This window comes from Lithobates pipiens, unplaced genomic scaffold (assembly GCF_037356315.1).
Source record: "Lithobates pipiens isolate NorthernLeopardFrog02 unplaced genomic scaffold, aLitPip1_a1.2 Scaffold_8, whole genome shotgun sequence".
Lineage (NCBI taxonomy): Eukaryota > Metazoa > Chordata > Amphibia > Anura > Ranidae > Lithobates > Lithobates pipiens.
Genome location: NW_027507903.1, coordinates 498,710,586 through 498,854,764, shown reverse-complemented (window position 1 = coordinate 498,854,764; position 144,179 = coordinate 498,710,586). Strand labels below are relative to the sequence as shown.

At 44.5% G+C, this 144,179-nt stretch overlaps 1 protein-coding gene across 3 annotated transcripts; it reads left to right on the top strand.

Moving 5' to 3' along the window:
* The first annotated feature begins 25,020 nt into the window (after nucleotides 1-25,020).
* On the top strand, nucleotides 25,021-138,212 carry LOC143960515 (solute carrier family 23 member 1-like). Of its 3 annotated transcripts, none has more exons than XM_077469192.1 (12): nucleotides 25,021-25,154; nucleotides 94,051-94,212; nucleotides 95,942-96,099; nucleotides 115,281-115,440; nucleotides 117,459-117,640; nucleotides 122,869-122,992; nucleotides 125,834-125,990; nucleotides 126,108-126,361; nucleotides 128,907-129,071; nucleotides 129,222-129,330; nucleotides 131,961-132,056; nucleotides 136,671-138,212. In XM_077469192.1, the coding sequence occupies exons 1-12, from the start codon at nucleotides 25,050-25,052 to the stop codon at nucleotides 136,892-136,894; spliced, it is 1,896 nt and encodes a 631-aa protein (XP_077325318.1). In that variant the 5' UTR covers nucleotides 25,021-25,049; the 3' UTR covers nucleotides 136,895-138,212. The 3 variants fall into 3 exon arrangements, with proteins under 3 accessions (XP_077325318.1, XP_077325320.1, XP_077325319.1); XM_077469194.1 differs by lacking the exon at nucleotides 25,021-25,154 and adding an exon at nucleotides 56,306-56,482 and having other exon boundaries at nucleotides 136,671-137,657; XM_077469193.1 differs by lacking the exon at nucleotides 25,021-25,154 and adding an exon at nucleotides 90,112-90,266 and having other exon boundaries at nucleotides 136,671-137,657.
* Nucleotides 138,213-144,179: the final 5,967 nt, after the last annotated feature.

The following is a 144,179-nucleotide window of genomic DNA, read 5'->3' as shown; positions in this document are numbered from 1 at the left end:
ACGACCAGCACTGTTGTCTCTAGACACAGAGCCTGCTTGCCCTCTTTTATCGGCTCGCGCCTGTCTGCCTCTACTTGCTGGCCTTCCAGACATGGCAATGGCCTGAAGGGAGTTGGGTAAAACAGCAATTGGGTAGTGTATATTGTGCTGGAGGCACACAACACCCACTAACTCCTGCAGATGCCTTTATTATAGAACACCGACAATAAAGGGTAGATAAAGGGGTAATACTGTACTGGAGGCACACAACACCCACTAAGCCCTGCAGATGGCTCTATTAGAGAACAGCAATAAAGGGTAGATACAGGTGTATATTGTGCTGGAGGCACACAACACCCACTAACTCCTGCAGATGCCTTTATTATAGAACACCAGAGATAAAGGGGTATATACAGATGTATACTGTGCTGTGCTGGAGGCACACACAACTTCCAATAACTCCTGCAGATGGCTCAAATAGAGAAGAGCTATGTAGGTGGATATAGCGGTGTGTACTGGGTACAGAGCACGCAGACAGCACGCACAAGCTCCTAACACTGACTGCAAGCTCTATTATAAAAGATAGATATATCGCTAGCTATATAGATGAGGTGAATATAGCGGTGTATACTGCGGTCAGGGCACGCAGACAACAACCACTACAGAAGAGCAAGATCGAAAAATCGGCCGATAACGATCGGTGTATACTGTGTTGAAGGTATACAGAACACCCACTAACTGCTTCAGACGCCAACACACTACACAAGGCCGCCGCGCTGGCGGCCTTATATAGTGTGGGGCGTGTACTACACAGCCTGAGCTATGATTGGCCACAGGCATCCTGCCTGTGGCCAATCATGGCTCTCCTCGCTGCCGGCGCTGTGATTGGCGAAGCATGCGGGGTCACAGTGCATGCTTGGCCAATCATGAGCCAGCAATGCACTGCGCCATCGCAGTGCATTGTGGGCCGTGAGCGCCACACGAATTTGCCGCGAACGGCCCATAATGTTCGGAATTCACCGAACGGGCGAACAGCCGATGTTCGAGTCGAACGTATGTTCGACTCGATCACGAAGCTCATCCCTAGTTTTATGCCAACAAGTCCTAGCTTTTCGTTCTAAAAGACGTTGTAATCTCATAAAAGAGCAGTCTAGTTCAGCATCTGTGATGTTAGAATCTTTTCTCGAAGCCTGAATTTTTGTCATGAGGCCATCCCAAGCACTCCCACAAAATGCTGCCATACTGGGAAAAAGAAAAGGGGGGGGGGAGAGGAGGGGGGGAAGAAAATAAGGGAAAAGACAGTATTTATTACTACATATACTTTTGTTGTTGAGTCATTCTATTATCAAAACTAAACAGAATATGCTGAAAAGCAAGAAGTGTTTATATTATCTTAGTTACTAATACATTCAACCTTAACCCAAGATTCCAAAAAGGAAAAGGGAAAAAGGAAAAAAAAAAGAAAAAGAAGAGAAAACCAAAAAGATCTTTTTTAGTTTTTAGATTATGATAATTGTATGCCGCGCCTGATTAGAGGTGTGTTTTAGACACCAGTTGGTTGTAAAGGCGAAAAGAAAGAAGAAAAATCAGGCAGAGCAATAGAGAATATTGAGGCACCTCATCCCAAGATAGTTGAATAGAGAGATAAAAGAGGAAGAAACGGGATTATTGCGGTGCAGGACACTTTTTTTTGGGAAATATATATAAAAAGAACCCCCAATTTAGGTGTAAGAAAGGAAGAGAGATAATGATATAACATATATTAAAAATAGAAAATGTATTATTTAGTTGAATACAATTCTTTAAAATACAAAAGAAGTAATTAAGGTGACTAATAAACCACATTGATTATTCAAGATTGAATATCCACGTGCAATCATTCAATTTGAGGTTGTGTTTGGCTAGTAAGACAGAGTCCCAACATGTTTTTCGCCTCAACAAAGACTTCTTCAGGGGAGCCAATATTCAACGTCAAGTGGTTGCAACAAAAATCACTGTAGACAAGACAAAAACAGCAAAACAGAACTGTAAAATGAGGCTAGAAATGTGGTGCAGCCAGTGCCCCCCATATTAACAAAAAATCGATATAGAAAGAAAATTATAGAAAAATTTAATAAGATAAATTCATAAAAAGTACCTACCCCTGGCCAAAACCCTACCAGTCACTTTGATACTAGGCAACTCACCAAACCTAAACGCAATGGTACGTACCCTTGTGGTTACTGTGACGTATGTCGGTTTGTCTCCAATTCTTCAAACACCTCATTACCCAATGGTTCCTGTTATACCATTAAACATAATGTAACATGTAAAACGGCAGGAGTAGTTTATTTTGCAGGCTGCTCCTGTGGCTGTTTTTACATTGGAAACACCAAACGTCCATTCTTCAAACGTATTAGAGATTACATGTTGCCACTTTTCAAACGTTTATGAACTACTGCTTTGAATAGACACATAGGTCACTTTCACAACTTTGATCCCAATGTTGTGCGTTTTTCTGCCCTTGAACATGTACCCCCCCACGTTCGGGGTGATGAAATTGATACTCGTCTTTTACAACTTGAAACCAAATGGATATATACCCTGGAGGCAACAAAGTATCCAGGATTGAATGAATATATAACATTTAAACACTTCCTATAAGCTATTTTGAATAAGCCTGAATTTTGTCGTGCTTATAACCAGTTCTCTCCACCGACTGCTATCTGGATTCCCCTATCCTTTTGCCCAAAAATACCCCCCCTTTCCTTTTTTTTTTTTCCTCAAATTATTATTTTATTATTTTTTTACTATTTATTATTTTTCTCTGTTAATTTAGTATTTCTAACAAAAATATATATAAAATAAAAACTGCTGTATGATTTCATACTGATATTTAGAATGTTAACTATCGCGTTGGTGTCAATGATTTATTTCTTTTGTACTTTATTATTGGTGTTTATATTGTTATTGAAATTAAATTTTTTGGACTCTTTCATGTTTAAATTATATGTCTTTAGTTTATTTTATGATTATGATATAGTCAACCATATACTTTTTATTTTTTGTATACTGTCAGTGTGCAAAAACTTTCCCGTTTATTGCCTTCATTACTGTATTGACTTTGGAAATGTGTGGCAGCCCTTCACTATTTTTTCCCCCCGTTTTACTTAATAAAATGTACTCATTTATATAATTTTACACTATGGTTTAATATATTCTCTTATTAAAATTTGTATTACCCCCCTACCCTTCCTCCCCTATGTACCCGGCAATACGGATGTGAACCCTTCGGGAACATACCGATCCCATCACGCTTGGTGTCCGTATGGACACACGGGTCGGGCGGTGTGGAAGCCCGACCCGTTAGTGTGTAGGCTGCATTTGTAATCTGCAAGTCCCTGTCTTTGGTTACCCACAGTATTCTCGCTGTTATACAGCTAACAACTTTATACTGTTGCTTTCCGTAAACCCAGTGGATGCCTGTGACGGCATTGGGATTGCCGTGGAAACGGAGCCCCGCCGCCAGGCATCCTGGGTGTTGTAGGCTCTACCATTCAGCGCACATGCGCAGTACTACTCCTTAGTCCGCTCTCACTTGGCGTACGTGACATGACGCCGAATGAGTGGGGGATAAATAGAATGCCCACATTGCGAGCCTGTGCTGCCTCTGCAAGGACGCTGTCACTTGGACCGGACGAACTAAGGTTAGTGGAGGGTTATGAATATGGATTGCTCCACACCTTCCGTATTTTTCCCCATATTCTAAGTAATTGAGTCTCTGACTTCATTCATTTATATTCATATTTAATAGGATCTGTCTAGCCCGCTACAAGACTTTGCTGTATATTCTACCCTTTGATGAGCCATCCAACTGCACAGTGTATTACACTGACTCAGTTTGGAGTGTCTATATTTCCAACCTCCGTCGGGACTAGGTAAGCTCTCTTGAAATCTAACAGAAAGCTAGAGCACACTGCTATATTTGTATCAAGATATAGGCATTGATTTAGTCCTTGCCTATACTCTTAAATTTATGATTTATCTATATCTATATATAATTCGATTTCATTAATGAGACCCTGTCTTGATTAATACATCCAGGTTGGTGTATAACATCATCATCATCCATAGGGAACCTCTTGCCCTTCATATTGATATTCTGCTCCATCAATAAAATCTTTTAATTTAAGCATTAGTGGGCAACTGTCCATTTTATTTATCCCCTGCAGCCACTAGTTGGTTATTTTTATGATCGGTCTGCATCCTATATCAAGAAGGTTTCCCTAATCGATTGCCGTGGTAGGATTTTGGCCAGGGGTAGGTACTTTTTATGAATTTATCTTATTTAATTTTTCTATAATTTTCTTTATATATCAATTTTTTGTTAATATGGGGGGCACCGTCTGCACCACATTTCTAGCCTAATTTTACAGTTCTGTTTTGCTGTTTTTGTCTTGATTTTTGTTGTAACCACTTGACGTTGAATATTGGCTCCCCTGAAGAAGCCTTTGTTGAGGCGAAACATGTTGGGACTCTGTCTTACTAGCCAAACACAACCTCAATCAAATTGAATGATTGAACATGGATATTCAATCTTGAATAATCAATGTGGTTTATTAGTCACCTTAATTACTTCTTTTGTATTTTAAATAATTGTATTCAACTAAATAATACATTTTTCTATTATTAATATATGTTATATCATTCTCTCTCTTCCTTTCTTACCCCTAAATTGGGGGTTCTATTTATATATATTTCCCCAAAAAAAGTGTCCGGCACCGCAATAATCCTGTTTCTTCCTCTTTTATCTCTCTAAGGTCCATAAAGACATGAATGAGTTTGGGGTGGAGGAAATTGACTGGCCTGCACAGTCTTGAACTCAACCCGATAGAACACCTTTGAGATTAATTAGAGCAGAAACTGCGAGCCAGACCTTCTTGTCCAACATTAGTGGCTAACCTCACAGACACACTCCTAAACTTTGTGGACAGCCTTCCCAGAAGAGTTAAACCTGTTATAGCTGCAAATGGTGGGCCAACTCAATATTGAACCATACGGACTAGGAGTGGGATACCATTAAAGTTCATGTCTGTTTAAAGGCAGACATCCCAACACTTTTGGTAATATAGTGTATATACATAAATAATAGTGCGCTTCTGGTTACTATGCTAGAAATTAAATACTGAAAATGTATCGCTATACAATCAAATATTAAATTAAATAGTCCATAAGCCCCTATAGGGTGAAACAGGAACAATCTCCAGCATTGTCCAGGGTTGGGTCGGAGACACAGAGAGCCTGCTCTGGCATCTAACAGTCTAGCACTGGAAAGCTACACAAGGGGAGCCAGTTCTTAGTCCTTCTCACGGCTGTCTGTTATTCTGTGTGCCTGTTGACAGCAGTATGTCCCTGGGAGTTGTTAAAACTGGAAGTGCCTCACAGGCCACCATTACCAGCAGCTCTATATGGTCCAGTTGCGCTCCTCTCTCTAATCCCTGTGCACTGGTGAGGCTACATTGATGGGCACTGATCAGGCTGCACTGTTGAAGCTGCATTGATGGGCACTGGTGACGCTGCACTGGTGGGCACTGGTGAGGCTGCGCTAATTGGCACTAATCAGGCTGCATTGATGAGCAATTTATTAGGCTGCATTGGTGCAGATATGGAACCGGACATTGACCATCTCGTTAGCCAAAAGCAGGCCCATACTTCCCATTGAAATACTAATGTTTATGTTGTTTCAAATTGTTCAGCTTCATCGCTACTGGAATGCTGTTCTTACTATGATTAACTCCACATTTTAGATCTCCATAGACATGGATCCTAAACACTGTATGCTAGGTTTGATTGATGCTGTAATACCAGATAGGTATGTTAAAGAGGCCGCATCCAGAGCATTGTTTCAGGCTCACAGGCTTATTTCCCTTTGTTAGTCTCCCAGTACTCTCCCTTCTCCTCAAAATGTGACTTGCACAGATGGGCACAACACTGAGGTTAGAAAAGCTGATATATCAGCATAGGGGCAGCTTTTCTAAATTTGAGAAGGTATGGGGTAGTTGGTTGGCTTTTCCTGGTTTGGCCTCAGCTGATTTAGTAGTGGACAGGTTATTGTGAAATTTATCACACAAATGGATATGTTTAATTTAGCTGATAATGTTATGGCTGGAATTTGAATGCCCTTGCTTTCCAAATGTTTGCTTGTCTACATGCTTTGACACGGTGGCCCTAGTGTCCCGGTTGTGCGCGACCCTAGATACGGCTCTAAAGGGCGCTTAAAGCATTCCCATGATGTGAACTACAATACTGGTATGCTGAATTAATGTCTGGTGTGAACTACATGTACTTTTAATGTCTGGTTGTACAAATTTGTGACATCTCAATAAAACTTTATCTGATTTTTTTTTTTTAATTGTTCTTCATTTTAACCACTTGCTTACTGGGCACTTAAACACCCTTCCTGACCAGACCAATTTTCAGCTTTTGGTGCTCTCACACTTTGAATGACAATTACTCAGTCATGCAACACTGTACCCAAATGAATTTTGTGTCCTTTTTTTCCCACAAATAGAGCTTTCTTTTGGTGGTATTTGATCACCTCTGGGGTTTTTATTTTTTGCGCTATAAATGAAAAAAGACAGAAAATTTTGAAAAAAACGCATATTTCTTTGTTTCTGTGATAAAATTTTGCAAATTATAATTTTTTTTTCATAAATTTTGGCCACAATTTATGCTGCTACATATCTTTGGTAAAAATAACCCAAATTATTGGATATTATTTGGTCTTTGTGAAAGTTAGAGAGTCTACAAGCTGTGGTGCGGATCGCACAAAATTGATCACACCTGATGTACTGGTGGCCTATCTCATTTCTTGCAACCCGAACAAGTCAGGAAAGTACAAATACCCCCCAAATGACCCCTTTTTTGAAATTAGACATTCCAAGGTATTTACTAAGATGCATGGTGAGGTTTTTGATGTTGTCATCTTTTTCCCACAATTCTTTGCAAAATGAAGATTTTTTTTTTTTTCTCACAAAATTTTTAATGTAATAGGTTATTTCTCTCACATGGCATGTGTATACCACAAATGACACCCCAAAATACGTTCTGCTACTCCTTCTAAGTATTACGATACCAAATGTGTGAGACTTTTACACAGCCTGGCCACATACAGAGGCCCAATATTGAAATAGCACCATCAGGCGTTCTAGGAGCATAAATTGCACATTTCATTTCTCAACCACCTATTACAGTTTTGAAGGCCCTGGAGCATCAGGACAATGGAAATGCCCACAAAGTGACCCCATTTTGGAAAGCTAACACCCCAACGTATAATCTATGAGGCATATTGAGTCGTTTGAATGGTTCATTTTTTTTCCAGAAGTTTTGGGAAAATGTGGAAAAAAAATGAAAACGCATTTTTTTACGCAAAGTTGTCCATTTATAAGATATTTCCAACACATAGCATGTACATAGCAAAAATGACACCCCAAAATACGTTCTACTACTCCTCCTGAGTATAACAATACCAAATGTGTGAGACTTTTACACAGCTTGGCCACATACAGAGGCCCAATATTGAAATAGCACCATCAGGTGTTCTAGGAGCATAAATTACACATCTTATTTCTCAATTACCTATTACAGTTTTGAAGGCCCTGGAGCACCAGGACAATGGAAATGCCCACAAAGTGACCCCATTTTGGAAAGCTAACACCCCAACGTATAATCTATGAGGCATATTGAGTCGTTTGAATGGTTCATTTTTTTTCCAGAAGTTTTGGGAAAATGTGGAAAAAAAATGAAAACGCATTTTTTTTACGCAAAGTTGTCCATTTATAAGATATTTCCAACACATAGCATGTACATAGCAAAAATGACACCCCAAAATACGTTCTACTACTCCTCCTGAGTATAACGATACCAAATATGTGAGACTTTTACACAGCTTGGCCACATACAGAGGCCCAACATGCAAGGAACACCATCAGGTGTTCCAGGGACACATAGCATGCACATACCAAGAATTACACCCCAAAATACATTCTACTGAGAAAAGAGTAAACAAAAGATTACCTGTGGTTTTAGCAGCGCAGTTGTCCACAGGATGATAGCACTGGTCCAGGCAGCAGGCAGGGACTTGGTCAGCAAAAGTGAACACAATTTTCCAGGCAACAGGCAGGTATACTGTCCATAGTCAATATTGGCAGCAGGCAGGGATACTGTCCATATAAAGTCCAAGGTCAGTGCAGGCAGAGATCGTCAGCATTGCCAAAATATTGGTCCTGGTAGTAGGCAGGAACATGGTCCATCCATGTGCTGTGGTCAGTTCATGCGACAGGCAGAGGCATGATGGTATAGGTCCTACAGGCAGAAGTAGGGCCTTGTTCAGGACAGAATGGGGATAGGGGTAGAGGCTTCTCCCACCCAAATCTCTTTGAAGCCTCCGAGTTTTCAGACCCTAATCTAGGAATGAGAAAACAAAGGAAATTGTCTTCTTCATCCAAAAAAACTATTCTGGAGCCCCTCACATATGTGAGACCCCTGTTATGAATCCCACTAGTCCACAGAGGGTACAAGATCAGTCCAAGAGGCAGGCAAAAGGCATGGTCAAACAGTCCAGGGTCAGTTCCAGATCAGGCAGAGGTATGTACAGAATCAGTAGGCAGAAGCATGGTCGAATAACAGTCCAGGGTCAGTTCCAGATCAGGCAGAGGCATAAACAGAATCAGTAGGCAGAAGCGTGGTCGAATAACAAGCCAGGGTCAGTTCCAGATCAGGCAGAGGTATGTACAAAATCAGTAGGCAGAAGCGTGGTCGAATAACAAGCCAGGGTCAGTTACAGAGCAAGCAGAGGCATAAGGGGTTTGAAGGTAAATGGCAGGAAGTGAGGGTTATGGTTACCATACTTCACTAATAATTCACTGAAGTATGGTAACGGCGGAAACAGTCACCTATGCAGAGGCCTGGTTGGGAAGGGCATTGGGCACAGTGATAAGTGGTGTCTCTTCTCACTCCTCGTTTGCTGCACACCCGACATTTTTTCTGATGTCTTCGGCCTGTTGGTCTGGGAGGGATTTTGTCAGGAAAGTGGCGTTCAGAGAGTCTGCTAATTACATCGGATCGAATGTTTTGTGGTGGGCCGTTGGGGTATATAAGGGCAGTGGTGATTTCCTCCTGGTAGCCAAGGAAGGGTATGGGTCTTTCTGTGGACTTACGATAAATGACATATGTGTTGTATATGGCCAAATTAAAGAAATAAATTGCAATTTTTTTATACCACTTGTATGTTCTTCTTGTGGCAAGATAGGGTTCGAGCATCTGGTCGTTCAAGTCGACACCCCCCATGAACATGTTGTACTCATGGATACAAGTGGGTTTTAGTATTGGGCCATCCCTCCTGGTGATCTCAACAAAAGTGTTGTTGTGGATCGAAGAAAGCATGTAGACATCCCTTCTGTCCCTCCACTTCACAGCCAAAATTTCCTCGTTCCATAAACTCGCCGCTTCGCCTTTTCTTAGCCTTTTGTTGACGAGGCTTTGAGGAAAGCCCTTCCGGTTCGTTCTTACGGTGCCACATGCTGGAGTTTGCATTCTATGGAGGTTGCGGAACAGGGGTAAACTGGTATAAAAATTGTCCACATACAGATGGTAGCCTTTCTCCAGGAGTGGGTTTATGAGTTCCCAAACAACTTTTCCACTCGATCCGATGTATTCGGGGCAATTAGGGGGATGTAGCTGGGTGTCCTTCCCTTCATATACCATGAAGGAATATGTATACGCTGTGGCTCGATCACACAACTTATACATCTTCACTCCATAGCGGGCCCTTTTGGAGGGAATAAATTGCTTTAGGCCCAGCCTGCCAGAAAATTTTATCAGGGACTCATCCACACATATGTGTTGGTCTGGGGTAAACAACTGGGGGAAAATCTGAGAAAAATAATTTATTAGCGGCCGAATTTTGTAAAGTTTATCAAAATTTGGGTCATTCCGGGGAAGGCACTGGGTATTGTCATTAAAGTGTAGGAATCTCATTATCGTTAGATATCTGGTCCGGGACATTATTGAGGAAAAGATGGGCATGTGATGGATGGGGCGGGATGACCAATATGCACATATTTCATTTTTATTGTTTAGTCCCATACAAAATGTGAGGCCCAAAAAAATTTTAAACTCCTCCACTGTTAGGGCTCTCCACTTGTAGGGATGGGCATAAGAGGACGTTGGGTTGCTTTCAATAAATTGTTGGGCATATAGGTTGGACTGGACCACAATGGATTCAAGCATGTCCTCTGTAAAAATTAGGTGGAAAAAGTCCATCAGGGAAAAATTGTGTGTGTCCACCTGGACTCCTGGGTTGGCAGTGTAAGGGGGAACGTTGGCTTCTCCTGAGTTAGGAGGAAGCCACAAGGGGTTCTGGAGGGAATAGGGAAGGCTGGCATGGGACCTAACCCTTTGGGGCCGAGTTGACACCCCACTTGTACGTGGCCTTTGCCGAGGTACTGTGGTGCCGGTGGATGGCACTGGGTTGCCGGTGGATGGCTCTGCGGTGCTGGTGGATGGTACCGCCTCCTCACCATTGCGCCTTCGTCTGACGGGCGGACTATCATCTTCCTCCTCTGAGGCTGTCATGGTACCGCTGCTGAGGACAGGCTCGTAGTCCACGTCAGAGTCACAATCTGAATATGAGGAGGAATCCGAAGCGGAAACATCCCCGTTGCTCTCGTCGGCTGCAAGGATATCATATGCCTCCTCAGCTGAATCTAATCTTTGTGACATTTTTATTGATCACAAATGGCACTGACAGGTGACGCTGATCTGGCAGATGACACTGACAGGTGACGCTGATTTGGCAGATGACACTGACAGGTGACGCTGATGTGGCAGGTGACACTGACAGGTGACGCTGATTTGGCAGATGACACTGACAGGTGACGCTGATGTGGCAGGTGACACTGACGGGTGACGCTGATCACAGGTGACACTGACGTGGCAGGTGGCAATGACAACACGTGGCACTGACAAATGGCACTGGAGGCAGATGGGGCTGACAGATGTCGCTGGCAGATGTCGCTGACAGATGGCACTGGGGCTGGCACTGGCAGATGGTGCTGGCTATTTGCTCTGGCAAATGGGGCTGGCAGATGGCACTGCGGCTGGCAGGTGGCACTGGCGGCACTGGCAGGTGGCACTGGCGGCACTGGGGCTGACGGCACTGGGGCTGACGGCACTGGGGCTGAAGGATGGCACTGGCGTTGGCAGGTGGCACTGGCAGGTGGCGCTGGCAGGTGGCGCTGGTGGCACTGGCGGCACTGGGGCTGACGGCACTGGGGCTGACGGATGGCGCTGGCACTGGCGCTGGTAGGTGGCACTGGCGGCACTGGCGCTGACGGATGGCACTGTCGCTGGCAGGTGGCGCTGGCGGCACTGGGGCTGACAGATGGCACTGGGGCTGACAATTTTCACTGGGACTCACACAGATACAATGTTGCACTCACAGATCGCTCTCCCTCCTCACACGCTGTCTCTGTGTGAGGAGGGAGAGACACGGCAATGGGAGATGATCTCATATGTTTACATTTGAGATCATCTCCTATTGGCAGCTTCGATCGCTCTGTGAACGGCCGCTTTGATTGGCCGTTCACGTCGATCTGTATTTGCCTGTCTCCGGGAGACACGGCGAATACAAAACTTCCGCGATGCGCGCCCCCGGCGGCGCGCATTGCGGAAGTAAACACCAGGCCGTCCAGGGACGGCCAGGCGAAGGAAGCCGCCCGCTCTAAGGCCGTCATTCGGCCATAGGGCGGGTGGCAAGCGGTTAAATATTGTTTTTTTTTTTTTTTTTCCTGTTTTTTTTCACTACAAGCAAGATATTTGCAGTGTGCATTGGAATTTGTTCAATTTTTTTTCAAACTATAGTCCTACCCCCCAACAGTCTGAGGGACTGTGAACTGGCCCCCTGTTTAAAAAGTTTGAGGACCTCGATCTATTAAGTGGCTTGAACACGGTGGAAAACATGTGTGTATGGTGGAATTCCTTAACAATTCATGTGGTTTGCCACCAGGTGAGATATATAATTTTCTCGAGAAGAATTAGATACACATTCATTCCACTATATGCTTTTTATTGCTATTGGCACATGGACTTATTTCCACATTGAACTTTATGGACTTTTAGATTCACTGTTTGATTGTATAGTGATACATTTTTGGTATTTAATCTCTTGCATAGTAACCAGAAGCGCACTATTATTTGTGCATATATAACCCTCGAAGATGCCAATAAGTTCACCAAATTGCTCTCTGATACTATTCATACTGTTCACAAGCGGCACCATCCTCTGCTGGGGGAGGCCAGCCCAAATACTCGTCTCCATTCATATTATGTATCTATTCCACTTCCGCCATAATTTGCTGTATCATTTAATCAGAACAATGAAAGGCATGTCTGTTTTTATAACAAGCATGCTTCCTGCCCTACATACTCCGTAGTCACATCAAAATCTTACAAACAAAACAGAGAATTGAATAAAATTCATCTGAGAAACTAAACTGAGTCTACAGCCTTCTCTGAAGATCATACTATCAAAATGTCATGCCAAGCAAAGTTTATAAAAATAAAAGCAAGGCCAGCTTCATTATAATCCTCAGTCAGAATTGGAGCTGCCCTGAAAGTTTAAATATGATTGGTTTTAATGACATTTAAGTAATTAAAGTGGTTGTAAAGCTTCTTTTATTATGAGAATAATAAACATGTTATACTTGCCTGCTCTGTGCAATGGTTTTGTACAGAGTGGCCCTGAACCTCCTCTTCTAGGGCCCCTCCTCTTCTCAGAGTGCCCCCATAGCAAGCCGCTTGCTATGGAGGCACTTGTGAGGATTTGATCCTGAGCCAGGCTATGTGCCTCCATAGGCATACACAGTGCAGCTCTTCCAGATCCCCTGAACCCTCCTCACGGGATTTGACTGACAGAAGCAGGAGACAATGGCTTTCACTGCTGCTGGGACTCCTGTGAGAACAGCTGCTGCAGGTGGACACAGTGCTGAATTGAGATTGGGCTCAGGTAAGTTTTTAAGGGGGAGGAGAAACTTTTGTAAGGTTTCTTACCTTATTGACCTTAATGCAGAGAATGCATTAACCAGTTCCAGACTGCCCCACGTACATATACTGCAGCAGGGCGGCCCGGCTGTGCAAAGGCGCCCGCAGATTGTGTGCATGCATGCAGGCAGCCGCTGTCACTGTGGCAATCCAATTTGGTTCAGAACTGATCACTCAACAGATCCAGGCCAATGATTTATGGCCTAGACCTGCTCATCGGTTCAGACCAATTGACAAATATCCTCTGCCCGTGTAATGTGAACACAGGCAGAGGAAGTGATGCAATCTCCCGTCCTAGAGCCCTGGAGCATTAGCAGGATCAGCTCAGACACCTGCCAGCACCTGCGTTTAGCCCCTCTGCCCACCTCACTTACAAAACACAGCACACAGAACTGCAGTGTCAGGCCTGATCTTTGCTAGCACTAACAGTTCATTTTTTTTTGTAGCGGTTCAAACAGTCCTCTTACAACCAGGTGCTCTTTTACCTGTGAGTCCCACTAGTTACCTATATGTAGCACTGACCCCCGAAGGAGCTGCTGCATTTTTATTGGGCTTACTGTTACCTCACCTGCTCACTGTATCCATCTTAGGGGTCCCGTTGTAGAGTGGATTAAAGAACATGGCTCCGACACTTAGGCCCCTTTCACACATGCGGACGATATGTCCGTATTTCATCCATCCGTTTGCGGATGAAATACGGACATACATTCATCCCTATGGGATAGCGGGTGTCTGCGGATGAGCATCCGCAGACACCCGATTTCGTCCGCCTCCGCAACAGTCCGATTCTGCAGACGGAGGAAAATCCTATTTTTCTATCCGTCTGCAGAGCGGATCGGACGAACACGGACAGACGGTCCGTGCTCATCCGATCCCCATAGAGGAGAGCGGAGAGCTGACAGGGCGGTCCCCGCACAGTGTGCGGAGACCGCCCTGTCCGCAGCCGGCTCAGCGGGTGACAACGGAGCTATCCCCGCTGAGCGAGCGGATCTTCACGGGGCGGATCATTACTGATCCGCCCCGTGTGAAAGAGGCCTTAGTCTTTATTTTTTGTTGAGTGTTTATTTAACAACAACACACACTTTTGCAATAGAGGTATAGAGGGTAAGGGGGATTCAGGTATCTTCGTACTTTTGCGGGTTATAGGTATCTCCTTGATACGTTTAGCGATCTTGTCATGCAAACCTCTGCCACAGGAAGGCACAATAAACTTCTGGTTGGAAAGATTAAAGAGTTTCCCCACAGTACCTGAATCTTTCAGCCGGCCTGACGATACTGTACCGTAAGCAACTCAGGATGCATCCTCCAACTGAGTCTCCAGGCTTCTCCATGAGGAACCAGCCTTATTGCTCTGTCCTCAGAAAAGTTCTCCTCTGGATCCTCCAGTTGCCTGGCTTCTCCCCGCAGGCAAGACAGCACAGGATCATCTCTGGATCAGTAGGCCCCAGAGCCTCTGGGCCTACCCTTCAGTTGCAGAGCCTCAGGCCAGCCGGCCCTGAGATATTGATTAAGGCAGCACACACCTCAGGCCAGGAGGGCCACGAGGTCAGGAAAAACGAATCCCAAAAAAAGACCTCAAAATGGCATCAGTACCTTAAATACCCTTACCCAGAATGCACAGCAGGTAGACCACTCCCACCGGGCTGTTTCTACGTAAAAGGGGTACCCAATACATTTGGCTTGTTATATTTCCAACACTTACCGGTGGTGACAGCGACACCCATGGTCAAGTGTAAATTAGCACAAACCAGCCAAACTGGTACAGAAGCCAGAACCTAAGCACAATTAGTCTGAACCAAACTGCGGTTTCCCCGTACTTCTGCTGCGGTGCAACAACAGCATAATACTCGTATGCAGCAGATTGTCAGTACTAGTGCCGCTCAACCTTCTGGTGAACTGGCAAGCACCAGCAGCCTAGTACACACTGGTCATAGACAAACCAGCACTGCAGTATCACTTGGTGACGTGGCGAGTCCCATGAGTGCAGTTCAAGCTGGTGTGGTGGCTAGCACAAGTAGTGCCCCGTAGCCACCAAGAGTTTGAACACAGGCCCGTAGAGCCCATAGTGCCCTTCCCACTGCGCTCCCGATTGGCAGCCCACAGATTTTGCAGCGCCCATACTTCCCCCATTCACTGGCCAACCCTGAATTTAGGTGGAAACAGCAGATTTAACATCCCTGGAATTTTTTGAGCTGTATTTCACGGAAGATCTGTACAGATCGATTGTGGACCAAAGCAGTTTATACACTGGTCAATTCATCGCCCGAAAACAAAAATTCACCCCTTGCCAGAAAATTTGTCTGGAAACCTATAACGGTTCCCAAATTTTAGGACCTTTCTGGGCCTATCCCTCAACATAGGCATTACTAAAGTGTGAGTTGCAGTCATTTTCCTCCACTCCCCAAAGTCAACATATGCCGTGTTCTCTGTTACCATGGCCAGGGTTAGGTACAAGCAGATATTGCGGTTCATACATTTCAATGACAATGAACTCTGTCGTCCACGGGGTAACCCTTAACATGATTGGCTCCAAAAAAATCCGGCCCCTCATAAACCACTTCAACGAAAAATTTGTAGCCTTGTTTATCCCAGATCAAGATGTCTGCAGTCCCTGATTACATTTTCTGGCTGGTGTCCTGTGGGATAGTGTCCCCCGTCGGATAGTGTCCGCTGTATACTGCTCATGCGCAGTACACAGGACAAGCAGATTCCGAAAATAGCCGAAGATGAACAGCGCCTGCGCCGTGAGTCCAGGTTCTAGCCCCACCATCTAAGTGGACATAGAGTTACAATAAAAAGAGCCGAGCGAAGCAAGGCCATGCCCGAAGCGAGGCGAGCCAGTCAGGGCCCTCCAATATGTGCAGCCCTATGTACTCGACTCATGGCGCAGGCGGCGTTCATTTCCGGAGATTTTCCAAAATCTCCTTCTGCTCCGTGCTGCGCCTGCGCAGTATGAGGCGGACACTTTTAGATGGCCGGACTCTATATGTCACAACACCATCTTGTTTTCATAGAATATCTCCCAGCAAGCGTGCCAGATATGGGGTCACGATGTATAAGCACTATGACAGGGCAACAGGCTATACATGTAGTTTTCTGGTTTGAAAGGGAAAAGATAGCAGCTTGGGCACTCAGAGATGGGGGGAGGTACAATAATGGGTAGTTTGATTTAGGGCCCCCCCTCCTTCTCCCCCTGTATTTTGCCAGGGGCAATGAACACCTAAAACCGGACCTTGGGGTGACACAGAGGAAATACTCCTCCTCAGATGAGAACCAAACAGATCTTTTGAATTAGAACTCTAGTTCTGTCCTAAATGCAGAGTAAACCAACACATATTGGAACCACACGTGACCAAAAGAGAAACCTATTATGGGGAGATCGGGGTTAACTAACTGCCCTGACTGTTGTTGGGGACATCCTCATATAAGGAAAGGGAACTATGGACACGCACTCTCCGTGCCTTAACGTATCAGGGGAGGGGTTTTTTGACCCTCATAAGAGGGCCCAGGCTCGCAGAAACATTATAACCCAACCAATATTTGTTTCCTACAGGATAGTATTCTATCTTACTGGGGTCTGGCCATTGTGGGGGACTTGGGCGAACTATACTGTCAGACATACTCCACGAAGGTTTTAAGGCCTTCATTTTTACTTTTAACTCTGACTGCCCCCCGCCCTACCCGTTAGACACCCATCTACATTCCCAAAATGTTCTCCCCCCCCGTGATGTGCCAGACCAATGGGAGAAGGTGTGGTATAACCAATATGATGAAAATGACTGTACTGTATATAGACAGGATGTGCTAGTAAAAATCAGGAGCTGCTGACCTCTCCCGGGGGACACCTTGAGAGAGGTTCAGGGAGGTCAGGGAGACCCCGTCTTCGGAAAGTGAGGCTTGATCCCAGGGAATACACCACAAATTACAATATGAAAACCAACATGCTATATAACTTCTGTTTCCCCTTTTTAATTTTTGGGGGACGTGGGCTGATACCTGCAGTGATGGACTTGATCCCTTAGGGAATCACAAACATACTATATATATGTACAGATCTCAGACCTACTTGTCCCACAAAAATCGGCCAAAGAGCACCAACAAGGGCAATACAAAACACGGACCAGGTCGAGTGGAACTGGCCAGAAGTAAAGGAGACACTACCCAAGTTAGGCATAAGTATTATCATCTATTGTTTTGGGGTATTTGTTAATTGAATCATAGCCAGTAATCAGGAATTATGGGCCTCTACAGTTACGTATGATAATAAATTTACACCATTGTTTTCTTGTTTTTAGTTTTTTAAAGTACATGCTAAAAATTATATCTTAGGGCCGGGAGGTCTGGACGGGTATGGGTAGACTCCCCCCAGTTGTAGTCTAACCTCCTCCCCACTAGGCCGAAGCACCTTACCCGGTGGTAACCGAAGTGTGCTTCATTGCAGAAATTTGCATAAGATTGCTCTTTACAATTAGTATTAGACAGGACAAATTACAGTGTTTATTTTCCGCTTTACTCTTTCTAGAGCTAACCTTGCTCTTTTCCTCCTACCCTCTCTGCTCTCTACAACGACCCCACCTTTTATTCCTAACCCCCCCCCCCCCCAACACGGTTGTGATGGATCACATTAATATTTTTTCGCTGCAGGGGTTAAATGTACCTGAAAAACGCTGTATGCTTTGGAATGATCTTAAAAGAACTCGAGCAGATGTAGCGTTCATACAAGAAACTCATTTCAAAACAGGTGCACCACCATGCTTAAAGAACCACTACTTCCTACTATGCCACCAATTGTGCAGCCAAATCCAAAGGAGTATCTATACTCCTTGCAGGGAAAGTACCCTGAATTGCCCCCCCCCCGAGGGCCGATATGTGTTCATCAAAGGACTAATAGGGGAAGTGTTGGCGACACTAGCCACTGTCTATGTACCAAACGATAGACAAGATAATTTTATACACAGTACACTGACCTTACTGATGGACTTTACTGAAGGTCATCTGATTTTAGGAGGTGATTTTAATGTACCCCAGCAGTGGACACATTGTCTGGTCTATCATCCTTGCGAACCAGTGTACACAAACGCATTACACGGGATCTACATGAGGCACAAATGATAGATATTTGGAGAGACTCCACCACTCAGGGGAAAGGGACTACATGTTCTTTTGCCCCCCCCCCCCCCCACAAAATATAATCGCGTATCGACTACTTCCTGATACCACATGGCCAGCTGGAGTCAGCACATGACCCAGTGATAGGTAATATCACTTGGTCGGACCATGCACCCATTACTATGTGATACACTCTCTGGCAGACCTCGACGACTTGATCGAACTTCTGAAGACTGAACGAAAGCCTACTACAGACTCCTATAGTGTTGACAGACTTTATGAATGAACTGAAACAACAATTCCAAACAAATGACACTGCCATTTGTGACCCAGGCATACTATGGGAACCCAGCAACACGAGTCTGCATTTTCACTTTCTTCTAAGGAATACATTTCTCCCTTGGAGCAATGGGGTCCTAATATCTCATGTAGCGTTTTTTTCTACACACTTCTTTTTTGGCTCAACAAAATAACTTTTTATATTGCCTTTGTTTCCTCTCCCCATTTTCATGCTGGCTAAAAACAGGTGTAGTCACTAACCACTTGGATAATTGGTGGTATCAATTAAATATGTTAATTTTCTGTGACACTAACCTGATAGGCCAATTATGTAGCGATGGAGTTTGCATATGTGTATGTGAGTGTGTGTATATATATATATATATATATATATATATGTGTATATATATATATATATATATATATATATATATATATATATATATATATATATATATATATATTGCCATATCTGTTTCAAACTAGCTATGACTAAGGCTATTGCTGAAACACATCAGCTTTGTTTTATTTTCACTCTGATGTACCAATAAATGACACTTCAAGGATTACAGTTCTGCTGGCTCTTCTTACTACTGATACAAAGCTAAAGTGGCCTTACAGTTCTGTAGAAAGCTCTCCTACGAATCAGGTAACAAGTGCAGGAAACTATTGGCCAAAGCGGTTAGACAACATAGACTACACGCATACATACCCCAAATTGTATCACTCTTGGGGCACTAGAAAGTTATGTCCACCCAAATAGCACAGGAATTCCAAGCTTACTACTCCCTATACAACCTCCTGAAGCAGCATGTTGATGACACTGAAATAGAAGACTACCTTAATCTATCCGGCATCCCTAAACTTACAGAGGAAACGGACGGCAATAGAGGAGCCCATCACACTGATGGAATTGCAATGCACCATCAAAGGAATGAAACTAGGTAAAGCACCAAGCCCAGACTTACCCTACAGTACTACCAAACCCTCTTACCAGTGCTAGGCCCATACATGGTAAAGTTATTTAACAATCTTACAGAGGGTGGCCATCTACAAAAAGATACCTTAAAAATCCACATCTCCCTCATACCTAAAGAGGGAAAGGATCCAGCCGCCTGCAGCAGCTACAGGCCTATATCCCTCCGGGATATAGATCTTAAACTCTTTACTAAGATACTAGCTAATAGATTATCCCATCATATGACAGCCATGATACATCTAGACCAAGTAGGTTTCGTCCCGTCTAGAGAGGCCAGAGATAATACCACCAAGGTAATTAATCTGGTACATAGGGCCTCAGCGACCAAAACACCATGCATTTTTCTCAGCACAGATGCTGAGAAGGCTTTCGACCGGGTCGGTTGGGAATTTGTCCGCCATTCTTAAACACATCGGACTAGGTAATAGCATTTACTCTATACCATCTGCCAAGGTCAAAGCCAACAGAGTCCTTAGGGAAACCTCCATCATTTCGAATGGTACTAGGCAGGGATGTCCGTTTAAGAGAGTTTAAGAGATATGGGAACATCTCTAATCTAAAAATAAACTTTGATAAATCCACAGCTATAGAAATAAACATGACATCAGATAGCCTGACATCCCTGAAAACTAAATTTAAATTCAAATGGTCAGACAGCCATCTTAATTTCCTAGGGACACGTATCCCCAGCGACCTGTCACGCACCTTTGAATTCAATTTCCCCCCACTGTTAGCCAGGAAAAAAGGGATGCTTGAGGAGTGGAACAAGGGTTCAATCTTATTAAAATGTGCATTCTCCCGAAATTTCTATATCTGTTGCGAGCACTACCGATTAGAATCCCACCTCTATACTTTAGTAAGTACATTCACTGTTTGCCATATTTATATGGTCGCATACGAAAGCACGATTGCGCAGACAATACTTGACACTACCAAAACACTACGGAGGACTGGCCCCTTTCAGACATAAAAAAACCTAGCGGTACATCTAGGGAGAATTATTGATTGGAACAGACATGAACAAACCAAGCTGTGGAAGCAACTAGAATGCACCCAGGTGAGTGTCCCACTAAAGGGAGCGATATGGTGTTATGACCAACCCCCCTCTGACATGACAACACACCCTATCATAGGCGCCACGTTGGACATTCCCCCCTACTTCTTTTACTGCCCCCCCAGTTCACCTTGTGCGCCCTGCCCCCGTGCTCTCCTCCCCCACCACACTCTCCAGCCCTCCCTCCCCAGTTCTCTCCACCCCTGTTCTTTCTGCCCCCCCTGCTCTCCAGTTCTCCCCATCCTTCTCTAGCCACCATCCCAGTGCTCTCCACCCCCCCCCAGTGTTCTCCCCCCTGTTCTTTCCCCCAGTGCTCTTCACTCCCCCCAGTGCTCTCCCCCCCAGTGCTCTCCTCCCCAGTTCTCCCCCCCCCCCTCAGTGCTCTCCACTCCCCCCAGTGCGCTCCTCCCTGTTCTGCTCCCCCCGTTCTCCCCCTCCCAGTGCTCTCCACTCCCCCCAGTGCTCTCCCCCCGGTTCCCCCCCCCGTGCTCTGCTCTCCCCCTGTTTTTATCCCCCCCAGTGCTCTCCACTCTCCCCAGTGCCCCCCCTGTTCTCCCCCCCAGTGCTCTCCACTCTCCCCCCCAGTGTTCTTCCCCCCCAGTGCTCTCCACTCTCCCAGTGCTCTCCCACCCTGTCCCCCCCCAGTGCTCTCCACTCCCCCCGTGCTCCCCCCCGTTCTTCCCCCTCCCCAGTGCTCTCCACTGCCCCCAGTGCTCTCCACTCCCCCCAGTGCTCCCCCCCCCGTTCTTCCCCCTCCCCAGTGCTCTCTGCTCCTCCCAGTGCTCCCCCCTGTTCTTTTCCCCCTACCTGGATTATCCAGGTATCTGCACCCCCTCCCCCCTGAAAGGTGCCGATTGTGGCACTGGAGGGGGGGAGGGATCACATGAGCGGAACTTCCACTTCAGGGTGGAGGTCCGCTTTAACACTCCCTCGGAACAACCTGAGCTGGTGTTTCTACAAAAATGGGAAAATTACCTACAACGTACTTTCACTGACGTGCAAAAACAAAACATCCTCAGGTTCTCTTGAAAATCGTCCATTTGCACAAGGATACAAGAAACTAACTATAAGATCTTAACGGGGTGGTATTATACACCCCAGTTACTACATAGATTCTTCCCTACCACTACAGATAAATGCTGGAGATGTCAAACAGACAAGGGGAAACTCTTCCTTATCTTCTGGTCCTGCCCATTACTACTACACTTTTGGACAACAGTAGGGACAGTCATCCAAAAATTTACCAATCACACTGTTCAGAAAGACCCAGCGTTCTTTCTGCTGCACGCCACCACAATCCTGGCACAGTCGTACAAAAAATCTATTGTGCGACACTTGCTCTATGCCACAAAATCTTGTATTCTAGCTACATGGAAACAAAACACACCGCCTTCCATTGTAATGTGGCTGCGTAAAGTAGAGGACATAAAAAACTAGAGGATCTAGTTCTCACAGCACAACACAAACAAGAAAAACACTCTAAAGTATGGAGGCTGTGGAACATGTTTATATTTTCTGATGAAGGACAGTCCTTGTTAAACTCTTGAAGGGTAACCCGACATTGGCCAACAGAAGAGTGTTACCGTCACTACATCCATCACCCCCGTGTTGAACAATACCCTCCCACCACCCTCCCTTTCCCTCCACCTCCTCTACCTTTTACTCTCTCAACTACTGATTCTATCTTTGGATACCTTGATACCTTCCTTCTTTCCTTTTTAGCTATTGAGGTCCGGACACAGACAATCCAACTAAATTTGCACTCAAGAAATTACGGCAACATCATATACACAAGTATACAGGATTAGGAATGTTAACTGTTAAAAGCTGTCTGTGTATAATGCTGTAATAACTGCCTTCTGTGACGTACTATGTGGTCCACATTGTAGATAGAAAATTTACCTATTCTTAAATGCCAAAAGGTATGGTTATTGCCACCATTGTACTGTACTCTTCCTGAACCCCTTTTGAAAATTCAATAAAACTTATATTTGAAAAAAAAAAAAAAGAAAGCCTGAAGGCGGTGATTGGTTTTTGGGGTCCTGTGTGCGGCTAGGCTCCCAAAAAGTCCCACACGTGTGGTATCCCCCTACTCAGGAGAAGCAGTAGAATGTATTTTGGGGTGTAATTCCACATGTGCCTGGGTCATGTTTGAACAATCTAGAATTTCAGTGACAACTTTGTGTAAAAAATGTTTTTGTAATTTTTCAATCAATTGTGACAAAAAAATAAAATATTCAATAGGCTCAACATGCCTCTCAGCACAATTTCCTTGGGGTGCCTACTTTCCGAAATGGGGTCATTTGGAGGGGGGGGGCGATACTGCCCTGCCATTTTAGCACCTCAAGAAATGAGATTGGCAGTCATAAACTAAAAGCTGTGTAAATTGCAAAAAATGTACCATAGTTTGTCAATGCTATAACTTTTGCGCAAACCAATAAATATACGCTTATTGATTGATTTTTTCCCCCCCCCCCAAGATATGTGGCTGAATACATTTTTGCCTAAATGTATGACTAAAATTGAGTTATAACAAAAAGTCAAAAAAAAATTTTTTTTCAAAATGTTTGATCTTTTTTCATTTATAGCGCAAAAAATAAAAATCCCAGAGGTGATCAAATACCACAAAATGAAAGCTCTATTTGTGAGAAAAAAAGGAAAGAAATTTAATTTAGGTACAGCATTGCATGACCATTCAATTACCAGTTAATGCAGCGCAGTGTCAAATTGTAAAAAGTGCTCTGGTCATTAAGGGGGTAATTCCTTCCAGGGCTAAAGTGGTTAAGGTAAAAAAATAAAAACTTTTGTCTTTTATAACTACTTTAAAGCAAACCTAGAATGAGCACAGTCAGTAGATGCCTAGCACTTCACAGATGTGGCCAGCAATGAAAGGAGTTTGGAGCAGCATTTTCTTCAGGGATAGTAAGGTTTTACATATTTTACATTACTCTCAATTTTTTCATTCTGACTAGCTTTATGAAAAAAACTTTAGTACAGGTCAGTACCAGATATTTTTTAGAAGCCTCTAAGCAAACAACTTTTGACACCCAGTGAAATACCCCTCTGTAGTCTCCTGCAGGCAGCATTTGCTTTATCTCCCATCCCCCAGTGATCAGGCTTCAATGTTGTAGCTTTGAAGCAAGTCTGAAGGTGAGAGGCTGCAGCAGAGACTTATCTGTGTCGGGGCATTTGTGAACATGGCAGCAGGGACTGATCTCTGTCGGACATTTGTGAACATGGCAGCAGGGACTGATCTGCGTCGGACATTTGTGAACATGGCAGCATGGACTGATCTGCGTCAGACATTTGCGAACATGGCAGCAGGGACTGATCTGTGTCAGATATTTGTGAACAGAGCCAATAACTGCACAGGCACCTGGATGTACATGACTGTGTCAGTTTTGAGCTGGCATCTCAGTTCAGGAAGTAGATGGGGATCCTGGATGTACAAAAATGTGTCCATCCTTTTGGAGAGAAAAGCAGATGAAGGCATTGTCAGGTAGAGTACTGTGGTCTCTTTGAGAGGTAATAATTACCTGAAAGTGTTACATTGACAATTACACATTACTTAGCATACATGCACATTTTATAACTGATGCTGGGTCCACTTTAACCCCTCCACAACCAAGCTGCCAACTAGTTGATTCTTATAATTTTTCAATTGTTGATACATGTTGATTGGTGGATGACCCAGGTCATTTTCTTCTAATGGCATATACACTATATTACCATAAGTATTGGGACACCTGCCTTTACACGTACATGAATTTTAATGGCATCCCAGTCTTATTCCGTAGGGTTGCAGCTTGCTTTGTACACTGGTCCAAATCATTTGGTGGAGGGGGGATTATGATGTGGGGTTGTTTTTCAGGGGTTGGACTTGGCTCCTTAGTCCCAGCGAAGGGAACTCTTAAGGCGTCATCATACCAAGAAATTTTGGACAATTTCATGCTTCCATCTTTGTGGGAACAGTTTGGAGATGACCCCTTCCTGTTCCAACGTGACTGCACACCAGTGCACAAAGCAAGGTCCATAAAGACATGGATGAGCGAGTTTGGGGTGGAGGAACTTGACTGGCCTGCATAGAGTCCTGACCTCAACCTGATAGAACACCTTTGGGATGAATTAGAGCATCTTCTCATCCAATACCAGTGCCTGACCTCACAAATACGCTTCTGGAAGAATGGTCAAACACTCCCAAAGACACACATTGTAGACAGCCTTCCCAGAAGAGTTGAAGCTGTTATAGCTGCAAAGGGTGGCCAACTCCATATTGAACCCTACAGATTAAGACTGGGATGCCATTAAAGTTCATGTGTGTGTAAAAGCAGGCGTCCCAATACTTTTGTCAATATAGTGTATCACTAATCCGAGATTTCTGAAAACGCCCTTGTAACGGGACGGATTTTAGCGTGTGGCCTCCAATTATTACCAAGAAGAGGCTTTTGCCTGCAAGTTATAATCAGATTGGGATAATTCTCCTCACATGAGCCTCAGCTCCTGTTCTCAGGACTTTTCCGGTGTGGAAGAGAAGATTCCCAGTTAAGGTCGTGACGCGCAGTAGCCTAGATGAACATCAGTAGTATTCAGCCTGTAGACGTGAGTTCGTCAGCTGCCTGGGAAATGATGGAAGGGGTGAAGGTCTGCAATGGGCTGGACAATGCTGTCTTCAAGGCAAGTGGTCTACATTACTAAGTATATTCTATGAAAAGGGATTGATTCTGCTTCGGAGAAATTCGGTATTCTCAGGCAGGGAATTGACACTGTCACATTTTAAAAAGGATTGTGACTATCTTGTCCCTATGCTTTTTGTCTGCTCTGCCCAGATAAGAATGTTAGTTTGGCTGGTTTCAAATGATGGAAACACTGACTTGTACACCTAGCATACACAGGAGATATTCTTGTTTGTTACTTGATTTAAAGTATAAGTTAAGGCAAAACTTATTTTTTCTATTTATTTTTTCTAGTTTTGGACAAAGTGGGGAGATTTAAAACATCTGTCAGGTTTGTCTGCTGTCTGTGCTGCCCCCCCCCCCCCCGTTAGGATGATTGATTGATTGATTGATTGATTGATTTTTGTCCCACTGACCGTTATCACTTAAAGGAGAAGTCCAGTCTGAGCTCATTTGGCTGGGCTTCCCCTATGGGTCACAGGAGAAGCAATTCGTTTTGCTTCTCCTGTGACCCGTTTTCAGCTGAAGTCCGCTCTCTGCTGATGTCACAGGAATCGGTCCAGGCACCGTGCCCATGTCGGGATCTGCCATGGGGGAATCCCATCCGCGGAGCTATTGTGTTTTACCAGCGAGGGGGAGGCGCGGGGACTTGTTCCTGCTGGGAGAATATGGTGGTTATTGATAGTGGCTAAATCCGGCATGTTGGATGGTTCGAACCTCAGCCAGTCCCTGCTGCGCCAGCCAAGATTCGAACCATCGATGGTCAGCTTAAAGGGGTTGTAAAGGGGTGTGTGTGTGTTATTTTATATATATATATATATATATATATATATATATATATATATATATATAATTTATTTTTATTTTTTATTTAATTTTTTTTAATAACAAACATGTTATACTTACCTCCACTGTGCAGCTCGTTTTGCACAGAGTGGCCTCAAACCTGGTCTTCTGGGGTCCCTCGGCAGCTGTCTCTGTTCCCCCCTGCAAGGACTTCTCACGTTCATGCGAGTTCCCTCGCATGGTGAGAAGTGCTTGCGGGCTCGCTCCCGTGATACAGCCGGCGGCCATAGCCGCTCACTGTATCACTCGGCCCTGCCCCCGGCGTGCTGAATCATTGGATGTGATTGACAGCAGCGCCAGCCAATAGCTGCGCTGCTTTCAATCCATCCACTGTAACCAATCAGCGGCCAGGCTGATCGGCGAAGAGGATGTCGGGTGCGAGCGCGGGACTTTCGAGGGGTCAAGTAAGTAAAACGGGGGGGGCCGGCATTGTCTGATGTTTTTTCACCTTAATGCATAGAATGCATTAAGGTGATTTTTTATTTTTATTTTTTTACCTTTACAACCCCTTTAAGGCTTCTCTTGAACAGGAATATTGGAAAAATGTCATTCAATCACTACATGCAGCCAATGGGCTGCATTTCTGATCAGTGTATTCTGACAGTAGATCAATCCTGCTGTCAGAATACAATATAGCACAACAGGGAGGCTTTCTTCATCCACATTGCTTGTATGGATGGAGGTATTAGGTCTTCCCTCCTTCTTTCCCTTTTTCCAGACCACTGGATAAAGGGAAAAGGAAAAAAACAATACTTCTATGGCCAGCTTAAAAGTGAAAGAAAATCCCAAATGTTGGGTTGTCACCAGAACAGAAGTAATGGGGAAATCTTCCAATGAGGTCCATAGTTCTGGGGACAACCAGGGATTCCCTTAGTATGATTTAACTCTCCCTTTGTTTAAACAAAATTTTAACCTTTAATTCTGGTTCACGCTGATGCAATATCTGATGGATTCCAGAACACATGAAATCGCATGACAAGTGAAATTACATGAGCTTCTATAGAGGCTGTTCACATATATGCAGGGAGAATCTGAAAGGTCCTGTGCCAATTTAATGTGGTGTGATTTGTAGCTTCATAGACTTGAATGTAAATTGCAGATCACAGACATGTCCTAAAGGAGAAAAGAGTGATCAAAGCTGTATCCAAATTGCATGAAAACGCATTAGAATTGCATCTGAACCGTATCGACTCACACTGGAGCTCAGGGGTGGCTGGTGCTCAAAATTTTTGGGTAGGGTGCAAACGAGCTGAAAAATTCTAAAAAAATAAAAACATAAATTGGAGCCAACAGTGCCCATCATATGCAGCCAACTGTGCCCCACCAATTGCAGCCTTTGTGTCCATAATATGCAGCCAACTTAGCTCCATCAATTCTAGCCTTTGTGCAGTGCACCTTTTTTGATGCCTATTAGAGTCTATGGCTCTAATCAGGTGCTTCAAAAACACCCTCCGCCGCTGTAATTCAGGCGCCCGGTGCCCGAAAATTGGCCAGACGCCTGAATGGAGGTGGTTACAGCAGCTGTGGATATATTCATGCTATGCAGGAATCTATTCACAGTACACAGAGGGGGTGGCTGGAGAGAGGGTGTGGCGCATGATCGCCCCTAATGGACGCGCCACCACTGCTGGAGCTGCTCCTTCAAATCTCACTGCAAAGCAGAGTCAACTTGCACTGCATCAGTGTGTGAACCTAGGCTAAGTGTTTATAAACCAGGGGACAGAAATGTAATATATTGCAGCTTACCAGTCCATCGATGTGGTGGCTGCATTTGTTTCTTTTTCAAATTTTTCACTTTATGTAAGAGTGCCAAAATCACCCTTCCTGCCCTAGGGTGACAAAGCTCACTGTATCTATAAAGTAGCAGCATTGTCAGTCTGCTGTGAGTTTATTTGGCCACAGGACTGCCGATCCGGTTTACGAGATAGACAGCCCAACACTGCAATACTCCTTAACAGGTTTCCCCATTGTATTTTCCATACTGGAGAGGGTGATGTTTTTATCCTTTCACAGAGTTCCCAGGGAATGCTAAGTATCCCAAATCTAGTGAGATAACACACCAGCACAGTATGAGCACATTTTCTCATATGGTTTAGGATACTCTGGATTTCCCTGGATCTTGCCAGAAGAATGATGTCAGCATTGCCTAGATCCCACAGACAGAGGCCCATGCTATGGTAAGAGTATATAATGGGGCTGTGCCAATACCGTTTTTATTGGCCAGTACGAGTACCGATACTTTCCGTCAAGTACTCTGCAATACCGAGTACGAATAATTTGCAGTGCGATTTGCATCAAAACAAAATAAATGGGCACAAATCTCACTACAAAGAATGCATTGTGATTCCTGTTCTAATCGCATGCAATTTCCCCCACTGCTCCTGTGTATGTGTGTGTATAGAAAGGGAAGCGCCATCTACTGGGCAGTTTTTTTAAAAATTGTATATAGCTCACATTAAGTAAATATCTGGTCAAATGAAAAATCTGTGTAGTGTCCCAGTCCCATCAATAATACAAAATCATGGCTGCTGGAGGTGTTCATAGGGCTGGAAGAAAATTTCTGGGACCCCTGTGGGTATAGAGCGGAAGCAATGTCACGATGTCAGCTTGAGGGTGGACCGCCTGTACTTTTCCTCCAGCTCTGTGAGCACCTCCAGCAGACTTTCTTTGCTTTAATCGGCAGGACAGGGACACGATCAGTGGTGGCTGGTGTTCTTTTGTTTGGGGGGGGCAAACAACCAACCCCCCCCCCAATGTCTGCCTGCCAGTCCACTGGCAATTACCCCATCTAGGCAGCAGGCACATCGGGCAGCGACGAGGATTGGGGTAACGGCAGGCAGCAGCTCCTGTGTCTTCTGCTCCTTGCTTCCACCGTGCATCTCCTCTTCTCCACCTAGGCATCCAATAGGATCGCCTGTCCTTTCAGCCAATCGGGTGATGGGTATCAGACCCGATTGGTATCAGGCTTCCCAGGAGGAGGATCAGTGTTCCAACAGCGAATATTTGCAATGCTCTTCGCCACGAGCCCACCCTATTTTGAAGCCTATTAGAGCCTCTGGCTCTAAATCAGGTGCTTAAAAAAAAAAACACCCCCTTCGCTGTAATTAGGGGTAGCGGGGGGTGGATCATAGAGCATTAATTAGGATGTGGCGGCCATGGATAGAGGGGGTGGCGCCCTGGCACCCTTGATAGACCGGCCGCCACTATACACTATGCAGATGCAATTCACACTGCAACATATCTGTTTCAATATCGGGAGCATTTTCATGAGTATTCATTGGTATCAGTGAATCCCTAGTACTTAATATCTTTTTTCCCAGCTGGTATATGTTTTTCCTTGATGCTACTATTTGTTATGGAGACGGGGACCCAGATACATTGAAGTGGCCTTTCTTTTTATTGCAGGGCCCACTTTAAAGTGCCCATGAGCATTAGATGGTAACCTTTGAATCTCTCTTTTTTTTTTTCGGGACATGTTTGTGTAGCACCCTGATGTTTAGGCAGGGCTGCTATTAAATTTAGTTGCCAGGCAATAGTTGTCTTGGCCAATTGTTAGGAGATCAGTTGATTTCCCCCTAATTCTAGAATTGCTGCACTTCTCACTTCTGTCACTAGGTGGCCTGGTAGCTGGTGACATTGGATAAAACAAGGGCATAGCAAGGGCAGATTATGAATGATAGGGGTGTCTCAGCCAATGGGCAGGGATTTTCTTGAGTCCCTTGGCCTGCTGGGAGAGCCTATTTGTTTGGGTGGAGTCAGGTGATCGGGTTCTGTGACACCTGGATGGCTGTCTGGGTGGACGTGTGCTATGTTCCCCCAGGCTGCTAGGCCGTAAGCCTTAGGCCCATCCCAGGGACATCTGGCTGCTAGGCTGTCTGAGGGCCTATCCAGAAGCAGGAGAGCAGGGGAGGGTTGGGCCTGTGGGCTTGTAGTCCAACCAGAAGCAATGGTTGCTCTGACCGGGGAACCAGTTGTGGACGGTGGTAATGGGGAAGCTGTCACCACTAAGGGACCATCCATCCTGTTACCGGAGACCACTGTGAGTAAGCTGAAGCCAGTACCAGAGTAGACTTCTCACCAGCCAGGGACGGTGAAGAAGTGAGAAAACTTTAGCAAGTGCCAAGTCAGGGACCCAGCGGGACAGCAGAGGTGATGCTTGTGGAGTATTAGTGAGTGCCAAGCCAGGGACCCAGCAGGGGTGACGCTTGAGGAAGATACTGAGTGCTAACAGTGGAAAAGCTCAGGGGATCCATTGGCTATTGGATCTGAAGTCTAGTGAGAGAGACTGGGAGCTCATTGAGTGAAGATCCACAGTGAGTGATTGTGGGGTAAGTTCAGGTTGCAAATAGTTTATATACGTTTACAGTTAGTAACTTCTACAAGACTGTTGCCATAGGAGACAGTGTCCTACCTATACAGAAGTGGTGTCCGGGTGGAGGCCTTCACCTGTATAGTAGTCGGCCTATAGAAGTCTTGCAGGGCCGTCTTTAAGGCAGGGCAAAAGGGGCAGTTGCCCTGAGGCCCTGTCATTGTTGTGGGGCCCAAAGCAGCTACCTCATACTTGCCAAATATCCAGTTTAAATTCCCTTGTCCCTTGAAGTTGTAGTCCTTAGTCCATAGTACAGATGACTCACCTGCAGACCCTGTGTTTACATTTAAATAACTGACATTGATATGTAAATAGAAGCTGCATTCATATGTAAATAGCCGTGGACAGGCAGCATTCATATGTAAATAGAGGTAGCATTCATGTGTATATCATGCCCCCCTGAGGTCATATTCACCATCACCTATACTGAATACTGCCCACTGGGGAGGTAAAGGGGCATGCTTGAAAGTCCTGCCTGCAACTGTGCTCATATAGCGTAACAGCAACCTGTTCTGCAAAGGTAAAGCAAATTAGTAGGGCAGAGGGTAGTGTGGCGTGTGCAGAGGTACTAGGCAGAGAAGGAATAGTTTGAGGTGCACAGGTGAGCAAAGAGGGGATGTGTAGAGGTAAGAAAGGTGGGTCCAAAGATGAGCAGATGAGGCAGGCATAGTTAAAGGGGTGGAGGGTTGGAGTGAAGAGGATGAGGAGAGGTTTGATGTGCAGAGGTTATCAGGGGTTTTAGGATGCAAAGGTGTACTGACAGGGTAGATAAAGATGTAGGTCATGTGTAGGGCATCCCAATTGTTTCAATTATTTAGAAATGCGGAAGAAAGTCCCTAACGTTTTTTCAAATTCACATGGTTTCACAGCACATGTCAGCAGATGTGTGAGGGTGTCATTAACAATTAATGGTACTGCTGTGTATCTGCTAAACTGTAGCACGTTTCTGTGGTGTCAGGAAAGATTTTGCAAGTATTCAAATGTGAACGCGGGCTAAATGTCTCGGATACATTGGTGGTCAGTGTACATCTTCTCATTACATTGGAGTTCGGTGTACAATCCTTTTATTCACACTAGTGGCCAGTGTGGAGGTCCCCCTTACATTGGTGGTCAGTGTAAATCCCTCCTTACATTGGTGGTTACAGTGAATGCTCCTATTACATTGGTGGTCAGTGTAAATCCCCTTTACATTGGTGGTCATTATAAATCTTCTCATTACATTGGTGCTTGGTGTACAATCCTTTTATTCACACTAGTGGCCAGTGTGAAGGTCCCCCTCCTTACATTGGTGGTTACTGTGAATGCTTCTATTACACTAGTGGTTAGTGTAAACCCCTATTAGATTGGTGGCCAGTGTTGAAATGCCTCTTTATATTGATAGTCGGTAAAAAAAAACAGCATTGCCATTCAGAGGAGTTCTAGGATCCCTAGGAGTTTTCTTTCTATTGAGGGTCCCCTCACCAGCCCAGTCCATGGTATGCAGGTAGGTGGAGAGCAAAATTGCATGGAAGGGAAGGGCCCAAGAAAATGTTCACCCAGGGTCCAATCGGTATTAAAGATGGCCCTGAAGTCTCGGAGTCTGCCAATTAACATTGCATCTACCTAAGGGTGTCCTGGCCCTAACCCTCTCACAGTTCTGTTTAAGAGACAATAAATCTCTTTGCATTCAAAAAGTGTCTGGCACCCACCCTTTTCATGTTGGATTACACTCACTATGCCTTGTAACCCACTCTACAAAGAAGGATGTCAGCTGTCCCTAACTCTGGAGGTCACCATTAGGCCTCAAGTGGTCCGGGACTTTGCTACATATGCATCAGCACATGAAAGGAGCATTCTCAGGGAATACAACAAATAATTGGACAGAATAGAATGTCATAGACTGTACTGACCCTCAATACCCCACACATCAGTCCTTGCGCAAAGTGAGAAGATATCCCTCCAAAGTCTGGTGACCACCCCAAAATGTGTGACTTTTAGTGATAATGGCAAACTGGACAAATAAGGTGACTCTCCCTAACTGGGATACATACAATGCAATAAAATCCTGACAGGCGTTCTATACCCTCTCTCCTTTCTATCCAAAACTGAAAAGAGAAACTTCTTCTTTAGTTATTATTTAAGCACACGCCTGTGTGACGGATAAATGGGCCCAGGAGGTATCGTTCATTCCCATCTTTGTGATTGTGACCCTGATAACGTTCAGTGATGCTCAGTAGGTGCCTCTGTTCTTTATGAATGAATAAGTCAGCATAGCCGAACAGAGACCTTAGATAAGAAGTAGAAGTTTCATATTATGTATGTTAAATAACAGATTAAGAAACTGGAACTGCATTTAATTTTCTTTGACATGGACATGCATGCTTGTATCCTGCCAGTTCACGTTATCTAACTTTGGACTCGTTCACACCAACTGAGGTGTGGGAAACACGTGTTCCCTACGCTACATAGGGACACGCATGGGTGCCAATAATTAACAGTATCTTAAACACATTCATTAAATGCACATGGGTTGTGGCCATCAAACTGCATGGTATCACAGTACCATGTGGTTTGGTGCAGTGCATTTTTAAAAGTCTCATCTGCTGTACTTCATGCACGTTCCTGTGCGTTTGGCAGCCCATTGAAATAAATGGGCTGACAAAAACATGCACGCTCCAGTGTAAACTGGCCCTGACGGCCCAGTATTTATGTAATGAGAACAAAATGGTGTGATTTTGACCCTGAAATTTTGGTGCACAATTTTTAGATACTGACATTTCATTGTGTTTAATAGCCAAAACCTTGCATACCATTATTGGTATCCAAAATATTATCACCACCAGTATTGCCAAGTTAATTTGTCATGATTGTATAAAATTCAGCTGAGATTTATGGTTAGTGTTGGGGGTAAGAATGGGCTCGAACCGTGTTTGGACCAAACTCATTAGGAAGCCGGAACTGCACACTGCCAGTCATAGGCAGCATGTGTATGTGCAGCTGCCGGTTGGGAAATGCCTTACTGCCCGTGACTGGCGGTGTGCATTGACAGCTTTTTGGCGGGTTCGAGCCCATCACTAGTTGGGGGTCGGGTTAACATTAGATTTGTGAATTTGTTGCAAACTTTCTTTCCTGATGATGCTGCAAGCTTGTCTATGAGGTTTAATGCCACATACACACGATCGTAGTTTACGGCAGATCCGCCGGACTTTGCAGCGGACTAGAGCACACACGATCGGACTTTTCGGAGGACTAGGTCCAGCGGACAATCCGCCGGACTTTTGGCAGAGGCCCACGGACTTTCCAAATGAACGGACTTGTCCACACATGGACTAAAGTCGGTTCATTTTGAACGTGACTGCAGGTACGACTGGCCTAGACAGGGAAGTCAATCTCGCCACTTTCATCGGCAAGATTGACACTTTGCGAGCCCCAAAGCCTGGTATGGGTTTTCAGGGTAACCCCCTACGCCGGAAAAACGGCATGGGGGTCCCCCCAAAGTCTATACCAGACCCTTATCCGAGCACGCAGCCCGACCGGTCAGGAAATGGGGTGGGGCGAGCGAGCGCCCCCCCCCTCCTGAACCGTACTAGGCCACATGCCCTTAACATGGGGGGGTGGGTGCTTTGGGGAAGGGGGGCAGAAGATAGCGGAGGAGCCCAGCGGGAAGAACTGGAAAGTGCGGAAAAGTCATAGAAGACCCCCGAAGTCGGAAGAAGACCCCTGGACCTGCCTAATAAACTACTTTAACCACTTGCTTACTGGGCACTTAAACCCCCCTCAGTCCCAGACCAATTTTCAGCTTTCAGTGGTCTCACATTTTGAATGACAATTACTCAGTCATGCAACACTGTAACCAAATGATTTTTTTGTCCTTTTCTTCATACCAATAGAGCTTTCTTTTGGTGGTATTTGATCACCTCTCGTTTTTTTATTTTCTGCGCTATAAATGAAAAAAGACCGAAAATTTTGAAAAAAAATGAATTTTTCTTCGTTTCTGTGACAAAACTTAGCAAATTAGCAATTTTTCTTCATAAATTTTGGCCACAATTTATACTACTACACATCTTTGGTAAAAATAACCCAAATTTTTGCATATTATATGATCTGTGTGAAATTTATAGAGTCTACAAGCTATGGTGCAAATCAAAGATTTGCAAAAAAAGATCACATCTGATGTACTAAGGCCTATCTCCATTCTTGAGACCCTAACAAGCCAGGAAAGTACAAATGCCCCCCAAATGACCCCTTTTTGGAAAGTAGACATTCCAATGTATTTAGTAAGAGGCATGGTTAGTTATTTTAAGTTGTCATTTTTTCCCACAATTCTTTGCAAAATTACGATTTTTATTTTTTTTTTCCCCACAAAATTTTCATTGTAATAGCTTATTTCTCCCACACGGAATGTGCATACCACAAATAACACCCCAAAATACATTCTCCTACTCCTCCTGAGTATAACGATACCACGTGTGAGACTTTTACACAGCCTGACCACATACAGAGGCCTAATTTTGAAGTAGCACCTTCAGGCATTCTAGGAGCATAAATTACACATTTCATTTCTCAACCACCTATTACAGTTTTGAAGGCCCTGGAACACCAGGGCAATGGAAACGTCCAGAAAATGACCCCATTTTGGAAAGCTAACACCCCAACGTATAATCTATGAGGCATAATGAGTCTTTTCAATGGTTCATTTTTTTCCACAAGTTTTTGGAAAATGTGGAAAAAAATGAAAACGCATTTTTTTTTACACAAAGTTGTCCGTTTATAAGATATTTCCAACGCATAGCATTTACATAGCAAAAATAACACCCCAAAATACATTCTACTACTCCTCCTGAGTATGGCAATACCACATGTGTGAGACGTTTACACAGCCTGGCCACATACAGAGGTGCAACATGCAAGAAACACCGTCGGCGTTCCAGGGACACATAGCCTGCACATACCAAGAATTACACCCCCAAATACATTATGCTGAGCAAAGGGTAAAGAAAAGATTACCTGTGGTTTTATAAGCACAGTTGTCCACAGGAGGATATCACTGGTCCAGGCAGCAGGCAGGGACTTGGTCAGCAACAGCGAACACAGTTTTTTAGGCAGCAGGCAGGGATACTGTCCATATTACAGTCCAGGGTCAGTGCAGAGATGTCAGCAGTGCCAAAAATATTGGTCCTGGTAGTAGGCAGGTCCTTGTGGTGTGGTCAGTGCGGCATGATGGCAGGAAGTCCTACAGGCAGCAGACAGAAGTAGAGCCTCGTTCAGGACAGAATGGGGATAGGGGTAGAGGCTTCTCCCTCCCAAATCTCTTTGAAGCCTCAGAGTCTCCAGACCCTAATCTAGGAATAAGAAAACAAAGAAAATTGTTTTCTTCTTCCAGAAAAACTATACTGGAGCCCCTCACATATGTGAGACCCCGTGTTGAATCCCACTAGTCCAGTTGCAGAATACAAGATCAGTCCAAGAGGCAGGCAAACATCGTGGTCAAACAGTCCAAGGTCAGTTCCAGATCAGGCAGAGGTATGTACAGAATCGTTAGGCAGAAGCATGGTCGAATAACAGTCCAGGGTCAGTTCCAGATCAGGCAGCGGTATGTACAGAATCGGCAGGCATAAGAGTGGTCAAATAACAAGCCAGGGTCAGTTACAGAGCAGGCAGTGGCATAAGGGGTGTGAAGGTGTATGAAGGCAGGAACTGAGGATTATGTTTACCATACTTCACTAAAAATTTATTGAAGTATGGTAACGCCGAAAACAGTCGCCTATACAGAGGCCTGGTTGGGAAGGACATTGTGCACAATAATAAGATGTGTCTCTTCTGACTCCTGCTCTGGTACACACCTTACATCTTTTTTGGCGTCTTTTGCCTGTTGGTTTGGGGGGGATTTTATCGGGAAAGTGGCGCTCGGAGAGTCGACTAACAACGTCTGATCTGATATTTTCTGGTGGGCCGTTTGGGAAAATAAGGGCAGTGAAAACTTCCTCCTGGTAGCCAAAGAAACGTTTGGGGTTTTGGGTGGCGTTGCGGTAAATGACATAGGAATTATAAATGGCCAATTGAAAAAAATAAATTGCTACTTTTTTGTACCAATGGTATGTCCGTCTTGTGACAAGATATGGTTCCATCATTTGGTCGTTGAAGTCGACTCCTCCCATGAACAAATTATATTCGGAAATGCATTTGGATTTCTTTACGGGGCCATTCCTTCTGGGGATTTCCACGAAGGTATCGTTGTGGATAGAAGATAACATGTATGCATCCCTTCTGTCCCTCCACTTCACTGCCAGAACCTCCTTGTTTCTCAGACTTGCGGTTTCTCCTTTCCGCAGCTTCTTGTTCACCAGACTTTGAGGAAAGCCCTTCTGATTCTTTTTTACAGTGCCACATGCTGGCGTCTTCTTCCGGTGAAGGTTGTGGAACAGGGGCAGAGATGTGTAGAAGTTATCTACATAGAGGTGGTAGCCTTTATCCAGTAGGGGGTATATGAGGTCCCAAACAATTTTTCCGCTGGATCCCAAGTAGTCTGGACAATTAGGGGGCTGTAGCTGGGTGTCCTTCCCTTCGTACACCTTGAATGAATATGTGTACCCTGTGGCTCGGTCACATAATTTGTAGACCTTCACCCCATAGCGGGCCCTTTTGCTGGGCATAAATTGCTTCATTCTAAGCCTGCCACTAAATTTAATAAGGGACTCATCCACACATATGTGTTGGTCCGGGGTAAACAATTTGGGGAATATTTCTGAAAAATAATTTAGTATTGGTTGAATTTTGTAAAGCCGGTCATAATTTGGATCATTTCGTGGAAGGCACTGGGAATTGTCACTGAAATGTAAGAACCTCAGGATGATCTGATATCTGGTTCTGGGCATTACTGCGGAGAAGAGCGGTGAGTGGTGGAGGGGGTGGGTTGACCAGTAGTTACGTAATTGATTTTTTTTGTTGAGTCCCATATTAAATGTGAGGCCTAAAAATAGCTTGAACTCCTCCACCGTTAGGTCTCTCCATTCGTAGGGACGGGCATAATAGGAGGTCGGATTTTGAAAAATAAATTGTTGTGCATACAGGTTGCACTGGGCCACAATTGACGCCAACATGTCCTCCGTAAAAATTTAATTAAAAAAATCTATAGAGCTAAAATTCTCCGTGTCCACCTGGACTCCTGGCTGGGCGGTGAAAGGGGGAACATTGGCCTCTCCTGAATTAGGAGGAAGCCACAAGGGGTTCTGAAGGGCATAGGGAAGGCCAGCATGGCTCCTAACCCTTTGGGGCTGAGATGACACCCCACTGGTACTTGGCCTTTCTTGCTGGGGCACTGCGGTGCTGGTGGACGGCACTGCGGTCCTGGTGGACGGCACTGCGGTGCTGGTGGACGGCACTGCGGTGCTGGTGGACGGCACTGCCTCACTAGAACGCCTTCGCTTGATGGGCCGGATATCTTCCTCCTCGGATTCAGTCAGTGTTTCACTGCTGAGGACTGGCTCATAATTTACGTCGGCTTCAGAATCCGAATCCGAAAAGGAATCTGAAGAGAGCTCCCCGTTGCTCTCGTCGGCCGTGGAAATAATTTGGTACGCCTCCTCAGCGGAAAAGACACGTTTAGCCATGGTAGCACTGATGGGCACTGATGAGGTGGCACAGGTGGGCGCTTTTGAGGTGGCACAGATGGGCGCTTTTGAGGTGGCACAAATGGGCACTGATGGGTCGGCACAGATGTGCACTGATTTATTGCACAGATGTGCAGATTTATTGCACGGATGTGCACTGATGAGGCGGCAGATGGGCACTGCTGAGGCGGCAGATGGGCACTGCTGAGGCGGCACAGATGGGCACTGCTGAGTCGGCACAGATGGGCACTGCTGAGTCGGCACAGATGGGCACTGATGGGTCGGCACAGATGTGCACTGATTTATTGCACGGATGGGCACTGCTGAGGCGGCAGATGGGCACTGCTGAGGCGGCAGATGGGCACTGCTGAGTCGGCACAGATGGGCACTGCTGAGTCGGCACAGATGGGCACTGCTGAGTCGGCAGATGGGCACTGATGGGTCGGCACAGATGTGCACTGATTTATTGCACGGATGTGCACTGATGAGGCAGCAGATGGGCACAGATGGGCACTGCTGAGGCGGCACAGATGGGCACTGCTGAGGCGGCACAGATGGGCACTGCTGAGGCACAGATGGGCACCGATTGGTACAGATGGGCACTGGCGGTGCACAGATGGGCACTGGCGGGCACTGGTGGTGCACAGATGGAGCACTGGCGGTGCACAGGTGGGCACAGGTGGAGTAGATCTGGACACAGGTGGGGTAGATCTGGGCACAGGTGGGGTAGATCTGGGCACTGGCAGGGTTTATATTCGCACTGGCAAGTTTACGTTATTAGAGAACAATCACTCACTCTATCAGTCTCCTCACACGCTATCGCTGTGTGAGGAGACACATTCGGCAATGGGTGATGATCTCATTTGTTTACATTTGAGATCATCACCCATTGGAGGCGGCGATCGCGCTGTAAACGCCCTCTGTGATTGGCCGTTTACAGCGATCTGTGATTGGCTGTGTCCAGGGGACACGGCCAACACAGATTTTCCCCGATGCGCGCTCCCGGGAGCGCGCGGGGAGCTTTTAAAGGGGACGACGTCAATAGACGTAGTCCCGGAAATTGAGATCCGCGCTGTAGCCGTCATTTGACTATAGCGCGGATCTCAAGTGGTTAAAAACTTGTGTAGTGTGTTTTTTTTATTGACACTTTTTCCCCCAGGTGAATGGGTAGGGGTATGATATACCCCATACTCATTCACATAGGGTGGGTGGCCCCCTTATTAAAGGGGTTCCCGGATTCTGATAAGCCCCCCCTGCCCGCAGACCCTGACAACCAACGGCCAGGATTGTCAGGAAGAGGCCCTTCTCATCAACATAGGGACACGGTGCTTTGGGGTGGGGGGCGCAGGTGCCCTCCTTCCCCAAAGGGCCCACCCCCCATGTTGAAGGCATGCGGCCTGGTACGGTTCAGGGGGAGGGGCACTCGCTCGTCCCCACCCCCTTTCCTAACCGGCTGGGCTGCATGCTCGGATAAGGGTCTGGTATGGATTTTGGGGCGACTCCCACACCGTTTCTTCGGCGTAGGGGGTCACCCTTAAAACGCATACCAGGCGACGGGGCTCGCAAGGTGTCAATCTCACCGATGAAAGTGGCGAGATTGACTTCCCTCTCTAGTCCCGTCATATCTGCAGTCACATTCAAAATTAATGGACTTTAGTCCGTGTGTGGGCAAGTCCGTTCATTTGGAAAGTCTGTCGGATCAGCATATAGACGAGTGGACTTCCCGACAGGAGCTGGGTCTGGCGGATTTTCAGCGGAAAGATTTAAAACATGTTTTAAATCTAGGTCCGCTGGACTTTTGGGGAAGAAAAAGTCTGCTGGAGCCCACACACGATCGAAGTGTCCGACAGACTCTGGTCCGCCGGAAAGTCCGATCATGTGTACACGGCATTATAGGCAGTCCACCGGGCAACTGAAAAAGCTGCCACATCAGGCTGGCAACACTGCTGCTAATTATGAGGCAGTGGCCTAAAGCTAAAGTTTAATCTGCTTATATTTTGCCTTCCCTGGTTAAAATGCTATTTTTTTTAAATAAATTATAACAATTATTAATGTTATACAGGATTTATATAGCAGCAACAGTTTGTGCATCGCTTTACAAAAACAAGTCCTTTCTGATTTCGTTACATAGTAGGTGAGGTTGAAAAAAGACACAGTCCAACCTATGTGTGATTATATGTCAGTATTACATTGTGTATTCCTGTATGTTGCAGTCATTCAGGTGCTTATCTAATAGTTTTTTTTAAACTATTGATGCTCCCCACTGAAACTACTGCCTGTGGAAGAGAATTCCACATCCTTGCCACTCTTACAGTAAAGAACCCTCTACGCATTTTAAGGTTAAACCTCATTTCTTCTCATTTTAATGAGTGCCAATGTGTATTATTAAACTCCCTTCCGCGAAAAAGTTTTATCTCTATTAGGGATGAGCTCGGTGTTCGTCTGTTCGGCGAATTCAGAACTTTGTGAACCGTTCGCACCAAATTCGTATGGCACGAACGGCCCACCCTACGCCATCGAAGTGCATTGCTGGCTCATGATTGGCCAAGCATGCACTGTGACCCCACATGCTTGGCCAATCACAGCGCCACATTGTGGGGCGTTCGTGCCACACGAATTTGGTGCGAATGGTCCACAAAGTTCTGAATTTGCCGAACAGACGAATGGCCGATGTTCGAGTCAACCACCGAGCTCTTCCCTACCTACCAACACTGACACCCAAACCTTCAGAAATTGCTACAACAAATCCCTTAACATTTCCTGAGGGGCTGAAGGCTCCAGGTTTTGTCACATGGCTGCACCCCCCCCCCCCCAAAGCTCCCTGATCACCCCCTCTGCCCTGGATGCTATGCCTGGCTGCTGAGCTCCTTTCCAATTATGGCACTCTATACTGCTGGGCCACGTCAACTTTTGCATCTGGGCCCACAAGCTTCAAGCTACGCTTATGTCAACTCATAGAGTGGTAACACTTGATCAATCAGATTTTTCCACAAATTGAGAATGATAACCATTAACAAAATGTTCAATTATTCCCCACAGATTCCCAAGGAAAGTCCGACCATGTGACTGGAGCGGTCTATAAAGTAGTTTGTTCCCTGTTGCTGCACGTTTATGTTCCTGTTCCCCAGATGACCCTGATGACACACTGTGACAAACCCCCCAAACATTATATATGTTTTTAACCACTTGCTTACTGGGCACTTAAACACCCTTCCTGCCCAGACCAATTTTCAGCTTTCGGTGCTCTCACACTTTGAATGACAATTACTCTTTCTTTTGGTGGCATTTGATCACCTCTGGGGTTTTTATTTTTTGCACTATAAATGAAAAAAGACAGATTTTTTTTTAAAAAAAAAAAGCATATTTCTTTGTTTCTGTGACAAAATTATGCAAATTATTAATTTTTATTCATAAATTTTGGCCACAATTTATACTGCTACATATCTTTGGTAAAAATAACACAAATTAGTGGATATTATTTGGTCTTTGTGAAAGTTAGAGAGTCTACAAGCTGTGGTGCGAATCTCACAAAATTGATCACATCTGATGTACTGGTGGCCTATCTCGCTTCTTATGACCCGAACAAGCCAGGAAAGTACAAATAGCCCCCATATGACCCATTTTTGGAAAGTAGACATTCCAAGGTATTTAGTAAGGGACATGGTGAGCTTTTTGATGTTGTCCTTTTTTTCCCACAATTCTTTGCAAAATTAAGATTTTAAATTTTTTTTTTTTTTACAAAATTGTCATTGTATTAGGTTATTTCTCTCACATGGCATGTGTATACCACAAATGACACCCCCCAAAAAAATTCCGCTACTCCTCCTGAATATTACAATACCACATGTGTGGGACTTTTTCACAGCCTGGCCACATAGAGAGGCCCAACATGCAGGGAGCGCCATCAGGTGTTCTAGGAGCATAAATTACACCTTTGAAGGCCCTGGAGCACCAGGACAATGCCCCGTGACACTGATGACAGATGGCACTGATACGTGGCACTAATGACATGTGGCACTAATGACAGATGGCACTAATATGTGGTAAACATCCCTTGTAATAGGAATATGGCATGATCGGTCCGTTTTACAGTGAGATATGGAGTCAATAAGACCCCACATATCACCTCTAGGCTCGGAAGCCTGAAATAAAAAAATAAAAAAATAACAATCACGGCTTCCCAGCCGAGGCGCCACCATTCATTTGAATGCAGAGGCTTGAGCGTGACGTCATAACATCGTGCCCGGCCTCCGAACGATCATAGAGACTCCGGCGACTATCTGATCCGCCGGAAATCTCTATGATCACCACTCGGGGCCAGCGGATTCTGTCTCCGACTCACCGATGGAAGCGGTGAGTTGGTAGCAGCGCCGGTGGGCAGCGGGAGAGGGGGTGTCCCCTCTCGCAGTCCGTATGAACATTCAAGCAGTGGAACAGCCACTATGATCATTATTATGGTGTAGGGAATCTGCGGCACTAAAAGATGATATCAGAATGTCTCTAGCTGCAGGCATCATTCAGATATATCCCCGCAAATTCAAGGACGTCCCTGGACGTCCCTTGAGTGGGAAGTGGTGAACAATTCACATGATCTGCCACCCGGTGGGAAAGATCGTTATCTTGAGAAGAATTAGATATACCTTCATACCAGTACATAGTATGTTTTCATTGCTATTGGCACATGGACATATTTCGATATTTAACTTTATGGACTATTCAGTTCACTGTTTGATTGATTGTTGATACATTTTCAGTATTTCAATTCTTGCATAGTAACCAGAAGCACACTATTATTTATGTATGTATATATACATTTTCACATCACTTTTGGTTGATATACAGGTGCATGTCAAAAAATTTGAATATCATTAAAAAGTTCATTTATTTTAGTAATTCAATTAAAAAAGTAAAACTCCTATATATTTTATATAGATGCGTTACACGCAGAGTTACATATTTCAAACACTTTTTCTTATTTTTTTTTATTTTGATGATTATGGCTTACAGCTAGGGAAAACCCATAATTCAGCATCTCAGAAAATGTGAATATTATATATTACATACCAATAAAAAGAAAGGATTAATACAGAAATGTTGGCTTACTTAAAAGTATGTCCATGTACAGTATTGTATGAACTATACCAATACTTGGTGGGGCTCCTTTTGCATGAATTACTGTATCAATATGGCGTTACCTGGAGGCGATCAGCCTGTGGCACCCCCAAGGTTTTATGGAAGCCCAGGTTTCTTTGATATCGGCCTTCAGCTCATCTGCAATTGTTGGGCATTGTCTCTCATCTTCCTCTTAAAGCCAGCAGCTACAAATACTGCAGCTGCTGACTTTTAAAATAGTGACACTTACCTGTCCAGCACGCCTGCAATGTCGGCACCCGAAGCCGATCTCTAGGTCGCCTGTCGGGTCCTGCCACCGCCATCTTGGGTATGGAAATCAGGAAATGGAGCCTTTCGGCTTCATTTCCCGGTTCCCTACTGCGCATGCGCGAATCGCGCTGCGCAATAAGGACGCTCCCCGCTGCCTCTGGGATCTGTGTGTTTCCCAGCAGGCAGCGGGGCACTTGCGGGAAGGGGCGGGCACTTGCGGAAAGGGGCGTAAGTTACGCCCCTTTCCGCAGAGAGCTATCCCGGAAGTGGGTGCAGTTACCTGGATTATCCAGGTAACTGCACCCCCCTTCCCCCTGAAAGGTGCCGATTGTGGCACCGGAGGGGGGGAGGGTTCCGATGAGCGGAAGGTCCACTTTAGGGTGGACCTCCGCTTTAACAATACCCCACAGATTCTCTATTAAGTTTAGGTCAGGTGAGTTTGCTGGCCAGTCAAGTACAGTGATACCATGATCATTAACCGATTGCCGCCTGCCCACTGTCAAATGACGGAGGGACAGTGCTGCTCTCGTTCCGGGTGGAGATCGTTGCTAGGACACGGCGCGACCATGATCTCTGTAAAGAACCGATCACGTGGCTCTTTAACCATGTGATCGGCTGTGTCCAATAATAGCCAGGCACATGTAAACACAGAAGTGCCAGTGATTTTCTCTCATCGTCTCACACTGACAAGAGTGTGTGGCAAGGAGAGCCGATTAGCGGATCCCCTTGCAGGGAACACCCAGGCATGTAATCAGGGCAATGATTATCAGTGCCCTGATTACAGCAAAACCCCCCAGTGCCACCAATCGGTGCCCATCAATGACACCAATCAGTGTCCATCGGTGATGCCAGTAACTGCTGCCTTTAAGTGTCCATCAGTGCGGCATATTAGTGCCACCTCATCAGTCCCCATCAGGTGCCCATCAGTGAAGGAGACAAATTACTTATTTACAAAATTTACTGACAGAAAATTAAAACTTTGTAAAAAAAAAAAAAAAAAAAACCCAGCAGTGCTTAAAGCGGAGGTCCACCCTAAAGTGGACCTTCCGCTCATCGGAACCCTCCCCCCCTCCGGTGCCACAATCGGCACCTTTCAGGGGGGAGGGGGGTGCAGTTACCTGGATAATCCAGGTAACAGCACCCACTTCCGGGATAGCTGTCTGCGGAAAGGGGCGTAACTTACGCCCCTTTCCGCAACTGCCCGCCCCTTTCCGCAAGTGCCCCGCTGCCTGCTGGGAAACACACAGCTCCCAGAGGCAGCGGGGAGCGTCCTTATTGCGCCGCGCGATTCGCGCATGCGCAGTAGGGAACCGGGAAATGAAGCCGAAAGGCTCCATTTCCTGATTCCCATACCCAAGATGGCGGCGGCAGGACCCGAGAGACGACCGAGCGATCGGCTTCGGGTTCCGACATCGCGGGCGCGCTGGACAGGTAAGTGTCACTATTTTAAAAGTCAGCAGCTGCAGTATTTGTAGCTGCTGGCTTTTAAAAAAAAAAAAAAATCGCGGAGTCCCGGTGGACTCCCGCTTTAAATACCACCAAAGGAAAGTTCTATTTGTGTGAAGAAAATTATAAAAAATTTATTTGGGTACAGTGTTGCATGATCGTGCAATTGTCATTCAAAGTGCAATTTTTACACTAGCTGACAGCTAAAAATTGGCCTGGGAAGAAAGGGGGTGAAAGTGCCCTGTAGGCAAGTGGTTAAACTAGGTATTGGTACTTTTAGCAGTGTGGGCAAGTGCCAACCTCTGCTGGAAAATGAAATCAGCATCTCCATAAAGCTGGTCAGCACAGGGAAGAATGAAGTGCTCTAGAATTTCCTGGTAGAAGGCTGCGTGGACTTTGGACTTGATAAAACACAGTGGACCAACACCAGAAGATGACATGGCATTATGTGGACTTTGCACATTACCAAGACTCTAGCCACATCCGTTGAGGTCACCTATGCCTAGTGGCCATCCCCACAAAATGACATTACTTGTTCCCACAGCCTAGTTGCCCTGTGCCTGATCTTTTCTGCAAGCGCTTGCCAAAATGACACTTGTCTTTCACTCCAGTGCACCTTCACCACCTACATGCAGGCAGGTGTGGGTCCATGAACTGTTCCTGCATGTGTTCAGGAACACGCACCCACACCCAGCTATGTTATACTGGGAACAGTGGCTGTGTCCATGCAGCTTCATTTCCCAATAGAAAACAATAGGATACCGGCATGGGGATGCATGCAACGCCTGTGCATCCCCATGCCTGGAAAAAGACAGCCCTACATGGGGCATGCAGCTAGTCGCTTAGTGTGAACAGGGGGCTTATTTTGGATGCACATAGGCATTACATACATGGGGGAAGGAAAACAGATCTAATCTCAATCATCTAAGAGCAGTGTACAGCTTGATTGAGATGAGATTTGTTTTCCCAATGAAAAATGTGAGTTTATGGTATGTTGCTAAATAAATGAATGGTTTATTTTTGACGGTGTCACACTATGTGTGGCCTCTTTTCCCATATGAATATAGCAAAACCCACGTAGGAGCTGCTAAATTAGGATTCCCCACTGCTACACGTCCAGGCACACAGCATTTCTTTCATTGATTCCAACACAGAAAACAGTCCTTTGGCTTTTTTTTATTTTATGTTTTATTAGATGTTGATAACTTGGTTGGGGTAGGGAATTATGGGATGCCCAACTTGAAAAATGTGCAGAACCAGGCTGGCTTAATGAGTGGGCACACCTGGGCACTGCCCAGGGGCCCCAGCTGCATGAGGGGCCCCGGCACTTTCCCCAAAGCAGTTGGTCTTTGAGCCCACACTGCCCCAAAATTGGGGGGCCCCATGATGGCACAGAGTGATGGATACACAGGGGAGTCAGGCTGGCAGCGGTATGCCGTGCTGTGCAGAACGATACCCATTTCACAGCCAGCAGGGAGGGGCAGGACTGGAGTACCAGTAATGTTCTGACCCCGCCCCATGCAGCTTGAATGCTTGGGACTCGAAGGCTGAGGGGCAGGAGCTAGAGTGGGAGCTGCTGAGTCGGCAGCACTGAGAGCCAACCTGCGGAAGTAGAATTGTGGATGGTGTCATGGTGAGCCCAGCTGCCCAGCACTATTTGCACCGAAGGGCTTGGAATGCCCGGAGAGATGATCCCTCCTCCGCCCCTCCTTCTGCCTGCTTGATTGGTATAGGCAAGTCCAGTGCTGGAGATGCGCACATAGCCAAAAGATTACATGCACCGTATCTTCACTGGAAAAGGGGTACTACATGGATGCAATAATGGTGCTGGGGGATATCAAGAGTATATGAGGGGAAACCAATGCTAAGGGGGATCTGGGGTATATAGGGGGTAGCAATGCTTGGGGTGGCTTTAGTGCTAGAGGTATCAGGGATGTAGAGAGCTCACTGTGTAGGGGGTATCAGGGATGTAATAGGGTCACAATACAAGGGTTATCTTATGGTACATGGTAACAGTGCGGGGGGGATATCTAGGGTGTAGAGGGGTCAGAGTGCTTGGGGGGATATCTGGGATGTAGAGGGAGTCCGAGTTCTGGGAGGATATCTGGGATGTAGAGGGGTCAGAGTGCTGGGGGGATATCTGGGGCGTAGAGGGGGTCAGAGTGCTGGGGGGATATCTGGGGCGTAGAGGGGTCAGAGTGCTGGGGGGATATCTGGGGCGTAGAGGGGGTCAGAGTGCTGGGGGGATATCTGGGGCGTAGAGGGGGTCAGAGTGCTGGGGGATATCTGGGGCGTAGAGGGGTCAGAGTGCTGGGGGGATATCTAGGGTGTAGAGGGGCCATAGTGCTGGGGTGGCATCAATCTAGCCGATATATTATATGCACAGGACAGCTTTGTTACTTTATGTAGTATTTTCCCACTGTTTCTTTGCTGTACACAATGATTGTTCATGTAGTTAATGCGGAGCTCCAACTAAAAGGGGAAGCTCCGCTTTATCTGCCTCCTACCTACTTGATGTCTGTTTACCTGCACTGTCTCCATTGTAGGGGCCCCAGAGCATTACTTTGCCCAGGGGCCCATGATGCTATTAAGACGGCCCTGTCCAGAACTATGAGAAAAGGGGACAACTTCCACCCTACTTACACAAAGTCCTCTTCTTCCTTCCTCCTGCACAAACTTGGTTCACATGTACAGCTCCTGCTGATTACTCTAGGGGAACTTACAGTCTTTAGTGTTAATTCAGCAACTGCCCATTACAGGCTGGAAGCACCTGTCCCTTTGTGGATTAAATATTGCAATGTGGGGTGAACAGCATCTCCCTTTGCCTTCCTGTAGATCCTGAGCCCAGTTATACTACAGCAGAAGATACCAGCCCACCTGGCTTCTTGCTTCTCCAGTCCTTCCCGACTGGCACACTTCCATGGAGATTCCCTTAGGGCAATGATAAAGACTTAAAGCGGAGCTCCACCCAAAAGGGGAAGCTCTGCTAGTTTGCTCCCCCCTCCCCCTGCCATCCGCTGCCACATTTAGCACCTTTCAGGGGGGAAGGTACCAGTTTGACAGGTACCTGTCCCCACTTCCAATTAATCTCGCCGCGGCAAGGTCCCCCGGAAGTCTCCCCCCCTTCACTCGCGGCCAGGCGATTCACAAAGCGCAAGGCGCGCTTCGCGCATGTGCAGTAGGGAGATGCCTGTGGAGCTGCAAGGTTTTACTGCTGGTTTTCCTTACAAGGAATGGCGGCGGTAGCACTCGAGAGCCAATCTAAAAATCGGCTGGGTGCTGACTTTGCGAGATGCCTGGACAGGTAAGTGTCCTAATTTTAAAAGTCAGCAGCTACAGTATTTTGTAGCTGCTAACTTTACATTTTTTGGCTGGGGGAGGGGTGGGGCTGAAGCTCCACTTTAAGCACATGGCTGTCTTCAGAGGGCACTGCTACAGCTGACAGTCTCTCCCTCTTGTGTTGTCCATGCACTGTGCTGATATTACTCACTGTCTCTGCTTGCTCACTCCTGCTGCCTCTACTGGCATTAATCCAGTGGAATCCTTCCAGGCCAGCTATCCCAAGCTCCAGCGCGAGGTAAAACCCCTTTCCGGCAGGGTTACCTCAAGGGCCACCGACAGCCTCTCCTCAGCACTGCTTCTCTATCTTCCCCCTGATTCCCCTTCCGGCATGGCCCATGTCTATCTATGGAATTTTCTCAGTCCCCCTGCCAGCCCACTTCTGGGGATTGGCTGAGGTCCTATAAATATTTATAGTAGCCCCACCTAGCCTCCACCCACTAGCGCTAGAACATTCTCCAATGTCCTAGAAACAGGGGGAGGCACCAGAGATTTGCCAGGATGAGTGAACTCTATTAAAACTCGCCCAATTAAGACTCACGGCTTTAACCACTTCAGCCCTGGAAGAATTTACCCCCCTTCCTGACCAGAGCACTTTTTGCGATACTCGCTTTAACTGACAACTGCGCAATTTGCTATAATAAATAAATTAAAAAAAAACATTTCTTTCTCAGTTTAGGCCGATATGTATTCTTCTACATATTTTTGGTAAAAAAAATAAAATAAATTGCAATAAGCGTATATTGATTGGTTTGCACAAAAGTTATAGCGTCTACAAAATAGGGGATAGATTTATAGCATTTTTAGTAATTTTTTTTTTTTTATTAGTAATGGCGGCAATCTCCAATTTTAATTTTTTTAATCGTGACTGTGAAATTATGGCGGACGCATCAGACCCTTTTGACACCATTTTGGGACCATTGTCATTTATACAGCGGTCTGTGCTATAAAAATGCACTGATTAAAAAAATTAAAAAAATTATTGATGATTAAAAAAACCAACAAAATGGGTTTACATACAAAAAAAAAAAAAACAACAATTTACATGAACAGTATGACAATAAGATAATACTCTCCGGTGAATGATAATCCCCGGTATCTGATGCGTTTCTGGTTAAACACCTTCAGGGGTATAGGATAGGAGTAAGTATAGTCGCGATGTGTTTTTAACTATAAAAGATAAAAAGGACATGTCATAATGGTAGAGAGTAGACAGCAATATCAATATTAGCCATCACATAACAATCCAAAACATCCAAAGAGGTATACATACATGCAAAATAATTCCAATAAGGAAAAAAATAGATGAAGCAACTGTGCAGGAGGGGGGCACAAGCGGGCGCCAAAACTAGAGGTAATAGAACAAAGTACATTCCAAATTGGGTATCCACCTACTAGGTAGTAGAGACTTAATTCTGGCAGCTTTGTGGGGCTAACAATGAAAAAAAGAAAGCACAAAAGACCAAAAATAAAAAACAAATCTAAAGAACATATTATAAAGGGGCAGACAGTGCCTATGGCATAACGTCCATGGCCCTAAGGGAGCATTTACCGTGAAGTGATGGTATATATAATATAGAAATGCAAAGCTATCCATGAGCTTATGAATGACATTGCATAGATATATGTATTTAGTTACCGGTGTCCGATCTTTTTTGTGATTACTGTGTAAATGACACTGGCAGGGAATGTGTTAAACTCTAGTAGGCAATGAAGGGGTTAAGTGTGTCCTAGGGAGGTGTTCTAACTGTGGGGGGGGGGGGTGGACTTCCACTGACATGGCAGCGATCATTGCTCCCGATCACAGGGAGCAGTAGATCCCTGTCATGTCACTAGGCAGAACGGGAAAATACCTTGTTTACAAAGGCATCTCCCAGTTCGTCTGCTCCATGACACGAGGGTGAGCCCCGGCGGACCCGCGGGCACGGTCACGGAGTACATGGCACACGTGCGCCCATAATGCCGCGATTTAATGGAGACGTACCTGTACGCCCATTTGCCCAGCGGTGCCATTGTGCCGACGTACATTGTCGTGAAAAACGAACTAACTCTAAACCTAATGTATCTAACCCTGTAAAGGAAAAATTGCTGTACTTTCCTATTCTGCAGCCGATCAACTCTGGTTTTCCAGTGGCGGATGCTGTGTGCAGGAGAGGATCAAAAACAACTGGGAAGTGACGTCACCCATAGACTTATTAGGGGGCTTCCATTGTCGGCTGCCTCTCTTACACCTGCCACCACGCTGACAGCTTAAGCTGTGACCGGATCGTCTGCAGAATAGATAAGTACAGTGATTTTATCTTTACAGGGTTAGCCCTTGTACACACAGTCGGACATTCTGACAACCAAATCCGTCGGATTTTGTCCGCAACTGTTGCATAAAATCCGATCGTACTTAACGTGATGACGGTATTTCATTAGGACGGGACTACGTTCAGGCTAGTAGCCAATAGCTTTGGTCTAGGAATTCGATCTGAGCATGCGTGGCACTTTGTCCGATCGGAATTCTCTACACATGATCGGACAAAGTCCGATCGGATCATGTTGTGGGAAAATGTTATAGCCCAGCTGGAAAACTTGGTCTGTCGATGGAGCCCACACACTGTCGGATTATCCGACAACACGGTCCTATCGGACATTGTCCATCGGAATGTCCAACCGTGTGTACAAGGGCTTAGATAGATTTGGTTCTGCCAGAACTTTCACTTTAAGTCAGAGTAAATTTTCCTATATTGCCACTAGTAGTAGCACACACTAGAGGGTGCTACATATCCATTTACTAATGAATAGGAATTGAACGCCTTGATAATTGAAGGTGGGTTGCAAGCCAGAGATGTGGATCAACATTTTATAGCTCTCAAGCACTGATGGCATTCTTGAAAAAGATTGGCATTTTTAATTGGTGAGTGTATGTCCACTTATACAGTGGAGGACAGCAAATGGTGATTGCACTGAGCTATTTTGAATTGGACACGTTTATTTTTTATCACTAACAAGTGAAGGAGAAAGATTGTTCAGTTGGTTGGATTTTGGACACTGAGGGAGATTTACTAAAACTGGTGCACACAGAAGCTGTGTGCATAGTAACCAATCAGCCTCCCAGGTTATAAGCTAGGTTCACACCCTATGTGTGTGGCTGTGGGCATCACCGAGATTCTCCTATTCACAGTGAAAATGTGCAGGGCTGCTATTCATTCTGAAGCATTTGTGTCTGCAGGAACTGCAGGGAAATCTCATGGTCAAAATGATCATGCGATTTCCCTACTATCAAAATATGGCTGCAGCTAGATGCCATAACCCCGGTATCATTTGGATTTGCTGCTTGGTCACTTTTAGAAGCGTCAGGAGAGTCATTCCCCCTCCCTCCCACAACTTTCCATTCCGATCCAGCACTGGGCACAAAGATGAGCAAAGGAAAGCTTGTCTCTGTTCATCTCTATGCCCTAGGACAGTGGTCATCAACCCTGTCCTCAGGGCCCACTAACAGGCCAGGTTTGCAAGATAAGTGAAATACATCACAGGTGATATAATTTGCTGCTCAGTGATTGCCGTATTCTAGTCTGCATCTCCCTAAGGTAATACATAAAACCTGGCCTGTTAGTGGGCCCTGAGGACAGGGTTGATGACCACTGCCCTAGGAGGACCAGAGCGATGTCATGATGTCACTTCCGGCTCCTTCCACATGTAAGCAAGGCCTTTTTTTTTTTTAAAGCAAAAGATCAAAAAATATTTATTTGATCTTTTGCTTTTAAGGGTAGAGAAGAGATTTGGCGTCTTTTAAACCCCAGATTTCTCCATAAAGGGGACCTATCATGCTGTATTGTTATCGCAAGGGATGTTTACATTCCTTGTGATAGCAATAAAAGTGATCAGAAAAAATAATAATATGTCAAACAGTGTAAAAAAAGTAATAAAAAAACATTTAAAACATCTCATATTTAAATAGTGTTCGCACCACACGTGTGAGGTATTGCAGCGAACGTCTGAGCGAGAGCGATAATTCTAGTTCCAGACCTCTTGTGTAACTTTAAAGCGGGGTTCCACCCTAAAGTGGAACCTCCGCTGATCGGAACCCTCCCCCCCTCCGGTGTCACAATTGGCACCTTTCAGGGGGTAGGGGGGTGGAGATACCTGTCAAAGACAGGTATTTACACCCACTTCCGGGCATAGACTCCCGTGGGAGTCTACGCCATTTCCTGTCCTGCCGCGCTGTCTGCTGGGACAAACACGGGTCTCAGAGACAGCGCGGACAATTCCTATTGCGCTGCGTGACTCGCGCATGCGCAGTAGGGAACTGGGAAGTGAAGCCGATTCGCTTCACTTCCTGATTCCCTCACCTAGAATGGTGGCGGCAGCAGCCGAGGGCCGAGCGATCGATCGGCCTCGGCATCGCTGGAACCCGGGACAGGTGAGTGTCCATTTATTAAAAGTCAGCAGCTGTAGTATTTATAGCTGCTGGCTTTTAGTATTTTTTTTGTAGGCGGAATCCCTCTTTAAACTGGTAACCTGTAGAAATTTTTAAAGTGTCGTCTATAGAGATTTTTAAGTACTATAATTTGGCGCCATTCCATGAGCGTGCGCAATTATAAAGTATCACATGTTTGGTATCTATTTACTCAGCATAACATCATCTTTCATATTATACACAAAAACTGGGTATAAATATATTTTTTTATTCTTTAACCTCTAGAGATCCGCGCTATAGCCAAATGACTGCTACAGCGCGGACCTGCTTTGCCGGGACAACGTCTATTGACGTCGTCCCGTGCACGAGCGGCCTGCGCGCCCCCTGAGGGGTGCGCGCGGCGCGCTCTGTGATCGGCGAGTCTATGAGACTCGCCTGATCACGGATCCGAGTAAGGGGTCGATCCCGAGCCCTTACCACGTGATCAGCTGTCAGCCAATGACAGCTGATCATGTGACAAAACAGAGCCGGCAATTGGAGAAAAAAAAAAAGCAGATCACCGGCGGCCGTGATCGGGACATCAGTCCCCAGATCACGGCCAGCTTATCAGTGCCCACCTGTCCCCTGCCAGTACCACCCAGATGCTAAAAAAGTGCCACCCAGCAGTGCCACCCATCAGTGTCCATAGTGCCATACATCAGTGCCATACATCAGTGCCCACAGTGCCCTACATCAGTGCCCACAGTGCCACCTATTAGTGCCCACAGTGCCACCTATCAGTGCCCACAGTGCCACCTATCAGTGCCCACAATCTGCCTCAACAAAAGTGCTGCACCTCAGTGCCACATATCCGTGCCCATCAGTGTCATCTACCAGTGCCCATCAGTGCCCAGCAGTGCCACCTATCAGAGTCACCTATCAGTGCCCATCAGTCCCATCTATCAGTGGTACCCATCAGTGCCCTTTAGTGCCACCCATCCGTGCCACCTATCAGTGCCATCTTATCTGTGCCCATCTTTGCCCATCAGTGCCGCCTTATCTGTGCCCATCAGTACTGCCTTATTTGTGCCACCTTATCTGTGCCTATCAGTGCCCACCAGTGCCGCCTATCAGTGCCCACAAGTTCTGCCTATCAGTGCCCACCAGTGCCGCCTCATCAGCGCATTTCAATGAAGGAGAAAAATGACCTGTTTGCAAAATTTTATAACAAACTATTAAACATGATTTTTTTATTTTTTTTGCATCTTTTTTTGTTTGTTTAGCAAAAAATAAAACTCCCAGCTATAATTAAATACCACCAAAAGAAAGCTCTATTTGTGGGAAGAAAATGATAAAAATTTCATTTGGGTACAGTATTGTATGGCCGCGCAATTGTCATTCAAAGTGCATCAGCGCTGAAAGCTGAAAATTGGTCTGGGCAGGAGGGGGGTTTAAGTGCCCAGTATGCAAGTGGTTAAAGTTAATTTTTCCCAAATTGCATTTGAAGACTGCTGCGTAGAAAACGTGTGACATAAAAAAAACTGCAACGACCGCCATTTTTTTCTCTAATGTGTCTGCTTAAAAATATAATATATAATGTTTGGCGGTTCCAAGTAATTTTCTAGCAAAATAAAAATGATTGTTACTTGTAAATGTCAGAAAAAGGCCTGGTCAACAAAACGTAGGAACCAAAAAGGGTCGGCTCTGTTGCGCCCATGCGTTCTTTTTCTGGGGACACTTTTCCACGTTTCTCAGTGGTGTGTTTCCTCAGTACTGTACAATGCAGTGACACTGCTCAATGCCCATGGCTTGGTGTTATGTGGATGATTTGGCACCTTGTGAAACATGCAACCGGGCAACCAAATTCTCTGTATGTCAAACATAAGGCACTCCCAGGAAAATCAAATTCCAACATTCACTGATTCAGTTTACATGACAATTATTTATAAGCCTCATTTCTATGATGTGTGGGTTATTTTTTCCTCTGCAGTTGTACAAACAATGATCAAATATACTGCACAGCCTAGCCCAGGGGTAGGCAACCTTTTCGGCACAGCGTGCCGAAAAATCAAAGAAAATCGAGCGTTCCAATTTAATTACAAAAAAGTAAGTAAATGCTGTAAACTACTTGTAGCGGTACCTCTGTGAGAGCTGCAGATTGACTCTATACCCCACTGGCTACCCCCACTCTGCCGATCCTCTGACACCTTGGGTTCAATTCTGCAATGTGATGTCAGCAATGAGAAACTCACATAATATCACTGAACCATTTATAAAAGTTTACTAAAATAAGTAATTGAACACAATGAAGGGCCCAAAGTCCAGCAGTATGATGCCTGTGAAGAAGTAGATTCACCTCCGTGGAACTACAAGTCTCAACAGCAGTCTGAAGAAAATAACTCACTCAGCAATACTGTACTTTGTACTGGAATGGGCAGGTGCCCTCTCACCACTATAGACTCCAATAGCTGGGAGGCTCAGTCCATAATCCCCTCCTGGTGTCTCCGTCTGGTGAAGATGGTGCTGTCGCGCCGTGCTGCAACTCCGAATGGGCTGAAGTGCAGGGCTTACAGTTGCTCTGAAGTGCAGGCCGGTCCGCTTGCTAGGATAGCAAGGCTGTACTCCGAGATCCCTCAGAAGTGGGCGATCCGGCTCTCCACTGTATAGCCGGCAGTCTCTCACTCCTGGTCTCACACAGATCTCCTGTTGGCAGGTGTTGAATGGCGTCCAGAGAGGCTAAAACTAGGCTGTGCAGGTCCTTTTATTTCTCCTCCCAGCAGGCAGTGATGTGCACTTTGCATTGTCTATCTTGTAGTTCAGCGCTGATCCAGCTAACAGAGTCACTACCTCCTTCAAACTAGATCTCCCACAATACTTTGCTGCATTCCTTCTCAAGGGATAATGAAACATCTTATCACAGTCCAGCAGCCACTAGAGGGAGCCAAACTCATTTGAAATAACAAGGAACAAACTGTTCAACTAGAATAACTATAGTAGCAAACCATTGGCTACATACTTTAGTAGTGAGAAATTAACATCCTGTACGCTCACACCTCAGATTAGCCCCAATTCATGCACCGCATACTAGCTCATTATGAAATACTTACCTTAGAATGAGGCCCCGACATCTGGCCCGATCCACGCCGAGGGAGCTGACACGTTCCCTCTGCGTTTCTTCCGGGTATTGCGTCTCTGGCGCTGCGAGTGGCTTGAGCCACGATATCATCACTCCCGCGCATGCGTGTGGGAGATTTCTTACCGGCAGGGTCCGGCGTCTGCCGGGCTTCCAGCCGAGAATCCCCTGTGTGCATGCGCTGCTGCAGCTGCTGATGCGTGGGGCCACGGCCACACAGGAGGTAGTGGAAAATTAAAAATCCTAAAATACAGTAAGTGATCCACCAAAAAAAAAAAAGCCAATTCGTTACAAGTGTACAGTTTAGTGCTGGATGGTAAGGAGTACAAAATGTAACTGGTGGAACTCTGCTTTAAATGGTCCAACATTACATAGTTGTTGGTAGATCTAAAGGAGATTGCACAATCAGATTGTATAGTGCATGGTCATCTTAACAGATATTGGGAGTGGATCAGGCATTGTACAGAAAAAATAAATCCCTATTAGCAAAAGGAAATGTTTTCTGTTTTAACAGGAGAGTCTCTGCAGATTTTTTCTGTAACAGGTAAAAGATCCGGACAATAAAGGGATGTCCCTGCAATGCATGGAGCGTAATATCTCCCAGAGCTTCCTCATCCCTAACCTTTACAAATAGTTTCCTTGTTCTATTACTTATTGACTGGTGTTGGGTAATAGAAGGCACACAGAGCCGATACCTGATCTGAGCACAGAAGGAATTAATCTTTGGTTGGGTTCACCTGTCATTGGGGCAAATAATCAGCAGTTCACCAGAATAGACACCAATATCACCTGCAGAGAGATGGAGAAAGACATTGATGGCCTGGACAACCCCACGTTTGAGGTTAGAATTTATTTTCTTCTTATAGATCTCTGAGATTTTTGGAGACTGTGGAAGTGTTTTCTGTTGCATTTTTCTGGTTTGGGAATAGCATTCATAAGGTTATTGTTTGTTTTTATTAGGTTATTAAAATAAAATAGACAAAGTAAGCAGGGGAGCCCTACGAGTAGGATCACATAGAATAGTACAAAATCACTTAAAGGGTACAGTAACAATAATACATACACTAGTATAGGAATCTATATAAACAAAGTGCAGCACTAAAAATGTGTAAATACTTACAAATAAGATGCAAATGCTGTACAATAAAGTGCATATATCAATAAAGAAATAATCAAACTAAAAAATTCCATAGAAAAAAAAAAAAAGTCCCATAGAAAAGTCCATAAAGCCATATGGACCCACCCACCACACATGAACAATTGAAGGCTTTCCAGAGAACCAGCGACTGCCCTTACTCAGGGGGCCCTTGCTCAATTGGATCTCAGATCCACTCACTGGGAGCCCAGATGCCCTCTCTGACACCATCTGCGGCTTTTAGGAAGGGCATCTGGGCTCCCAGTGAATGGATCTGAGATCTGGCCTGAAATAGTTAAAAAAAAAAAAAAATGTAGCTGTATATTTCTTGTTGCTACTGTAACCTACTACCAAAGAACAACCTACAATAAATTCTCCTGCTCCTAACGATCACAACGACACACATGTGTATGTCATTTTTTGTTTGTACCCGTAGTACAGTGCACATTTTTATTTATTTTTTTACCCTAGGTAAAACACTAAGACACTAACACTAACTGATACTAATTTAAAAAAGAAAACTGTCCATTAAATACTGACTCTGACCCAAACACTACCCTGGCACGGACCTAGATCAAACCTTGATCGAGGTATTTTTTGAAAAATAAAAAATATTTTTTAACAACTTCAGCCCTGGAAGGATTTACCCCCTTAATCACCAGGCCATTTTTTGCGATACGGCACTGCGTTATTTAACTGACCATTGCACGTTCTTGCGATGTTGTACCCATGCAAAAATTTACCTTCCCCCCCCACAAATAGAGCTTTCTTTTGGTAGTATTTGATCACCACTGCAGTTTTTATTTTTTGCACTATAAACAGAAAAAGAGCAACAATTTTGGGGAAAGAAAAATGAAAAAAAAAAAGTATTTTTTTACTTTTAGCTATAAAACATATCCAATAAAAAAAATGTAAAAAGTCAAAATTTTCTTCTTCAATTAAAGCAAAGGTTCACACAAAAATGGAACCTCTGGAACCCTCACCCCCCGCCGGTGTCACATTTGGCACCTTTCAGGGGGGAGGGGGGTGCAGATACCTGTCTAAGATAGGTATTTGCATCCACTTGCAGGCATAGACTCCCATGGGAGTCATGTCCCTTCCCGTCCCACCACACTGTCTACTGGGGGACACACGGGTCCCAGAGAGAGCAGGGACCATTCGGAATGCGCAGCGCAACTTGCACATGCACAGTAGGGAATTGGGAAGTGAAGCCGCAATCCTGATTCCCTTACTGAAGATGGTGGTGGCAGCATCTGAGGACCGAGGGACGGTTCGGTCTCGGGTGTTGACATCGCGGGTGCCCTGGACAGGTAAGTGTCCTTATTTTAAAAGTCAGCAGCTGCAGTATTTGCGGGGCTTCCTCTTTAAGGCCAGTATGTATCCTGTTACACAATTTACATAATGTTACATCATTTTGGTATAAAAAAATCCCAATTAGCATATATTGATTGGTTTGCACAAACGTTAAGCACCTACAAACTATGGGATAGATTTAGGGACTTTTTTTTATCTATTTATTTATTACTAGTAATGGCGGCGATCAACGATTTTTAGCGAGTGCAACATTGCATCAGGCAAATTGGACAGGAAGTGACACTTTTTGGGGACCAGTGACACCAATACAGGGATCAGTGCTAAAATAATACACTGATCCCTGTATAAATGACACTGGCAGGGAAGGGACTAACATCAGGGGCAATCAAAGGGTTAAATGTGTTCCCTATGTGTGCTTTCTGTGTGGGGGGATGCCGACACTAGACGAAGAGAGATTGGTGTTCTGTGATTCCTACTAATCAGGATCTTTCTCCCTCCTGTGACAAAACGACGGTCTGCCTTGTTTACATAGGCAGACTGCCGTTCTGTCATTCCCCTGAACGATTATGGGTGACCGGCGGCCATCACGGCCACCAGACCCGCTGATTGGCTTCCGCTGTGTCCAATCACAGAGGGAGCAGGTCGCTAGAGGCACCTGTGTGCACCCCAGACCACGAAGCTGGAACAACGCACAGGTACGTTGTTTCATGCAGTCGAGCTGCCCTGCTGCAGCGAAGGTGCAGTGGGCAGTCCAGAACAGTTTATTATTTATACAATATTATTTTTAATTTTTTTTCTACACACAATACACAAAATACAATGTATGTTTCTCGTCCATTCACAGAGACAGAAAACACGGGTGCAAGCTTCACAGTGACTGACCACTGTGATAGCCAATCAGTGATCAAGTGACCCGGAATCTCAATTTCTGGGTCCCAGTTGTTAGCACGGGGCCCGGGGCTCACGGTGAGACCCCAGACACTGTGCTGGGAGCACATTGTATGCCGCGCTTCCAGCACATAGGGAGGAATGCAAATTTTTTTACCCTATGGAAAAAGCGCAGTCCAGTGTGGTCCCATATTTGTGTGACGTCGGTGCCAAGGAGTTAAGAAAAACAAATATCAGGAAAATTAATTCTTAAAGTGGAAGAAAAGCCTAACTATATCTATCTATCTAAAATTTTTACCTTCCCCTCTTTCTGCTACTTATCCAGCAGCTTTAGCGAGTGCTAAACTATAACTCTGTTGTCTCCCATAGCCTAGCTCCTCTCCCCTGCAGCAGCTGCTCACTGGCCCACAGGAGCCAATGTCCAGTAGTTTATTCTATTCTAGAACAGGCATAGAGGTCAGGAAGGGTTTCCAGTGATTGATGAGGGCCCATTCACACTGGCATCCGCTGGACAGAATCTTCCTCCATGTACCCTGTGTGTAAACCAGCTTCCCAAGACTTGTACTCTGTACAATTAATGGTTGGTGCCATCATTGTTCTCTTATAACTGCTAGTCTGATCAGCTACATGCGATTAGGGGCTCTGCCATAGCTCCCAACTGTCCCTGATTTCGAGGGACTGTACCTGATTTGGAGCAATGTCCCTCTGTCCCTCATTTTGGTCTGATCTATATAGTTGTAGATAAAAAGTGCATTTTATATAAATCAAAAAGAGTTTTTTTTTGTACAATTCTCCTTTAAGGGTGGCATGGCAAGGAGTGTGTCCAATGACTGCATACTTTTGCTGATAGGTGTCCCTCATTCCCATCTCGAAAAATTGGGAGGTATGGGCTCTGCCCGTCCCTGAACACAGAAAGTTTGTGTCGAGATGGTAGTTCTGGCTGCAGACAAACTGGACACAGCTTCAGTTTGTATGTGGCCACAGCAGGGATTGCTGCTGCATCTTAATGAGCCCTACCACCTCTAGCTGCCGATCTTAATGAGCCCTGCCACCTCTAGCTGCCCATCTTAATGAGCCCTGCCACCTCTAGCTGCCCATCTGGATGAGCCCTGCCACCTCTAGCTGCCCATCTGGATGAGCCCTGCCACCTCTAGCTGCCCATCTGGATGAGCCCTGCCACCTCTAGCTGCCCATCTGGATGAGCCCTGCCACCTCTAGCTGCCCATCTGGATGAGCCCTGCCACCTCTAGCTGCCCATCTGAGTGAGCCCTGCCACCTCTAGCTGCCCATCTGAGTGAGCCCTGCCCATTCTAAATACCCATCTCAGTGAGCCCTGCCCATTCTAGATGCCCATCTCTAGCTGTCTATCTGAATGAGCCCTGCCACTGATAGCTACCCATCTGAATGAACCCTGACACCTCTAGCTGCCCAGCTGAATGAGCCCTAAAGAAGGCAATGTCAGTAATATATGCAAATGTTTCAGTTTAATATTAAATTAATTTAAATGAGACTTAACTAATCCAATATATTGGTATTAAAGTATTAGTTCACCTTTTGTAACATGTTATACCCATATTCAGGGTGTACCCTGCCTGTGCGCGGAATGCTCTGTGATCACGGAGTCTGAGACTTGGCTGATCACAGATCCCGGCCCCTTACCACGTGATCAGCTGTCAGCCAATGACAGTTGTTCACGTGATGTAAACAGAAGATCGGTAATTCTAAGCTCTAGTGAGCAGGGCCCTCTGATTCTCCCTGTCTTGAATTGTATTGTAACGTCTGCCCTAATGTTGTAACGCGCTGCGTAAACTGTCGGCGCTATATAAATCCTGTATAATAATAATAATTGTTTTTTTCCCCTCCTGCTGTCAGCATGAAGGTAAAAACAAACAACAACAAAAAAAATTAAAAATCACCGGCTTCTGTCAGAGGGACATTGGGACAGCTGCAGCTGTCTCATCTGTGCCCACCAGTGCTACCTGCCAGTGCCACCTACCTTTGGCCAACAGTGCCACCTATCAATGCACATCAGTGCAGCCCATCAGTGCCCATAAGCAGACATCAATGAAGGAGAAAAAATTCAAAACATTTTTAACAAACTATTAAACTTTTTTTTCCTTTTTTTTGGTCTTTTTTTTTTTTTTTTTTTAGCAAAAAAATAAAAAACCCAGCAGTGATTAAATACCACCAAAAGAAAGCTCTATTTGTGTGAAAAAAATTATAAAAATTTAATTGGGTACAGTGTAATATGACCACGCAATTGTCATTCAAAGAGTGAGAGCGCTGAAAGCTGAAAATTGGTCTGGGCAGGAAGGGGGCTTAGGTGCCCAGTAAGCAAGAGGTTAATGACCAGGCCATTTTTTTACGATACAGCACTGCGTTGATTTAACTGACAGTTGTGCAGTTGTGCGACGCTGTACCCAAACAAAATTGATATTTATTTTTTTCCCCACAAATAGAGCTTTCTTTTGGTGATATTTGATCACCTCTGCGTTTTTTTTTTTTTTTTGGGGGGGGGGGGGTTTCGCGCGAACAACAATTTTAGGGGGAAAAAAAAAAAACACTATATTTTTTACTTTCTGCTATAAAAATCTGATATCTTCATCACTTTAGGCCAATGTGTATTCTGCTACATATTTTTGTTAAATTCCAATAAGTGTATATTGATTGGTTTGCACAGAAGTTACAGTCTACAAACCATGGGATATTTTTATGGCATTTTTATTTTTACTAGTAATGGCGGTGATCAGCGATTCTTAAGTGGGACTGCAACAATGCAGTGGACAAATTGAACACTAAGTGCCACTTTTTGGGGACCAGTTGCACCAATACAGTGATCAGTGCTAAAAAAATAAAAAATATATCACTGTATAAATGACACTGGCAGGGAAGGGGTTAACATCAGGGGATCTGTGTTCCTGATTAGGAGGAACACAAGATCTCTCTCTTCCTCTCTGATAGACTGCCGTTCTGCCTCTCCAGTGGACCATCAATGGATCCTGGTGGCCGCCGGACCTGCTGATTGACTCCCGCTGTGTCCAATCACTAGCATGCGCCCCAGACCCTGAGGAGGAAACAACGTAGAGGTACGCTGTTTCGCAGAGTCGGGCCGCCCTGCCGCAGTAAATGTACAGTGGGTGGTCCAGAAGCATTTAAGAGGACCATAGATGGAGTGAAAAGTGGCCAGTTCAGCAAGGACTGGACAAATTTTAATAAATTTATGGCTGTTCCTGCTCAAGAGAAATAGATCCAGGGATCAGCTTTTCTAAAACAAGAATGTTGAAAATTTTTAATTCGATCAGCGCATGCAGACAGTTGCCCTCTGTGCTGATTGGTGTATTCTGACTACGAAGGCGTCCCGCTGTTCTAATACGATAACAGAGTGGGGGAGGATTCCTCTATCCATCTCAACTGTGTAGATGGAAGAACCCATTCATAATTTTATATATATATATTTTTTTGCTACTATATTGTTATAATTCATATTACTGGACAGCAAATCTCTATAAAAAGCAGTAGAATGCAAATGCTTCTTACCAGGCTTGGTTGGAATATTCAAAACCCCTTCAATAGGGGTCCTATACCAGAAGTCCTAAGTATAATCGTTTTACTTCCCCATTAGGAAGCCTGTTGTTACCAGTGGCAGTCTGCCAACATGATAATATACTGTATGTGATTGACTAACAGTTTTTATAATTTATTTAAATTTTTTTTAATGAAAACAGTTCATATTCGTTCATATGTGTTTGTGGCGGGGCGCCAGACTAATGGGTGTCCATTAGGTCAGTAAACTTTTAAAAAGCATGTGATTTGAGGCTGAGCTCTAATTGGTTTTTGCGGATTGTCCTCCCACTTTTGATTTTGGCGAATCATCAATGTTTTTGTGTTTTTGGTCTCATGTGATTGGCATGTTCTCATTGAGTCTCATTCCCGGGGAGGTGTCTCGATATGAAGGAAGGTTCAGTCTTGTCTTTTGCAGCAGTGCCCCTTCAACGGGGGCGTTTGGATGGGGAGGATGGGGGAGCTTAGACCGGATCGACCCAGCTTTCAGAATCGGCAGTGGTCGGGTGGTCACATGAGTGATTTTCTTGATTGCTTGGCTCATACTGATAGCACTTAGTTTTGCCACCTGTCCAGGATTCACCCGAACAGTTTGGTTTTGGAATCATGTGTCCGGGTTTCAAACAGCCTGAAACCTGGACACATTATTCAGACCGGACTATGGCTTCCAGCAGGGTTGCTAGCTGCAGTTGTCTAAGCCGAGAGTGTCTGTTTATACTCTTTCACACTGCCCAAAGCCAGCACTAACAATTCGACACACACACACACACACACACACACACACACATACACACAGAGAGAGGGCTCGATCTGCTCCTCTCCGTACCGCCCTTACCCTCTGTCTGCCCACACTATAATACCCGGCACTGTGCTTCAGAAAAGGAAAGTGGGGGCCAGAAATTTGAAGTGATGCCCAGTCCTGCCTCCTAGCCTTTACGTCCCGCCATTGGCCCGGTGTTGTGTCTATCACAAGACCCGGGACGGGTGCATGACTGCGAGCAGAGCCGAGCAGCCGAGTACACAGTGCACTCAGCTGGGCTCGGCCTATGTCGGCGGCGAGAGGAGACAAATATCTCGGCTGCGGCAAATTCAAAACCCAAACATGCTGCAATTTTGAGCAAGGATGCAGGCAGACACTGGGGAAGGCTACAGATGCACATTGCAAGGCTGCAGAGGGGCACACTGGGGAAGGCTGCATACGGTGTGTATTTTGAAGCACGTGATTATAGCCAGAGGCTCTAATAGGCTTCAAAATAGGGTGGGCTTTGGGGGGGAAAGCACTGTGTCCTAATCCTTCCCTGTTGTGTGGCATAGCAAATGAATTTTCGCTATTTTCATGCCAACGTTCCTCCCTGCCAATCAGCAGGCAGGTCAGCCTTAGGTGATCCTATTGGAGACACGGCGGAGGAAGCCTGAGGAGCCGAGCAGACACAGGAGATGTAACCGCCGCTTCCCACCACACAAGCGGCTACATATACTGGCCACAAGTAGCTGCATTTGTAAAAATCACACTGTAGGGGAAGGTGGTCCACATGACCTGGCCCTAAATCTAAAAGCTACGGCCAGATTTGGTCATAAAGGTCCAATGGCACCTTGTCATTTACAAACAAGAAATGTTATCTGGCCAGTTATGTATTCCAAGCCTGTTTCTGAGTCTGTCTGCTGTGGTTGATGCCCCATAGAAAGAATGATTGTTGTCTGAGGCAACAAACTCCCAACTGTCACTAACATGCATTCAGTGTGTGTTATTGTAAAAACAAGGAGGGTTATTCTGGAGAGTGGTTGAAGCGTCACAGCTTGTCTGCCTAAAAATTAACAATTCTTTCATTATCATGAAGAGAGACAATCTTCTGTAAGTGACAGACTGCTGCTAAAGGGTGACCTCAACAGATATGGCTAGAGTCTCTGTAACGTGTAAAGTCCACATAACCTTGATGTTTTGTATTAGATAAAGCTTTACAAAATACCTCAGATGCTATTACTGACAAACTAACACTGGAGATTCGTGAGGTAGGTAGATGCACAACTATACTAGAGTAGATGAGTTTGACATCTCTACCACTGCTTATACAGAGGAAGTAGAATCCCTTAAAGTGGAAGTAAACCCTTCTATCGTTTTCAGTCAAGGAAGCTGCCATCTTGGCCTATAATGATTCTTCAACTTCCATAATGCTGCACATGTGATCAGTTATGAAACCAGCTATTGGATGGTTTGAAAGTTTGGTTGAGAGCACAACCAATGTGAAAGTTAGCATTTCCGGCATGCCGGGAATGTAAGTGTTTTTTGAAACTGGGTTTACTCCAGCTTTAAAGAGGATTGTTCTACACTCCAAACTCAGCTGGAAGATCGAATCTACACATCCGTGGCATTCCTGAGGAAATAGATGACCTACAATCAACTATTACACCTGCCGCACTCCTGAATAGTAAACCACATGCCTTGTCAAACCATCAATTTAACCACCTTCAGACCGGACCATTTTGCTGGTAAATGACCAGAGGTCTTTTTACAATTTGGCACTGCGCTGCTTTAACTGGTAATTGCGCGGTCATGCAATGTTGTACCCAAACAAAATTTGCGTCCTTTTCTTCCCACAAATAGAGCTTTCTTTTGATGGTATTTGATTGCCTCTGCGATTTTTATTTTTTGCGATATAAACGTAAAAAGACCGCAAATTTAAAAAAAAAATGATATTTTCTACTTTTTGTTATTAGAAAAATCCAATAAACTCAATTTTAGTCATACATTTAGGCCAAAATGTATTCAGCCACATGTCTTTGGTAAAAAAAAAGTCAAAAATTGTATATTTATTGGTTTGCGCAAAAGTTGTCACATCTACAAACTAAGGTACGTTTTCTGGAATTTACGCAGCTTTTAGTTTACGACTGCCTATCTCATTTCTTGAGGTGCTAAAATGGCAGGGCAGTACAAAACCCCCCCAAATGACCCCATTTTGGAAAGTAGACACCCTAAGGAAATTGATAAGTGGCATGTTGAGCCCATTGAATATTTTATTTTTTTGCCTCAAGCGATTGAATAATGACAAAAAAAATTGTTTTATTTTTTTTTTCACAAAGTTGTCACTAAATGATATATTGCTCACACATGCTATGGGCATATGTGAAATGACACCCCAAAATAAATTCTGCTGCTTCTCCTGAGTACGGGGATACCACATATGTGGGACTTTTTGGGAGCCTAGCCGCGTACGGGGCCCCGAAACCCAAGAACCGCCTTCAGGTTTTCTAAGGGCGTAAATATTTGACTTCACTCCTCACTACCTATTACAGTTTTGAAGGCCATAAAATGCCAAGATGGCACAAAACCCCCACAAATGACCCCATTTTAGAAAGTAGACACCCCAAGCTATTTGCTGAGAGGCATGTTGAGTCCATGGAATATTTTATATTTTGCCACAAGTTGCGGGAAAATTACAAACTTTTTTTTTTTTTTTTTCCCCACAAAGTTGTCACTAAATGATATATTGCTCACGCATGCCATGGGCATATGTGAAATGACACCCCAAAATAAATTCTGCTGCTTCTCCTGAGTACGGGGATACCACATATGTGGGACTTTTTGGGAGCCTAGCCGCGTACGGGGCCCCGAAAACCAAGCACCGCCTTCAGGCTTTCTAAGGGCGTTACAGTTTTGAAGGCCATAAAATGCCAAGATGGCACAAACCCCCCCCCAAATGACCCCATTTTGGAAAGTAGACACCCCTAAATTTAGGGGTACACTAGTGAGACTAGGTAATAAATGGCGGGTGCCCTGAAACTATAAAAAAAAAAAAACTAACCAACCAGCGTCACCTGTAACAGTTATATGGTGATCACTGGTGAAAGGGTTAACTAGGGGGCAATCAGGGGGCTTTATGCGGTAGTATATGGGGGTCCCTGGCGCTATAAAAAGCTGCGGCGAACCTAAATACCTACCTGCCTAACTAGCGTCACCTGTGACACTAATACAGTGATCAGAAAAACGATCGCTTATTAGGCTGGGTTCACACTGGAGCGATGTGGGAACGCCACGAATGCGCGGCGGGTTCCCGCATCACATGCCTCCCAGCGGCAGTTCACACTGCCCTATGCGAACTGCTGGGAGTGTCAGTGAAATGTTAATGACACCCCCAGATCAGTTCGCATATCGCAGTGCGATCTGCAAACTCGGATCGCATGGTGTGAACACCCATGCGATCCGATTCTGCTGCGGACCAAAAAAAGGGTCCCGTGCGAGTTTGCGGCGGGTGCGGCGGGTGCGACACGAATTCAGCCATACTATCTGTATGGCTGAACTCGAATCGCACAGAGATCGGATGTGATTTGCACTGCAGTGCGGTGCGAATCACATCCGTTCTCATAAACCGCTGCAATGTGAACCCAGCCTTAATGACACTGGCGACGAGGGGGTGATCACGGGGTTAAACCTTTATTGGGGGGGTTAGGGGGGTACCTTAGAACTAAAGGGGGCTAACCCTAACTGCCCTAACAGTTATTACAGTCACAAATGACACCCGCCGGGTGATCAGGGGGTTAAACCTTTATTAGGTAATAAATGGCGGGTGCCCTGAAACTATAAAAAAATAACTAACCAACCAGCGTCACCTGTAACAGTTATATGGTGATCACTGGTGAAAGGGTTAACTAGGGGGAAATCAGGGGGCTTTATGCGGTAGTATATAGGGGTCCCTGGCGCTATAAAAAGCTGCGGCGAACCTAAATACCTACCCGCCTAACTAGCGTCACCTGTGACACTAATACAGCGATCAGAAAAATGATCGCTTATTAGGCTGGGTTCACACTGGAGCGATGCAGGAACGCCATGAATCCGCGGCGGGTTCCCGCATCGCATGCCTCCCGGCGGCAGTTCACACTGCCCTATGCGAACTGCTGGGAGTGTCAGTGAAATGTTAATGACACCCCCAGATCAGTTCGCATATCGCAGTGCGATCTGCAAACTCGGATCGCATGGTGTGAACACCCATGCGATCCGATTCTGCTGCGGGCCAAAAAAAGGGTCCCGTGCGAATTTGCGGCAGGTACGGCGGGTGCGGCGGGTGCGACACGAATTCAGCCATACTATCTGTATGGCTGAACTCGAATCGCACAGAGATCGGATGTGATTTGCACTGCAGTGCGGTGCGAATCACATTCGTTCTCATAAACCGCTGCAATGTGAACCCAGCCTTAGTGACACTGGCGAGGGGGGGTGATCACGGGGTTAAACCTTTATTGGGGGGGTTAGGGGGGCACATTAGAACTAAAGGGGGCTAACCCTAACTGCCCTAACAGTTATTACAGTCACAAATGACACCAATGCAAAAAAAAAAAAAAAGCAATTGGTGTCACTGTGACTGGGGGGGGGGCAGGGGTAATTGGGGGGTGATCGGGGGGTAAAGGGGGGGTGTGAGTGTGCCTGGCATGTTCTACTGTGTAGTGTAGTGCTTGTGCAACTCACCGATGCTCTCTCCTCGGTGCCGGAACGAAAAATACCGACACGGAGGAGAGAATACATCACTTCCTCTCCTGTGTTTACATTACAGGAGAGGAAGTGATGTCACGGGACATTTTCATTCGTCGGGAGCGATCGCGAGGGGGTGGCCATGAATGAATGGCCGTCCCCTCGTCCGGGATCGCTCCCGAACGAATACCGACCGCCGCAGGCACCGGGCGGGGGCCCGATCGGGCCCCCGACCCGCGGGCAGGCAAGGACGTACATGTAAGCCCTTATGCCTGCCCGTGCCATTCTGTCGACGTACATCGTCGTGCGGCGGTCGGCAAGTGGTTAAACTCGTGCTCTTTGTAACCACAGCAGCAAAACAAGTCATAACAAAAAATTGGAAAACAGATTCACTTAATATATCATCAGTCAAACAAAGAGTTACCCAATCCTTAATCCATGCAAAACCAGAAGCTATCTATGTGAGCTATTTTGAAGCTGAAATATTACTTAACCACTTTAATGCCAGACACTTATACACCTTCCTGCCCAAGCCAATTTTCAGCTTTCAGAGCTGTCGCTATTTGAATGACAATTGCGCGGTTATGCAACACTATACCCCAAATTTTTTTTTAGCATTTTGTTCTCACAAATAGAGCTTTCCTTCTTTATCGTACATCATAGGACACACAGCCTCAAGTATTTACTTAGTGGGTTATGGGCCTACCTTCAGGTGTTGACACTAGTATAACCAATACAGGAAGTTGACTCCCCTATATAACCCCTCCTCCTTCCAGGAGCACTCAGTTTTTCGCCAGTGTCTAAGGTGTTGGTCACGAGTGAATATGCGCTCTGAGGAGCTCCAGGGAGGGATCCATGCTGGATTTAAAAGAACCTCCACAACCAGATCCATCCTCGCCACCGAGGTCATAGGATGGTACTTGGACCTCAATTCAAGAACGAGGTTTTGCCTATAACGCTTCTCTCCGAGAGCTGGACCATAGGAACCAGGACTTTTTTTGGTCTTGCTGCGTTACCTAAAGTTGTCCTGAGGGGTTCTATACAAGGCCCAAAGGAGCGGAACCCCTACTAAAAGGGCCCCAGTCTTTGAAGGTTTAAACTACGCTGCCCGCTGTGATGGGTGAAAGTTGGATCTGTCTGTTAAATCAGTAGTATCCTGCAGCGAGGACAAGGTAAGGGAAGAAGCTATGCTTTTTCCTTCAATATGCCTTCTGTGCCTTAAAAATGTCTTCTCTATAGGGAGTAACTTGCACTACCTATGTACGATGTCTTAGTGCAACTCAGTCTCAAAATATGTGTGGTCCCAGCGGCAGAGGGGGTTCTTACTTAACCACTTGCTTACTGGGCACTTAAACCCCCCTCAGTCCCAGACCAATTTTCAGCTTTCAGCGCTGATGCACTTTGAATGACAATTGCGCGGGCATACAACACTGTACCCAAATGAAATTTTTATCATTTTTTTCCCACAAATAGAGCTTTCTTTTGGTGGTATTTAGTTACAGCTCGGAGTTTTATTTTTTGCTAAACAAACAAAAAAAGATGCAAAAAAAAAAAAATCATGTTTTAATAGTTTGTTATAAAATTTTGCAAACGGGTCCTTTTTCTCCTTCATTGAAGTGCGCTGATTAGGCGGCACTGATAGGCTGCATTGGTGGGCACTGATGGGCTGCATTGGTGGGCACTGATAGGCTGCACTGGTGGGCACTGATAGGCATAGTTAAGGCGGCACTAATAGGCACAGATAAGGCGGCACTGATGGGCAAAGATGGGCACAGATAAGATGGCACGGATGGGTGGCACGGATAAGTGGCACGGATGGGTGGCACGGATGGGCACTGATAGGTACCACAGATAGATGGGACTGATGGGCACTGATAGGTGGCACTGATAGGTGGCTCTGATAGGTGGCACTGATGGGCGGCACTGCTGGGCACTGATGGGCGGCACTGCTGGGCACTGATGGGCGGCACTGGGGTGCAGCACCTTTGAGGCAGATTGTGGGCACTGTGGGGTGGCACTGTGGGGTGGCACTGTGGGGTGGCACTGTGGGGTGGCACTGTGGGGTGGCACTGTGGGCACTGACGGGGGGCACTTACTTTTGCTTTTACTTTTACTTCAGGATGGCACTGCGGGAGGCAGGTGGGCACTGGCAGGTGGCAGGTGGTCCCTTGTATTGATGGCCGTGATCGGGACTGATGTCCCGATCACGGCCGCCGGTGATCGGCTTTTTTTTTTTCTCCTCGCGCTGTCAGCGCGAGGAGGAATAATAGCCGATTACCGGCTCCGTTCTATCACATGATCAGCTGTCATTGGCTGACAGCTGATCACGTGATAAGGGGTCGGGATCGACCCCTTACACGGATCGGTGATCAGGCGAGTCTCATGGACTCGCCGATCACAGAGCGCACCGCGCGCGCCCCTCAGGGGGCGCGCAGACCGCTCGTACACGGGACGACGTCAATAGACGTAGTCCTGGAAATGTAGGTCTGCGCTAATGCCGTCATTTGGCAATAGCGCGGATCCCAAGTGGTTAAAGAAATCTTGTGGGATTTGGTAAAAAATAAAAATAAAAAATACAGCAGTTGCTAATACAGAGATGTGTATAAACTTCTGTATGGGCAGTGGCTGGTTGACGCAGCTGCTTTAGCTGCATGGTCCAATTACAACCCAGCACTTCCACCTAGTAAGAGGAAATTCCCTGTGCCTCTGTGGTTTTAAAGACTATAAATCTGCTGACAGAACCCCACCCCCCCGTAGAGGTTTATAGTATGTCCACAAGTTACAGGTACCCACCTTACTTTGTGTTGGCCATTCGGGTCCCTAGCAGGGCCTGAGAACGCTGAGGGGCATGTCCGCATAGCTGAGCTGACGGGGAAGCGCCGAGGATGCCAAACGGGTTCCACCTGAGGTTTTATATCATGGACACTCTAATTTCAGAAAGACTTTTTAACTGAAGAGAGCCAGAGTGCTGGGCACGTAAGTGTGTAAACAGGCATTTCCAGACAGGAAAAACTATTGTTACTTGGCAGCAAAAGCACTGTTATTTTGGTGACATTGTCTTTGCTAGAATTGTTATCAAGAAAATATTTTGTGTGTACCTCTGCTTTGTGCTTTGCACTATGTACTCCAGACCTACTGTAAAGGTACCTAAGGTGTCACCCCCAGGCGCTGGGAATCCCAGTTATGCCTCCATACTGTCTTCCTCGTCGGAGAGATCAGATATGGCAAGCCAGGGTGAGTCATTGGAAGCTAGCGGTGGTGCAACTGCTTCACACACTTTAGCCCCTGTATATGTGACTGAAGATGCATTTTCCTCTGCCTTCTCCATCCTCCATCCAAGTATATAGAAAGCATCCTAGATCCCCCTCCCCCACCTTAGACTCTTTACAGTCAGTGGAGGGTCCAAAAGAATTATGGGGACAGGATGGGGTATTGCCCTCAGATGATTGGGAGGAAAGACATGCCGATTATTCCTCTGTGGAGGAAGCAATACTTGAAGTTCCTACTTCACAATCTGAAGTACAGAGCCTTACAAAGATGGTTCGCTATGCTTTCATGCTACCCCTAACAGAGTCCGGTCTCCTCCTTGGGTTCCTTGAAGCCTTTGCATGCGTTTCCCGTCCACGCATTACTAAAAAAGCTTATTTATACTGAATGGGATCATCCGGATAAGCATTTTTTTCCCCCTCCAAAGAGACTCTCAAGTCTCTATCCTATGGAACAAAAATTCACTAAAAGATGGAAAGTTCCAGCAGTTGACGCTGCGATTTCCAATGTGGAAAAAAAAATAAAAAATGTTACTTGCCCAGTGGACAATGCGCTTATGCTTAAAGATCCAACAGATATCTGTCAGGCCGCGTACACACGGGCGGACTGTTCGCCCAACTTTGTCCGCTGAACAGTGTTTGGGCGGACAGTCCGCTCGTGTGTGGGCTTTCAGCGGACAGTTTCAGCGGACAGTTTGACGAACAAGGTTTTTCGGAATTTCCGAAAAACTGTCCGCTGAAACCTTGTTTCAGCGAACAGTCCGCTCGTGTGTAGGCTTGTTCGTCAAACTAAGTTCCGCGCATGCTCAGAAAGGATTTACACGCCGAAAGTTATAATGCAGTGTATAGGACGTCGTATTTTTCGTCCCGTCGTACGTGCCGTTCACGTCATCGCGCACGGTTTCAGCAAACTGTTCGTCCGTCGTGTGTGGCCATGTCCGTCCATGCTAAGTTTGAGCGGACTGTTTGCCGAAACTGTTTGACGGACAAAGTTGGGCGAACAGTCCCCGCGTGTGTACGCGGCCTCAGTCCTTTAAAGGACCAGTTCACAGATGCTCTCAAATGAGCTCCCTGCACAACAAGCACAGGAACCGGCTGAGCTACCTAAAGAATTATGCTTTGCTGTAGATGCTCTGAAGGATTCTATTCACCAGGCATCACGCCTTGCGCTTGTTTTTGTACATATGAGAAGGACCCTTTGGTTAAAGGGTTGGTCAGCTGAAACACCTTGTAAGAACCTTTTAAATAGGGAGAACGATTATTTGGTAAAGGTTTGGATAAATACATTCAAACAATTTTCAGCGTAAAGAAGCGTTTTTTCGTTTTAAACTGTGGGCAAGTACCTAAAGTTCTTTGCAAGATCAAGCTAGAAAGAAAGTCTGTAGCACTGGTAGCACCAGCATGGCCCAGAAGGTCATGGTATGCAGAGATCGTAAAGATGGCAGTGGAGGATACATGCCCCCCCCCCCTACTAAGGCCAGACCTGCTATCTCAGGGGGCGATATTCTATCCTACTTTACGAATGCTAAATTTTGCGACTTGGCTATTGCGACTCACATTCTGAAGAAACGTGGGCTTTCCAGGTCAGTTATCTCTACTTTGATTAATGCTAGGAAGCCAGCTTCTAGAGCTATATATTATAGTCTGGAAAGCTTATGTTTCCTGGTGTGAATCCAAGGGTTGGCACCCTCGGAGATATATCATAGGCAGAATTCTTGCCTTTCTGCAATTAAGCGTAGAGATGAAGTTGGCCCTGAGTACTATTAAGGGCCAAGTCTCAGCCTTATCAATTTTTATTTCAAAGACCGCTTGCTATGCATTCTTTAGTCCAGAGTTTCATGCAAGGAGTTAAATCACCCTTAAGCCCTTGGGACATAAATTTAGTTTTGTCAGTGTTACAAAAACAGCCATTGGAACCGTTACAGCATGTTCCCTAAGTCCTTCTGACTAGGAAACTGTTATTTTTGGTTGCTATATCCTCAGCAAGGAGGGTTTCAGAATTGGCTGCTCTTTCTTGTAAAAAAACATATTTGATTATTCATGAGGACAGAGTGGTGTTACACCCTCGTCCAGGCTTTTTGCCAAAGGTGGTTTCAGGCTTTCATCTGAATGAAGATATTGTCCTGCCATGGTTTCTCCCAAGACCATGTTCCAGGGAAGAAAAGTCACTACATTGTTTTTATTTAGTGAGAGCAGTGAAAATCTATTTAAAGAAAACTGCTCAGATTCGTAAGACTGATGTCTTAATCTTCTGCCAGAGCATCCTAAAAAAAGGACAGGCAGCGTCGAGATCCACTGTCGCTAAGTGGATTTGGCAAGTTAAAATTCAAACTTATAATTTAAAGGGAAAGCTTCTCCCTTTTTCAAGTTAAGGCGCACTCTACCAGAGCAGTTGGTGCTCCTTGGGCAGTGCGTCACCAGGCCTCCGTGTCTCAGATCTGCAAGACCGCAACTTGGTCTTCAGTACATACATTTGCAAAATGTTATCAAGTGGATGTAAGATAGAATTAGGATATCGCCTTCGGGCGCAGTGTGCTGCCGGCAGCAGTATAAGTCCTCGGGTCTGAGGGTTACCCTACGGGTTGTGTCTCCCTCCCCTCAAGTAGCATTGCTATGGGACATCCCACTAAGTAAATACTTGAGGCTCTGTGTCTTATGATGTACAATAAAGAAAATAGGATTTTTAAAACAGCTTGCCTGTAAAATCCTTTTCTTGGAGTACATCATAGGACACAGAGCTCCCATCCCTCTCTTTTATGGGGTGAGAGTATATTGCTTGGCTACAAAAAACTGAGTGCTCCTGGAAGGAGGAGGGGTTATATAAGGGAGTCAAATTCCTGTATTGGTTATACCAGTGTCAACACCTGAAGGTAGGCCCATAACCCACTAAGTAAATACTTGAGGCTCTGTGTCCTATGATGTATTCCAAGAAAAAGGATTTTACAGGTAAGCCGTTTTAAAAATCCTATTTTTGGTGGTATTTGGTCACTTCTGCGATTTTTATTTTTTGCACAACAAATAAAAAAATACAGAAATTAAAAAAAAAAAAATGTTTTTCTTTGTTTCTGTTAACAACATTTTTTGTAAATAAGTACATATTCTTCTTCAGTGATGGGCACTGATATGGCTTGCACTGATTTGCGGCACTGTGCACTCATAGGCAGTACTTATGGGTGGCACTGTTAGGTGGCACTGATGGGTGGCATTGCTGGACATCACTTGTCTGTACTGATCCATGATGTTGCTAGTCTGTGCCCATTTGTGGGCACTGATTGGCATGCATTGGGCATTGGTTTTATATGTGAATGACCATGGGGTACATACCTGGCTATCCACATGTTGCCTCCTTCCCTGGTGGTCCAATGTGGACATCTGTGGGAGGAGAACTGCTGATCAGCTCTTCTCTACTCACGTCTATGAGACGCGAGTGAGGAAAAGCCGAGCAATGGCTCTTCATGTTTACATCACGATCAGACATAATTGCACATGGCTGATCATGTGGAAAAGAGTCTCCGTCTTTACCGAGATCGGTGTAGCGGTGTGTCAGACTGACAACCCGCACCACTGATCACCGCCATGCACACCACCACGGGCGCGGCGGCTGTTATCCTGCTGGACGTCATATGACGCCCAGCATTTTGCTATAGGTCGGGCGGGAAGTGGTTCAATTTCCAGATGATGCCAAGCCAATTTGTGGGAACTTGGCCCTGGAAAAATTTACCTATCTTCCCTGATTGCCCTGTAACATTCCTAACTCTCAATCCCATAAATATTTTGACTATCTCGCTCTTTCCTCCAAAACCACAGCTGAATTATTTCTACTCTGTATACTTACTAAAATAAGTGCATCTTATTTTCAGTCATATATCTCACAAGTAACATTGTATCATCTAATATATTTTTTTTTATTATTACCTTCTCTTATTTTAATGTTTATTGCTAATGAAATTTAATTATTATTATTATTTCATGTTGCTTCAAAAATTGTATACCTACATACAATATTATTTTACATCTGTTGTTTAAAACTTATGAAACCATAATAAAAATGAGAATTGAGCTCCTTGATAATTGAAGGCGGTTTGCAAGCCAGAGTGCGGATCAACATTTTATAGCTCTCAAGCGCTGATGCCATTCTTGAGAAAGATTGGCTTTTTTAATTGGTGAGTGTATGTCCATTTATACAGTGGAGAGCAGCAAATGGTGATTGCATTGAGCTATTTTGAATTGGATACTGTTTTTTATTTGTTTTTTTATATCACTAAGCCCTCGTACACACAGACGGAGATTCCGACATCCAAATCCATCGGAGTAATTCCGACGGATTAATTCCGGAAGTGATGTTGCATACACACGGTCGGACTAAATTGTCGGAAAATCCGATTTTACATGACGTTATTTCGTTACGATGGGACTACGTTCAGGCTAGTAGCCAATAGCTTTGGTCTAGGAATTTGATCTGAGCATGCGTGGCGCTTTGTCCGAGTAGGCTACACATGATCGGAGTATGTCCGATCGGAGCATTTTGTCGGAAAATTTTACCGGCAAGTTGGAAAACTTGGTCCGTCGGAATATCCGACAAAACGGTCCGATAGGACACATTCCGTCGGAATCTCCGACCGTGTGTACAAGGGCTAACAAGTGAAGGAGGAAGATTGTTCAATTGGCTGGATTTTGGACACTGAGGGAGATTTAGTAAAACTGGTGCACACAGAAGCTGTGCACATAGTAACCAATCAGCCTCCCAGCTTATAAGCTAGGTTCACACCTATGTGTGTGGCTGTGGGCATGGCAGCAATTCTCCTACCCACAGTGAAAACGCGCAGGGCTGCTATTCATTCTGAACGACACCCCCCCGCATATAAAAACGCAGTGCGTTTGTGGCTGCAGGAACTGCAGGGAAATCTTATGGTCAAAATGATCATGCAATTTTCCTACCATCAAAGTATGGCTGCAGCTAGATGCCATAACCCCGGTATCATTCGGATTTGCCGCTTGGTCACTTTTAGAAGTGTCGGGAGGGATCGTTCCCCCTCCCTCCCACAACTTTCCATTTTTTTTTTTTCGTGCTTACCTGGCGGATTGGGAAGCCTGAAAGCCGATCCAGCACTGGGTACAAAAGACGAGCGAAGGAAAGCTTGCCTCTGCTCATCTCTATGCCCTAGGAGGACCGGAGCAATGTCATTTCCGGCTTCTTCCACATGTAAACAAGGCTTTTTTTCTTTTGCATTAAAAAAATAAAAATAAATAAATGGATCAAAAAAATGTATTTAATTGTTTGCTTTTAAGGGTAGAAAAGAAATTTGGGGTCTTTTAAACCCCCAGATCTCTCCATAAAGATGACCTGTCATGCTTTATTGTTATCGCAAAGAATGTTTACACAAAAAAAAAGTTAAAGTATAAATTGGAATTAAAGTATACAAATTTTAAAACGTCTCGTATGTAAATAGTGTTTGCACCACACATGTGAGGTATAGCAGAGAACGTTTGATCGAGAACAGTAATTCTAGCTCCAGACCTCTTGTGTAACTCTAAACTGGTAACCTGTAGAATTTTTTTTAAAGCGTTGTCTATAGAGATGTTTAAGTACCGTAATTTGGTGCCATTCCATGAGCACACGCAATTATAAAGTATGACATGTTGGGTATCTATTTACTTGGCGTAACATCATCTTTCATGTGTTTGGGGGTTCTAAGTAATTTTCGAGCAAAAAAATAAAAAAAAGATTGTTACTTGTAAATGGCAGAAAAAGGCCTGGTCAACAAAATGTAGATACAAAAAAGGGTCAGCCCCTGTTGCCCATGCGTTCTTTTACTGGTGACGCTTTTCCATGTTTCTCAGTGGTGTGTTTCCTCAGTACTGTACAATGCAGTGGCACTGCTTAATGCCCATGGCTTGGTGTTCTGTGGGTGATTTGGCACCTTGTGAAACATGCAACCGGGCAACCAAATTCTCTGTATGTCAAACATAGGACACTCCCAGGAAAATCAGATTCCAATATTTACTGATTCAGTTTACATGACAATTATTTGTAAGCCTCATTTCTATGATGTATGGGTTATTTTTTCCTCTGCAGTTGTACAAACAAATACAAATATACTGCACAGCCTAGCCCAGGGGTAGGCAACCTTTTGAGCACAGTGTGCCGAAAAATGTTTTCAAAGAAATCGAACGTGGCACTTTTATTACAAAAAAAAATGTCAACTTCACGCTCTCAATCACAAAAATGATTTTTTTGTAAAGTAAATGCTATAAACTACTTTAGTACCATCACTGTACCACCCTGCACATCTGCCCTACCACTGTAATCCCCTGCTCATCTGCCCCACCAATGTTCCCCCCTTCTCATTTGCCCCATTACTGTACATCCTGCACATCTGTCTCACCTCTGAATCCCCCTGCTCTCCTGCCCCACCACTGTAACCCCCTGCTCATCTGTCCCACCAATACACCTCCTTTCATATCTGCCCCACTGCTCTACCTCCCCCTGCTTTTCTGTCCCAACCCTGAACCCCCTTCTCATCTGGCCCAATACTGAAACCCCCTGCTCATCTGTTCTACTGCTGAACCCCCTTCTCATCTCTTCCACCACTGTACCCTCCTGCACATCTGCCCCTCTGCTGTACCCTCTTCTCATCTATGAAATGCGTGATCAGGGCAGCCATCAGAAAGAAATATTTGGGTCCCTTACACAGCTTACTTAGGCCTGCGCCCCCCCCCCCAGTCTGACCACCAACATTCCCCAGGGCTTGCCCATGGGCCATCCTACTGAATCCACACACCAGCCATCCCACTTGTACGCACTCAGCCCCCCCTGAATCTTGTGTACATATGTCAGCCCCCCTCACACTTGTGTATATATACCAGCCCCCCCCCCCCACACACACACACACACACACACACACACACAACTGCATATATGTCAGCCCCCTCACACCTGTATAAAATGCCAGCCAAACTGAAAATTTCTGAAAAAAAAAATTGCAGCCTCACTGTGCCATCAAATGCTGCCACTGTGCCCATTTAAAAGTTAACACTGTGACTAACGCTGTCTGCCTGCCACTTACCCTATCTCGTGGGGCAGTGGGTGGTGACGGCGAGCAGTGTCCCCCATGCGTCTCCTCTCCTCCTCCTGATAGACGTCCAATCACAGCGACTCAATCAGGTGATGGGTAAAACACCTCCACTTCCTGATTGGCAGAGAGGCGGTTCAGTGTTAGAAAAGCAAATATCCATTTGCTGTTCTAATACACCTTTTTTGAAGCCTATTAAAGCATATGGCTCTAATTAGGTGCTTCAAAAATAACCCCGCTGCGGTAATTCAGGCGCCTGGCATCCAAAAAGGGGCCCGATGCCTGAAAAGGGATGGTTACCGCGCACATGGATAGATTCATGCAATGCAATGTATGAGTCTATCCCTGATACATAGAGAAGGGGCGGCTGGAAAGAGGGGGCGGCGACCATGGGCCCTTACTGGGCACACCGCCACTGCCTGTATATATGCCAGCCCCCCCACACACGTGTGTGTGTGTGTGTGTGTATGTGTATATATATATATATATATATATATACACACACACACACACACACAGTGCCTTGCGAAAGTATTCGGCCACCTTGAACTTTTCAACCTTTTGCCACATTTCAGGCTTCAAACATAAAGATATACAATTTTTTTTTTTTTTGCTAATCTTTTTATTAAAGTTTATGCAGTAAACAACAGCAAGCAAACAAACAAAAAAGAACACATACATTGGTCACGACTACAGTTACAGGCGTGATGTATACAGATTTGTAATACAAGACAGTTTGGTACATACAGAATATGACGGAGAGTCTAAGGCACCTCATTGGCCACAGATAGCTGACTCCATGTGCAACAGGACAACTTGGAGTTTCAACACGCTACTCAGACATATGACATTTCCACTGGTGCAGTTTCCTGTTTACTAGCATAAGGTAACTTGTTAAGTAGGCTGCGGGTCAGAGGCTGTGGAGGCGTCAGCCAGCCAGCTGGACCAGACCTTGTCATATTTTTGCGGGCAACCCCTATTAGCATAGCAGTCTTTGTAAAAAGGCAGGCTGCCGTTGACCAATTTTTTCCACAGGGAGAGAGGAGGGGGAGTTGGCTTACGCCAGCTGAGGGCTATGGCCTTGTGGGCGTAGAAAAGGAGAAGCCCAACCAGGGTGCGTCGCGCCACAGTGGGAATAATATGATCTATCAGGCCCAGTATGCAAATTTCTATGGAGGGCTGGAGCGATATGGAAGTGACCTGTGTAATGACCCTCAGTATCTCCTTCCAATAGTCGACAATGGCCGGGCAGGTCCAAAAAATATGAGTGAAGTCCCCCGGTATTGTTCCACAACGCCAACACCCCGGGGGGGAGGCGGGGTTCATTTTGTGCAATCTATATGGGGTGAAATATGCTCGGTGGACCATCTTAAACTGTATTAGCCGGTCTCTCAGGGAGACCAGGGATCTGAAAGGGAAGTCCCACATGTCATCCCAATCATCATTATCAAAGGTGGGAATGTCGCGCACCCATTTGTCTCTGAGTTTTCCCAAGGTAGGGAGGGAGGGAGGTCGTTATCAAATGGGAGTAAAGTTTCGAGGTGGGCTTATTTTCACATCTGGACGTGAGGAGGTCCTCCAGTGCGGACTGGACAACCTGGGGGGGAGACCCGGAGAACTGGCATCTGAAGGCATGGGAGAGTTGTAGATATCTAAAAAAATAGCTCTGCGGGACGTTGAAGTCAGAAATCAACTTGGGGAATGGGGCCAGCGATTGGTCGGAAATTATTTGGTCCGCTGTTTTAACGTTAAACTTAGTCCAAGCATGGGGTTCAGGTAGTTTGTAAAACTTCTCCAGGGTGGGGTTCAACCACAAGGGGGCAGCTGGAGAAAGGGCATTGGCAGGGTATTTTTCAAGTTTAAGTCCTGCCCCCCATGCACGCAACGTGGTGCGCATGGAGGGGGTCAACGGGTATGGGGCTTTTGGGCCACGATACAGTAAAAATTTCTTCACCACCGCCGCCTCAACCAAGGTGGCAGGGTTCGTCCTATCAGGAGTGAGCCACCAAGCCGCAGTAACCAGCTGGGTGGCTAAAAAATATTTGTACAGGTCAGGGCACGCCAGTCCTCCCTGGGAGGACGGACGTGTAAGCGTTGACCATCCATACCTGGGGGACTGGCCCCCCCCCAGATAAAGGAGGTAAAAAGGCTATGCAGTCGGGAGAAAAATGATTTAGGGATCCATTGTGGGGATTGGCGAAGTAGGTAGAGAAATTTGGGCAGGATTTTCATTTTTATCAGGTTTATCCGCCCTAGCAATGATAGGGGTAGAGATTCCCATGCCTTCAGTCGCAGCCGCATCTCCTGAACCACTGGGGATAGATTCAGAGGTAAGAAGTCCGAAGCCTGCCTCGAGACCACCACCCCAAGGTACTTGAAGCTCTCCACCCACTGTAGAGGTATATCGGGGGGGGCGGTGTCGCGGGCTGCTGGGTCTATAGGGAACAGAAGTGACTTTGACCAGTTAACCTTAAGGCCCGTGATCGTGGAGAATGAGTTCAGAATTTGTAATGCCCCTCTGAGAGAGGAGTCCGCATCGTTAAGGAAGAGAAGGAGGTCGTCCGCATACAGGGCGACCCTCTCCTCCAGCCAGCCAACACGCAGGCCCCTAATGTGCAGGGAGGTACGTAAGGCCTCCCCCAGGGGTTCCATTGCGATGGCGAACAGGGCCGGAGAAAGAGGGCAGCCCTGTCTCGTGCCCCTGGACAGAGGGAAGGACCGGGAGAGACCCCCCCCCAGCTTAATGGCTGATGTGGGGTGCTGGTAGAGCGTCTGTAACCATGCAATAAATACCAAGGGGAACCCCATTCTGCAGAGGACTTCCCACAGAAAAGGCCACTCCACAGTGTCGAAGGCCTTCTCTATGTCCAGGGAGGCCACCACCCGGGAACCCTCATTGAGGTGTTGTGCATGGATGTTGGTAAACAGGCGTCTTAAGTTGATGTCAGTGGCTCTATTGGGCATAAAACCGGTCTGGTCCGTCTCTATCACAGATGGCAGAAGGGGCTGTAGTCTCGTAGTGAGCAATTTGGTAAGGATTTTGAAGTCTGCATTTAGGAGGGCGATAGGCCTATATGAGGCGCAGGATGTGGGGTCCTTAGGGGCTTTATGGATTAGTATTATGTGTGCATGGCACATGGAGGTGGGAAGGGTGCCCTACGCCAGACAGTGAGTATAGAGCTGGGCCAGCTGGGGGGCAAGAAGGGCCCTGTGGGTTTTGTAGAACTCCATAGGGAGACCATCTGGACCCGGGGATTTTCCTGCAGGAAAGGAGCAAATTGCCCTCTGTACCTCCTCCGGGGTAATGGGCTTCACCAAATTTTCTCTCTCGGCGTCCGAGAGCCAGCCGAGTGCCAGGGGGTCCAGCCAAGGCGCCTGGTCCTGTGGCATGAGATCCGAGGGAAGCACAGAGGTATAAAGGGAACCATAGTATTGCCGAAATGCGTCCAATATGTCTGGGAGAGAGGAGACCGATTCACCCGAAGGGGACACCACACTAGGTATCACCGTCAGGGGCAGGTCGTGTTGAGCTAACATTGCCAGGAGGCGACCGTTCCGGTCCCCCTGCTCGAAAAATCTTTGCTTGTTGCGCTAAAGATCCAGTCTGGTAAGCTCTGTGAGGTGGAGGTGTAATTCACGTTTCGCCGCATTAAGGGCTTCAAAACTAGAGTCGGTGGGGTCAGCTGTGTAGGCCTCAGTCTGGGTATCTACCTTGCTCTGTAGCTCAGTCGTGGTGGCGGCTTGCTCTCTACGGATCCCAGCTATGGAGGAAATATAATGACCTCTACTGAAGGCCTTGAATGCGTCCCAAGTAACCCCTGGGGAGGAGGACCCTGCATTAATTTGCCAGTATTCGGCAAGGCGGGGCGGGATAGTGTTGGTCAAATCGGCGTGGGAGAGCCAGTGGGTTCCCAGGCGCCAAAGGGCTGAGGTTCGGGAAGTGGGGGAGCGGACATTAAGGAGGAGGGGACAGTGGTCCGACAGCCCGCTGGGCAAATACGTGGCGTCTAGCACGTCTGATAGCATGGCTGGATTGGCAAAAGCTAAGTCGATGCGTGAGGACGTTTTATAGGTGGTGAAAAAGCAGGAGTAGGCCCTAGTCGAGGGGTGTTTCCGACTCCAGACCTCCGTCACTCCCATGGCCTGCGCCCAATTGGGTAGGTCTGAGGAGCATTGTTTGGGGGGACCGGCCTGTCTAAGTCTGGAGCTAGAATAGCGTTAAAATCGCCCATAAGTAGCAGCCTAGCGGGGCAGTATGGGGTAACCTTTTCCAGGATAGTGTATAAGGTGGATGCTGAAAAGGGAGGAGGCAGGTATACATTTACCACAATATATCTCGTACCCCAAACTGTGAAAACTAATATCACGTATTTGCCCTGAGGGTCGGTGTGAATCTGCTCCACTGCACAGGGAAAGGATTTGCTGATCAGCACCGAGACCCCCCTGGCATAGGTAGAATAGGAGGCATGAAAGGCTCTCTGGATCCACGGCTTCTTTAGTGCCAACAGTTTGCTGCCCATGAGGTGTGTCTCCTGGAGCAGTATCATATGGGGGGAATGCAATTTAAGATATTTAAACAGAACTGCTCTTTTAAATTTAGAATTGAGCCCCCGGACATTCCAGGATAGGATATTAAAAGAGGACATGTCACATGTGGCCATCAGATGGTTCCGTTAATATTGCAAGGAGACGCCCATGGGTGCTAATATCATGCACCAAGAGCCGCCTAGACCCAGAGAGCCCATTGTAGAAAGAGTCATGACCAAACATTAACCATACAAACAAAAAAGTAAATACATAGACAAAAAACAAAAGTACCCTTGGTGACCGCCAGGGGTCAACCCTGCCCGTATCTGGTGGCATCCCTGGAAACTGGGGAGCGGCCAGATCGGGCCTATACCCAAAAAATAACAATTTAACCCCCTAAACTGTGCACGGCAACAGTGCAATGCCGCGTGTAAGAACGTGTAAAGGTCCTCCAGGGGGAAGCTGCAGGTTAGCAGCAACACTCCGTGCTAACCCGAGTACCTCGAGCGCGACTTAGAAAAAAAAAAAAGGGAGAAGAAGGGGAGCAGAAAACAAAAAACAAAACCCCCCCAAAACAAGGGGGAAATATAGCTTCCACGGTGTATTCCAGCCGGGATGGAGAGGTATATCCCAGGCACAGCTACAATCGTCACCGAGACAAGCCAGAGGGGGGGGGGGGGAGCAACAACTTATCTTGTAAAGTTCCGTGTGGATAGCTCACTCAATCATAGGAGGTCGCAGACATGTAAGGATGTTGGGCCGATACTTGGGCCTGAAATAACATAAGAGTTCAGTGTGTCCGTTCATGTTCATTGCCTTCCCCCAGTGAGCCCCAGACGACCCCCGGGCCCCCACGATGGATTAATGCACGCCACCTCAGCGCAGCCCAGTAAACCAGGCATCCGCCTCGGCCGGCGTGTCGAAAAATTTGACAGTGCCCTCGTGCTGGACCCGCAGGCAACTAGTATAGAGCATTCCATATTTAATGTTGTGGTCTCGTAGTCTGCGCCGAACATCAGTGAAGGTCTGTCGTTTTCTCTGTAGATCCGGGGAGAAATCGGGGAACAGCATGATGTGTGCATTACCATATTGCAGATTCGGGTGCTTCCTGGCCTCAGCGAGTATGCGATCTCGATCACGGTAGTTGAGGAAACGCACCAGGAAGGCACGTGGGGGTGCACCCGAGATAGGTCAACCCATCGGAACCCGATGAGCACGTTCTGCCACATACGTAGGGAGGATATCGGTCAGACCAAGTAGATCTTTGAAGAAGGTTTCCGCAAAGTCTGCCGGGTGGTCTCCCTCCGATCCTTCAGGAAGGCCCAGGACCCGAACATTGTTACGACGCATCCGGTTTTCGGCGTCATCTGACTTCGCCACTAAAGCTTTAACCGTGTTGCGTAGGTCGGTGAGTTGGTCGGCATGTTGTCCCGTTCGATCCTCCACCTCTGAGATCCGGTGTTCAGATTCCGAGAGACGCCCCCGTATTTTATCCAGATCGTTGCGGATAAGGTTGCACTCCTCTGCCAGGTGATCGATTCGTACCAATAGAGATGTCCTGCTGTTTTCGATCGCTGCTAAGATCATGTTGGTGTCACCTGTGGGAGGCTGGGGTGAGGAGGGCATGGGAATGTCAGCCGGGGGACCGTCCTCCATGTCAACCAACAAGGCCTGCAGTTTCTGGAGTAAGGCGGGGTCCCCGCGGGGGGATGGGGCTGCAGCCGGTGTCCTGGGCTGTTGCACAGTCTTTGGAGGCTTCTTTGAAGGCATCAGAGGGCCCTCCGGCAGCGGATCTCTGTAGCCGGAGCAAAGCAAGAGACGGGGACTGCGGAGACAGGAGGGCCAGCAGTTGGTATTATGGCGTAGTAATATGGCTGCTACGTGCAAGGCTGGCGGTGCGGACAATGTCCTGGGGAATCCAAAAAAAAAAAAGGGGGGCAGAGCCTCAGTTTTAGATGTTGCGGGCGGCAGTCTAGCCGGGGGGGCAGCTCTGGTGGCAGTGAGCTACAAGGGGAGGAGTCAGGGGGGATCAGGATTGTGCACAGTACAGCTGGGTGGAGCAAGATGGACACTACACGTGGCACCGGAGTCAGGGAGGAAAGCCACAAAAGGTCTGGAAGTAGAGGCTGATGCCCAGCCCTGCGGGCAGGCCAGGGTGTCCTTAGGAGTCCGGAGCAAGTGCAGAGGAGGCAGGAGATCCCCCGGGTGTAGCAAGATGGCCGCCAAGTGTCCTGCCGGAGCCACAGAGCGCTGTGCAGGAGGGCCAAAGCACGGGCTGCAGAGGGGTTATGGCACTGAGGGAGGCTAAGAAGCTGGGAACAGGCCCAGGGTGTCCAGGAGGCTGGGGGTGGATTCCAGGCCGCAGCCGGGTGTACCAAGATGGCCGCCGGACCGGGTGCAGGGCCCAAGCCTAGGCTCAGCAAAACAGCGGTTGGAGCAGGAGGATGGAGGGATGGCAGGGCGGCAGGAGGGTTGGCAGAGTGGCAGCGACCGTGTCCCAGCAACCGGCGCCGGCCGCAGCGGCCGTCCGGCGGCCGGCGGTGTAGGAAAATCCAGTAGGCTGGAGGCTCTACTAGGCCGCACTAGGCCGTACCAGGCCGCGGCCTCGACGAGCGGCACCGGGGGTCCCTCGGGCCACCAGGCCCCACCGGAGGTGTAGGGAAGCTGGCTGGAGGACAAGGGGGGGTCCCTTACCGCACCGCTGGTCCAGGAAAGGAGCTTCTTGCAGAGCACAGGCCTGAAAGATGGCGGCTGTCACTAGCACGCAGGCTCCCAGCCGATCGCGGGTCAGAATCCGCCCAATGGAGCCATGGACTGCAGCAGGCAATGGAGGAGAGCAAGGAGGTAGGGTCTCCGGCCGTTTTAGGGTTTTAAATAAGAAGGATGGTGAAGGATTGAGCTCAGGATGTCAGGAGCTCTCCACTTAGACGTCCGTCGCCTTTCACATCCGGACACGCCCCCAAAGATATAAAATTTAAATTTTTTTGTGAAGAATCACCAACAAGTGAGACAATTGTGAAGTGGAACGAAATCTATTGGATTTTTTAAACTTTTTTAACTAATAAAAAAATGAAAAGTGGGGCGTGCAAAATTATTCGGCCCCCTTGCGTTAATACTTTGTAGAGCCACCTTTTGCTGCGATTACAGCTGCAAGTCGCTTGGGGTATGTCTCTATCAGTTTTGCACATCGAGAGACTGAAATTCTTGCCCATTCTTCCTTGCAAAACAGCTCGAGCTCAGTGAGGTTGGATGGAGAGCGTTTGTGAACAGCAGTTTTCAGTTCTTTTCACAGATTCTCGATTGGATTCAGGTCTGGACCTTGACTTGGCCATTCTAACACCTGGATACGTTTATTTGTGAACCATTCCTTTGTAGATTTTGCTGAATGTTTGGGATCATTGTCTTGTTGGAAGATAAATCTCCGTCCCAGTTTCAGGTCTTTTGCAGACTCCAACAGGTTTTCATCCAGCATGGTCCTGTATTTGGCTGCATCCATCTTCCCCTCAATTTTAACCATCTTCCCTGTCCCTGCTGAAGAAAAGCAGGCCCAAACCATGATGCTGCCACCACCATGTTTGACAGTGGGGATGGTGTGTTGAGGGTGATGAGCTGTGTTGCTTTTACGCCAAACATATCGTTTTGCATTGTGGGCAAAAAGTTTGATTTTGGTTTCATCTGACCAGAGCACCTTCTTCCACATGTTTGGTGTGTTTCCCAAGTGGCTTGTGGCAAACTTTAGACGAGACTTTTTATGGATATCTTTGAGAAATGGCTTTCTTCTTGCCACTCTTCCATAAAGGCCAGATTTGTGCAGTGTACGACTGATTGTTGTCCTATGGACAGACTCTCCCACCTCAGCTGTAGTTCTCTGCAGTTCATCCAGAGTGATCATGGGCCTCTTGGCTGCATCTCTGATCAGTCTTCTCCTTGTCTGAGCTGAAAGTTTAGAGGGACAGCCAGGTCTTGGTAGATTTGCAGTGGTCTGATACTCCTTCCATTTCAAAATTATAGCTTGCACAGTGCTCCTTGGGATGTTTAAAGCTTGGGAAATCTTTTTGTATCCAAATCCGGCTTTAAACTTCTCCACAACAGTATTACGTACCTGCCTGGTGTGTTCCTTGGTCTTCATGATGCTCTCTGCGCTTTCAACAGAACCCTGAGACTATCACAGAGCAGGTGCATTTATACAGAGACTTGATTACACACAGGTGGATTCTATTTATCACCATCAGTCATTTAGGACAACATTGGATCATTCAGAGATCCTCGCTGAACTTCTGGAGTGAGTTTGCCGCACTGAAAGTAAAGGGGCCGAATAATTTTGCACGCACCACTTTTCAGTTTTTTATTTGCTAAAAAAGATTAAATTATCCAATAGATTTCGTTCCACTTCACAATTATGTCCCACTTGTTGGTGAATCTTCACAAAAAATTAAAATTTTATATCTTTATGTTTGAAGCCTGAAATGTGGAAAAAGGTTGAAAAGTTCAAGGGGGCCAAATACTTTCGCAAGGCACTGTATATGTGTATATATATATATATATATATATATATATATATATATAGCCCACAGCCCACACATACACAAATCTGTAAACACACAAGGCTCTGGCCCCTCCCTGTACACAGCCTTCTTCCCTTTCACAGCCCCTACTTGTAAAGAATGTCTTCCTATCTGGTCCCAGCTCATTATCCCAAAGCTAACATGTTACTGACACAGAAAAGCCCAGTACACGAGGGGTGCACATAATAGCCAAAGGTGGCAGTGTGGCTCCATGTCAGCTCAATGCCACAGAGAGCACACGTTGTGAGATCGTTTCTGTAATGCACAGCACGGCTCCCCTTCACCCGTCCTGCCTTCTTCTGGCTCGGGCCCTGGGTCCCCTTACAGTTTTAATGGCTGTACCCCCCTGATGGCGGCCCTGTGTGTGATATGCAGAGTGGTGAAAGGAAGCAGAGATGAAACACATCTACCTGGCCTGGCACACTCATCCTGCTGATCCCCCTCTCTCATCCAGCCCACGTGCTCGTATGTGGTGTATGTGATGTCACATACAAGCATATGGAATGGGTGTGCAATGATGAGCTCAGGTCAGGAGCATTTTCTGAAAGCAGTGGGCCGGTGTGAAGGATCATAAGTTGGGCCCCCACATCAAAAGTTGGGTGTGATTTTTCATTGTGCTGAATACTGGCTGTGGCATAAAGTGACACAGAGTGCAGAGGGGTTCAGTAGTGACACAAAGGTTCAGAAAAAATTTCAACAAAGTTCCCAGAAGCTCAACAGTAAGGCCCCTTTCACACTAACGTCCCGTTCAGGCCCGCCTGTCAGTTTTTCAGGCGGACCTGAACGGGTGCTCCATAGAGCTCTATGGAGCGCCGGATGTCAGCGGTGACATGTCCGCTGACATCCGACCCGCTCCGATCCGAAAAAGTGTGACGGAGGAAAAAGCTATTTTTCCATCCGTCTGCGGATCGGATCGGATGACGACGGGCACTGCGGTCCGTCGTCATCCGATCTCCCATAGGGGAGAGCGGCGCTGTGACAGGTCCGTCCCTGCACAGTGTGCGGAGACAGACCTGTCATCTCCCTGCTCAGCGGGGATCGGCGGAGTGATCCCCGCTGAGCAAACGGACATCCACGGGGCGGATCAGAACTGATCCGCCCCGTGTGAAAGGACCCTAATTCCACAAACTGTCACCTGATTGTGGTTTTCTCAATCACCGTGAAATTCCTTCTTTCTGAGATTGGTAGTGGCAATCAAGCGAGTCACCTTCCTCCAGATGGTGGATGGGGCTAGCAGGACTGTGATTCGCTTTATAAGTGGCCAATGACAGTCCTCCTCCTGGAATGGAGCGTTTTAGCGCATTTGTCACACGCAAAAATACACATCGGTTTACCGTGTGTGCAAAAGCAGAGAATGCTCAAAAGAGAATTTAGCTTTAGAGAATGTAATAATCATTAAATGTAGTGGTTGCATGAGTTTTCTTTTGTTTGTTTTTCCCCTGCTTTCACCTTTTGATCTAGCTAGTACCAGATCTCTTGTATTTGGCCCGGTTCACATTGGTGCAACATACACTCCAACTTTGAGAGCACATGTGCCATGACGTGTATAAATCAACTATTCCCTATGAGAGCTGTCTTAACTGGTCCGACTTGTGATATATGACATGTGTTTAGAGGCAAAATTCATTGGGAAAAAAAATGGTACAGGGTCCACACCCAAAATTCATACCAGGTCCTGCGAGTCTGGTATGGATCTTGGGGAGAAACCCAATGCCAAAAATAAAAAAAAATGGTGTGAACCATACCAGGCCACATGGCCTCAACATATGGGGGGGGGGGTTCTTTGTTGCAGGGGAGGCTCTGCCCCCCCACCACTCCGAAAAGCACCTTGTCCCCATGTTGATGGTGACAAGGGACTCTTCCCCACAAACCTGGGCTTTGGTTCTGGTGGTGTACTCATGTTTAGTGTATTACAGTAAAGCTTTGCTGTATACTAAGGTCCATTTAGTAATTTTGCAGCATTGATTTCTTACTTTTGGAAGTCCCAGCAGACCGCGGTCATCTCTTGGGTCGGCATCTGAAGCCGGACAGTATCTCTTCTTGTATTCGGTGCATGCACAGTGCGGCGTGAACAGTATTGGTCGGGTTTCCATAGAATATAACACAATGTTACGACTCAGGGATGCCTATTGCCTCCTAGGACTGATGACACGCATATCCCAGGAGACAATGTAAAGCTGGAAATGATGCTTTGGGCTGCGGCCATACAGAAGGGAGTGGAAAATGAAAAGTCCTAAAATACAGTAAGTGATCCACCAAAAAAAAAAAATGGCAATTCGTTACAAGTGTACAATTTGGTGCTGGATGGTAAGGAGTACAAAATGTGGGTGGAACTCTGCTTTAAATGGTCCATCATTACATTAGATCTAAAGGAGTTTGCACAGATTGTATAGTGCATGGTCATCTTAACAGATATTGGGAGTGGATCAGGCATTGTAAGGGAAAAAAAAAAAATCCCCATTAGCAAAAGGAAATGTTTTCTGTTTTAACAGGAGAGTCTCCGCAGAGTTATTCTGTAACAGGGAAAAAAATCAAGTCAATAAAGGGATAGACAATGCATGTCCCTGCAATGTGGAGATTAATGTCTCCCAGCGCTGCCTCATCCCTAACCTCCACAAATAGTTTCCTTGTTCTATTACTTATTGACTGGTGTTGGGTAATAGAATGCGCGCACACACACAGCTAATACCTGATCTGAGCACAGAAGGAATTAATCTTGGGTTGGGTTCACCTGTAATTGGGCGAATAGATCAGCAGTTCACCAAAAGAGACACCAATATCACCTGCAGAGAGATGGAGAAAGACATTGATGGCCTGGACAACCCCACGTTTGAGGTTAGAATTTATTTTCATCTTATAGATCTCTGAGATTTTTGGAGACTGGAAGTGTTTTCTGTTGCTGTTCCCAAAAAAGAAAGATGCATTCATAAGGTTATTGTTTGTTTTATTAGGTTATCAAAATAAAATATACAAAGTAAGCAGGGGAGCCCTATGAGTAGGATCACATAGAATAGTACAAAATCACATAAAGGGTACAGTAACAACAATACATACACTATAATAGGAACCTATATAAACAAAGTGCAGTTCTAAACATGCGTAAATACATACAAATGCTGTACAATAAGGTGCATATATCAATATAATCAAACTAAAAAAGTTCATAAATCCGTGCTGAGGATATAAGCCAAAGAATCACCGGCCTGACACCCTCCACACATTAACAATTGAAGGCTTACCAGAGAACCAGCGACCACCCTCAGAAAGCTCTCAATCTCAATTGGATCTCAGATGCCCTCTCTGACACCATCTGCATCTTCCGAAAAGGGCATCTGGGGTCCCAGGGAGTGAATCTAAGATCTGGCCCTAGGTAAAACACACTGACAGTAGCACTAACTGATACTAATTTAAAAAGGAAAACTGTCCAATAAATACTCACTCTGACCCAAACACTACCCTGGCACTGACCTAGATCAAACCTTGATTGAGGTATTTTTTGGAAAAAAATATATATTTTTTTAACCACTTCAGCCCCAGAAGGATTTACCCCCTTAATGACCAGGCCATTTTTTTGCGATACGGCACTACGTTATTTTACCTGACAATTGCGCATTCATGTGACGTTGTACCCAAACAAAATTGATGTAGTTTTTCCCCCACAAATAGAGCTTTATTTTGGTGGTATTTGGTCACCTCTGCGATTTTTATTTCTTGCGCTATAAACAGAAAAAGAGCAACTATTTTGAAAAAAAAAATATCTTTTACTTTTTGCTATAAAACCATATATCCAATACCGAAATGTAAAAAGTCAAATTTCTTCTTCAATTAAGGTCAATATGTATCCTGTTACATATTTTTGGTAAAAAATCCCAATTATCGTATATTGACTGGTTTGCGCAAAAGTTATAGCACCTACGACCTATGGGATAGATTTAGAGACTTATTTACTTATTTTTTTTACTAGTAATGGCGGCAATACATTTTTAGTGAGACTGTGACATTACGTCGGACAAATTGGACGCAAAGTGACACTTTTTGGGGACCATTGACACCACATACAAGGATCAGTGCTAAAAAAAAAAATGCACTGATTCCTGTATAAATGACACTGGCAGGGAAGGGGTTAACATCAGGGGCAATCAAAGGGTTAAATGTGTTCCCTATGTGTGCTTTCTGTGTGGGGGTTGCTGACACTAGACAAAGAGATCGGTGTTCCTGATTAGTAGGAATCACAGATCTTTCTTGCTCTGTGACAAAAAACTACAGTCTGCCTTGTTTACATAGGCAGACCGCCGTTCTGTCTTTTACCCCCTAACGATCGCGGGTGGCTGGCAGCCATCACGGCCGCCAGACCCGCTGATTGGCTTCTGCTGTGTCTAATCATCTTTGCGCGCCCCAGACCAGTAAGTGCGAACAACGTACAAGTACGTTATTTCGTGCAGCCAGGCTGCCCTGACCCAGCAAATGTGCCGTGGACAGTCAGGAATTGGTTAATTATTATTACTATAATATATTCTTTTTTTTCCTATACACAAAATACAATGTATGTTTCTCGTCCATTTGCAGAAACAGAAAACACGGGTGCAAGCTTCACAGTGACTGACCACTGTGATAGCCAATCAGAGGCTATTACAGTGATCAAGTGACCTGGAATCTCAATTTCTGGGTCCCAATTGTTAGTACGGGGACCGGGAGTTAAGGTGAAACCCCAGACTCTGTGCTGGGAGCACATTGTGTGCCGCGCTTCCAGCACATAGGGAGGAACACAAATTTTCGGCCCTACGGAAAAAGCCCAGTCCAGTGGGACCCCATCTTTGTGTGATGTCGGTGCCAATTGGATAATAAAAACAAATATCAGGAAAATTAATTCTTAAAGTGGAAGAAAAGCCTAACTAACTATATCTATTCCTAAAAAAATGTTACCTCCCCCCTCTTTCTGCTACCTATCCAGCAGCTTTGTGTAAGGGAGTGCTAAACTGTAAGCCCCTGTACACACGATCGGAGAATCCGTCGGAATGTGTCCTATTGGACCGTGTTGTCAGATAATCCGACTGTGTTTGGTATGCATCGGACTGATTCTGTCGGACCCAATTTTCCAACTTGTTGGAAATATTTTCCGACCAACTGGTTCGATTGGACATACTCCGATCATGTGTAGAGAATTTTGATCGGACCAAGTGCCACGCATGCTCAGATCAAATTCCTACATCAAAGCTATTGGCTACTAGCCTGAATGTAGTCCCATCGTAACGAAATTACGTCATCACGTTCTGAAAGATCAGATTTTTCGACAACTTAGTCCGACCGTGTGTATGCAATAGTTTCGGACAAGATCCGAAAGGCAGAGGATATATTTTCATATTACTGGGTTTGTTAACACTTTAAAGATGAGGTTTAATCTGCCCCCCACTAGGATGTCCCTAGGTATGCTGCATTTGCATTTACGTGTGATCCTGAGACTCCATGATTGAAAGAACTGAAATACAATAAAGGAAAGGGGCAGGCCAGGGACAGTAAGGCTGGGCAGGAAAGGGCTAAATGTTTCTGGCTGTCCTCCAGCCAGCAAATAGAGTGTAGAGAAGGGAACAAAGAGAAGAAGCGCCACTTGTATAGTTTTAATAGCCACAATGCATTAATACACTCACATGGAGGTATCTTTAAATGATGTGGTTCAGTAGAGTGTCGGTCTCCTGTACAAACTGGCAATATCCGAATCCTCCTGTAGGGCCGTGTGCAGCCAAGCTAGCGTCCTGTCAGCCAGGTTACTTCCGTCTTTCGGGCAGGGACCAAAGTGAGGTCTGGAACGCAGTCAGTGGGCCTAGGAAGAGAGCTGGAGCGCAGAGTACGACGGGATGACGTCACGGGTATGATGTGATGCGTTTCAGAGCGTGCACAGCAATAGGATAGAGGAACTGCGCGCTCCTTTTTCAAGCTTTTCCCTTCTATACATGTTTTGGAGTTTGCTTCAACTCCCTCTGCAAGGCAGCCCTAAGTACTAAAAGACTTTCTCACACCAGAGCAATACAGCTCAAGGGAATCCAGTTTGGACTTCTATTTACATTGAATGTCACAGTATTTGCCCCACTACCCCGGTACAGCAAATGGAGTGGGCTGGTTATCAATTGCTGCAGCTTCTAATGCACATTGTGAGACGCTCACAGTGTGCAGTGAAATTGGAGTAAGCAATTTCGGTACAGGACAGGAGACTGTACAACTGTGCAATAAGGGAAGCCTGGCGGTCAACTTTAAGGTGATTTTCCTTCATTTGGAAAGATTTCCTCTTAGTTCCTATTGAGAATCAGTGGCAGAAAATAAAAATAATTTTCCCAACAGATTTGAAAACTAAAACGAAAGTTTTTGACCCTCACATTAGACTTCATTCTTCCAAGCAAATAAATGATTTTAAAGATGATATTGAATGAAGCTGAACCAGAGCTGGCAGTCGTGATTTGTGGCCACAGAGATGACTGATGTAATATGCATTTGATTGATTTCATCACCATCAGCCTTTTCATTTATTGGTCTCTAATTCTGTCCACAGAAAGATAAAATGTACTAATTATTAACCGATTCGTAGAAGACCTCTCACCTCTAACCAAATTTCTTATCTTTTTGGCAGATTGAAGATGTCAACCATTATAACATCATGTCTTCCTATAACACCAAAGACCTCGGGGAGAAGGGGAGGAAGATCAGTCCTGACTATAATGAGCGGAACAAACCAGCATACACGGTGACAGATGTGCCGCCATGGTACTTGTGCATCTTTCTTGGTGTCCAGGTATGCAAGTGGATTTGCATTTTGGAAGGCTATGGTCCACCTTATGATGGGCAAAATAATAAAATGACATAAGTTGCTGTCTGTCAGCAGTAAACACAGCAGTGATTGTTTTATTATCTGCTGATCCGGAAATAAAACTATGTTATGTTAGGCCCCTTTCATATAAGGCCGTCTATATGCAGTGCATCCCTCCGAGAGTTTTCGGGGCGGTTCATACCAAAATACATGCTCTGTTTTTGATAGTTTTATTCATTTTAGATACGTGCAGTTCATTTCGTATTTTGGAAATTGGGATGTATCTTCATCTCTGAAATACAAGAGTAATCAATTTTAAACAAATCCGAAATAACAACAAAACAAAATTCGGCCAAAATTTGAATTGAATTCGAATACAAGTATAGCTTGGAATAAAATAGAAAAGAATTGAATATATAAAAACAGACTAGAAAATAAAAATATAATAGAAAATTTAAAGGAATAGAATATAAAAGAATAAATGGCGTAAAACAGAAAAGAATGGCATAGAATAGAAAATTGAATAGAATATAAATAGACTTTCAAAATTTCAATAGAATAGAAAAAAAACAATAGAATAGAATTCAATAGAAGAGAACAGAATAATATAGGAAGAATATAACCATCTTCTGAAATACGAATTTCAAACAGAATAAATTTAAATTCAAATAGATTTGAATAGAATGGAAATTAAGGGAAAATAATAGCAAAGAATAGGATATAAAAATCAATAGACTATAATAGAATAAAATGGCATATAACCGTCTTCTGAAATTCGAATTTCAAATTGAATAAATTGGAATAAAACAGAATAGAAAAAAATAGACTAGAAAATAAGAGAATAGAAAACAATAGAATATAAGTCTTCGAAAATTTTAATTTCAAATAGAATACATTTGAATGTCAATTTGAGTTGAATTTGAATTAAATTAGAAAACCATTAGAATTCCAAAAACAAATTTAACTAATTTTAACTAAGACAATGATTTAAATAATGGGACAAAAAAATTTATATATATATATATATATATATATATATATATATATATAGAATTTTTTTTATAGATATATATTATATTTCTCATGCTGCACATGTCTAATTAATTTCAAAGGGTTAAAAATGGGGAGGAATGCACAAAAAGTACAGGCAGGCACAACTTTTAAAAATCTTTCCACACCAATCCATATGGTACTAAGGTACATATACATTATACATTCACGTCAGTCCCTGCCCTCAAGGAGATTACCATCCATGGTCCTTAACTCGCATTCATACATACACATGCTAGGGCCTATTTAGACAGGAGCCTCCCTCGCGCCGCCCCCCCCTCCCCCCCCAGCTATCCTGCCTAGCTCATATAAAAAAAATTGTACTTGCCTATGTTTAATCACATGATTCCCCCCCAGGTCTGGCTCCCCTGTGTCAGTGAGCGGCTGCTGCAGGGGAGATGAGGCAGCATCGACAATGGCTGGGCCATGGGAACTTGTGGTGATGTCGCAGCTCATGGATTTCACAGCCATTGTTGAGCGCTCCCCAAGCCGAAGCTGCAGAATCACGTAACCAGACCTGGGCAGATGGATAATAAGTACACAGATCTTTTTTTATACAGGTTAGGTAGGATGGGGGAGGGAAGGATTAGTTATGGTTAGGGTTTTCTCCCATTGCGAGCATGTATTTTATTTTTTTTCTAATCTGTCCTTTTTCTTCTTCCAGCATTACTTGACAGCACTGGGGGGTATTATCGCCATCCCCCTAATCTTGTCGAAAGACCTGTGCTTGACCCATGACCCACTGACTCAGAGTAACTTGATCAGCACCATCTTCTTTGTCTCCGGGATTTGCACCCTCCTGCAGGTTCTGTTTGGGGTCAGGTAATGTGACAGAGGATGTGTATCTGAAATATTATTCTTTGAGAATGACTGACTGCAAATTTTATTATTTTTTTTTTTCTTTTAAGTTTGTCAAGTTTTGTACGCTATGTGGAAATATTTGGTACCTGTATTGAGTTTGTATTTCTGTCTGTGATGCCAGTGGGGAGATTCACACAGTTTGAGTGACTAATATCAAGACAAAGTGATGGGAAATCCAAAATGTTACTGCCAGTACACTGAACCCCCCACCCCTCAAACACAACTGATTGGGGACCAATATGAATTTTCAATCAGAGAGAGAGAGAGAGAGAGAGAGACTGAAAATGAACAGCTACTGCTGTGCCCTCCGGCCGACAAAACACAATGATTACTGCTAACAGCTATTGCCACAGGCAGTAATCGCATGCCAAAAATCCAACAGGCTGATTTTACTGAAGTCAATTGATAGATCGACTTCAGCACAACTGGCCTGCCCATGCTTAGATCAATTCTCGACTGGCCAACTTTAGTCATGTGGGTTGTTTTGTGAAGCATTGTATAAAGCAGCAAATAGTCCCTCTGTATTGTACTCTGATGCTCTGGGTTGGTGTGGGGCAGGGGTCAGCAACCCGTAGATCATGGTTTGGGCTTGCTGACCCCTGCCCCACACCAACCCAGAGCATCAGAGTACAATACAGAGGGACTATTTGTAAAGTTGGAGCTGTAGTAGGGAGCAAGAACGGCATAATCCGATGTCTCCTCTGTAGTGCTGACTCCTGTCTCATGTGGAGTGATACTGCACTTATCCTGGTTAGCCAGCAGCAGGAAATAATGTTAAAGTGGTTCTAAAGCCTCACGAATGCACAACTCCAGGAAAAAAAATGTATTTAAATTGTGCATCATTTTACCTTTAAAAAATATGTTCACCTTCGGGAATATGTTATATGTTCCAACCTAAAAACGGTGGAAAATGTAACATGTCCAGCATTTGCACCATGCACACCTTATTTCCCCCTCCCTGTGACAGCAGACGGGGGATCTTCTCCCTGCACCCGCTGTCACAATTTGAAAACCGCACAGCCATGTGGGGGCTCCATCCACATGGCCATGTCATTCATTCTCAGTTTCCTGTGAATGGATAGACTACAATTATGGTCTGTCATTGCGGCTGACAGCATGTCATTCTCAATGAAGTACGAGGGAGCCGGTGAGCACTCAGTTCATTGATTCTTCCTGCTCTCAAATAACTACCTGCCCATATGAGGTATGGGCAGACAGCTATCCTGAGAGTCTGCACTAGCCAGACATTGCACCCATAATCAGCTGATTGTGGATCCAATGCTCTGCAGGCTCCTTTAGAAAAAATAAATGCAATTTTTTTTTTACCTGCAAAAAATGTGCATTTTATTTTATTTCAAAAGATGAGCTTGGCCTTTAAACCAGCTATAGATGGATTAAAATGTGGCCAGTTCAGCAGGAACCGGACACATTTCAACCAATCTTTGGGAGGCTGGTTGAATTTGATCTACTGTCTGTGTGTTTGTTTTTTTTGTTTTGTTTTTTGAGCATTCACTGCCAACGACTATAGCCACCAGCAATGATCGTTGCATTCTGACGGCAGGGAAACCTCCAGCTGTCAGAACATAATGGTGCAGTGGGAGCAATTTCCCCCATCAACACCGTCAACACCCATGGTTAAAGGTGAAACTGCATAATCTGTGGCCAGCATTACTCAGTCTTGATTGCTTTCATATCAGTTGTTAGCTGGACAGGGCTTACTAATGTAGCGCCAGCTCCTGAAGAGCATGTGCTATGTTTTTTTTTTTTTTTTTTTTTTCAATTTAATATTCCTAAAATCACAGTTAGGTTTTAGGGTTCCCCGCCCCCCCCCCCGCCAACCCCTCCTCTCTTCTTGTCCGTCAGAGGTGATGACAAATACAAGCACATGAGGTGGACATGAAAGAAGGAGGGGCCGGCGGGGAGGAGCGCATCACGAGAGGTCTGTTTACACTGCAGTCTCTTAGCAGGGAGCAGGGACCCGATCTACCCATTATCTAGCTGTGATTGATGGGTAGATCAAAGGGGAAGCTGTCATGGGGCCCCCTACTGGCGAACGGGCCCTCGGGCAGTACCCGATGGTCAGTCTGCCCCTTTCTCACTACTTGCCTGCCCCAGTATATTCACTCATCATGGATGAAGCAAGATGAACGATCTCGGATCCCTCCCCGGCGGCGCTTGAAGACGGTAAGTGAAGCGGGAAGGGAGACAGTACGAGATTAATAAAACGACTGCTATGCAAACTACCTGCCAGGCATCAAGCTTCGGAAATCTGTACCTCATCTTGTCCACTTCCCAACTTTAAGGGAAGAAGTGTTTTTACTGTTAGCGTACTGTTAGCTTTAAGAATCTTAGGGTGAACTTGCAACTACTCAAGGGTGTCCTGGCCCTAACTCTCTTTCCCCCATAAAAGTTTGTAAGAGAAATAAACATCTCTTTTGAATTCAAGAAGTATCTGGCGCCCAACAACTTTATCCATCTTGCACCACTATGCCTCTCAACCCACCGCATATAGAAGGATGTCAGCTATATCTAGCCCTGGAGGTTCTCTTCAGACTGCAGGAAGCTGGGGAGACCTTGCTACTTGTATATTATCAGCTTGAGGTCAGCTATACATTCTGATTGGTTCCCCTTAACCACTTCAGCCCCGAAAGGATCAAGACATTTTTTGCAATACGGCACTGCGTTACTTTAACTGATAATTGCATGACAAATGCTGTACCCAAACAAAATTGATGTCCTTTTTTTTTCACACAAACTGAGGTGTTTTTTTTTTTTTTTTTTGGTGGTATTTGATCATCTCTGTGATTGATTTATTTATTTATATTTGTTTATTTGTACTGTAAACAAAAAAAGATCGACAATTTTTGAAAAAAAAAAAATCTTTTTTTACTTTCTGCTATAATATATATCCAAAAAAGATATTGTGATTTTTTTTTTTTTTACTAAAAATATATAAGCATATATTTATTGTTTTGCACAAAAGTTATAGCGTCTACAAAATAGGGGAAAGATTTAGGGTTTTTATTATTTTTTTTGTTTTTACTAGTAATGGCGGTGATCTGCGATTTAAAAAAAAAAAACATTTTTATTCGGGATTGTGACATTTTGGCAGACAAATCTTACCCTAAGTGACACTTTGGTGACCAGTGATGCCAATACAGTGATATAAAAATGCACTGATCACTGTATAAATGGCACTGTGTCATGGTTATGCAGTGATCTTCCTGTTTGCTTACCTCCCCTCATGTGTTCAGACTAAGAGGCCATCCACTTCCACCTGGTGGTTTTTATAACCTCTCCTCTAAGCATGGCTCCACCCCAGGCCCTATCAGGGAGCCCTATATTAACCTGTGCACTGCAAGCCAACAGTGCTGATCAACCATTGTGTATTCAGCTTCCTGTTTCCTGCCGTGTGCTCCTCTGTTGTTCCGTTACCGACTTTGGCGTGTCTTTGACTATCCCTGTTTGCCTGTGATCCTGACCTTTTGGAGTGTCCCTGTCTATTTCTGTCTGCTTGTGGCCCAACCTTGGCTTTGTCCCTCACCATCCCTATCCTCCTGTTGCCTACTGTGGGTGTGAGCTGGGGGACCCTGGGGGTCGCGACCTGGAGCCAGTTGCAGCCAAGTCCATCCTCACCACTCGAGGCGCTGGTGAACACCTGCTGGCTCTTGGACTCCGCGCCCCAGGGAATCTTACGCTCTAACCCCGGTTGGACCTGTCTCCCGTCCGCAGCAGTCAGCCGTAGGGTCCACAACCTTGCGGTGCACTCCTGATCCCTACGGTGTGCATCTGTCACCTTGCCTCAAGGTGACCTGACACACTGGCAGGGAAGGGGTTAACACTAGTGGTGATCAAAAGGTTAAATGTTCCCTAGGGAGGTGCTTTCTAACTGTCAGGGGGATGGGCTCACTGGGAGTAGAGAGAGATTACTGTTCCTGATCATAGGGTTGCCACCTTTTCTTCAAGCCAAACCCGAACACTTTAGCGGCACAGGGCACATTTGTTTTCGTAGTATACACAATAGGATTATAAAAGACCTGGGACACCTTTGGGTGCCCCAAGGAGCGTGCTAATGCAGCTTGCTGCGGCAAACAGTGGGTGTGGCCAAACTGCTCTTTCTGATATCATGATCCCCCCCCCGTGATGCCAAACCTGCCCCCAGACAGCGGCCCGCAGCTCCCAAATGGCAACAGATTTTTGTGTGACTACAGTGGAACCTTGGTTAATGAGTAACGCGGGTTAACGAGCGTTTAAGACGAGCAACTTTTTTTTTTTTTAATTATGACTTGGTTTGCGAGTGTTGTCTCGCAAAATGAGCAGAATTCAAGCTAATGGGGTGTGCAGTACCACATTTGGCCAGAGGTGCAGGGGGCACCGGTGACACTCGGAACCGTTTGGAGCCATTTGGAAATACTTAGAATCACTTGGAAATACTCGGAAAAACTCAAAAATACACAAGGCTTTCCGAGTTCAGCCGAGCTGTCCCCCCGATTATTTCTGGCCCCTCCCACCTCTGGCCACATGCGGTATTGCATGCAATAGAAGTAAATGCGGAATGAATTATCTTTGTTTTCATTGACTTCTATGGGGAAACTCGCTTTGATATGCGAGTGCTTTGAAATACAAGCATTCTCCTGGAGCGGGTTATGCTCGTAATCCAAGGTTCCACTGTATCTCAGTTACTTGAGGAGCCAAAGCCCATTCTAAAGAATGTGTCCAGGTTTCCATCAGACTGAAACTCGGACACAAGATTCCAAACCCGAACTGTCCGGGTGAATCCTGGACAGGTGGCAACCCTACCTGATCACTAGGAACAGCTGATGTCTCTCTCCTCCCCTGTCAGAACAAGGATCTGCCTTGTTTGCAAAGGCATATCCCCATTCTGCCTCTTTCCCTGAACTCCAGCTAACGCTTTTTAAGTTCTTTTCGTTTTTTTTTTTTTTTTTTGCTAAATGTTTTCCATCAATGAATAAAAGCTGATTATTGTAAACACCCCTGTCAGTGTTAAATAATTTGTCTCAATCCTCTAATTGCCACTTTGTCTGGACAACTGGATAACTAGACTTACTGGAAGTGGTGGTATGCATGCCGTGGACATGGCAACAATTATACCCATTTAAATGAATGGGGTTGTGCTGCAACTGCCCTGTAACCATATGTAATGCACATGTTTATGGCATGGTCCTGCAGGCTTTTAAGGGTTAAAAAAAGTAAATGGGAATGTAGCACCCTCTACCAATAGATAAATGCTAGTAAGTCAGCACAGGTAAATTTAGGCAGGCCTATGCTGCAAGCTAGGCCTGTCTGTTTTGATCTGGGGGCTGGGAGTGGTCAGAGTAGCAGTGGGTGTAGCCACTTGTGATCTGGTTCTGAGGTGCCTCCCCTGCTTCCAGGGAGAATGTTCTGGAAGAGGGGCAGGGCCTGGGACTGGAGTGGCAAGCAGCTTGTGTGGGAGCCCTGACCAATCCCCATCTGGCATTGGCAGTGGGGCAGGCCTCTTATATAAGCTGAGGGAACATGCCACTGAGGGGAGAAGTTGGCTGAGTGAAGTGAGGAATGGAATACTAGGCAGTAGCAGGAGGGCACCCTCATCTGAGGGGGGGGGGGGTTCACTGATCGCAGGAGTAGGCCTAGGGAGAATCGGTGAAGGAAATTTTGCCTCTACATGATGATTGGCATTGTCTTTGTCACCACACGGTCGGTGATAAAGAACCCCTGGAGCAAAGGGGGCAGGAGAAGCTGTCGGAATGTGTATGGTCCGGTCAAATTCCTCATCAAGGACAGTGAAAGGTTGGTGAGTGTTACCACCAGTGATGTAAGTAACTGAGTTAAAATAAACGGAGGGTAATGAGTAATCTAACTGATTACTCTTCCCCTCATGATAACTCAATTCCCTTTACTTGGGCGGAGTTACTGCAATTACATTTACTGCCCCGGAGGCCCCGCCGTGGCCGTGCTACCTGGCCGTTCGTTCCACCGCGGGGAGGGGGGCTTTCGCCCGCTGAGCTGAGAAGAGGCTGAGACTCGGAGAGACTGTCTGGACCGCCCCATCCTCCCCCTAGAGAGGCGGGGCGAACACTGAAAAATTTAGCCAATTGAGTGAAGGGGTGGGTCTCTCTCTCCACATGAGGAAAGGCATCCCTGGAGGCATTCAAGCAAGTGACTGATGATTCGAATTGCAGTGCAATCGATCCATCCCAAGTCCTCCACCACCTCTGCTTCTTACTGATCCCATCCCTACCTACCCATCATTACTTCTACAACAGAGGTGATAGGGGGGGGGGATATGGTAGGGATGAGATCAGTGGTGGTGGGGGAATGGGATCAGTAAGAGGCAGAGGTGGTGGTGGTGGGAGAGGATGGCACCACCACCGCTGCCACCCCCCCCCCAAGTATACCACCACCACTGCCACCCCCCCTGTACCACCGCTGTCACCCCCCTAAGTACACCACCACCACCACCCCCCCCCCCAAGTACCACCGCTGTCACCCCCCTAAGTACACCACCACCACTGCCACCCCCTCAAGTACCACCGCTGCCACCCCCTCAACATTTAGGTTCAAATAAATACCAAATGTTCTAAAATACCGTATATAGCATTTTTATTCTTCTATCAGTTAATATAAACTTCTTTGATATTAAAGCTGTTATGGAACGTAATTGCATTATAGAATATTTAAAAAAAGTCAGTCCGCTTCTCCTCCTCTGACAATTTGATGAACAAAATTTTGAACGCATAGGGACACTATGGGCTCTCTCTTACCCTACCCCCTTATCCGTATCCCTTCCCCTTCTCCCCTTCCCTCCACTCTCCTCCCTTCTTGCTGTTCAGCTCTCCCCTCTACCACTTTGTCCCTTTTTTGTTTTGTTCTTCTCTTTCCTCTTTTCTCCCTCTTTCTGTCTCCTTTATGCTATTGTTTAAACATTGCCTCATGTAGTAACCCATGAGTATCTCTTACTAGTATGACCTCGCGGATCAGAGAATAGGCTATTTTTTCAATTCTCCAAGCTTACCAACGGGGACCGGCTGTGGCCGATAGTCATTAGCCGGCCCCCTGTAAATGTATTTCTGCTGCTGTTCTTTGCTTGCATTTAACTCATGATGTTTACTATTTTCTTGTTCTCTCTTGAAATGTACAAATAAAAATATTTTCAACACTAAAAAAAAGTCAGTTACTTTGAGTAACTAATTACTTTTCCAATATAGTAATTGCGTTACTAACGCAATTACTTTTTGGGAGAAGTAATTTGTAACTTAACTAATTACTTTTTTAAAGTAAGTTGACCAACACTGGTTACCACAGCGGAGGGCTGGATGTGCCAGGAAGTCTGTGAGGGAACTTTGCTTCTACATGGTCATTAACAAAGTCTTTATCATTCAGACGGTGAATGATGGGGAGTCCTGGATCAGAGGAGAGACTGTGGGGATCTGTGTCAAATCGCTGTAGCTCGAGGGCACAGGATTTGCAAGTTGGGCTGGCTGGGAACAGTAGTCCACCGTCCATGAGAAAGCTTTTAAACTACTGGGCCTCCGGGGAGAGGTACTGCAGGCCTCAGGCCCAGTAGCAACGAGCGACCAGAGCCTGCCTAGGGGCTTGTTCAGAGTGGGTCCTTATTGCTCAAAGGATGATGTGACATTACTTTACCTCAGTAACCATAAGTTTGTGCAGGAGGAAATAAGTTTGTACATCAGGAAACAAGTTTGTGCAGGAGAAGTTCTGAGGTCAAATGTGATGTCTTCATCCTTCACCCGGTGATAAATGGGGAATTCTTGGAAGGAATAGTTTGCGGGGGTTAAGCAGAGGAGGAGCAACAGTCTGCATAGAGATGAAGGAGGAGATTCATACTCAGTAAGAATGCATATCAAATCTTCTGGCTCTAACTATGTGCTTTTGTGCTTAATCATAAAATATGATGGCAATTAAAGGTCCTATGGCATCCCATATCCCCTTTCCACATCCAAGTTGTACCCCCTCCCCCCCCATAAAACAACAAAAACAAACACAAAAACAAAACGCAGAAGACTATTCATTGTCTCTGCAAGTGATGTATGAAGTCTGGCAGCAAGTTGAATCGGTGGATTGTCTGTTACTAGCGGCAACTACATCGTTACAGGGAGAGAACATAGTACCTCCCAGCTGCTCATCAACTGGCCTTTATAAAGCGGTTAATCACTGATCACTTTACAGAGGGTTAGTGAATACCACTGTAAATGTAAAGGAGTCCTAACTCTCCTATACTAGATGTATCTGTTTCCACCCCATCCATATAAAATGTATTTACACCATGACAAGTTGAATTTTACAGTTTTTCGTCACTCCCATGGATGATTTTCCTGATTTTAGATGGCTTATACAGTGAAATGTCACAGGTTCACATCTACACAATGATACGTTTTGTTGCCTATGTTTTTATAATGTCTTTTTACTTGCATGCATGTATTATGCAAACACTACTAGAGTGAGGCTTGACTATGTTGTATGCTAGAGTTTTGATGGCCTGGCCTCATAATCAGAGCGAGGCTTGGTTTTCAGAACGAGGCTTGACTACGCTGCATGCTGGTGTTTGGATGGCCAGGCCTCGTGATCAGAACGAGGCTTGGTTACGACACAGGATGGATGCTAATATGAGGCCTGGCCTCATAATCTGAAAGAGGCTTGGTTACGACACAGGACGGATGCTAAAAGATGTGGAAAATCTTTCATATTCAAATATTCACAGTCTCGTTTATATTTTGGATATTTGGCGGACATCTCTGATGGGGATAATGCTATATGTAAGGATAATAAATATATATGGAGGAGTTTTTAATACAGTGCCTTGCGAAAGTATTCGGGCCCCCTTGAACTTTTCAACCTTTTGCCACATTTCAGGCTTCAAACATAAAGATATAAAATTTTTATTTTTTGTGAAGAATCACCAACATGTGGGACACAATTGTGAAGTGGAACGAAATCTATTGGATTTTTGAAACTTTTTTTAACTAATAAAAAAATCAAAAGTGGGGCGTGCAAAATTATTCGGCCCCCTTGCGTTAATACTTTGCAGAGCCACCTTTTCCTGCGATTACAGCTGAAAGTCGCTTGGGGTATGTCTCTATCAGTTTTGCACATCGAGAGACTGAAATTCTTGCCCATTCTTCCTTGCAAAACAGCTCGAGATCTGTGAGGTTGGATGGAGAGCGTTTGTGAACAGCAGTTTTCAGCTCTTTCCACAGATTCTCGATTGGATTCAGGTCTGGACTTTGACTTGGCCATTCTAACACCTGGATACGTTTATTTGTAAACCATTCCTTTGTAGATTTTGCTGTATGTTTGGGATTGTTCTCTTGTTGGAAGATAAATCTCCGTCCCAGTTTCAGGTCTTTTGCAGACTCCAACAGGTTTTCATCCAGAATGGTCCTGTATTTGGCTGCATCCATCTTCCCCTCAATTTTAACCATCTTCCTTGTCCCTGCTGAAGAAAAGCAGGCCCAAACCATGATGCTGCCACCACCATGTTTGACAGTGGGGATGGTGTGTTGAGGGTGATGAGCTGTGTTGCTTTTACGCCAAACATATCGTTTTGCATTGTGGGCAAAAAGTTGGATTTTGGTTTCATCTGACCAGAGCACCTTCTTCCACATGTTTGGTGTGTCTCCCAGGTGGCTTGTGGCAAACTTTAGACAAGACTTTTTATGGATATCTTTGAGAAATGGCTTTCTTCTTGCCACTCTTCCATAAAGGCCAGATTTGTGCAGTGTACGATTGATTGTTGTCCTATGGACAGACTCTCCCACCTCAGCTGTAGTTCTCTGCAGTTCATCCAGAGTGATCATGGGCCTCTTGGCTGCATCTCTGATCAGTCTTCTCCTTGTCTGAGCTGAAAGTTTAGAGGGACGGCCAGGTCTTGGTAGATTTGCAGTGGTCTGATACTCCTTCCATTTCAAAATGATCACTTGGCAAAAGGTTGAAAAGTTCAAGGGGGCCGAATACTTTCGCAAGGCACTGTATATACACTTCCGGAACATGTGACCGGAAGTGCCAAGTGCTTCCGGGGTCAGTGGTTATTTTGGGGTCATTTTGTACTTATAAGCGATGCTTTTTGGGGGGGGTCCACACCCCAGAGGACGACTGTTTCGTTGAAACGCGTCGGGTGGACCCCCTTACAGACATCGCTACTTTCTGACTATGTTATTACGATTGAACCAAATGTGAGTGTAATTTTATTATTATTTTTTAATAAATTGGATGTTAAAACGGTATCACGCTAGTTTTCTACTTCCATGGTCTTTGATACCTAAGCCCCCTATTTTCGTGGAATGAGCACTATAAGAGGATCGCTACGGATGATTTCATGACCTGAAGACTTGTGGGAGATTACACACTAGATCAGGGGTCTCAAACTGGTGGCCCTCCAGCTGTTATAAAACTAAGTCCCATGAGGCATTGCAAGGATGACAGTTACAAGCATGACTCCTACAGGCAGAGGCATGATGGGACTTGTAGTTTCGCAACAGCTGGAGGGCCACCAGTTTGAGATCCCTGCACTAGATGTATGATTATCTGGTTTGCTAACCTACAGGCCCATATGACTCGAGAGGCGTAAGCCTTCCTCTGAGTCCACGTCATTTGGTAAGCCTCCTCTCCCCTTCTTTATCACGATGGTGGTGGTATTATTCTACATATCAGAAGTTGAATTTCACCTTTTTTACGTCACCTCAAGTTTGGAATTGTGATTGATATTACACATTTCAAGGACTGTTAGACGTTCACTTGATGGACTGTATATGTTAAATTTATTTTATTTACTTTAACCTTTTGTGTGCATGAGGTTCATGCACTCTTCCACCTGGGAGTAAGATCTCTTGATATATAATGGAATTTACACATATATTCTTTTTTTTTTAAGTGTATGTAATTTTCTTTGCTTGAATTAGTGCCTTACTGGTTCATGTGGTTTGTTGCCACCTAAGCGCCACACTTTTTTGTATTCATTTTTGCATGTTACTGTGTACTCTTCAGTAGTGTTGGCAGCTGGGTAGAGCCCATCTTTTCACAGCGCAGTATTTTTTTACAATTTTATTATGCAGAGGCGGCTCTCTAATTAGGCAAATAAGGCGGTCGCCTAAGGCCTCGCACTCACAGGGGCCTCGTGACAGCCTGATTGAAGAGCCGCCTCTGCTGACAACAATGCCGCTGTGGCTTTAAGCTCAGACCAGCAACGGTTTAACATTGCCTGTGAGATAGAGAGCACTGACACCAGCACTGAGAGAACTGACACCAGCACCGAGAGAACTGACACCAGCATTTTAAAGCTCTTAATATATGTAATTTATACAATTTTTTTTTTTTTTATCGCTTGAATTATTTTTCCCATTATGGGCATGAGTGGGGCCTCATGTCTAGGTTTTGCCTGAGGCCTCAAAAAGCATAGAGCCACCTCTATTATTATGCAAACACTACACATCTAATTTAAAGCTGAATTCCAGGCAAACCGCTAACTCCATAGATGAAATATATATAAAGAAGCTGTTTAACCTGCTAAAGAATTTGTATTCCTTCCCATCAAGTTTTAATATTTTCTACTGCAGTTAAAGTGGTATTAAACCCAAAAGCAAAGATTTATTATATTGCAGCTTATATGTATGGTTTTCTTTTTTTCTATGTTCATCTGGCGATCCACCCAGTAAGTCTGTTATTAGAAAGCTCAAGTTCTCCAGCAGAATGCATCAATCTACATGGATGGGACACACCATTTAACAATAGCAGGGGTGCTAACAATGATCAGATTTTATTGATGGAAAACCTTTATCCTTGTAACTGACAGACTGACAATGCTGCTGTCTGTTGTGCCTTCTGTGCTCTCATTCATTCAGAGTGGTGCCTCAGTAATAGGAGGTGTGTAACCAGCCAGATCACTAGGTAAAAATAGAGGGGGAAAAGCCAAAGAACAGAAACCAAATGCTGCCATCACATCTAATGATTGATAACCTGCAATATAATACATTACTGGTTTTGAGTTGAATACAGCTATCTCCCAGCCTGCGATTGGACAGTGAAAGGAGAAGCAGCAGACTGATGATCTCATCTCTCTGTCACTCTGATCTTTCCTCCTGTCGGCAACTCCTTGCACTACCGATTGGTTCCTTGTACGGCTTCTTCCTCCTCTAGTGCTGTACAGGGACAGGTAGAAGTTGATACCAGACCACATTCAGGTACTTGCACTACATTTTAAAAGCATGACATTATGTATCTTTGATTACAGTGCTGCCTTAAAGTGATCCTAAAGGCTTATTTTAAAAAAACAAACGTGCCATACTTACGTGCTCTGTGTAATGGTTTTGTACAGCGTAGCTCTGATCCTCCTCTTCTTGGGTCCCTTGCCAGCGCTTCTGGCTCACATTAAGACTAGTGTAGCACCCTCTAGTGTGGGCTAGATGTAAGATATGTTTTGTAGTGTAGAAAAATTTTGTTTGGCTCAGGGCTAAGCCTGACCTGTGAATCTGGGTCAGGGTTCAATGAGCCAGGGCTGGGTGACTCATCCTGACAGCTCTCCCCCTGGTCTAGAAGGTTGTAGAAATGTCTAGAGCTAGCGAGTGGAGGTTAGGAGGGGCTGTTTTGAATATTTATGATGGCCTCAGCCAATAATAGGACCCCTTTCACACCGAGGGCATTTTGCAGGCGCTATAGCCCAAGGGCTGGAGCAGTACGCTGGCAGGATGTCAGGAAAAGTCCTTCCAGCAAATTCTTTGGAGCGGTGTGTTTACCGCTCCTCCACCGCTGCTCCCCATTGAAATCAATGGGGCAGCGCTGCAATACCGCCGGTAAAACGCTGCTATTGCAGTGTATTGCGGGTGGTTTTAAATCTTTCTCGGCCGCTAGCGGGGGTAAAAGCACCCCGCTAGCGTCCGAAATGCACCACAAATCTGACGGTAAAACAGCCAACGCTATGGGTGGCTTGGTGTGAAAGCCCTCTAACTGAAGAGCTGGCAGGGGGCAAGGTTCAAATCCTAAATAGGCATGAGCCATGGCAGAAGGGCATTCGGGTCTAAGATGGAGATATAGTGCTGTGGACACTGACGGTGGCCCTCAAAGGTTCCCCCTAGTCTGGGGGGGTTGACCTTGGGTGCTGGAAGGATCCTGCCACAACATACAGAGGAAGCTTTTCCTGGAGGCACTGGAGCAAGTGTGAGGACAGTGTGAGTAGAGCAGCACTATTGGGGACTTACAAGGAGGGAGACTGCCATACATAGCCAGTTGTCCCTGAAGACAGCGGGAGATTGCCTGCAGAGTCAGCTGGGTGGGCTGGTAAAGGGGACAGTCTGGAGGACTGTGGAGGCAAGTTCACCTGAAGGGCTAGTGAAAGGGGCAGCTGCAGCCAGGTGGGTTGGCAGTGCCAGAGGAGGTGAAACTGGGACCAGTAGCCACAGGAGGAAGAGTGCAAGCTTATCACTGTGTTCTGCTACACAACAAGGGGCCTTGAGTTCCTGTCCGCAAAAGGCCATTGCTAAATCTGACTGTGCTGGTCAGATACATTTCAGTAATCAAGCTGGGGTCTGCAAGCAAGTAAAGTGCAGGAGACGTGTCAAGGAGGCTGTATATAGACTGTATATAGGAAGATGTTGCTGAAGTCAAGTGGGCATCCCATAATCTCCCATCCCCATCCAAGTTATTAACCCTAAATCAACCACACAAACAAGGTCACGGACTGTACTTTGTCTCCTGAAAGTGCCTGTGAAAATTTAGTGTGCCTGGCTGTGCAGGGTGGAGGATTCCAGTTCACCTGCAGCTCCTTAGGGGTGCTCTACACTGCATTAAAGAAAAAACCTTCTGCCTTTAGGAACACTTTAATGTGTGTCCTTTATATCTGGATGGAGTTCAGCTCTAAAGGAAATCTTTGACGCGGTAATATGTATGCTTGCTGTAAAGTAGCTTTTATACTAATCTAATGACTTCAATCATTTCTAAGCCACAGACCTAAAATAAGTGGGAAAACATGTTCTTCTTATTGCACTGACTGCGTAAATGAACCAAGGTACTGACCAATGATGGCACCCTGCATACAGTGCCTTGAAAAAATATTCATACACTTGAAATTTTCTACATTTTGTCATCTTACAATCAAAAACGTAAATGTATTTTATTGGGCTTTTATGTGATAGACCAACACAAAGGAGCACATAATTGTAAAGTGGAAACAAAATGATAAATGGGTTTTCCATATTTTTTACCAATATCTGAAAAGTGTGGCATGCATTTGTATTCTGCCCCCTTTTCTCTGATTCCCCTAGCAAACATCTAGTGGAACCAATTGCCTTCAGAAGTCACCTAATTAGTAAGTAGAGTCCACCTTTGTAATTTAATCTCAGTATAAATACAGCTGTTCTTTGAAGCCCTCAGAGGTTTTTGTTTAGAGAACCTTAAGCCCCATACACACTATCAGATTTTCTGCTGATTTTTCTCTTCAGATTTACCAAAACCATGTAGTGCAAAGACCTGCCTAATTGCATACAAATTTAAACTCCTACGGTTTGACCTCATATTGTATGGTTTTGATAAATCTGAAGGAAAAAATTTGCAGAAAATCTAATAGTGTGTATGGGGCTTCAGTGAACAAAGAGCATCATAAAGGCCAAGGAACACACAAGACAGGTCAGGGATAAAGTTGTGGAGAAGTTTGAAGCAGGGTTAGGTTATAAAAAAAAAATCCCAAGCTTTGAACATCTCATGGAGCACTGTTCACTCCATCATCCAAAAATGGAAAGAGTATGGCACAACTGCAAACCTACCAAGACATGACCATCCACCTAAACTAACAGGTTGGGCAAGGAAAGCATTAATCAGAGAAGCAGCCAAGAGCCCCATGGTAAATCTGGAAGAACTGCAGAGCTCCACAGCTCAGGTGTGGGAATCTGTCCACAGGACAACTGTTAGTTGGGCACTCCAGAAATCTGGCCTTTATGGAAAAGTAGCAAAGAGAAAGCAATTGTTGACAGCCATAAGAAGTCCCATTTGCAGTTTGCGAGATGCCATGTGGGGGACAAAGCAAATACGTGGAAGGAGGTGCTCTGGTCAGATGAGACCAAAATTGAACTTTCTGTCCTAAAAGCAAACCGATTTGTGTAGGTGAAAACTAACACTGCACATCACCCTGAATACACCATCTCCACCATGAAACATGGTGGTGGCAGCATCATGTTGAGGAGATGCTTTTCTTCAGCAGAGACGGGGAAGCTGGTCAGAGTTGATGGGAAGATGGATGGAGCCAAATACAGGGCAATCTTAGAAGAAAACCTGACTTGAGACTGGGGCAGGACAATGACCCTAAACATACAGCCAGAGCTACAATGGAATGGTTTAAATCAAAGCATATTCATGTGTTAGAATGGCCCAAAGTCCAGACCTGAATTAAATTGAGAATCTGTGGCAAGGCTTGAAAATTACCAAATATAATTATAATTGCGCTACCAAAGGAATATAAAAAAATATGTGTAGCAGCCAGCATCAACAATGATATAATTGCAGAAAAAATAGTGAACAAAAAATGCAGCGCTTAAAATAGAAATAAAAAGTCACCCCACAGTGAGCAGAGTAATAAAGTGAAAATTGCAAATCAGTGGCATAGCATAAACTAAGCAAAATATACTGAAAATGAAAAAATAAATAAAAAAATACAATTCATATATATATAAATACGTGCAAAAGTCCATGTAGAACATATCACATGAATCAAAAAAACGACTGAATTAGATAAATGAATGGTAGCTATAGCCTGAAACTAGACCTAGACCATATAAAGAAACAATTGTCCCTTTAACAATGGATGGTTACTTCTCAGTGGCGAATAGCCGGAAATAGCAACAATGCCAAACATCCAGTGCCTAAAAAAGTTGGAACGATATAGACACCACTGATTCAACACCCTTTAGAGTTTCTTCATACAAGTACCACAACACACAGATTGTATACAAGGAAGGTAATGGGTACTCTTACCCGAAGGTGTGGACCCACACACACCTTTTGTGGTGAGTCATCCAGGCATCAAGTTGCAATTAGCAGCAATCAATCCTCTCATGGGGGTGATGTAGACCTTGTGACGAACGCGGGTGTCAGATCCCTGCCCTCCTCGCTAACAAAGGACCGGCCAACCTCACACACCACGCTGTCATTTACGTAACAATGCCACACTCAGCTGCACCCAGCACAAAGATTTTCCAGCTTGCGGGACCACAATCTAGGTGCGGGCAGCCTGAAAGCGATTGTCACTGGGCTAATTAAACAATTAACCCTTTAACTGCCACCACCCCCGTTTAAAAGACAGAGCCGGGGGGACTCTTTATTTTAGCAATACCAATTATAAGTTTAGAATAAGCGCCTGCAACACACACTGCCACCACAGACAGGTCTGCTCAGTGCCTTACTCTACCACAGTAGCGCCCTTTTAAGAGACAGGTTCGTTTATAGTTTGCATCAAGAGCTTTAAAGACAAGGTTAACACTTTTCAACATAAGGGTTTATTATGAAAAGGTCAAGGTTGGTGCGAAATAAAACATTTACAGAAAAAGGATGTTTCAAAAAATAAAGACAATATACAGCCACAAAGAAATAAGGTAGAATTGGGAAGGAAGAATACTTGCAATTAATGTCCGAGGGTTGATCAGAGTTCGATCGATGAGCAAAGGTAATCAGATCTCAAACTTGGCAGATGTTCTTGCTTGGATGGTAAAAGGAGAACTGACCATTGCCTTGGCCTCTCCTCTTTTCTGTCAAATCAAAGGGGGTGTTGACAGCGAACAGTGACCAATCCTCTGGTCATCTTGTTTAGGGGCTGGTTGCTGGGAGGTGTCTACACTCATGACCCTGTCCTAGGTACACTTTGTGATACATATTCATATCTCTGCCTCTCTACTGTTTATAGACTGCAGATATCCATTTTAGTGATCAGCATGATATTTGCTTCAAAACAAGTACACACGACAGGTTTCCCATTTCAGTGTTACCTAGGAGGAGTAAGGGGTCCCAGTAGCTTCCCATATGACCTGACATAGGGGTGTCTGGACTTGAAATGTTAGAAATTATCTGAGGAAACAAAATATGTCCATATTATGGCTGTGCTATGATTACTTTGGAAGTTATAAAAAATGTTGAAGTTTCAAAACTATACTAATCTGTCTGCACTCTATGTGGTTTGAGGTATTTACGACGGGTATCTGTTGGTTCTCTGAATGGAGAGGGTGACAGTTTTACCACAGGCCTGAATATCTGAACATGAGCCTTGTTTATTGACCTAGCCTGGTTCTGCTTTCTCTGCTGAGATAACCTTTCTTTCCTTTTGAAAATTTTAAAAGCTTTGAATTCCTAAGACAAGGGAGTGGGAAGTTAAGATTGTTCTGTAATGTTGGCTGCGTTCCACACAACATGGCAACTAGTTACAACATCTCCTGTCCCGGACGTGATATGGTTACAGACCTCAGCTGCATTGAGCAATCCTTCGTACTCTAAACAATCGGGATGTCCAATATGGGATACTACGGACTTGAACTCCACAGAAGTTACATGTATTGACACCCAGGTTAGTGTATGGGAAAAAATAAAAAAGGGAAACAAAAGGCCTCCTCATAGAGCAGATTAATCCGGTATACAAATGTATTAAAAATAAAAAATCCAATAAAAATCCAAATACATACATGTACAAGCCATCAGTGAAGAGAGGTACAAAAAAAAAACCAAGGCTATCTTTAAAAAAGCATATCTTCCACGCTTTTTTAAAGATAGCCTTGTTTTTGTTTTGTTTTTTGTACCTCTTTTCACTGATGGCTTGTACATGTACAGTATGTATTTGGATTTTTATTGATTTTTTTTATTTTCAATAAATTTTTATACCGGATTAATCTGCTCTATGGGGAGGCCTTTTGTTTCCCTTTTTTATTTTTTCCCATACACTAACCTGGGTGTCAATACATGTAACTTCTGTGGAGTTCAAGTCAGTGGTATCCCATATTGGACATCCTGATTGTTTCGAGTACGAAGGATTGCTCGATGCAGCTGAGGTCTACATCACCCCCATGAGAGGATTGATTGCTGCTAGTTGCAACTTGATGCCTGAATGACTCACCACTAAGGTGGGTGTGGGTCCACACCTTCGGGTAAGAGTACCCATTACCTTCCTTGTATACAATCTGTGTGTTGTTCTAAAGCAGGGATATGCAATTGGCGGACCTCCAGCTGTTGCAAAACTACAAGTCCCATCATGCCTCTGCCTCTGGGTGTCATGCTTGTGGCTGTCAGAGTTTTGCTATGCCTCATGGGAGTTGTAGTTCTGCAACAGCTGGAGGTCCGCTAATTGCATATCCCTGCTCTAAAGGGTGTTGAATCAGTGGTGTCTATATCGTTCCAACTTTTTAGGCACTGGATGTTTGGCATTGTTGCTATTTCTGGCTATTCGCCACTGAGAAGTAACCATCCATTGTTAAAGGGACAACTGTTTCTTTATCTGGTCTTCAGGCTATAGCTACCATTCATTTATCCAATTCAGTAGTTTTTTTGATTCATGTGATATGTTCTACATGGACTCTTGCACATATTTATTTATATGAATTGTGTTTTTTTTTTCTTTCATTTTCACTATATTTTGCTTAGTTTATGCTATGCCACTGATATGCAATTTTCACTTTATTACTGTGCTCACTGTGGGGTGACTTTTTATTTCTATTTTAAGCGCTGCATTTTTTGTTCACTAAGGCTTGAAAATTGCTGTTCACAAACGCTCTCCATCCAATCTGACAGAGCTTGAGCTATTTTGCAAAGAACGGGCAAAAATTTCACTCTAGATGTGAAAAGTTGGTAGAGACATCCCCAAAAAGACTTATAGCTGTAATTGTAGACAAAGGTGGGGCTGAATACAAATGCTTTTCAGATATTTATTTGTAAAAAAAATTGAAAATCATTTATGATTTTCCTTCCACTTCACAATTATGTGCCACTTTGTGTTTGATCTATCACATAAAATCCCAATAAAATACATTTACGTTTTTGCATGTAACATGACAAAATGTGGAAAATTTCAAGGGGTGTAAATACTTTTTCAAGGCACTTTTATATCTTCCACCTCTGGCTAGCTATGTGAAACATTTCTTTCTTTTATTTATTTTTCTCCCCAGACTTCCCATCTTACAAGGAGGAACTTTTGCCTTCCTAACACCATCCCTCGCCATGCTGTCCCTCCCACGGTGGAGATGCCCAGAGTGGACTCAGAATGCCAGCTTGGTGAATGCCACCTCTCCTGAATTTATTGATGTTTGGCAGTCAAGGATAAGGGAGGTAAAACCTATGCATTCTATCTATTTATCATGAAAAACATCCTAAAGCTCTAGTCCAATAACTTTGCCTAAACTGGCCATGACCCTGTTTGTTTTTTAATTCCCCCATCCACATAAACCAGGGAGATGGTGAAACCGATCTGCCCCCACTACCCCGCCCCCCCATCATTACCACCACCGACATTGAAATAATTATTTCCCAGCATGTCCCTTCAACAGATTTCAATCAAACAATCAACTTCTGTAGAGCAGGGATGGCCATGCACTATTGAAATTCACCAAGTCTCTACTGAACCAGCCAAATTTCAACCGATGCCTAGCTTTAGGCTGAGAAAATATCAATCTTAGGAATGTATTTCTACTCTGCGTTGTTTTCATTCGTATAATCATTATCACTGTAATTTGGAATAAATCATTGACTAACATACATAACAATTTCTTGGGGCATGCAGAGTTGGCATAGCAGATAAGTGATATATTTACAGTTCAAGTTTCGTAATTTTATCAGGACAATTATCTCAGATAGTTTGTTATTCTTCCATGAGACCTGATAAGTAAATCCATTGAAGAACTCTGATCAGTCTGCAGTAAGCATCCTCTAAAGGCTGTAATACTGCTTTATGGTTTGTTTAATAAATCTGGCCACATGCAATATAACCATCCTTCTTCTTTTTTTTTTTTTTTTTTTTTTTTTTACAATATAATTGCCTTTTTATGATTGGAGGACATTTTTACGTAATGTTGGCAAACAAGATAGTACAATGTTCTAATCCTAACCTGATTACAGTATATAATGTTCAGTCTGTACATTTCCATTTTTGTGTCATCTTGGATAATTAAAAAAAAAATCCTAGTCCTGTGAATATTGATTGTAAAGATTTCCTTACACACGCAACAATTCTGATTGTACAGACCAATGGAGTCTTACTTGGAATTGTACAATTATAACAAGTAATGGACAACAATAAAAAAAAAAGTTGTAACGCTGCTGAATTAGGATGTCAGACAAGTGGTTTTGTAGCAAAGATCAAACACTACTACAAATTGTAAAATGCCACCAGTTATTAACAGTGATTTGCAGCTAGCGATTCAGTTGCTAGAGTCAATGCTAATTTGTTGCTGCTACAAGTCAAACCCATGCTACAGCATTGGGTAGATAGATTCTGCTACAAATTGCACTCCTTTAGAAATTTGTACTCGGCATTGTTATATTTGGTTTAATGCATTTGGAACTTTCTTGGCAGAAAAGTACATGGAGGGAAATGATAAGCGATTCTTACTGGTACTCTTATCACCAACTTAAAACTCTTTCAGCTAATCGCCTTTCTGATGACAGCTGTAAGCTGGCCACACATTCGATGGATTGAACTTTGTGGTTCAGCAGGTACCAATTTAAAGTGTTACTAAATCCACAAGAGAAAAATCAGTCTGTGTATGCAGTAAAACATGCTTGTTATACTCACTGTGAAACCCAAGGGGGTTAATTCTCTGCATTGTATAAATCTGAACATGTCTTCTCTGATCCTCCCCTTCTTTCCCAGTCCCCAAGCCATCTCCTCATAGTACAGAGCCCTAGGAGGCACTCTGCGCATGCTCAGTTTGGTGTGTATTGCTAGAGAGCTTTTTCAGGGGGAGGGTGCATGTGATCAGCACAAGGCCAATCAGCACTGTCCACACAGAGGGTCAGGGGTCCTGCAGCCTCATAAGACAGAGGAGAATGAAAACGCCTCCTACAAGCTTTAACCAGACACTGTTGGTAGACACAAAACTGCTATATACTGCTGATGAGAAAAGTTATTTAGCAGTTTATATTTACTAAAATAATTGCATTTTCATGTTCTGTGTACTGTGGGAGACCAGATATAATGATTGCAGGGTCCAGGGTTTAGTAACACTTTAATTTTCGCTCCATCTATGGCCGTTCCTGTTTAAAAGGAGTAAATCTAATAACTCCATTATCTGTAGGCTTTCTTCCCATATCTCCTCTTCCTGATACCTTTTTATGTTTTAATTTTTCAGGTTCAGGGGGCCATTATGGTTGCATCTTGTTTCCAAATATTTGTTGGATTTTCTGGTCTGATCGGCTACCTCATGCGATTCATTGGCCCATTGACTATCGCACCTACTATCACGCTAATCGCACTGCCTCTCTTCGAGTCTGCTGGTTCTGACGCTGGGGCACACTGGGGGATATCGGCCATGTGAGTGAAAATTGTATATGGATTGGGATAGACCTACATGGGCTTGTAGGCCATTGTAAGCCACTGAGTACACTAAGCTGAGTAATGAGCTGTTATTTAAATTGATAATTGGCTGAGCTTAGCCTTGAGGTCAGGGAAGATGGGTCACTTGTTTAAATAAAAACTCCATTGTGGTAAAAAAAAAAAAAAAGAAATTAGTACAGTGTAATTGCTGCTTGAGCCACTTTGTAGATCAACCCCTTAATGCTGACAGACACCTCTCAGCTGTTTCTGATGCCGGGAGGCGGGGGGGGGGATTTCTGATAATGTGACCACCATGATTGGCGCTCACATGATCAGAAAGCTCTGGATTGAGAGTAGAGGTGGGGAGCTTTCCATAAGCCTGCTCTGGGTTAAAGTAATTGTAAATTTGCTGTATGATATTTGGGTCCATCTTTTCCAGTAGGTGTACCCACACCATCTGTTGTGGTAGATATTGTCATGTTTGTGTTAATCATGGTTTATGGATTGATAATCACGAATGGTCACATATGAGGATTTATAATATGTAGGGGCATACCTTGGTGGTTCCTATTGAACATCCTACCTGATCAATAGGTTTCTGGGATTTGAACTTTCTCAGTTTGTGCAGTTTATATACATTGTATTTGTATTATTCATTTTTAATTAAACCACAACCCTTGTTTACTACTTTGTCCACACCAGATGTGGTGCAAATTCACTGCGGATATGGCACCCACATCTAAATCGCAACTCGTCCATGCAAACTGATTGCAGAGTGATGTTAAGTTAATACTGAAAGGAAAAAAACACCAATGGTGTGCACCCGTCCCTGTAATCATCCAATAAGGTGCTCCAGGTGGTTAACTATACGTCTATAGGGCTTAGCTAAGCATACACAGAACTAAACGCATGCGTGAACATCAAGGGTAATTAGTATGGTACATAGCATACAGTTAAATGCATATTGTGCAAAAATGATGGATAGTGCAGTAGTGATGCACTGTGTAAAAAAATGTGTAATAAGATTACCACATAAAAATAAAATAAAATAGCACAAGCTAATGGAAAACCAAAATAAAAAAAATATATATATATACAGTGAGACACACTACAATATATCCTCAAGTGAGTATATGAGAAAAATGTTATGAAAAAGATCTATTGTAAAAAAGTATTAATTGTGCAAACTGTGAAAAGGGGAAAAATTATATATAAATGAATAAGGAACATAAGATAAATGTGATATACAGTTCAAAAAAAATGCATAATTCATATAGAACTCAGCAATAGTACATATAAACCCAGAATTTGCAATAATCTATGCAGTGCAGTCCAGAAAGTGAATAAACATAATTAATAAAAATTATTACTAGTAAAAACTTAATGGAAAAAAAAAAAAAAAAAAAAAATTTTTTAAATAGTAGTCCACAAATTCTTCAGGAAAGTGCAATGGATGAAAGTGACAAGTGCCCGGAAACAGGAAAATTCAGGTGACTTCCGTGCTCGCCCCCTTTTACTCCCCACTCACCAGAGCTATAAGCCCACGAAGGGCAGTCAGGCCCGTAGATATCACACAGCAGGCGTTGATACGTTGATGAAAATAATTTTTTCAGAGGTTGTAGTCCACTCACTTCCTGATGAGCAGGTAGAGCTGGTGTTGATGTTCAAAATTTCCTCAAGGAAAAAGAAGGGGGGAGGGTTCCATAGTGTAGTAATTCCAACGAGAGTGTAAATTGTTTAAAAACCATAAACTTTATTCACACATCAATGTCCAACCATAAGATGTGTTACAAAAATATATATTGACAAAAAATATATTGACAAAAAATATATATGTTGACAAAAAATAGAAAATATAAAAGCTCACAGAAAAGGCTACAGGGAAAACCCTTGAAGGGTAGATAGTGCGACTTCTCAATTTAGCATAAATGGCAACTGATCAGTGCCAAGAGATACAAATTAGTTTAAAAAACCAAAAAATTTAATAAAATAAAACCAAAAATATGTAAGTAATAATGTTAAAAAATAAAAAATAAAAATCAATATCAAAAATATATAAGTCTATAAAAACTTTATATATGCACAAGGTATAAGTATATGCACCTCTTCACTGCCGGAAGTCCTCTTGTGAGACCTAGTATAGTGCTCACTAAGGTGCTAACTCAAAAAATATATATGTATATGGTAGTAAGCAGGGTGGACAGCGGGGGTTCAATACATCCATCTAGTGCCCAGATGTACAGTCCGCTATGTCCGAGGAGCTGCAGGCTGGAAGGAGAAAAACAGCTCTGCCGTCAGTCCTCACACGGGGGAAATGGATCAACCGTGTGGAGGATAGCAATGTCCAACCTCAGCACGAGGATAAATACGAAGGCAACCGTGCCTAGCGTGCGGTCCTCCCTGCGTTCCACCTGCTACAGCTGATAATGCGGAAGTGGCGTGCATGATTACGTCATACGCGTTTCGTCATAAGACGTCCTCAGCGACGATCTTGAGAGCAGTTTTATATATACCTCCCTTCTCCTCCTTTGCTATTGATATACATACCCCTTTGGACAGGGTTTACTTACCTGATACCTAGAGTGGTTTTTGAAGGCTAGTGGTGGGCGTGTATTTGTAGTCTATACACACACTCCACTGGAGCCTATTTACAGTGGTGCCGAACCCCTTAAAAACTAAAAACCTTTTGATACTGGCTGCACCCCTCCGGGGTTGCGACCTTTAGGGGTGGCGACATTGGCTGTGAGTCCTTCTATTTGTGCCTGTACCTCATTATAGCCTCCGCAGCGCAGCCTGGGATCTGTAAGATCCAAGCTTTTCTCTACTAGATGTTAAGTTAATGACATCCTGCAATCGATTTGCAAAACGCAGCACATCCGATTCTGGTGCGGACAAAATAAAGGGTCCTGCACCAGTTTGGTGCAAATGCGATGCGATTTGAGCCATAAAAATTCACAAACTCTGGGGGGAAAATCTACTCGCACTATTATTCTGGTCCTCATAATATCATTCCATAAAGTATTTTTAATGTCTTTAGGGCACTTATGGCCTACCGGGATGTGTTTTGGTCCTCCTTGTAGCATTTGGAAAATAATATTTCTTCTCACAATATTTGTAAATTGCAGCTTCTGTCTCAGCAGAAATTGCACTGTGGAAAGTTTCCAAACTCTTGATGTTGGTCTCACCATTTTACTGGCCAGACTATAGAGAATCATTTAAAGGTTTTAAATATAAACAAATTTGTCAGACAAATTTACCCTCTTACCTGTCAATTAAGGCCTGAGAGGACAGAAACTCTTGCAGGGATATGCAATTAGCCCTCCAGCTGTTGTAAAACTACAAGTCCCATCAGGGCCATCTTTAATACTGATTGGACCCTGGGCAAAACTTTTCTTGGGGGGGGGCCCATGCAGTTTTGCTCTTCACCTGCTCTGAGACATACAATAAATAGCAGCTAGACTCAAAATCAGTTTTCTGAATCAAATCGGGCAGCTATTGCGATTTTTTTTATTTATTTTTGGCTTAGGTTACAGTGTATCATTACTGCTCACTGACTGGTTGCTAGAGGTTACAGCACACATTACGGCTCACTGATTAGTTACTAGAGATTACAGCACATGATTTCTGCTTGTTTGGTTGCTAGAGATTACTGTAGATATGACCTCAGGGGGCATGATATACATATCAAGTCTGCTGGCCGCCGCTATTTACATATGAATGCCGCTGCTATGTACATATGAATGCCGGTAATTTACATGTAAACAGAGTCTGCAGGTGAGTCATCTGTACACAACAATAGGGCCGAGCATTAGTAGCAGCACTTCACACTCAGATATTGGGACACAGCACAGGACCAAAACCTCAAGGGACGAGAGAATTTAAACCAGGATAGTTGGCAAGTATGAGGCAGCTGCTTTGGGCCCCACAACAATGACAGGGCCCAGGGCAGCTGCCCCTTTTGCCCTGCCTTAAAAACGGCCCTGAGTTCCATTATGCCTTTGGGTGTCATGCTTGTGGCTGTCTGTCTTGCTTTGCCTCATGGGACTTGTAGTTGTGCAACAGCTGGATGTCCGCTAATTGCATATCCCTAAACTACAGTATCCCAACAATCGCCCAACTGTGGGAGGTACAAAATGGAGCCCACAAACAAACTGGAGTCTTTCCCCTGCAGTGCCCCCTAGTGGCCGATATGCATATTTCTCTTGTTTGAGAACTGCGTTGAAGTAGTATTATTATATTAGGATTTCAGCTGACAGAGCGTGCAATAATTTAAGACTTTATATAAAATTTTAAATTGTTCATTAAAGAGGTTGTAAACATCTGAAATAAAATTCTCCAAAAAAAAAAAACCCTGCAAGACAAAGGCATAATGAGCTTGTATACTTACCTTAAAACAATCTGTTGCAGTGATCCCTGCACACTGCTGTCACGGCCGACATAATTTCCGCACCTTCGCCCGGGATTGCGGGCTCTCACGCTGTAATAGGCCGGAGCCTCGAAGGAGCTTATGGCAAGGCCTCTGAAGGAATGGCACACATGGGCCATTCCTTCAGAGCGCATGTATCAGTGATGCCACTGGTTGCATGCACTGGAAATCTCCTAAACTCTACAGGTTTAGGAGATATTTTCAGTACCTATAGGTAAAAGTTTGCAGAGGAAGTGTACTTCCTCTTTAAGGGTTTCATGTTATTTCATGTCATGGATATATTATTTATCAATGTTTTTTTTTTCATTTTTTCCAGAAAAAAAACACTTTGGATTCCCCCCCCCCCCCCCCAATTTATTTCCATTTTTTTTCAGGGCCTTCCCATCTCTAATTACAATACAAAACGTAACATCACTTCTGAAGGTGTATTCTTTCATATGAGAAGTTTCATAAATTTTAGTAACCTATTGGTTTTTGATCTGAGACCAGCATGCAAAAAAAAAACAACACAAAAAATGGACGATTATTCGTCTGATATTCTCATCATGTGTACGAGGCTTAGGTGCGAATTACGAAGTGCACTGGATCTGGTTCCAGTCATATTCACACACCTTCTAGAACTGCTGTAACAAATGGAGATTGTTAGTACAATATCTTACTACATATCCATTTCTTTGGCTTCGGTTTTACTTTATTTTTTTCTATAAATTTTCTAGGAAAAAAATATTTGTCAAAAATTTGCCTTGAATTTTTTTTTTCATTTGCAGCATTGTTTTTTATTGTGTTTTCTTCTTTTCAGGACCACATTCCTCATAGTATTGTTCTCTCAGTACCTGAGGAATATTCCAGTACCAATTCCTTATTACTCTAAAAGTAATGGAAAGTGGCAATACTCCAAGGCCTACATCTTCCAGATCTTCCCGGTAAATGCAAATCTGCAACAGAGTTGGTTAATGTTCTCAACTTTTTTGGGTTTTGAATAGACTATATTTTCTTTATTTTTTGCTGTATTCCTCTTGGGTAGGTTCATTCTGTTGGTCCTTGTTACCACTGGCACTGGGACAAAATTTGAGGGATGAATCTAAAAAGTTACAGTTGTCACTAAAACAGAAACATTTTTTAACTCTTCCAAGTGTGACCCATGTTCTGGTGAGAATGGTCCTCTCTTCTCCTCTTTTGTATATGGGACAGAAAATGAAGGAAAGGGAGTCTAAACTCACAGGGATTTAAAGCTGAACTTCAGGCAAATATAAAAGATGCAAAATATTGTATGTAATCATTAATACATCGTTATTATTTATTTTTCAATGTGAGCAGTGTAAGTACCTGAATCTGTCCTGGTATCAGCCTCTCGCAGTTCCTGTACAGCAGGGCTGGAGTGTGAGAGGAACAGGCATTACAAGGAGCCTATCAGTTCATATGCTGACAAGAAGCATGCTAAAGTCACCCAGGGGTTCATTACTGTGCTCCTTCTCCTTTCACTGTCCAGTCAGTGGCTGAGGCATATGCAGGGTGACCCAAACACAGAAGTGGGTGGATTAATGCAGACTATATGCCTGAGCACATCTAGCAGCAGAAAAGGGAGTGCAGGAGAAATCGGCAATGAATTGAACATTGCAGCAACAACTGGTTAATTGTATCTTTTATTAGGCCATTTGTATTTATCTTGATACTTTTTGGCTGGAGTTCTGCTTTGAACCCTTACCTACTTTATACACATAGGTGTGCAGGGGGCGTGTGCCAGGGCACACCCTAATCACCCCTGTGCAGCGTAGATTCCTCCAAGCTGCCCGGGCCCATGTCATTTACCGGACGCTTCCTTTTCTGAATGAGCACAGTGAGTGATTGGTACAGATCACTCACTGTATTCATTCATAGCTGAAGTCTAGTAAACTGTGTTTACTAGGATTCAGTTTGTAAATTAACAAAAAGCTGCCCAGTACAGAGCATTTCCCATTCATTCACTGTCCAGTGCAGCTGACACTGCAGAGAAAGGGGCTGGGGAATCTCTGTCCTCAGCCCCTTTTTCTGTCACAAAAGTGAGACTTCAGGGGTCCGTTTAGACCTCTGATATTTCATTAAAGCTCCCAATGGGGCTTCTAAAAGAATTGTAAATAATTAGTGCCCTACTGACACCATCCACTGCCCTACTGACACACTATCCACATTTTAAAATGTAGTTTACATTTATAAGTGTGTGTGTGTGTGTGTGTGTGTGTATATGTATGTATGTGTGTGTGTGTATATATATATATATATATATAAATTAATTATACACCCACACACATGCATGTGTGTTTGGGCTTTAGGGTGCACACCGTAATGCAATAGTCTGTACACAATTATATTTAGATATACTTTACAGCACTTATAGACCTACCTCCCAACTTTCTCAGAAGGGGAAAAGGTACACTTTTTAGCAGAAAATATTAAAGTGTATGTAAAGCCTTATTATTATTTGTTTGTTTTTTGATTAAGGAAGGTTCAAAACCCCTGCTAGTTTACTTTTTACTGTCTTTGTCCTGTTGGGATATTTCCCTTCACTTTCTGTCCTGGGGATGCAACAGGAAGTTAGAGAAAATATATTTGCAAATAAAAGGGAATTCCCTCTTATGCCCCGTACACACGAGCGGACTTTTCGACATCCAAACTCCGACGGACTGAGTCCGGCGGACTATCCGATCGTGTGTGGGCTGCAACGGACTTTAGCGAAGCTAAAGTCTGACGGACTTTAGAAATGAAGCATGCTTTAAATTTTCCCGACGGAACTCCGCCGGACCCGGTCCCCTTTGAAAAATCCGCTCGTGTGTGTGCTACTCCGACGGACTAAAACCGACGCTAGGGCAGCTATTGGCTACTGTCTAGGAACTTCCTACGTCGAATCCAGTCGTACGTCATCACGTTCGACTCCGTCGGAGTTTGGTGTGATGGTGTGTGGTCAAGTCCGTTCGGTCGAAAAGTCCGCCAGAACTCCGTCGGAACTCCGGCGGAACTCCGGCGGAACTCCTTTGGAGGTCTGTCAGACTTAATCCCTCTCGTGTGTACGGGGCATTAGGGCTCGTTCACACCAGAACATGGTGTTGGAAACCCACATTCCATGCTCATTTCCCTCACTGAATTCAAAACTCACTGGGTGCCTGTGCCAGATTGCATGGTATTGCAGTGCATGCACTACTTTTGGTGCAATCCAGTGCGATTTCAGCCCATTCACATGAATGGACTGTAAATCGCACCACACAGATTCGCACACAAATCGCGGACCACATTCCTGTGCAATCCGGGTGTGAAATGGCCCTTAGAAAATTGTCACTAGAACAAGTATACCTGTTTACAGATTTTACCCTTCTATTTATTTATTCCCCTAATTTTGAATTTCCCATTGTATTTTGTCTAGGTGACAATGGTCACAAGCATAAATTCAGGTGGTGTATCTCCTAAACTGGAATACAGCAATACAGAGCAGTAGAAATAGTACAAACAACTCTCTTATTTATTGTTCTTGTAAGTTATTGATCAACTGAACTGGACTGAGAACCCCTACAGCATGAGCTGTCCTTAACCAGGGTTTATAGTTCCAAGTACAATGCCAATAAAACATAATAACTTTATTGTAATTCATCTAAAAGTAATGCTGTGTATAGAATTTCAATGCATACACATACACCCAAAATGTAAAATGTAAGCTCCTGGACCATTCTGTACCATTTTCTTGTTTAGAACGGTCCAGGAGCTTATCCAATGACCCTTTTATTTTATTGTCACAGGTCCTCTTTGGCATCACGATCTCCTGGCTGATCTGTTACATCCTGACCATCACCAATGTCTTTCCGTCCAGCCCAAAAACATATGGGTATTTAGCCCGTACAGATGTGAAAGGGAATGTACTTGCTCGTGCCCCATGGTTCCGCTTCCCTTACCCAGGTATCATGTCTAACAAAGAAAGCTGCCAATTTGGTATTACCCTCACCTAATCTCTGGAATTCAGAGTACCATTTTTTTCCTTAACACTTTGGTTTATGATTGTTATTTGTATTTCAGGACAGTGGGGAATGCCTACCGTAAGTCTGGAAGGAGTGTTTGGTATCTTGGCTGGAGTTATCTCGTCCATGGTGGAGTCAGTTGGTGATTACCACGCTTGTGCTCGTCTTTCGGGGGCACCTCCTCCTCCCAAGCATGCCATCAACAGGGGAATTGGTATAGAAGGCATTGGTTGCCTACTGGCTGGAGCATGGGGCACTGGGAATGGCACGACTTCATACAGCGAGAATGTTGGTGCTCTGGGAATCACAAGGGTAGGTGTACAAGACATCACTAATTCAGATACCTGAGCACATTAGTCTGCTAATGTCAACTATCATTTTGAGGGCTGACGAGGAGCTGAGCTGCCTAGAATGGGGGGGGGGGGGGTGTTTAGCACTGCTGGTGGGCGGGGTTGATCGGAAGCCGTTCTGCCAGCAATCGCCCCAGAGGAAGAGGAGAGCTGTGGTATCACAGAACATGGATAGCACGCTGTTACAGATTACATTACAATTGCCTCCGCTCTGCTCGCTGTTACACACAATCCTGCCTTCTCCTGACCTGCGCCTGTGATAGACAGAACAGGGTCCAATGCTGGGATGCATTCTGTCTATCACAGGCTTTGGATCATGAGGAGGCGTGGGTGTGTGTGGCGGCTAACAGAGCGGAGGCAATTGTAATGTAAGCTGTAACAGTGTGCTATCCACGCTCTGTGATCCAGCGGCTTTCCTCTTCCTCCAGTCATGATCTGGTGGCCTTCTCTCTTCCTCTACCCAGGCGAGGCTTTAATGGTGTGCACAGTGTGGCTGCAATAGTGGGAAGTTGGCACAGTGTTGCTGCAATGGTGGGCACAGGTGAGGCTGCAATGGTGGGCACAGGTGAGGCTACATTAATGAGCACAGGTGAGGTAATGCTGAGGGGCACTGATAAAGTTGTTAATATTCATTTCTGTAACTTAATTATGCATAAAACATTTAAGTGTCATTTCATGAGATAATTTATGAGGGCGTGTTTAGGGGTGGAATTGGGGGCGGGGCAGCGTAGGGGGTTGGGTGGGGCAACTGGTGGCGCATAACCCTTGAGGCCTGGCTAGTTGCCACCCAAATGCATTATTTTACATTTTTCTATATTGAACCTCATTTGCCATGTAGTTGCCCACCCCATTAATTTGTTCAGATCTTTTTGCAAGGTTTCCACATCCTGCAGAGAAGTGTATAAATAAAATTATTACTTCGTTTCTTGTAAATCAATAACTAAAACAACTATTAAAACCCACACTGCATGCATAAGAGGAAGGATTAAAGTGATTGTAAAACTTTGTTTTTGTTTTAAATAACAAACAAACATATACTTGCTTCCACTGTGCAGGTCGCTTTGCACAGAGTGGCCCCAATCCTTGATTTCTGGGGTCCTCCGGCGGCTCTCGTGTCTCCTCCCCACATCAGATAACCCCCTAGGAGAAGCACTCTCCCGGGGGGTTACCTTGCAGGCACGCTCCAGAGTCCAGCATTTACGTCCATAGACATGAATGCTGGACTTGGGGGGGCCCCCCCCGCATCATCGGATTTGATTGACTGCAGCAGAGGCCAATGATTGCGTTGCTATCAATCTATCCAATCAAGTGCCGAGAACCCGGGGCAGAGGGACAGCATGTCCTTGCCATTGGAAATTCCAGGTCTCAGGTAAGTAAAAAAGGGGGGCCTGTAACTGACAGACGTTTTTTCACCTTAATGCATAGGATGCATTAAGGTGTAAAAACACGAGGGTTTACAAACCCTTTAACTCCTGTTGGGTTCTACTGTTATAAAGATTTTTTCTTGCTTCCTGTCCTGCTGACGATTTACCAGACAGGAAATGAGGGGAACTCTCCAACAGCAGTAAAGCCAGAAATATAATGGATTTTTCTTTTGTATAGGAGGAAAAGACTGAAGCCCCTTTCAGATTTTTATTTCTGACTATTTCTGCTGCAGATTTTCCTTCACTTTCTGTCTGGTGAAACCTTTGTCAGCAGACAAGAATTGAGGTTAAATGCTTCTAAGGAAGGATCACAGAGTTTTAAATGCTTCCCTACTCTGTCCAAAAAGCTTTATTGTGTTGGCAAACAGATATATACTATTTGGGTTGGTTTGATCTAAATTCAATTTGCAAAGCTCTGGTTTGCCCCTAGGTATCAATAATTGATCGCCTGAGGATTTGATTTTGAACAAAAAAGGGACATCTTTAAAAACATCAACAAAGTTTCTAGGATACAGCTCTTGCGTCCTGCTTCTCTTCTCCTACGGTCATGCCTGCCGCCGGCTATTACCGGCAAGCAGTACCAGCTGTCGAATCGACAGCTGGTAGTTGCTTTGTATTACACAGCAGGAGCAGATGTCAAAATGCAGCTACTTCTGTATGAAATGACATTTGCAGATAGTCTACAAGTGTCATTGAGTAATATAGTGTAATGAGTATACCATTACATTGTATTTACTATTTCATTCAAGTGTAGATCGGACCAAATCCGTTCTAATTAACTCCTTCCTGCCCTTTTCCCCTTACCTTTTAAAAAAAAATGTTTTAAGTAATAGGCCCATTGTGGAAATGTTAAAATTGCTACAGTTGGAAAAACTGTTGGTGCTATATATTTCCTGCATAATAATTGTTCTGATCCATAAGGGGGATATACAGGGCTGAGAGATGGAGGGATTGGTATCAAGTTCTGAGTGCTAGATGACTAACTGGCACTAACTGCAAGGTCAGGCTCGCGTTGTAACGGTCCACCTGCAGGATTTGAAGTACTATTTCTATGGGACTCTAACATTTATTTCTGCCTTTCAGGTTGGAAGTCGGATGGTCATTGTTTTCGGAGGGATAGTGATGCTTCTACTGGGCATGTTTGGTAAAATTGGTGCTATATTTGCCACTATACCGACTCCAGTAGTCGGCGGAATGTTCCTGGTGATGTTTGGGGTAATTGCGGCAGTTGGGATGTCCAATTTGCAGGTGAATGGGAAAGAAGTTTTTTGTGTGTTTGTTTTTGTTTTTTTGTATGTCACTTTAAGAAATACTTACAAATATAAACACTCTAGACCTTGGATACAATACTTTTGGTACACATAAAGTCTGTTCTGGTATTATTTTATTTTTTTACAGTTTGCCGACATGAATTCCTCCAGAAATATATTTATAACTGGATTTTCCATATTTTGTGGCCTGACCATTCCAAACTGGGTGAACAAAAATGCAGCACTTTTAGAAACCGGTAAGGAAGAGAGTTTACTTGGTGAACTGTCCCAATTCTATAATTTTTTATTTATTTTTTTAATACAGCCATTAGACTTATTTTTGCCATATGCAATTCAGCATAACTCATCTGAGTAATCATTTTACATCCAATTAAAGTGGACCTGTCTACAATAATTTTTGCATGTTAAGTCTATACTTAATATGGATATGTCAGTGTAACGCTGCCAGGTATTTATTACCTCTCACTGAGATCACGGTACTTCCCCCTGACAATGGCTCCATGTCAGAAGCTATGAATCAGACGGAGGCAGAAGTACAGTTAAATCACACTTGTTTAATAATAATAAAAAAAGGTAAACAGAGTAAATGTAGTCAGAACATAGCCAGAGTTCAGGAACCGGAGTGGATAGTCAAACAAGCCAAAATGTTAGGGAGCCAGAGATCAGCATAGTAGAACAGCAAGTGGGATCTGGAGCCAGAAGGAATGCCAGCCAAGCAAGTCTTTAACAGCAACACAGGAGAACGTCTCTAGAGATGTGACCAAGGCGAAGGCAGAGTTCTTCTGGGCTGGGCGGCTTAAGTAAGCAGGACTGTCGAGCAGGATATCAACAGGTTAGTTACTGTGGAAAGATAGGAGCTGGCAATTAGCCGACAGCTGAGCGGCCAGCTCAGAGAAGGAAGGGCTGAGCCCAGCTCTGACACTTCATCTGCTTTTCTCTCCAGAATGACAGTACCCATCTGTTCAGGCATCACCCAGGGTCATCATATAATTTGTGGACTGGGATGCCAGCTCAGAGATGACACAATCGTGTAAACAATGGTGCCTCTGTGATCACAAATGTCTGATGTGAGATTAACCCCTGCTACAGCCTCTCACCTTGTGACTTGGTACCACGTTACAATGTTGCAGTCTGTACACTGGTGGAAAGGAGACTGAGCAAATGCTTCATCCTGCCTGCAGCAGACTGATGGCATCACACACTGTGTTCAAAACTCACTGCCCTTGCAATCTGCAGTAGGTGTCACTGCAATGCTAAGGACACCCCAAACGCAGGTTACAAACTGTCAGAAACCATGAATCAGACTGAGACAGAAGTACAGTTAAATCACACTTGTTTAATAATAAAAAAAAGGTAAACTGAGTAAACGTATTCAAAACATAGCCAGAGTTCCGGAACCAGAACGGATAGTCAGACAAGCCAAAACGTTAGGGAACCAGAGAATGGCGCAGTAGAACAGCAAGCAGGATTGACGAGCAGGATATCATTAACAGGCCAGCTCAGAGAAGGAAGGACTGAGCCCAACACTGACACAAGCGCAGTGTGTTTGCCTGCACCAGATCACATGGTGCAGAAGTACCATGCGATCCAGTTGCAGTGCGTTTTTTGGTTTGGTGCAGTGCCATTTCAGCCTATTCAAATGAATGGGCTGAAAATGCACCACACTCAAATTGCACAGGAATGCAAGCACGTTCCTGTGCAATTCCTGGTGGATATATGCATAAATCTGGATGAGCCATCACTTCATATGAGAAAAAGAGGAGCAATTAATTGGACTTTATGGGTGCAACATAATGGTAAACAAAGTTGTTTTTTTTTCCTGAACAATAATCTAAAATAATAAATCTGCTAGGCGTCAAGGCATTCTATTAAATGGAAAAAAAAAAGTATAAGTATTCACAAACCATATAAAAAAAAAGCAATTGTGTTAACCAGCCCTATTCCATAGGAGTTTTTTTTATTGGTATTCAAATAGGCATAAAGTAACAAACTCAATCCTGACATAAACATGCACCTATATATTTTGTACACATTCAGGCAAAGGGATGGATAAGGCAAGGTCTCTGCAATATGGCATATGCAGAAGGAATGGCAAGAACTGATTTTGAGTAATAAAAGTTGGATCTCATTTGACAAGTTTCTGTATAGTGTGACGTTAGGGGTTTATTCGTGTAAATTTGTAAGGGTCGCATTATACTCGCTTTTTCAGTACTTTCCTGTGGCTTCCCTTTCTATTGCAGCCGGCACCAAAATACCTGGTGTCCGAGCTCAGAGTAAGGGGTGGTGTCACCCCCTCTGTCATGTGAGGATGTGAGAGGCTCCCCTTTAACCAGACATACTGTGCATTTAACAATGACAGAAACAGAAAAAGGAGCAGGAGAGGTGAGTATAAAGGGGTCAGGGATTGGCTTTACACAGGCACTGTCATTTTGCCTCAATGGACAGGGTGACAGGATCTCTTTGAGCATGGCTGCTAATCCTGTTATGACCACTAGAGGGAGAACTTTTATCTGAAATACAATAATCAAAATATGGAACAGCAAGCAGGTAAAAATCTCATTAAATGAATGAATGACCTCCTTCTGAAAATGGTAGTTGCCTCTCTGCCATCCTGTCCTCCATTCACTGACCAAGACCAAGAGTGAGTAGTTTTGAATCGGTGACTAATAGTATTAGAGCTGTTGGATTAGCATGACCAACAGGCAGTTAGCATTTCAGAAGGAGGTCAGCATAGGCCGCCTTTTTATATGCTTCTCTTTGGTACAACTTTAATTCAACTTCACAGCATAAGTCGGAGAATGGCTCCTTCCATTGGAGTCTTTCACATAAGAATATAACTAAAAACATACATTTCTTTTCTTCCCAGGAATCAGTGGGCTAGACCAAGTGATCCTGGTGCTACTAACTACAGGAATGTTTGTCGGAGGTTCCCTAGGCTTCATTCTAGACAACACCATACCAGGTAACCAAGGTTTAGCACTAAAGAAGACCTGTCTTTGTTTGAAGAGGTCAGTCCACCCAAAACTGATATATATATATATATATATATATATATATATATATATATATATATATATATATATATAAAAAAGGCATGGACTTGTGGGCTAAATCGACCATGGGTTAATAGTGGAGACCCCAGGGATGGGTTGATCTTGCTGACATTTACAGCTCTGCATGACAACTATTTATATAGGCAGAGGTTAGTATGACTCACAGGAAACATCTAAGTAGCTGAGGGGCATTCGTTTCCTCAGCTGGGTCCACTGTAAACTGAAATATCATCTGTTTTAGTCAGACTGTCCCTTTTAACCCCTTTCAGACCGGACCATTTTGCTGGTCAATGACCAGAGGTCTTTTTACGATTTGGCACTGCGCTGCTTTAACTGGTAATTGCGCGGTCATGCAATGTTGTACCCAAACAAAATTTGCGTCCTTTTTTTCCCACAAATAGAGCTTTCTTTTAAAGGTATTTGACTGACTCTGCGATTTTTATTTTTTGCGATATAAACGTAAAAAGACCTACTTTTTGTTATTAGAAACAGATCGGGCCCCCCACCCGCGGGAAGGCAGGGACGTACAGGTACGCCCATATGCCTGCCCGTGCCATTCTGTCGACGTATATCGTCGTGCGGCGGTCGGCAAGTGGTTAAAGTAGTTATAAAGACTGAAGGTTTTTTAGCTTTATACATTCTACGCATGAAGGTAAAAAAAACCTTCTCTCTATAGCAGCCCCCCAGCCCCCTGTAATACTTACCTGAGCTCCCTCATGATCCAGCGATGTGCTCTCTGGGGACTCTCCCTCATTGGTTGAGACAGCAGGATTAGCCATTGGCTCCCGCTGCTGTCAATCACCTCCAGTGACCCAATGAGGAGAGAAAGGGGGCAGGATCAAGCTGTGGCTCCGTGTCTAAATGGACACGCAGAGCAGCAGCTCAGAAGCGTGCTTAACTTATTAGAAAAAATAATTAATATTCACAAAAAGTATACTATATAAAAAAAGAAAATCAATAAATAATAATAAATATCATAAATTCATATAAATACAGATCCAAATCAACATTTAAACCATATGGAGAAATAGTATTAAGAAAATGTAATCCAATGCCCCTCTCTTCTCCTAAGTTCAGGTTCACAATTACCCCCCCCCCCCCTCCTATTTTTCTGTATGCCTTCTAATACCATATATTTTAATTGTGAAACCGTGTGACCATGTTCCACAAAGTGTCGAGCAAGTGCCAACTGTGTTAGCTTGTCTCTAATTGAATATTTGTGTCTGGTGATTCGGTCTTTCACCTTGTGTGGTTTCACCAATGTATACTAATCCACATGGACACTTGATGGCATAGACTAAAAACGATGATTGGCATGTATAATGGGCCTTAATAGGAATATTAAAACCCTAGTGAGGATGTGTAAAATATTTACCCTTAAAGGGGTTGTAAAGGTTTGTTTTTTTATTTTCTAAATATGTTCCTTTAAGCTAGTGCATTGTTGGTTCACTTACCTTTTCCTTCGATTTCCCTTCTAAATGTTTTTTTTCTTTGTCTGAATTTCTCACTTCCTGTTCCTCCTCAGTAAGCTGTTCAGTAAGCTGTTCTGGCTGACTAAACACCGCTCGGATGATGGTGTGAAGTTTACTGAGGAGAAACAGGAAGTGAGAAATTCAGACAAAGAAAAAAAAACATTTAGAAGGGAAATCGAAGGAAAAGGTAAGTGAACCAACGATGCACTAGCTTAAAGGAACCTATTTAGAAAATAAACAAAACTCTACAGCCCCTTTAATCATGGAGTTGCATTGGATGCAAGATAAAAAGGGAAACATCCCCAAATTTTCGGTCCCAAAAACTTCATTTTGGGAACAGCTGTAGAAAATTGATCCGATCGTATCAATCGGTCACGTATTGTTCTACCTTTCCTATATGAAGACATAGGTAGACTCCAGAATTCCTGAATAGGATAACTGGTTCTAAGTATACTCCAATGTTTTTTAATTATATTAGAATTTATATGTGAAAAAGGAGGATGCTGTGTTACAAATAATTTCCAGACTAGGTGACTGAGATATGACCTTTCATATCCTAACCTTGTTGTCTCCTAGCTCTCTAACTACAATACACCTTATCATAAATATCAACACAGAACGGCAGACAACAGACACAGGTGGCTGGAGTTGATGACATAAGCATCTTCTATGAGTCCCAACATTACGAAGCTGTCACTATTTATAATATGGCATAGACAGGGTTCCCAGAGTCTGTGTGTTTTGGGGGGACATGGACTTGAATCCAAAGTAACATTACTTCAAGGTCCCCAGGCATACACCTTGCAAAGAGTATTGTTCCGTTAAAATCCAGGGCCCATAATCAGTAGGCAAGGATGCCCTCATTCAGTCCTCTCCAAAAGCCCCTGTCACATACATATTATACATTTTGTTTTATTTTTATTTAACTAGCCACTTGCTTTTGTTTTGATTTTTCATTTTGCATTTGTGGTAAATTTTATATTACTTTTCAAAAAGAGGGAGGGGGGAAGTATTCTGTAGTCCCACAGAGGAGAACTCTAGCTATCTACAGGAAGTTATGAATATACTGGGTTTGTGGCTGGATCATAAGGTATTTTTCTGTACTTGCATTATTTTTAAGGGATAAAACTTGCTGAAATGTGCATGTACTAAATTTTTTTGTTTGTTTCTGCCCATGCGTACAGTTTAACCACTTGCTTACTGGGCACTTAAACCCCCCTCCTGCCCAGACCAATTTTCAGCTTTCAGCACTGATGCACTTTGAATGACAATTGCGCGGCCATACAACACTGTACCCAAATGAAATTTCTATCATTTTTTTCCCCACAAATAGAGCTTTCTTTTGTTGGTATTTAATTACAGCTGGGGGTTTTATTTTTTGCTAAACAAACAAAAAAAGATGCAAAAATAAAAATCATGTTAAATAGTTTGTTATAAAATTTTGCAAACAGGTCATTTTTCTCCTTCATTTAAATGCGCTGATGAGGCGGCACTGGTGGGCACTGATAGGCTGCACTGGTGGGCACTGATAGGCACGGTTAAGGTGGCACCGATAGGCACAGATAAGCCGGCACTGGTGGGCAAAGATAAGATGGCACGGATGGGTGGCACTAATGGGCACTGATAGGTGGCTCTGATAGGTGCAACTGCTGGGCATTGATGGATGACACTGATATGTGGCATATGAGGTGCAGCACTGTTGTTGAGGCAGATGGTGGGCACTAATGGGTGCCACTTTTCCTATAATTAGGTGGCACTGGCAGGGGGCAGGTGGGCACTGATGAGTTGGCCCCAGTTCGTCGTGATCGGGACTGAAGTCCCTCTAACGGCCGCCGGTGATCGGCTCTGTTGTGATCACATGATCAGCTGTCATTGGCTGACAGCTGATCACGTGGTAAGGGGTTGGGATCGACCCCTTGCTCCGATCTGTGATCAGACGAGTCTCGTAGACTCGCTGATCAGAGCGCGCCACGCACGCCCCTCAGGGGGCACACAGGCCGCTCGTGCACGTCATTCGGCTATAGCACGGATCTCAAGCGGTTCAAGAAACTTCACAGATGTATTGGAGCAAGTTTCTCCTATCTCTCTTTTTGTAAACACATATTTACTCCATTCACTCCCAACTCTTCCCATCTTTCCTCCTTTTAGCTATTATTTTTGCTGTTTTTTATTTTATGTTCAGATATTTTTTTGTGTATGGTCGTTGCAATAAATAAATGTAAATCCCCTTATTCACACTGAAAATGACATTTGTTTTTAAAGTCTTTATTTAGTTTGCAAATAACTTTGACATACTTTGTTAGACCGCATACACACTATTATGCCCCATACACGCGATCAGAAATTCCGTCAGAAAAAACTTGGATGGTTTTTCCGACGGAATTACGCTCAAGCTTGCCTTGCATACACACGGTCACACAAAAGTTCTCTGAACTTTCCACTGTCAAGAACGCGGTGAGGTACAACACTATGATGAGCCGAGAAAATGAAGTTCAATGCTTCCTAGCATGCGTCGTATTGTTTCCGAGCATGCGTGACTTTTTGTGCGTTCGAATTGCATACAGACGGCATTTTCGGATAAGAACATATTCCAACCTAAAAAATAGAGAATCTGCTCTCAATCTTTTGTTGGCTGGAATTCTGCCAGTAAAAGTCCAATGGAGCATACACCCGATCGGCATTTCTGACCAAAAGCTCACATCCAACTTTTGCATGCAGAATTTCTGATCGTGTATATGGGGCTTTTTTTTTCTGCAGATTTTTTTTTCTTCAGATTTACCAAAACCATGTAGTGGCATGTCCTGCCTGATTGCATATAAATTTAAACTATTATGGTTTGACCTCATATTATATGGTTTTGGTAAATCTGAAGATGAAAATCTAATAGTGTGTATGGGGCTTAAGAAACATGATTGTATGGTTATGTTCTACAGGACAAATCACAGAATAAAACTGCCACTTTTTATCACAGTAGAAGTTCCTTTTGAATAGCCATAAATCTGTGCGTTTTCACAGGATGTTTATATTTATTTTTTCTCCTTACTTGTGCAGGCACAAAGGAAGAGCGAGGAATCATTGCTTGGAAAGAGGTGAACGGTGAGACCGACTTGGATTGCTGCGATGTGAGCAATGTCTATGACCTTCCCTTTGGCATTGGAACAAAATTCTGCACCGCCTCTTGGCTCCGATATGTCCCATTCTGTCCGAAACCCAAAGAAATGCCTTTTGTGACTGAGAACGGTGACTTAAACAGCTACACGGAGACAAAACACTGATGGCGTCCAATGTGTCTCACAGGTCAAGGCCATTACCCGATGACTGCATGTTGGGAGCTCCAGGAAGTACCTTTCACAGCCGCAACAGATGGGAAACCATGTCATAGAAAAAAAAAAAATCCAGACTGTTTAAATCAGATGTTTAACTTATATATGTAATCGCTGCAAATGTTCACGCATTTAAACTGTGCTTTGTCTAACCTACCTGTAATCCTTCCTTATGTTAAATACCCACCCTCTACACACCAGCTGACAATGAAAACCAGCTGCAGTGCTTGCTTAAAAAAAGCGGAAAGCTTAATTCTGGGCACTGTCATTTTATTATATAGGGCTTGGTAAGTGTTTACCTTTTTGCCTTTTTAATAATTGAATGTCCGATTGCTTCAAATGGCCTGAAGAGTTCTTTTAGATAGTACAGCTCCTCTGTTTCTGAAAGTTCCACCCACAAACACCAGCACTGTGTACTTGATTGGCATCAGCTCTGGCGTCGTGTCTCTGCCCCCATCTGTGACTGGCCATTCCCGAAAGGAAACCTATGATGGTGCAATAGGAGTCATTATAACCTGGTTAGTGTTACTAAACCCAGGACCCTCATTATATGTGGTCTCCTATAGTACACAGATCATAGAAATGCAAATCCACAATAAAAACAAAAGTGCGTGGCTGGTTAATCGTATATATTTATATAAACTGTATATACTTATTTTTTAATGTGCTTGAAGTGATATTAAAGGCAAAACAAACATGTCATACTTATAGTGAATGCAGGGTCCTGGGTTTATTAACACTATCTGGTCTTCCACAGTACACAGAACGTGGAAATGCAATTAGTTTAGTAAATATAAACTGCTAAATACCTTTTTTCATCAGCAGTATATAGCAGTCTTGTCACCTCTATCAGTGCCTGGTTAAAGCTTGTAGGAGGAGTTTTCATTCTCCTCTGACTGTCCTATGAGGCTGATTTGTCCTGTGCTGATCACATGTACCCTCCCAAGAAGGAAAAAAAACCTCTAGCAATACACACCAAACTGAGCATGTGCAGAGTGACTCAAAAGGCTCTGTTGTATCAGGAGATGAATTGGGGACAATGGAAGAAGGGGAGGATCGGAGGAAACAGGATAAAACAGCCAGCGGATTAACCCCTTAGGTTCCAGTAAGTATAACAAGTATGCTTTACTGCATACATATACAGACTGATTTTACTGCTGTGGGTTTAGTAACACTTTAAAGAATTTTTTCATTTGAAGAAGTTAAATATTAAAGAGAAACTGCAGTCTGCGCACATAATTTATAATAAAAACTATTTTGCCATTCTGAAGCTTCCCTCCAACCAATTTGCATGTTATTTTATCTATACTGTGATTCTGTACTTGCCATACACAGTATCTCACAAAAGTGAGTACACCCCTCACATTTTTGTAAATGTTTTATTATATATTTTCATGTGACAACACTGAAGAAATTACACTTTGCTACAATGTAAAGTAGTGAGTGTACAGCTTGTATAACAGTGTAAATTTGCTGTCCCCTCAAAATAACTCAACACGCAGCCATTAATGTCTAACAAAAGTGAGTACACCCCCTAAGTGAAAATGTCCAAATTAGGCCCAAAGTGTCAATATTTTGTGTGGCCACCATTATTTTCCAGCAGTGCCTTAACCCTCTTGGGCATGGAGTTCATCAGAGCTTCACAGGTTGCCACTGGAGTCCTCTTCCACTCCTCCATGATGACATCACAGAGCTGGTGGATGTTAGAGACCTTGCACTTCTCCACCTTCCATTTGAGGATGTCCCACAGATGCTCAATAGGGTTTAGGTCTGGAGACATGCTTGGCCAGTCCATCACCTTTACCCTCAGCTTCTTTAGCAAGGCAGTGGTCATCTTGGAGGTGTGTTTGGAATCGTTATCATGTTAGTATACTGCCCTGCAGCCCAGTCCCTGAAGGGAAAGGCTCATGCTCTGCTTCAGTATGTCACAGTACTTGTTGGCATTCATAGTTCCCTCAATGAACTGTAGCTCGCCAGTGCCGGCAGCACTCATGCAGTCCCAGACTATGACACTTCCACCACCATGCTTGACTGCAAGCAAGACACACTTGTCTTTGTACTCCTCACCTGGTTGCCACCACACACGCTTGACACCATCTGAACCAAATATGTTTATCTTGGTCTCATCAGACCACAGGACATGGTTCCAGTAATCCATGTCCTTAGTCTGTTTGTCTTCAGCAAACTGTTTACAAGCTTTCTTGTGCATCATCTTTAGAAGAGGCTTCCTTCTGGGATGACAGCCATGCAGATCAATTTAATGCATTGTGCGGCGTATGGTATGAGCACTGACAGGCTGACCCCCCACCCCTTCAACCTCTGCAGCAATGCTGGCAGCACTCAGCACCAAAGAAAACCTCTGGATATGATGCTTAGCATGTGCACTCAACTTCTTTGGTTGACCATGGCAAGGCCTGTTCTGAGTGGAACCTGTCCTGTTAAACTGCTGTATGGTCTTGACCACCATGCTGCAGCTCAGTTTCAGGGTCTTTGCAATCTTCTTATAGCCTAGACCAGGGGTGTCCAAACTTTTTTTCAAAGAGGGCCAGATTTGATGAAGTGAACATGCTTGAGGGCCGACCATTTTGCCTGACATTCTTTAAACCAATAAAATTCGGTCTAATTGTGTTCATCCGAGCACTAATACGCGGCCCAACAAGAATTCTCTTGCCTTTGTGCTGTGTGTGGTGAATAGATGAGCTCGGGTGTGTTATTTGGATATACCGTATTTAATCGGCTTATACCATGCACCTTAACTTTAAAAAGGAAGTCACAGGGAAAAAAAATCTTAAATTTTAAATAAAGAACTGTGAAGCAAAAGAAGGTTCAGTACCCATCAATGCAGCCTAAACAGTGCCCATCTGCAGCCCCCACCGTATTGCCATGAATGCAGCCCCCACTGTATTGCCATGAATGCAGCCCCCACCGTATTGACATGAATGCAGCCCCCACACTGACATGAATGCAGCCCCCACACTGACATGAATGCAGCCCCCACACTGCCATGAATGCAGACTCACCATTGCCATCAGTGCAGCCTGATTCATGTCCATCTGCAGCCTTGGAGGAGACAGGGAGGGGGGCGGGATGAGCTCCAACAGACATACAGGAGAAACTCCTGTTTATATCGACAGCCTCTTTAATTGAAAGTCCCGCCTCCTATGATGGACAAAACAGTTGTCCAATGGCAGTGCAGGACGCTGTGTAAACAGGAAATACTCCTGTATCCTGTATGCACGGCATTCGTCCCGCCCCCTCCATGGCAGCCAGCATATAGATCTTTTGTGGCCCCCCGTTGCTTGGAGATTTGTTGGGGGCCACAAAATATATATATGTCAATATTACCAGGCGGACCGTCTGAAACCATGGCCCGCGGGCCGGACTTTGGACATGCCTGGCCGGGGCCATCTTTATGTAGAGCAACACTTCTTTTTTTTTTAAGATCCTCAGAGAGTTCTTTCCCATGAGGTGCCATGTTGAACTTCCAGTGACCAGTATGAGTGAGAGCGATAATACCAAGTTTAACACACCTGCTCCCCATTTACACCTGAGACCTTGTAACACTAACGAGTCACATGACACCGGGGAGGGAAAATGGCTAATTGGGCCCAATTTGGGCATTTTCACTTAGGGGTGTACTCAATTTTGTTGCCAGCGGTTTAGACATTAATGGCTGTGTGTGGAGTTATTTTGGGGGGACAGCAAATTTACACTGTTATACAAGCTGTACACTCACTACTTTATATTGTAGCAAAGTGTCCTTTCTTTAGTGTTGTCGCATGAAAAGGTATAATAAAATATTTCCAAAAATGTGAAGGGTGTACTCACTTTTGTGAGATACTGTATACTGCAGAAATCTCCTTCCACAGAGTATGGCTGCAACCATTTTAAATGTGGGCAGCTGAAGCTGCTGCCTGTTCACTTCCTGGATTTACAAAGACACACACTGACAGCTCTCATTGGCCCTTTTATGACTCCTCCACCTCCCTTCCAGAAAAACTCTCACGAGAGTGAGAGAGAAATCTGTGCATGATGTCATAAGCCTAGGCTTTTTACCAGACAATAAAAAAGGAAGTGTGCTGTATAAGGCATTTACTGGCAGAATATATATTTTTTTTAATATGCAAAGTTAAAACAACAAGGACAGAAGATTTAATAGATGAAAAAATTACTGAAGGTCCGCTTTAAATTAACACAATGTAAACACTTATAAAGTATATTTAAAGCCCAAAACATTGGATTTCCCACCACTTTGTCACAAAGGCTGGAAAGAGCAGGGTTTTCCTCCAAAAAATACAGTAAAGTTAAAGTGGCATTAAACGCTGCCAAAAAAAAAAGACCCCCCCCCCGCCGGTTTATGCCATCACATGCTAGCTATGCACCAAATGCTAGCGCATTATTAGAGACTTAGATGTTAAACAGAGCCCTCCCTTGTAGCACTGTCCCCGCTGATCTCGGGCACTTCCATCTTCGCCTGGTCTTCCTTCCGAATTCTGTCTTTTCAGCCACTTGAATAGTCGGGTGGCGATAACCTCCTTCCCACGCATGCACACAGGAATCACATCATCACAGCAAAGAGCTTGCATAACTCAGGGAGAGGCATTTATGACTTCTGTTATATAAACCCTGTCACTGATTTTTGCAAACTTGAATTCAATGCCTCTTTAAACTAGACCTTTGTTATTGTGTCTCTAGATTACATACTATAATCATTTAAATACTAAGCGCATAATTTAAAAGGTGGCCGACCTATGTCCTAACAAAGTATCCAGCAAGGTATATTTACACCATGTATTTTGATGAGTTAGTTGCCCCACAAGCATAAACATCTAAATATGATAAAAAAGCATGCAATCTGTTAATCAACAATAGACAATATAATGGAAAGATCATAGACTGAGCCACTTTAGAGTACAGTGCTTCAGGCTTTAGCATGATTTTACCCTTGAATGTCACAGTGCATGTAATTTTAATAAGATATTATCCCCAGAGTACTTAAAGTGTTTTACTAAGCCCACAACAGTAAAATCTGTCTGTGTGTGCAGAATAGCATGCTTGTTATACTCACTGTAGAACTTAAGGTGTTAATCCTCTGTATTGTGTAAAAGGGCTCTTTGATCCTGTATGCACAGATCCTCCCCCTCCTGCAGGGTCTGTCTTGGCAAGGCCAGATAGGACACAGGGTAGTAAAGCTGCACATGCTCAGTTTGGCCTCTATTGCTGGAGAGAATATTTCCTTGTTGAGCTGAGATTTTTTTCAGGTCACATGATATTGACATCACACATTTGGGCGTGTATACAGATCCTAAATGACAGCCCAGTCCATCCCTCCCTCCTCCTCCATGCCCAGTAACTGAAAAAGAACAGTAGATGGGATGTCACATCTTGATTTGTGGATGGTCCGCCTCCTATAACAGCACGAGGACACAGTCTGTAGTGGAAATCTCCTCCTACCTGAACACTCAGCACGCCCTGCAATTTATCACGTGACCATGGTATACAGATCAGCCAAAAAAGGTATATAGTCACAGAATTTTAATGTAAAAAAAGATTGTGGGCATTGCGGGGGGTGAACTTTTTTCATATTACTGGGTTTAGTAACACTTTAAGTGCTCATGCACACGGACGTTTTAAAAAACTGGCTGCAAAGCTAGCTCCGACGCCTGGAAAAATCGTCGTTAAAAACGCGATTTTTACCACGTTTTGCATTGGCGTTTTTGCGTGTTTTTTAGCGTTAGCGTTAAGTAGTGTTTTTAACGAAACACATCTCTTGGCTATAGCACTCAGAAAACAAAGAAAATATGTTGCGCGTTTATGCGCGTTTTCCCGCGATTCGCGTTTTTACAGCTCTAGCTCCGCGCCACGAAATGCACTGGTCCTGGGTTTTTTTTACAGCTTAAAAACGCCTATGCCATTTGCAGTTTAAAAACGCCTAGGTGGGCATGAAGCCATAGACTAACATGGACAGCCGTTTTTAAGCTGCAAAAAAAGCTCAAAAAAGCGGCTGTAAAAACGTCCGTGTGCATGAGGCCTAATGCTCAGAAAACACATTATATACTGCTGGTTAGTAAATCTTCTCATATGTTGTTAGACTCCTGGACAGTGGATTGTCTCCAATAGCAAATGTCTAAGGTGAGCCACCCATGATTCTTTTTTTTTTTTTCGTTCAACCAGTGAGTTGAAAAAAAAAAAAAGAACAAATTGCTTGTTGGGTCCTTCCCCAACGGCAGAATATAACGATCGGTATGGGCGCATTGATCGTTCAGGAAAAACAGACCGGTTGTACACAGAATGACTTGTGTACAACCAACTAGCCCATACATGGATCAAAATTTGTCTGGTCCCTGCTGAAATACAGTGTCTTGAAAAAGTATTCACACCCCTTGAAATTTTTCCGTAAATGTATTTTATTTGGATTTTATGTGATAAACCAACACAAAGTGGCACATAATTGTGAAGTGGAAGGAAAATGATAAATGGTTTTCAAAATATTTTACAAATAAATATCTGAAAAGTGTGGCGTGCATTTGTATTCAGCCCCCCTGAGTCAATACTTTGTAGAACCACCTTTTACTGCAACTACAGCTGCAAGTCTTGTTAGGTATGTCTCTACCAGCTTTGCGCATCTAGAAAGTAAAATTTTTGCCCATTCTTCTTTGCAAAATAGCTCAAGCTCTGTCAGATTGGATGGAGAGCATCTGTGTCTTGCCACAGATTCTCAAGTGGATTTAGGTCTGGACTTTAACAGGGCCATTCTAATGCCCCATACACATGGTCCAACTTTCCAACCACAAAATCTGTCAGATTTTTTCTGATGGATTTTGGCCGAAACTTGTCTTGCATATACATGGTCGCACAAAGTTGTCGGAAAATCCGATCGTTCTGAACGCGGTGACTTTAAAATCGTACAACGGGACTACGTAGAGGCCAGTAGCCAATAGCTTTAGTCTCCAAATTTTTTCTGAGCATGCGTTCCACTTTGTGCGTCGGAATTCTCACGATTGGAAAAAGTCAGATCGGATTTTGTTGTGGGAAAATTTTAGACCGAGCTCTCAAAATTTTTCCGTCGGAAAAAGTCTAATAAAGCCCACACACAATCGGATTTTCTGACAACTTAATCCGATCGGACTTTTTCCGTCTGAATTTCTGACCATTGTGTACAGGGCATAACACACGAATATGCTTTGATCTAAACCATTCCATTGTTGCTCTGGCTGTATGTTTAAGGTCATTGGAA

Coding starts and splice junctions, on each gene's coding strand:
- LOC143960515 (XM_077469192.1), top strand. CDS start 25,050: ATGAACATCAGTAGTATTCAGCCTGTAGACGTGAGTTCGTCAGCTGCC. Junction 94,213..95,941: donor GCATCTTTCTTGGTGTCCAG/GTATGCAAGTGG, acceptor TTCTTCTTCCAG/CATTACTTGACAGCACTGGG. Junction 96,100..115,280: donor CAGGTTCTGTTTGGGGTCAG/GTAATGTGACAG, acceptor TTTTCTCCCCAG/ACTTCCCATCTTACAAGGAG.